General features: G+C 45.2%; 4 protein-coding genes and 1 non-coding gene across 12 annotated transcripts; 2 read left to right on the forward strand and 3 right to left on the reverse strand.

The window, feature by feature from the left end:
• Positions 1–3597: 3597 nt before the first annotated feature.
• LOC119450517 (glycerol-3-phosphate phosphatase-like) lies at positions 3598–19530 on the reverse strand. Its single transcript, XM_037713999.2, has 8 exons — positions 18607–19530; positions 18351–18418; positions 18189–18281; positions 17958–18095; positions 16972–17034; positions 12876–13026; positions 10805–10949; positions 3598–4697 (listed from the first exon to the last, which is right to left on the reverse strand). The coding sequence occupies exons 1-8, from the start codon at positions 18698–18700 to the stop codon at positions 4526–4528; spliced, it is 924 nt and encodes a 307-aa protein (XP_037569927.1). The 5' UTR covers positions 18701–19530; the 3' UTR covers positions 3598–4525.
• Positions 19531–20985: 1455 nt separating this feature from the next.
• LOC119450518 (nucleosome assembly protein 1-like 1-B) lies at positions 20986–44936 on the reverse strand. Of its 7 annotated transcripts, none has more exons than XM_037714000.2 (13): positions 44880–44936; positions 43898–43927; positions 40287–40381; positions 39342–39441; positions 37888–38029; positions 37573–37662; positions 37443–37494; positions 37251–37324; positions 35617–35688; positions 34790–34929; positions 29517–29799; positions 23532–23630; positions 20986–21217 (listed from the first exon to the last, which is right to left on the reverse strand). In XM_037714000.2, exons 2-13 carry the CDS (start codon positions 43912–43914, stop codon positions 21173–21175), a joined length of 1209 nt encoding a protein of 402 aa, XP_037569928.1. In that variant the 5' UTR covers positions 43915–43927; positions 44880–44936; the 3' UTR covers positions 20986–21172. The 7 variants fall into 7 exon arrangements, with proteins under 7 accessions (XP_037569928.1, XP_037569930.1, XP_037569929.1 ...); XM_037714002.2 differs by having other exon boundaries at positions 40311–40381; positions 44880–44896; XM_037714001.2 differs by having other exon boundaries at positions 44750–44880.
• Positions 44937–50439: 5503 nt separating this feature from the next.
• On the reverse strand, positions 50440–86330 carry LOC119450520 (dolichyl-diphosphooligosaccharide--protein glycosyltransferase subunit 2). Of its 2 annotated transcripts, none has more exons than XM_037714005.2 (18): positions 86185–86330; positions 83759–83958; positions 81998–82090; positions 80998–81106; positions 79371–79434; positions 76882–76996; positions 73737–73826; positions 71499–71606; positions 70319–70515; positions 69123–69240; positions 64773–64864; positions 63875–64079; positions 62980–63084; positions 60414–60497; positions 59500–59595; positions 58093–58168; positions 53523–53662; positions 50440–50821 (listed from the first exon to the last, which is right to left on the reverse strand). In XM_037714005.2, exons 1-17 carry the CDS (start codon positions 86204–86206, stop codon positions 53529–53531), a joined length of 1908 nt encoding a protein of 635 aa, XP_037569933.1. In that variant the 5' UTR covers positions 86207–86330; the 3' UTR covers positions 50440–50821; positions 53523–53528. The 2 variants fall into 2 exon arrangements, with proteins under 2 accessions (XP_037569933.1, XP_049521888.1); XM_049665931.1 differs by having other exon boundaries at positions 86191–86221.
• Positions 86331–86429: 99 nt separating this feature from the next.
• LOC119450521 (protein N-lysine methyltransferase METTL21D-like) lies at positions 86430–103448 on the forward strand. The gene is made up of 4 exons (XM_037714006.2): positions 86430–86794; positions 96036–96219; positions 101069–101188; positions 103309–103448. The coding sequence occupies exons 1-4, from the start codon at positions 86565–86567 to the stop codon at positions 103414–103416; spliced, it is 642 nt and encodes a 213-aa protein (XP_037569934.1). The 5' UTR covers positions 86430–86564; the 3' UTR covers positions 103417–103448.
• On the forward strand, positions 86838–86909 carry Trnad-guc (transfer RNA aspartic acid (anticodon GUC)). Its single transcript has one exon. It is a non-coding gene; the product is annotated as a tRNA-Asp (tRNA).
• Positions 103449–112109: the final 8661 nt, after the last annotated feature.

The raw sequence follows: 112109 nt of genomic DNA on the forward strand, positions 1-112109 counted from the left end.
ATAGGCACATAATTATAAGTGCCTGGAGGTTCTAGGCTTTCTTGTGCCCTGATCAAAGCAGCCAGGAAACGAACTTGTGACCTTGGGCTCAGCAGCACAACACCCTTAGAAGCTGAGCCACATCTGCAGGATGGTGGCATTGTTGTTATTTGCTGAATACATATCTCATACCCACTGTAGGGAACTGGCCAAGGATAAAATGGATTAATCTGAATGACAACCACTAATAAACTTGCAGGACTGTTGTCACTTAATAAAGTTTTCTTCAATTACACTATTGCACGTAGACGCATAAGCAAGAAATCAGGTGCGCTTAAGTGCCAGGTTGATAAGGAAGGACTGAGAAGTTTTTTGTCTGCTACAGTGCTCCCTGGACGGTACAGGGAAGGTTGAGATTATATATGCACAAGATGACAAATTAAGCACATTTTTTTAGGATATCGAAATATTCCTCCATAAGTAGAATGAAGTGCTGTTAGCCAGCAGAATGCCTTTGATTTCAAAAAGAGCAACAAATGACTAGTAGATTGGCGGCATGCAAGTAGAAGAGAAACAGTACGAGGCTGAGTGAAAGATAAACAAGTACATGTGTCACTATGACGTGAATGGCCACAGGGAAACAGGTGCACACAGAAACAATAGAATGATTAGAATTAAAGCATACTGACACACATATACTGTTTATCTTTTTCCAGTGACCGTTTTTTACCATCCAATCACTGTTACAAAATTGTTCCACTAAACATGTGCCTACGTGTATCCGAAATTTACAAAATGTTGTCGATTCTACGGTGAAATAGAAAATTATCTAATGCAGGTGTGACAAATAGTGGTGTGCACTCTGGAACGTATGCGAGCACCAGCAATTATGCTGGATAAGTGCATATATAGCCGATGCACTTGACCTGTAGATCAGATTTTGGTGACAGACGATTGTGTTTACCACCATGGTTGTGCTTCGATTGTTACTTGTATTTCTGGGCAGCAGTTTGGCCAATAAATAGTTCAATTTATGACACTGTCACAGCTGTCGTCGGCTCGAAGTCGATCGACGGGGTATACAAGCCGGTTGGTCGTTTCGTACTCAAGCGAACACAGTGAAGAGTCAGGAGTAAACAAAAAAACTGGTATTTATTGACTGATTAATAACATGATTAATTAATTAATAAATAATAACAAAAGACAAGACAGGCTAACACACCTGAACTTAATAGTGGAACCTCGATGATACGATCACGGCTAATACGAATTTCCGGATGATACGAATTTTCCTGCGGTCCCGGCCGAGCCCCATTACTTTGCAACGTGCTAGAAAACGGTTGTTACGAATCGATTTTCGACCCGCGTCGGTTGATACGAATAAATGCCGCCCCACCGACGGCCGCGAAAGAGAACAGCACGCAGTCACGCCCTTTCTCTTTTGGTGCGGAGGCGCGGACGCGACGCCGGACAGCGCGGAGGCCGCGAATGGGCGCGAAGAGTTCGAAGCGGTGGCGCTTTTGTGCTTTTCCGCGTGCCATCGGGCGGAGTGGCTGCCGTGCTTCGGGCCGCGTTTTTTCAGCTGATTCGCGCGGCCGTACGCCGAGGCGTGGGAGCCTCCGTCGGCTGCGTTATCGGTGCCGATGGCTCAAGGCGATTGTGGGTTTCGCTGCTGAAGTCACACGGTGCAAGGATAGCGCGGCACGTAATCCACGGTGCAAGGTTGCGCTCGTTCAGTCGGGTGCGCCTCCGCTTCTCCCGCTAATTTTTCTTGCCGTAGGAGCGCTTCCGTATTCCGAAAGCGTGCTTCGTCCAAAGTTTATTCGCCAACGAGCGACGATCCATCACTAACCTGGGACTTCTCAGTAATCCGAATTCTGTGTGTCAAATGAAGGCGCCGGCGTGGTTTACGAAGCAGACAACTGCGGTTGCCATCTTGCCCCTGCCACAGCAGCAACCAATGGAGAGACGCCTTTCAGCACGGCAGCCAATCGGAGGCCCGCTTTTATCAGAGGGCCCGTGTGACTACCTATCGCAGACCCGCGCTTCTTTGGTGTTTGTGTGTTTGTCACAAGTTGGCGACGACAGACGAATTGAGAAGCGGAACGGCGAAACTTTGAGCTTTCTAACGATACCAAGATGTCGGCGCTCAGTGGCGGGAAATACGAGATATGGCTCCGTGAACTGTGGTGATTTTGCGCGATTTAAAGCTGTTTTCTCGCCCTGCGCACTGACGAATTAAACTTTTTCCGGCACTTTCAGTGCGTTTTCAGCCAAACCATTTTGATGCAGCGTAGATTAGGCGTTGCAGATACCCAAACGCGTGGTTTTCAAAAATCGATTTTTCGCGATCTGATCCCCGCGTCCCCCCTTAATTTAGCTAGTTTTAATTGTGTTTCGATGATACGAATTTCGGCTAATACGAATACTTTTCGTGACCCCGTGAGATTCGTATCATTGAGATTCCACTGTATAACACAATGATGACGGAGAAATGTGATGAGCAATTAACAATACGTATACATATGAAACAGGGCGCTGATCAAATATACAAGAATAACACCTAACAGCATTTCACTAAAATAAAGTTCAAAAGAAAACAACGATGTCATGCACGTTGCCGGGCAGCAGCAGCAAGTCCATAAACCGTGAAGTCGGCGCGCAGAGCTTTCCCGAAGAATGCTGGCGGGTCGATCTTGTTGAGGTGGTTGCAATTGCTGGGCTGGATTTCCCGGGAGTCTAGATTTGACGTCTTCTCTCAAGCAGGATGAGCTAATTTGAGGCGAACTACCGTGAGCTTCGTTGCAGACGTTGGTTTGTCGTCTCGTACGTCAACTAGTTCCTCGGAGTTCCGACGTGGCCAGGCGGCCCAGGCGATACTGGACGGCACTGGCCCCCCGACGGCTTCTCAGTAGCGCATAAGTTCAGCTTCTAGACTAATTAGCAGGGCCGAAAACCTGCGCTTAAATAGCCTCTCCTTTCCCTAGTTCCCTATGTAGGGGAACTGCCGGTATGCAGAGTTCACCTAATTAATTCATGACTCCTCCCAAAAGTCTTGGCCGCGCCCCTTTCACCCGGAACGAAGGACGGTATATTCCCCTCTCTCCAAGGTCAAGCTCCGGCACTGCACCACACGGACGCACACGCACACCTCGGGGTCCGTTAATCGGTGCGTCGCGTTCTCGAAACGAGATGTCACCCCGTGGGGCCACGACGTTTTTGATGCCCGTTAATCGGCGTGTTGCCTTCTCGAAACGAGATATCATCCCGTGGGGCCACGACATTTTTGATGCCCGTTAATCGGCATGTTGCCTTCTCGAAAATGCATGCCACACAGTGAGGACACGTTTTTTTGGCGGCCGCTAATTGGCGTCAAAACCACTCGAAAACTCGAAAATGTGCCGCTCCGTGACAGACACACAGTTTTGGCACTGTATGGTTCTTCATCATGACCACAATGTGACAATGTGCTGCACCTGAGTAAGGCTGTGTTGCCATTTTGGTCCACTTTCCGAGATAATTTGTGCATTTAACCCAACGTCTATGCGTAGTTCTATCTACAAAGAAGTTGGCTTAACTGAAATAGTATGGCAGCTATTGCTTTTATGACAGGCAGCACGATAAAATTTACCTGTTTTAAACCTCCAAGCCCACAGCTATTGCTTTCCAGCATTGTGAGCAGACACAAGAAGTCCTCGCAATCTTTAAATGATGCAGAAATCCAAGAGCTGTTTATGATTTGTAGGACTTTGATATTGACTATGAGGTGTGTTCGAGTGGTAATGACGGCGACGAAGAGGCAAAACCAATAACTAGCATAGTTATTGATCACAAACCCTCGGCAATATCTTCAGCAACGTTTTGCCAATAAACGCCATCTCAATCTAAAGCCTGCTAGCACGTGTTGCACTCGGACAGAAATTGAATCTGATACACTTTGGAAGAAGCTCTGCCACACAGCATGGTGGAAACGTCTGGCGCTCAGATATCTAAAAAATCGCTAGGAGTGTGGAGATCGTTAACTTGAGTATGGTGGCACATGCCACCTCCCTAGTTTAAAAGGAGAAGTCGTCATGAGCGCACTCATGCCAAATTCTCGGGTGAACAACCACCACCACTATACCAAGCATTCTGTTTTAACACCTACTGTGCACCACTGAATTACTTTGAACCTTTGTTCCAAGTAACCTTTGTTCAAGGCAACCTTTGTGCAAAGTTTTTAAACTTTTGTGCAAATTATACAATCTGGTGCACGCCCAGCAAATACTAACTATCCACACCAGTAAAGAAAACTTCAAACACCTCAAACTTACTTTTACTTGCTGCCACTAGAAGTGGAGGACAACAAGGCCAACACAATCAAGAGGGAGGGAGGGGGGGGGGGGGGTAGGCTTCAAATAAAGTTCACTGGGGAATCCTGGCCCTATGTACACATGATACGACAAGGTTTACGCCGAATGTATGCGGCGTGTAACGTCTATAAATTACCCCTAAGAGACTCCACAGCCGAAGTTTCGCCTTCTTTGACACCCGGCCAAATGGATGCCTACGCCAGCATTTCCAAAATGTCGCCTAGTTTCGGCACAAAGAAGTCTGGCAGTTCATTGTGCTTCCCCTCGGACACCAGCTTGCGCACGTCGTCCAGGTGATGGATGCCAGAGCCCACAAGCAGCGTCTTCATGCCAGCTCGACAACCCATAAGGATGTCCGTGTTCAGCCTGCAGATACACCGATCATCTTAAGAACTGCATTTGTAACCATAGTGTGTGCCAACGGGGCTACTTTTCATTTAAAAGTTGTCCCATTGTAAAAGTTTCAGCTACAGATTCTTCAGGCTTTCTTTTTTTGCTGAATGATTTCAGTTTTCATGACATGGCAAGCCAATGGCAGAATGCCAGGTGCTGATTTCAGTCTTCAACAGAGTCATTTTGCTGCACATTTCACAAAGCTCTCCATAGCCAGAGTTTCTCAAATTTCTACCCACTGGGTTAGAAAAAAAAAACGAAAAAAAAAAACAGGATGACCCACTTGCAAGCTATTCAGGACCATCTCAAGCGTGTATATAATAAAGAGAAACTTTCTTTGCCTCTTACTCCCAATGTGTGCTGATGGCTGTCTGGCCAAGTAAAACTGGGTCCATCCCGGAGACTAATAAAAGGTGGTGATCCTGAGAGGAGAACACGGTACGAGTTCTCGAAAGAGCTTTAATGTAGTTTGTAATGTGGGCCAATCCTGAAGGCAGTGCATTGTCACAGAACCCACATGCCTCATGGCAAACCCCAACAGAGTAACCAATAAGTGTCCTCCAGCAGCATCTCGCATCAAGTCTATTGGAAAGCTGTCGATTGACTTTCATGACCATCCACCAATGATTTTTTGCCAAGTTCTCTATTTTTTAAAGTATGGTAAAGCAGACATTGCTTCCTTGCTATAATAAATTAAGACATGTTATTTTTCAATCTGTTCAGTCACATTCTTGGAAATCTATACAATAACCTGTATCTTTATTCCAGCTACATTAAGAGGCATTTCAGTTTACTGCACATAATATTACACAAACAGAAGAAGCTGACAACATCAACAGCCTGAAAAGGCGACCTCCCATCAGTATCGTCAAGACAGGCTAAATACATATACAGTGGTAATACGAAATAACAAAAACAGCATCCTTCTGAAATCAAACTGGCAACACGAAAAGTTATTTCACTAATTCACAACAATTATTGTCACAAACAGTAACCAGTGAAATTATTACATAGAGTGAAAAATATGTATGAAGATTTCATACATTTAAATGTCGCATGGTTCCTTGAAGGGGCCATGACACCAAATTTTTTTCTGCTTGAATTATGTATGCATGTTAAACTGTATACGTGTCCCACACAAGCGGACAAAATCTTCACACATTCATGCGGTAAAAAATTTGTATCTTTTATATCACAGTTGAACCTTACAGCAGTCTGGCAACACTGACGATTGACAAGATGAAGTGCATTCTGCATGGTTTCGTATGTGTGCTTTGGCAGTCAGCCCGAGAATGTCTGCAAGCGTTCTCCATTTCGAACTGTTTTTGTTGTGCACGTGGAAGAATAGAAAGCATAATGCAGTGACGACATCCTTGCTGCACTAGCTGTTAGGTTTCCCTGTTGCGTGCAGCAGGGAAAGTTTGGCACAGAGCGTACTTGGTTTGGGAATATTTCAGAGCAGACGATGCAGCGGTGGCCCCACACTTTTTGTCATTACACAAGCCATCCAAAATGGTGGTTGCTGTCAGTGGGAAAGGCTCAGAGGCAAAGTCAAGTTTTGTGGGCGTGTACAGTGGAATCTCGTTGATACAATCTTCACGGAAATCGGAAAATAAAGCGTATCATCCGACGTATTATCCGACCAAATCGTATTATCGGGAAAATAAAAAAACTTATCCCGAAAAACGTATTATGCTGAATCGTATCAACGAGGTTCCACTGTATAACCATACTGGCCCCTTCTAATCTCAGTTATGATAAACTGAGAATAGTTTGTGACAACAATGTGATGGCCCCTTTAGAATGAGGTTATAATGAATTTCATAGACGAACATTTTGAAGAAAAGAAGATTGTGAGCTTACCACTACTTCGTTTTCGCTAAAATATTGCAACAAGATCGCATGTTTTGATCTGCATCGCTCAACATCACACTCGGCATATTCACTTGTTTGGCTTGTTTGAAAGAAAGTAAAGCAACTGTCGTGCAATTGCAATTGCCAATAATTGCAATTTGCCAATAATTCGTATGTGGGTTCGATATATCCTGGTTCGACTGTATGCTGAATTGACTATAAATATTTTTAGTTAAAAGAAAATATTTTTAACAGGATGAAAAGAAATGAAAGGCTGAAAGGATGTTTCACATCTGCTGCCATGGCCACGTAGTGCTGGCTAACACTCCAAGGACTAGAATTAGTACATAAGTACCACGAAAGTGGACAGGGGAACAGCCAATGCCATAGCTCTTGGTAGAGCATTGCATGCATCATGTGAAGATTGTGGGTTCAGCACCTACCAGCAGCAATTAAAGTTGTCTTTTATTCAAGTTTCGTTTGCTTTTTTTCTTATTCTATGTTTCAAATAAAAAAACTGCTTTCCTACTTCTAAGAAGATATGTGAAACACTGCATGGAAGTAGGCTATTCCACACTATTAGGTTGTATACAAGATGGCCAACCATTTTGTATAGGGCAACCTAATAGTGTGGAAAAGCCTACATCCAGTACCATTGAGCAGTTGGTAGGCTTGCATACACGGAGTATGCAGCACAGAAAGGATAGTCGCAAGAATAACGACTCCAGTTCGTGTGCTCCTGCTATATTTCCATTTTCAAGGTAACGTCCACCATCTTGTGTGGATCCAACTACATGTACGAGAAAGCACAATTACAGAATTTTGTACATCCCCTGGTAAAAAAAAATTTAGCCTCTTGTTTCCTCCTGATTGTTCTCGTGCAACAGTGCAATGAGACCTACACAGCAGAATACCACACGGCTTTCCTGTGTGTAGACACACATTATGAAGAAAAAAAAACACGACTCATCATAACTCAATTGTGCTTCACTTAGACAACTCTTGTACTATTCAAGTCAAAATTTTACTGTGCACAGAATTTGAGGGGGAAAGAAAACGCAAGTTTTATAAAATAACCAGTGTGATGGACGCAGACCTGACAGCAATAACGCTACAAAAGTCTCAGAATATTCTATGGAGAACTCAAAATTTTCTAAGAAACCACAGTCAATAAACTTTTCGCAAGATTGCACCTAGCCAATTTTTGTTTATAGCCCGCCACCTAGTCAATAGGCAGTCTACTTACTACATTGTGGTATTGAAGACAGCCAAGAATGTGTGAGTACATGCAAAACCCACAGTACTGAGACCTTTATTTACTCGGCTGCTCTTTTGATTCCCTGCACTTGTGCTTGAGCAGTGCAATCACTTTGCTTATCAGATTCAGCTGATGGTGTGTTATCAACCACCCTCCAAGCTGAGACAACATAAACAGCAATTAGAAAACAGAAAGGCAAACAGTCGATTATGTTTCCACCACAGTTTACAGCAGCTGTGAAGATTGGCAGGCACACCCATTTTTAGAGCTCTGCTTGGCAAAGGATAACAGTGGAAGTTGATAAGCAGCAAGGATTTGGCATGCTCAAAAGAACAGCCTAGCAAATGACAGTTGCAATTGCGGGAACATTCAACTATCTCATGTCCCCTGACCTGTCGCCTTCCTTACATGACACAAACGCAACAGTGAGAGAAGGTATTGTAGTAACGCAGCTACGACGAGAGATGGCGCAAGTGTTCCAATGGTAGCGCCATTGGACAGCATGGATAATGCGGGTGCAAGAGGAACTTGCCCCCCTCCTCTTCTTCTACGGGACACCACCTGGAACGTATATAGCTATAGCTACCATATTGGCTACCTTGATTGGTAGCCAATATGGGTGAACATTTGCTCAGTAGCCTTGTGTGGTGAGTTGAACTTTCTCAATTCCTCAGCGACTTCCACGGATGGATTATTCCTTGTAGTGGCGTTATAGGATCTGACGTTATAGAAACTGTACCTTGTGTAAAAAGCTTAGGTGTTCTTTTGAGATCACGTTGATTCTGTTGCAGTAAAAATTTCAAGAACGGTAGGGATCCTCTCGAAATTCAGAAATTTATTTCCTCAGTGTATCAAATAACTATTCTATTACTCATTGTTTTACTCTGTCATTAACTACTGTTTTCTGGTATGGGGACACAACTTCTTTTTTCAATACTAACAAACTGTATACAATTGAAAAACGTGCTGTACGCAATATTGCCAGTGCTGCATTTTATTCCCCCTCCAAACCTATTTTTGAAGCACTTAACATAATACCCATAACAGAATTGTACAATAATGCGCTGCTTAAAAGATATAAATTTAGCATTAAGCAAAATGCCTTTCTTGTTAAGCTATCCAAGTTAAAACATAAAACGTACACATACGTTTCCCGAGCAGCTGGAGATTGGTTTGTATCAAAAACACGTACGAATTATGGTTGACAAATGATTTCTCATCGACTACCCTCTCTATTAAATGCATGCAATGACTTTACCCTATAGGAGAGTGATTTTTGTTTGCTTTCGTGTGTACAATCAACCTTAGAGAGCAAGTTGTAAGATGCTTTTCTTTTTTTTAATTTTTGTTCTTTGTTGTTGCTGTATAAATCGCCACTTTGTAGTTATTATGTATGTTTGTATAAGCCAAGTTTTTTGTAAAGGGCGTAGACCCTCGTCAATCCTGTGAAAGGCTTTTTGTCTACGTCCCCATCATCATCTTGATGATGTAAATAAACGTTTCTGTCTGTCTGTCTGTACATATATCAGCTATAAAAGTAGCAATAAATACCTTTTTTGTATGTTCACACTCATCTGTGTCATTTTATTTGTTACTAAGAGCACTTCATATACAGTATAGACCACTTATAACGTAACCGCTTATAGTGCGGTCTTTTCAGACTCCCGTTAATTTTCCCATAGCACTCCATGTGTACACGTATCGTATCGCTTATAGTGCAGTTGCGGGAAACGAAATACCGGTTACAGTGGGTTACAGTGCGGCTGGCTGGGAGTACGGAAGTCAGCGGAGACGGCGAACGCTCCCCTCAAACGGGCGCCCCAAGGAGTGCTGGAGGAAGAAAGGGAGACGAAGTGGAGGAGAAGGGCACGTGGTGCCAACGAACAGCCAGTGAGGCTGAAACCAGAATCTTGAGTGCGAGTCATGAAATATCACGGCGCGCCTAGTGATCGAGGGCCGCGAAACTGCCAACGCCATCCAACGCTCGCTTCACGATAACGGCAGTAAACGAAACTTCAGGGAGCGGGCGGCGCCAGCACAGCACGGCGAAAGGCGCACGCGGAGACCGTGGAATGTGAGGGAGGAGGGCTGCAGGGAAGCGGATTTCGCCTCGGCAACTCCGCACTTCGGTGGCTCCCATCGCCCTCCCTCGTAGCTCCCTCACTTTCGACTGTCACCGTGCGCGCCCGCCGCCGTGCAGGCGCCGCGTTCCAGCCGGCCCGGCGCCAGCTCCTCTAAGTTTCGTTTTCTGCCGGTATCGGGAAGCGGGCGTTTGCCGGCGTGGGCAGTTTCGTTGGCCGCCCTGGGAGAGCGCCGCTGCTTCCCTCTGCGCCGTAGCCGCAGCGTGCAAGGTCAACACGTGACTAGAAAGTAGAGGAAGCATAAAGGAGAAAGAAGGGTTCACTGCCATTTTCTACGTGTGGCTACGGTAGCGTAGCTGAGACGTCGGCATGTACACGCATGCTCCGGCGCAACGCAGAATCGGCGACCTTGCCATTTGAGAGAGGGCAAAATTTCCGCCGCGTTTTCTTTCTTTTTTTTTTGTTCGCGCGCGACATTGAGGGGTCTCTCCTAAGCGTTTACTCTATGGCGGTGTCGGAGCAATGCCAGTCGGAGGCGCCGCCGCGTGATTTGGCTCGAATTAACGAGATTTGACTGTAAATTTAATGCAAATGTTCTAGCCGCATTCCTCGACTGTCGCATACGCGTGGCGGCTCGGTGCACATGTTTTGCATATGTGCGGGCCTTGAAATTGTTGCTTTGGTTATAGTGCGGATATTCGCGACTCCGGCGACTTACGTTTTAAGCGGTCTACACTGTACTGTGTACTGGTAGTATACTGTGTTCAGGCACACATATTGCCACCCATTTGAAAGCGTGCTCAAAGACAAAGCACTGTTGGAGGACCCCGTTGATGTGTCCATTGCTATTTAGAGAAGTAAGCAACAGTGTTTTGAAGAAATGTTACCTGTCTCCAATCATTAGTGTTTTTGCTGGCACCAGGTCAGGGCAGTTGTACTTGATGCAATCGACCATGTGCTGCTCTGGTTTTCCAAGAACTATGGGCTTACGCATAGCAGCTGTGGAGACTGCTGCTAGCATAGAGCCTGAGCCTGCGAAAAACAACAGATTTGAGTCACAGTAATTGTACAAAGCCTTTTCATTCATGAAAAGTGTTGCATAAAGCTGCACCACGAGTCATAAACTACAACTAGAACAACTGATAAGCACTTAGTTATGACTGATTAGCTAATGAGCTGATATAGAAGAGCACCAACTAATCAGCCATAACAGAAGCTTTGATAAGTAGAACTGTCAGAGTATATAAATCTGCACCGACGCCTGTAGTGCAAGCAATCACGGTTATACTATATCCATCAGCAATCAAAGAGGTTTGTGAATATTCAAGATAGGAAATACCAATCAAGTATTCAAACTTTATATGAAAGAAATAATTTAAAAAAATCTGTGTTTTCAGTTATGACTACATATGTATGAGGCTACTATGACTATATTCCTTCGTGCTAGCCTTGGGAGCTCATGAATGTACCGACTAACTAGCAGCTGCTTCGAGTAACCAGTGATATTCTAATAATATTTTTTCACAATTTTCCGCCATCCATTTCTGGGAAGTGCAATGCAACACTGAAGGATCCTTGATATGGCACCTCTGATCGAAGCTTTAGTTCTCAAGATTCCAGAGCACCAGAAAATGACAAATGCAACAAAAACTGAAGAAGCAGTCTTGAAGTTGTGCAGAAGACGAATTCTCTTGTTAAAAGGAAAAAAAAAAAAAGCTTAAGTCAGCTTTGTAATGTATTAAAAAGAAACAACAAAAAATATTTGTCATTGATCCTATAATGTAGAAAGGTATAATCAAAGGGGCCTCATGCATTTTGCTAAACAGCTGAAAAAGTGCAGACAGTCATTAGATTGATGTTATATATTATATGTCGAATAAACTATAAATTGAAAGCATATACAAGAGCTGGCAAAACCACCTAATGCTTCCTTTTTTATACTATCTTTTCACTTACAAAAGTATAATGTGTGGTGCATACTGCATGCCTGCTTCTTCTGCATGCCTGCACCTTTGAATGGCCCAAGAAAAAAAAGAGAGGGGGGGGGCACAGAAAAGCAAGACAAGACAGTGCTGTTTTGTGTTACAGTTTCACTGCTTCTTACTATTCAAAATTAAGGAACACGAAGTAGCCCAAGCTTCAATGCCCCTGTACAATTGAATTTTTTTTCTAGCCAACTGCACTATCTTCATATGTGCACTCGACTCAAGAAGACCCGTCTTTTTGTACAACACGGTACCTCTGGATGAGGTTACACCGAGCATGGAAGCCAAATGAAGCTACATCCAAAGTAAATTGATTGACTGCATAGTAAAGAGATCAGCTATTTCTATGGTTAAGCAAAAAGGTGCTATAGTTATTATTTTACCACAATGTCCCTGAAATGGAGGCATAACAATCTTTTTTAGGCTGTTGTATTGTGTTTTTCTTGCTTTTCAATCTTATTCTCCCATTTCTTCAACACATATATAATGCAGCTGTGCAACTGATGCCTTTGTAGGCTGTCAGTACTGTGTCCTGCCAATCTTTTCTTGTCCCGCTCATTTTTTTTACCTATCTTCGTTTTTGCATTGTGAAGTCATACCACCAAGCTCAAGTTCTGATGCTACTGCATCTATTCTCAGCGCTGGCAAAAGACAAAATATGTTGTTCAAGGCTGGCATTGAGGCTAGCTGAAATAGCATTATTGGGTCGAAACAGCCCTGCAAAGGTTTATCAGACACACAACAGGAACACGTACATGAACGAGAAAGCGCTTTCTTGTTCATGTACGTGTTCTTGTTGTGTGTCTCGTAAGCATTTGGAGCGCTGTTTCCCGATAACAGTATGCAGAGCCAGTGCAGCATGGCTTGTTTGCACTCACACTTATTCTGCCTGTTTCATCGTAGGGAACGTACGTACACGTAGGGAAAGACAGCCTTGCACTGCTGCCTTCTATATTTTAGCACATGTACTGACCAGGTACAACGATGTCCTTGTTGGAGCAAGGGTATGTCTCGTCTGTGTTAGTGGCGAGGAAGAGGCAGTCCTTGTCTTTTAGGTAGGTCGCAGCCCTCATGACCTTGTTGAAGCTAATGTGCTCATCAAAGCCACAGACAACAGCTTTTACCTGCAGCAGAAACATGGGCACGTGCTCTTCCACAAAGGTTGAAATGACTGAAAGGCAGTTTGACAATACTATGAATGCTTTAAGCAATGTGACATAATTACGGCATTAAATGTCCCAGCACCAAAGCAGAATCTATGAGAAATACCGCAACGGGGGAGGGGGGGGGGCTGATTAGCTTTTCAACTCAAATTGCTTTAATTTCACTTTGGAGAAATTGGATATAAACAAGTAGCATATACTAATAAAGTAACCTTGGCAAAGCTACAGGGCAGGCAATTATCTCATTTTCTTAACACCCTTTAAATAGCACTTGAGTGGACACGTGATAAATAGCAGATGTGACACACATTCCAGACCATGGCCTTCGAGATCTGTAGCATGCTGTGGGAACCGCCCCATCTCAGAGGTTATGTCGAGGTGCCGCACTGGTTCAACATTCTGGGTTTTGTGTCATGAATGGCGAAGCATAATAGGCATAATAGTGGCGATAATTTTTAGAGTGCAGCACTTAGGCCCCCTTTCCTGCAACGAGCGTCATCCCTCAGCGTCCTCGTAACCGAGTGAACGATCAAAGAGCGAACGCGGAGCGCGGATGAAAGATGGCGAAGAGAGCGCTAGAATGAACGTGGAGGAGGAGGGTATGGCAAAAGCGTGAGAAGAAAAGCATAGTGCCGCGCAAGACTTGCACCGCGGCTACGAGATGGTGACAGAGTACCGTGCATCGTCTGTTCACCGATGACGCCACCGATACCATATACGGAAACAAAGACAGCAGAGATCTGTCTGCGGTGGATGCTGTAAATTGCGCCCACGCGTCACCCCCACACCTTGCCTCTCTCAATCTCCCAATTAGCGAGGCAGTTGCATCACACTTCGCTTTATTTGCAACATGCCGCACGAGACAGATTTTCCGCGCCAGCCAATATATCGCGAAATGAAAACACGTATACAGCTGCGCTCAAATTTCGCATTAGGGAGTATCGCAATGGTCGGTAAATGTTTTAGTTTCAGCATCAAAAATGTGTAGCGTTGCATCCAGTTGTACTTTAGACGCAATGTTTTTCATGGAGGCTGCACTATATCTACACTGTCTGAAACTAGGCTTTTTATGCAGTCCTAAATGTTGCTGTAGTTAGCCTTTAGTGTGCATTTAAAGCTCAGCACAGGAGCATTTTTGCATTCTGCTAACATGAAACTGTGGCCACTGCAGCGAGGAATCAAACCCACAACCTTGTGCTCGGCATCAGAACGTCATCACCACTGAGCCACCACAGCGGGTCCTAAGCAATGGGACAGCGACCAAGGGCCCATATTATGAAGCAATTACTGTCAGTGATACACACAGGCTCCCTTCAACGCCGCTGTCATCCCACCCACCAAAGCTTAATTAAACACTCACACAGTTGCAACTGCAAGAATATTTAATAGGTTGAGTAATTACCAAGGCTTAAAATGATAGGGGCTCGGGAGGGCCAGGCCCTCTCTACCATACTTTACGAGGGGGCCTGTTCTCCCCTCATTAGCAAATATTACCCTCTTCTGGAGAGTGAAATGAATCTAAGCGAAGAATAATGGGTTATGCAAGAGTGATGGCACATACAGCTAATGACAGATTAATTGGTGAAATTTTCAAACTAGCTTATTGTTATTTCTATTCCCTTTTCCCAGGTACATACATACACACACACATACATATAATGACCAGCCACTGTGTGCATAGCAGCCCCCCCCCCCCCCCATGTATTCCATTTCTCTTCCGTGGTACTGGATAAACAAGAATAAAGGTCAATTCCTGATCTTGACTTGGCCAGACAACAACTCACAATGTGCTAAAGAGTGCTACATAAGATGAGGGGCCCAACTTTAGCTGTTCTTTTTCGGGAAACAATCTCGACCTATATTCAGGTTTATACGGCATTTTTTATGGCAATAGTTAGTCTGCATTATGCTTTCCCTGGCTTCATATGGTTGTCCCTAACAGAAAATCGAAGCCCTTGGTTCTTATTCACTTGCTTGCTCCCCCCCCCCCCCCCTTAATTTTCAATGACAGCCCCCATCTTCAACTAATTGGTTTAGAGATAAATTAATTTGCTTGCCATACTTGCTCTCCATAATTGTGATAATTCCGTCTTTATTTCATGTGCTATGCACTTTGAAAGCCCCAAGTTACACACCCAAGTGTTAGCTGCATGGCAGCAACGAGCTGGTGGCATAGCAAGTGGTCTGATAGCACCAGAATTTAGAGATCACTCAACTTGATTCCAGGCTCATATATTAATGCAGAATTTTCTTTGCTTTGTTACATGATGACAGGCTGAGTGCTTGATTCTATGCTCAGTGAGCCAGATCATTAGGTGTGCGAGGTTCAAACCAGCAAAAGCGCACATCTTGTCAACAACGGCCCATCACCAGCCGTCCCTGGTGAACAGTTTTGTGCAATTTCATGAGCACAGAACTTTTCACTTGTGGGAAGTGGCAGTTCTTGTCATAATTAGCAGAGCTATGCAGCAGTGGAGGGTCTTATGAGAACAGAAAACACTAGTAATATAACCATGGCTGCAGCTTGGCTAGCCTTTTCTGTGAGAATTGCATAGTCATAAAAACAGCAGGTACCTATATTTGGCAAAGTCTGTCCTTAAACCAGAAATTAACATGAGTGACAAAGAAAGAAACAATTAAGGTTGGGCTAGGTGTTCATTCACCTCTTAACTATCTCACAAGACCAACCCGAGCTGTACTCATCCTATCTGCTCGTACCGATATCACCAAAGAGGAGTCATCCTCTGCTTTGCTTGCCAAAGATGAGCCGCACTCATCAGCTCAGATCAGGTATTGCATTTGAGTTTTGACGCTGAAACATGTTCTTTGATGCTTTCGATTTCTTTTGTTACAACCTATTTAGATAATTATGCTAAAATATACAATTAAATTTCTTGGGCTCTATGTGGCAAAACAATGATATGATTATGAGGCACTCTATAGTGGAGGGTGACTCCAGATATAATGTGAAATAATCTGCTGGAATACACACACACACATACACAAAAAGAAAAGAAAAAGTATGCTTTTCTACGAAATAACTTTGTAATTACAAGGTTTAAAGAAAAGGCTACACAAAAGTGGCACAGCACAGAGCTTACAAACACTTTCATTTAAATATCTTGTTGCGAGGTTTTGTGTATACAAGCAGTGAAATTTGTTTCCAGCAACACTTTTTTTTTTCCTTTATCAAGTTGTATCTTCGCATATGATGTATTCCATTCTGAATGTACTACGGAATCATAATGTCCCAAAATATATTATTGCGTGGTTGGCAGAATTTTTGAGATCAAGAGAATTTTATTGCTTTAAGGATGGCAATAAGCGTTGGTTTAACGGCACGGTCGGACCATGCAGCACCGGGGGATGCGGGTGACTGCACAGATCACTTTCTCTCTACGTATCGGAAGGAGGGTGGTTGTCGCCCGAGCGCCCGTTTTAGAACAAAGTCTCTTCGCTCTTCACAAATCTCTACGCATGTAGGTTAAGTCAAACCCTAATTCACTCTTTTCCATTCGTCTTTCTATGCCCTTAACATGAAGCGTGAACAACAATGGAGGCAAGGCACATCCTTGCTTCAGTCCTTGGTGAATTTCCACCAATTCATTACATTTTCGGCCTTCCGATACAATTTGTACTCGGTTGTTTCTATATATCTCCCCCAGCAGCTCCATGAAATCGTCATGTATGCTTTTGAGAGAATTTACGACACCCTCCCACGTTTTTGTCACAAGCGTTCATGCTGCAATATGTGCCATATACACGCAGATGCTAATAAGCTAGCTCTTCTCTATCCAGCAGAAGGAACATGCAGCTGCAGTAAGTTCGGAAAAACCATAAACATATTTTGTAAGATACTTCACGACACCCTTGCAAAAGTCACTGCAAACAAATCTGCTAACTTACGTCGGGCTCCATCTTCACCTCTTCCAGACAGAACTTCAGCCAGTCTGGACCAGTGGTGTCTGGCTGAAAATAAAAGAAAACGAACCACAATGACCATAGCAAACTATCGGCTGAGACTCCACAATACTGCGGGCAGCATTTGTGAGTTACGTCATGTGGACACAATATACGCGTACAATGTTTCAACATTGGATGGTTTCTCATATTTAATGTGGTCTTGCTTTCAAAGAGAGCTTTAAATTCAATACAACTGTGCCATTTATTGAAATTTGTTATCTTAGCATAAAAAAAATGTCTGCAAGCCTTCGAGCTATATACCTCCCATCTGCTGGCTAGAGAAGAGTTTTAAATGGGTGTTTCATTTAACAGTGAAACACTCGAATGCATATCACAACTACACAAAAAGTGGCGCCAAACACGTAGTGTAACTATTTTTGCACGTACATTATAAATTACATAAAGCAAATTAGTCCTGGTATTTTATGTCTGCCATTTTTACAAGGTGAGCCTTACTGGGCTGACCATTCATCACATAAGTCACATAACACAGCTATTCCTGCAATGTAGGCTGCTGCAATGGGTGCATTAAAGCAGCACGTCGCCATCAAAGATACCCTAAAACTGAATTCAATACCCAAAATTGCTTTGTGATCGATAAATCTGAGGTGAGAGCATCTCTAGGTTCTCCAGGTATCAAAACCTATATGTGCGCTAGCTTAGGCATCACCCACAAGTTTTAGAAGGCAGTTAACAATTTTATTTTTGCTACGTACAAAATGTTTCTGTAAGCAGAGTAAAGGAGGCATTGGTTGGATACACGGTGGTTGGATAGAACCAGCTGAAAGTGGCTCAAAGAGTCAATTAGTATAATGCATTCACTTTCTGCACAAATGGAAGTAAATGTACATTCTATTGCAATATAACGCATACACTTATATGTCAAACGAAAATGGAGATTAAACGAAAAATTGCATATGTATACGTACGCCGATGGGCAGTGTCGTAAATCCGGCTTCAGTGAGTTCATCGCGAAGACCAAAGGTGCCAACGAGATAAATCTTTCCGGTGAAATTCACGTGCTTCAGGTAAAGCACTACGCAGTACGGCGCCGTAATTATTTCGTCCTGTCGAAAAAAAAAAAAAAAAAAAGCAAGCACACATATAAAGCATTCTAAATTCGTACTGAGCAAAGTGCTGCGAAACTTTCGGTGCCTTACAAGGCTCGCCTCAAACTTCAACTGATGTAACTTGCTGAGGTACCCGTGCCGCGACTTCGAGCTGTTGTTCGTCACGTAGCGTACTTTTTTACCCTGCGCAGGAAGCATTATCAGCGCGGGCTGTCGCAGGAAATCGCCGTACACGGGCGGCCAAAGACTTACAAGTTTTCGAAGCAAAGATAGTGCTTCCGACGAGCCAGGGATGGGATTATTTGCCTGCCACAAGACGCCTGTAAAGGAACAGAGCGGGAGAGGGAACATGTTTGTCCTCAGATGAATGAAACCTCTTTCAAAATTGCTGCCGGAAAAGGACGATGGGCGAAACCTCAAGGGCACGGGTGATTTTTCGTCGGCAAGCTTCGCGAATCGCGATTCTTGCCGGCACAAGTGTTTGAGAAGAGGCGTTCTAGCCACTCACCATCACAGTCCACGAGAACATATGTAATTGAACTGATCAATTCATTCTTCAGAATTTCTTTCGTAAGCAGACGACAGCGACCCAAATCAGCCATTTTCGTTGTGACGCGTGCTCACGTGACAATTGTGACGTACTTGACTTCTCACAATGGCAATGCGAATGCGCGTGAGCACGTAACTGCCACATGAAGGCGGCCAGCTAGCATAGAGTTTCTCACTATAACACGTGAAACTCTATGCCAGCTAGGATAGTTTGGAAGCATTTTGCAAAGAACACTCATTGAATGATTATGCAGAATCACAATTGCTGCAAGTTGATAAATGTACTCCTCACGCAAGCGGCAGCTCTAGAAGCTGCTACCATAAAAAAACTTGAAGCGACAAAATCCGAGCACTTTCACGTTGTGTAACTTCGTGCTTAAACTGTTTAAACAGCACGGATCAAGAAAACTGTGATGCAGTCTTCGCCTTTATTCTATGGTCTTCGCCTACAACCATGTCTACAGCAGCTCTCCTGCTCAAGCCCACCTGATCAAGCAGCGTGCTGGTTTGAGGTAGGTCGCTGGCGTGATGAGCGTGCCAGCGGCCGTGCAGTTGTCGCACTTTGCAGGAAAACCGTCGGCGCTGGTCAACGTCCGTCGGCGCTGGTCAAGATTATATATACTACAGGTTCACTACGGTGTGGTATGAACAGAGCTGTTCTGTAGGAACGTAAATATGTGTGCACTAAAGCTCATGCCAGCAGTACTGATATACATACGGGTATCAGCGGTGGAGGTCATAATTAGCAGATTAACCTACCACCAGCCTTACCATAACCTGACTCCGACAGAGACGAACCAGATGGACACCCTCCTTCGTACGGCAATAAAGGCAGCGCTGGGACTACCTCAACATGCGTCCACGCAGCTCCTACTACGACTCCAACGAACAAGGCAGGGGTGTCTCATTCTATCCCGTCTAGGATACTTAACACCAAGAAAGCCACAACAGAAAGACCGCACACTTCTCGCGCTTAGCATTCGAAACAAAATTCACGTAGCCCCAATTCACCGAAATATGCACCCTGACCGTCATAAAGGCCGGAGACAGGCAAGAGCACAAGACCTGGCTCGAATCTTTGGCGATGGCACATCGGACACACCGGTCCTTTACACCGACATGGCCCGGTACCCACAAGGACGTGCTGTGTGTCTGGTCGTACTAGATATCACAGGCGAGCCAATGGGGCCGTGAACTAAGGGCTCCACCCTATGGGGAAGTCGCCCCACCTCATGAACAATGTTTTCAATCACGAGGTTGTCGAGTATAATCAGTTTTTCGCCATTTCTTTCACTGCTTTAGCTAGTTAAGCCTTCAATGGCTGAAACCCAAATCCCCAATACAACTTGCACTTTCAGAACTGTCGAAACACTGCCTTTTGAGGTAAAAAAATAGCAGCACTATCACCCTTCAACAAAACTTATGCAAATTTCTTTTACGTTTACTGCAAACTTTTCCGTAAGATTGTTGCAGAATACCAGAAAATAATTGTCCACTCTTCAACCACTTTGCATCCAGGTAGAAAGGCCGATCAGACAGCCGTGGCTTTCAAATATGCAGCGTTCTGCAAAATTTGCCTTAGAAATCTCCATTCGTATACATGCCGAATTCTGCTTTCAGTAATTGCTACTGGACACCGCTCATTTCTAGAAATAGTGCCGACTGCTTATAATTGACACACAACACGTGGCTTATAAAATGGGTCCAGTACAGATCTATTGCATGGACCATAGAGTCTGGTGGGCAGCTTGGATGTAGCCCGATTTTCTGCAAGCAGTGGCACCTTTAAGAGTAAGGTCCAGAGAAATTTGATAAAGGAAAGAATGATGTCAACCCGAGCAAGTAGGCCTGCAAGAGTAGCTGAGCAAGCGTAGAATGACCAGACCCCACCAACGGCTGGCAGACAGCCAATGCATCCACATTTCCTTAGCTCAATTTTCTCGCGGCAAGCAGATCCACACTGGGTTCTATTCACAGGGCGACGATCGCAAGCATCATACCACAAGGTTCACCCAGCAGTCAACCACCAAGCATTCACAATGGCGACATCTTGAATGCCTGTTGTGTTTCCGACATATGCCTTCTACAACCACCTCCAAGATCAAACCAGACTTTTCCCCAGAATTTGAAATGCTGCACAGAGGGCAGCAATGAAATGGATTATGCAGGGTCCTGGGAGAATCTGGTACTAGGAAACACGCGAGAACTTAATGCCACACAAGTAATGACAAAAACTGTCACATGAAATGTAGTGTACCTGCAAAGGAACCACACAATACTCATAAATACTTTATTGCATTCTGCCAGCCAGCAATCTGAACGTACAAGTCCACACAAGAGGTTTGTAAACGAGGTTTATTTTCAATTTGGTTTGCAAGAGACTTGCGACAACATGTAAATACGCGAGCACAAAATAGTCTGTTTGAAAGGAAACTTTTATATAACAATTTCAAACCTCAGCTGACATACAGAGAAGGGAGAGGGGGTACACATGTGTCCTTAAAAAAGATTAAGCCACATCTAGATTACTGCTGCTTGCACTCTGCTGGAGGCTCCCCTTTCTTGGTGCTCTGTGAAGCAAAAGATATCACAACTGAAAACAAAACAGCACAAGTAATCAAAGTCAAGCCTACAGTGGGGGCTCAGGACAGCAAGCCATGCACAATATCCAAAGCTTGGTATTGGTACTGAAAGCCACTATCGTGCCAGTTTACTACAGATGGACACACAACCCTTCTAAACATGGAAGCCGTTAAAAAGGGCAGGTCAAGTCCCCCACAGTTAACCCACACAGCCTGAACAAAGGTTCACATTAAACTGCCTGAAAAGCAGAGTTCTGCCGAGGCCTGCATAAGCCCTTACAGGTGCTTTCCAGTGAAATTTCCACAGCGCTCTGGCACATATTGGGGGCTTCATGCCCCTGCTTTTTTGACATTTAATGTAACATCAGGATAATCGGAAGTGACAAGCAACAAAAGAATGTTGATGCCTCAACTGCACACGCAAAAAGAGACCAACATGAAAAGCGGCGCCTCCTGAGTGCCCCCACCGTCTGGTTTAATTAGTCATGATTGGCAAGCACTGCAAAACAAGCCGGAAGCTATGTTTTAGTTTGAGGAACTATTCTGCCCTGTGTGAGGCTTCCTTGTTTTGAAGACTTCTGTGAGCAGCTGTACAGTAGGCAAAAAGTGAGCATTAAAACGAGAGCACACACAAAGCATAAGTTTGCAGAGAAAGAATGAACTACTGAAGTTTTGTTAGGATTGTACCCCCACATATTACGCAGGCAAGCAACTCAAAATGGCTCTTGTAAGCACTAGTGCAAGCCACGTTACTAAGAACCCTAAAGGTGCACAAATATATGTCAAAATATTACACTGCACTCTATATTATTGCAGCACTTATGTGAATAATGCAAACCCAAGTTCTAATACAAAAAAAAAAAAATGCAGCTTACATTGGAATCTGCTTTCCCACAGCAGATTCCAAGTAGTCCCAGAGTACTACTACAACACGTTAATTCTGGACAAAGCCCTTTACCAGAAATACAAGAAACAAACCAAAAAACGCTACAAGTTGGCTGACATAAAGAAAGGTTTCTGCTGCAAATACAACATAGCGCTAAAATGTTTTAAAATGCACAATTTCAACAAAGTGCAATAACTAGCCCCAGAAAGCTACCCAGACGTATGCTCTAATCCTCTACAGTAAACTTTGTGCTACCATGCGGGATCCCAAATGTGGTGTATAGTATGCTTTTATTAACAAGCTGGTGCTTTCCAGTACTCAGTGCCACTGAATAAGTTCTCTAGGAAATCCCTAGGTATCATCCTTCCTGGCACAAATATCGTCAGCATCACAATATCACAGCAGATGCACACATATTACAAGCTTTGCCGATCTTAGCTTGGGAGAACACACCAACTGTCTGCCCTTAGACATGGTCTAAAAGAGGCAGACAAAAGGCAAGCAATGCCCGACGAGCTCTCTGCCCCCTTTGCATAAATACAAAACAATTTGGCAATGTTGCAATCCTCAAGTTGCAACGTCCAGCAGCACTGCAGTTATTGCTAATACATGCTTAAATAATCTTGTGCCTTACCCTGTCAAGTGATAACTATAAATATCAAACAAGCCTTAACACAAGCCTTAACCCTGCAGCCTTTTAGATGGAATTGTGCTTACCCCGAGCTCTAGAGTACTACATGTAGGACACACTTGGGACTGGATTGCTCCAACACACGGAACCTCCAGTACGGAGAATGTGCATCCCTCTAGAAGCTTGATGTACCTGTCAGTTTCTTTGAGAATTGGACACAAATCAAGTCCAACCACCAAGTGTCTGCAGGATACTATACAAACTGGCGGCGTATTTTATTTGTGGCACTGCCTCGTGTGCAATGTCAAAACGGGACAAATGCAGAAGGCAGTGAAATTTCAGATGCTGAAAGTTGTCCTATGGCCATTTCGCATGTTGATCTACGAATTCAGCTGCCACTACTAAACAGACCAGTGATGTTAAAATATTTTGTAGCAAAGCTGTTAATTCTAAAGGATAACTTTGTGCATTCAGAGGGATACAGATTGTGGAACTATTGCAAAACTAAAAGTCAAATTGGAATGCAACTAAAGCAATAGAGTACGTAATTTCCCTCAATATTTCCTGCAAATTACGAATATGTCATAGGGAGGTTGGTGGAGATGCAGCAAAGTATTTAGCACAGTTGTTTGCAAGTGGGGTACAATACACACACTCCCAAATAAACAGCATTACAATGCAACACATGTGCAGTCAAAGTGCAAGCAAGCAGAGAGGCTAGGCTCATGGCTACTGCAATGTGCAAAGCTGTAGCACTAACAAATACACTAGAAAACGACTCTTACCTTGGGCGCATAGTCTGGGTCGTTCTCATCATCTTCATCAAGGAACTCGTTCTGGTCATCATCTTCCTCATCATCCATGTCTTCTTCATCTTCATCATACTAAAACAAATGAATTGAAATCACTGAACCGCCAAAATGAAAATTCATGGCACACACACACCTCTGAAAACTAACGTAAATTAAAAACCAAATTGTGTTAAACCAAAAGGTGCAACGCAACAAATTTTTCTGGCATAGGAGTGACTAGCACTGTGCGCTACACATTTTTGCAATTCACTAAATCTATCCACAAAGCCCTATCAACTCCTTGTAGAGATTGAAGCTTTCTGCAAGGATATTCAAACGGAGTAAAACCCCCTTGATGTTAGGGTGGCCAAAATAAGCGGGCTCGACTGTACTACATGTAGGACACACTTGGGACTGGATTGCTCCAACACACGGAACCTCCAGTACGGAGAATGTGCGTCCCTCTAAAACTTTGATGTACCTGTCAGTTTCTTTGAGAATTGGACACAAATCAAGTCCAACCACCAAGTGTCTGCAGGATACTATACGAACTGGCGGCATAATTTTATTTGTGGCACTGCCTCATATGCAATAACAAAAAGGGACTAATGCAGAAGACAAAATTTACTGAAAAACCCACTAGCACCGTGTGCTACAAAATTTTGCAATCTGCTAAATCTATCCACCAAGACCCATTAAGTCCTTGTACAGCACCCTGTTTACTATGGATAAGTGCAAAAGCTCCAAACACCGTCCAACATAAAAGCAGCTTTTGAAAAGGAAATTGACTGATCTGGTTGAACATTCTTATGCAACACAGTGGCTCTGAATAAAGAATGTCGCAGAGAGGTTGCGGTGGCCAAATCTAACTCGCACCAGGAGTCCTTTATGTGTATATAAAGCATAAGCATAAGTTTTGCCAACTTCAAAATGCAGCTGCAATGGCCAGGAAATGAACAGTTGACTGTGTTCAGCAGAAAGCCACTGTGGCAGGTGCACAGATTGAAGCTTTCTGCAAGGATATTTGAACGTTAGAGTAGAACCCCCTTGATACATTTTTAACGAAATTGCGCAACGGAAAATGAAGAGAAAAATATAATAAAAAAACGTAACAGCTGGGAAAATGCAACAGTGAGGAAGGCCGCAAATCAGCACAGCTACGTCAGAAACAGCTGTGAACGACTGCCAGTACAGCTATTAGACGTCTCGGTGCTCATACTCTGACGGGGGACAGTGTGTGCGCACGTGTATAAGGGATACATACGATGTTTCGTAAGGATGGTCCCTCTTCCATTCATAACGTGCTTGAACACATAAAATGGCTTTAATGCAGTGAAGCCGACTCAAGACAACTGCCGATTCTGCACCCTTGTCAGCCCCAAAATAAATGTAGCCTGCGCTCGGTTCCTGGTAGGTTTTAACTGGCACAGTCTTTGCCAACTGCTCTGCGAAAGTTTTTTTTCCAATATGCTAGTGCTACATCGGTTGCTGGTTGCAATGTATACATTATTGCCTTCGTAGCAATGTGCGAAAGCGAATCTCCCCCTGCACTGCTAAAACGCAACTTGACCGTCGCGTTCAAATGCAACGTATCTAAGGGAGACATAATACATGGGAGGTTACAAGATTTAGGTCGGGACCACAAAAGTGCGACTTGGCAGCTGGAAAATGAAAAAGCACGGAACATAACGGGGTTTCACTGTACACACACGTAGCATCACCTACACTGGAGAACACAAATTACATGCCTTAAGATCCAAAAATTGCAGTTCTGGGGAACATCACTTCAGCAGGCTGTGTTGATCTACTTAAATTACGTGTGAAAGGCTCAAACAATTTTTAACTGCATATCTGCCAACATCAAAATTGGGGAAATGCACAAGTGAGGGTTGGGGCATCACCTGTTGCAATCTTTTCCCCAGTTGAAACACAAGACTGCCACGGTGCTTAACATGCCACTTTCACACCACATTTAGTGCAGCGCACAGTACTTCATTTGTGAGCACATCCGATTTGAAGCACTTTAGTTTGATGCATCACGAGACATTCCTTCCTCACAACAAGCCGGCTGTTATCAAAAATTGAAATATAGACAAGAGCTCAAGAAAAATTAAAATATGTGAAAAGGTGCTCCTTTGTCTAATACAGTCTTTGGCACAATTTCCATTGTCATCTGGCCACTATGGAACGAAAAGAGCGTTGCACATCTTTGTTGCTGTTTCAAACGTGCTAACTTTGCAAACATGCATTACTCCCGCCTCGGGGTGCAATATTAGCAAGCCTTGATTTGACTTTAGCACTTCACTCAAAAGTGGTGCGATATGATACGCAGAAGCGAACAAGAACATAGCAGCACGGCACCTTTTGGTTCCCGAGAACAAGTCAAACAATGCAACCGACAACTGTCGCTTAAAGCTTCATTCCCCAACTGTGGAATTCCAGTTCTCCAGACAACAGCAGATGCGATTCATTGCAAAGGTGGTTGCTTTCGTAAGCGCGTAACTTCACAAAACGAAAAGGCTTGCCTTTTCTTTTTTTTGCTGTTAAAATTGCATCTGTAAAGGCAGATGTGCTTTTAGTGCTTTGTAATAAGCGCATAGCAGAAAAACTTCACTGAACGGGACTCGGCCACTGCAGTCTGCGAACAGTGCGATAAAGTTGAAGCTACTATTGATGGGAGACCATCAAAACAAGTGAATGGCCAGTAGTCACCCAAGGATGCCTACAGGTCAGCTGCAATGATCGCCAGCATGCACCTCAGGTGTCCAGTACATGCCACTCATTGCATAATGAGGGAGTTAAACACGCCTAGTCCTGCATAACAAATGCCTTGTTGGACATCACTTGTGGGATGTCGCAAGTGACTAGCAGCCGTCCTCAAACGAACAAGGATCCAGACAGCTCCCAGGCGCAGTTTTTTTTCCCAACGACGAATGAGCGTGTTGATCAAATAAAGTATGGGAGGTTAGCATCCGTTTAAATTTAAGAATGTTGAAAGGTTGTTCAAGTGCCCGTGGTCTTCGCATGAAGCAAACAAAGTTACAATTTATACAATGGGGACCAAAATTTGAAACGCAGTAAAATGTCTCGTCCAATTTCTTTGATCGGTGTATGCACTGTGTCAAATACACTGACCGCAGACCAAGTTGCCACCATTCGAGTATTGCCTGTGTCCCCTCACTTTCGTTATCAAATTGGTTTCCTGACTTTCCATGTGCCGTACAGCCACTGCAACGCATTTCGTTGACTCGGCACCAAACCACAAATTTGGTCGCCAACAAGGTGCACCAATTAGGTTAGGCCTAGCCAGTGGGGGTGTCGGGCGGCATGCAGTTGTGGGAAGCTTGCCTTTGATATGTTCGTGCCCACAGATGATTACAGAGATTATGCATGCGATCACGCGCATGGTCTGAAGTGAGCAGCCCATCCGAAGCAGAGTTTGGTTTCTGAAGTGATTAGCCACAGCAACCACTGCGAATGCCTACCAAGTTGCGTACTAATGGCTACAGCGGACGAAATTAGCGGTATTCTTTTCAATATCGGGCGTATGAAACAACTTTTGCCGTGTTGACACAAGCTGACCACAGCCTAGCGAGGATCAAGCGACAATTGCAGTTGAATCTCGTGCGCGCAATGGAAGAAGGCGGGCGGAAGCGCGCTGTCTTTCGCACGCGAGGCATGGGGGGAGGCGAGGAAGGGGGTGGTTCTACTCCGGAGGCTGCTGCTTATGACGCGTGCACCGTATCTTGAAAGATGAAGTGTGAACAAAGTGGGCGCCGGCGCAAGCCTCACCCTCAAAGTAATCTGATGTGGACAAAGTGCGCCCCACGCCGGTAGCTTCGCATACGCTGTACTTTCAACGTTTGGTTCGCTAGCAGCTGCAGCCGCACTTCCTCACCCCAGCATTTCGACAGCGACTTTCCGTGGTCATCAAGCGCGATGTGTTCATGTTTACCTATGCGTGCATGACACCACGCCTGTTAATTTAGTAAATGAATGTTTACAATTTCACACAGCCGATAAAACTACCATCCTTACTTCGTATAGCTGTCTACTAATTTGCTATTGCAATCGATGCTTCGCCTTTTGGGCAAAAACAATTTTTTTAGTTTGGACGTTCGTCGCTCACTTTCTGCAATAACATTGTTAGACAGTGCGACCAAAGTTGCGAATATTACGGACTTTGGATAAAACAGACATGTTTCAGCAGATTATCAGGGCCCGTTGTAACGAGAGTTGACTGTACTATGTTCCGTGACAGTTGCCCCTTTCAAATATATGCTTCACTGCATAACATGGCTGTACTGTAGCAGAGCTGACTCCAGAACCACACCCAAGACACTTAGTGCAAATGACAATCGTGTACTTCCAGCATATCCGGAAGGGGCTTGACAGGCTTTTAACCTCAAGTACACATTTATTGTCTTCATAGCAATGTGCGAGAGTGACTGCCCCTGCAATGCTAAATTTACATGAACGAAGAGTTCAACCACATGAGGGAACATAACAAAATGGCGACATATCAAATGGGAACAAATAGATAAAAGTCAATGGGCTTTAGATTTGGACCTCAAAAACTAGGCCTAGCAGCCGGGAAACAGTGAGGAATGTATCAACAGGGTTCCATTGTATGTAGTAAAGAAAAGCCTACTTTCAGTTACAGCAGCCGACGGATATTCCGGACTTCATAGATGTACCGGCAGGTTTCCCATAGAGCTAATGCATTTTCGCGACCGAAATTTAGGATGAATCTAGGTGCCAATGTGCGATTTTCCGGACTAAATCGCTTGCTCCGAGCCACGCTACCCGATCTTGGAGGCCGCCATGTTGGATTTTCCGCTGGCTTGGCTTCCAGTGCCCCCCTGTATAACCTTCAAGATTAGTCAACTCACCTATCCTCTCGTCTCTGAGGTCATGCCCGCTCTTCCTTGGCCGACAAAACGTTCCAGAAAGCGGAACTTGTTTTTTTTTTTTTTTTGGGGGGGGGGGGGGGGGGGTCAGCTTGGCACTAACGTCATATCACTTAAGCGAAATCCGGGTTTTTAGTTTTATAAGCTTCGATTGCGCCGTACGCTGTGTGCGGGTGAAAGCTTGCGAGGGTCAGCCACAGAACACCCATGGTCAGCCAGCAACCGCAAACACATGCGAGAGAGGCAGGCGACCGGAGGCGCGCGCGGACTTCGTTCGCTCATGGGGCACTGGGGAGAAGGCGGCGGAGACGGTGGGGAGTTGCATTCAGCTCTTGCGGCTGCTGCCGACGGAGCTGCCGCGCAGGCACCGTATCTTGAAAGCGATCTGCCATGTGGCCGAAGTGTGCGCCCGCGATCTGCGAGGGGTACAAAGGACGTGCAGAGTGCCAGTAGCTTCATATGCGCTTTTTTTTTTCTTTTTCGGCGTTCGCGTTGCAGTGATAGAATAGACAGGGCGAAGGTCAATTTGCCCGCAGTCATTGAGCGAGATGTGTTCATGTAACATGTGCGCGCGTGACACTGTGCATATTTAGTTAGTAAGCGCATATTTACAATTTTATACGGCCGATAAAACTAACATCCTTACTTCGTATTGCTGTCTGTTAATTTGCTATCGCAATCGATGCTCCGCCTTTTGGGCGAAACTGCGACATTTTTCTTAAGCCGCTCTAAGCCTCAATATTTTTTTCTCTCGGTGAGGAAGGAAGGGGGCGAGTTTTTCAGGCTGCTCGATTTTTCGGTCCCCGCGAAGTTCAGAAAATCTGGTCGGCTACTATATTTCGCATATCCAATACCTTAATTCTGGTTTGACTAATGCAAATTCTGTAGTGTTCTCTGCACTGCTCAAAGTTGTTTATAAAGGTCAGCACAGCAATTTCATCCCCCCCAAAGAACAGCAATTGCAAGGAGTCCCACAAAATGCATGTTACGCTAAATGAAAATCATTTCCGATATGTGCAATGGCCGAGGACCTTTGAAAATCTCCGCGTTGAGCAGAGACTATACCAACCTCATCCTCCTGGAGGGCCTCTCCCGTGAAGTAGAGTACAGCACGAGGCACAATGCGTTCCTTGAGCACATGCCCGATCTCGAAGTCGGCAGCGAGCAGGGCCTGCGTGTCCTCGTCCAGCTGCTCGCCTGCCGCTTCACTCGGTGGGCTGAAGAAGTTGAAGAAAGAGTCCTTCTGCACAGTCTTGGTCACAAAACGCACTGTTCCCTTGCTCTTGTGCTTCTGCTTTTTCTTTAGCGTTTTCACCGTCACATTCTTGCCTTTCTTCCAGTCAATTGTACACCTGCGCAAGCACACGTACCAAAGTGAGCAGTAAGCACAAGGAAAAAAACTTGTGCATGCTGACTTACAAATGACTTTTGTAAACGGCAGATTATAAAAATACCACAAGAACCTGTACATTCCCCAATTACATGTACTCCAAATTCAACCTCATACTACATGTCGATCCAAACCAAAATGTCAGCCAAAAAGCAGGCAGGCCCGAAGTTTTGGTTCCGTTACTGCTACATGGCTATTATCATCCTCATTGTCCCCTAGCATACTGGAGGTGCCATCTAGACGTGGCATGGGTTTGGCCACCATAACATGCTGGCATAGCAAGCTAGTGTGCACCTCGGCAGCACCCGAGCAAAAGTACAAATCGCATGTATGCATTGTATTAATTTCTTCCCAGTAAAGCAGCAATATGTCAGGACAGCGAAAGCTGCACAATCTGCGGAGTGGTGGCACTGTTTGAAGACCGATTTCCTTCCAGATTTTGACGACAAACCACAAGTGCGACATTCTCAACTTCACATTAGTGATGTCACCACGAGGCCACATCACAAATGCAGATAGTGACAGCGTATCAACCACATGTGTGCATGTTGTAATTACTGCCACGCACAAACAAACGTGACAGCAAAATGAGGACAGCACATTTTTATGTTGCACTGTTGAAAAGGGGCAGATGAGGCCAGTATACGGAGCCCAACCACCTGACGCAGTGCGACTAACGCGATCAAAACAGTCCTCACGGCTGCTGGGGAGCAAGTGGACGCAGCTCTAATGCAATGCAGCCTTCAGCAATGCTTAAAGGGATACTAAAATTGAGACTTATGGATTGCACTCTGGAAATGTGTGAAGACACTTAATGTGAAGCATTTTTTGCCTAGTTTAGGCACTTTGAACCTATTTATGTAGCCTATTTCACCGTTGGTTTCTTGAACAGAGGATACGCCTGACATGACACGCACGAATGACATGACATCTCACTGCTGTCATCAGTGAAGTGAAGTTTAGTGTCATCACTAAAGCCATTGTGAAGACACAATGGCTTACTTTACACTAACATGTTCGCGTATATGGTGACTTAGAAAAGCCCAGAACGATGCTGGATAGCCAGCTGCCTGCAAAGTGCTATGCTTGAAGTCTACAGTGGAATCTCGATTATACGAATCTCACGGGGTCACCAAAAATATTCGTATTAGCCGAAATTCATATCATCGAAACACAATTAAAACTAGCTAAATTAAAGAGTCGGAGGTGAACTCGCTCAGGCACACCTATGTAAAAAGCATTTACAGTATAGACCACTTATAACGCAACCGTTTATAGTGCATAACTGGCTACAACGCGGCCTTTTCCGATTACCCTCCCATAGAACTCCATGTACAGTGGAATCTCGATGATACGATCACGGCTAATACGAATTTATCTGTGGTCCCGGCTGAGCCCTGTTAGTTTGCAACGTGCTAGAAAACGGTTGTTACAAATCGATTTTCGACCCGCGTCGGTTGATACGAATAAACGCCGCCCCACCGACGCCGCGAAAGAACAGTGCGCAGGCAAGTGCTTTCTCCCTTTCTCTTTTGGTGCGGAGGCCGCAACTGGGCGCGAAGAGTTTGAAGCGGTGGCGCTTTTGTGGCTTTTGTGCTTTTCCTCCTTTTCCGCGTGCCATCAGCCGGACGAAGTGGCTGCTGTGCTTCGGGCCGCGTTCTTTGTGTTTGCGCCATTTTGCCTAGTAGCAGCGAGCTATGTCTACCAAGATACGATCTCGGCTGATTCGCGCGGCCATACGCTGAGGCGCGGGAGCCTCCGTTGGCGCGTCTTCCGTCGACTGCGTTATCGGTGCCGATGGCACAGAGCGATTGTCTGTTTCGCTGCCGGAGTCACACGGTGCAAGATAGCGCGGCACATTCAGTTGGGTGCTCCTCCGCTTCTCCCGCTAATCGCCGTATTTTTCTTGCCGTAGGAGGCTTGCGCTTCCGTATTCCGAAGAGTGCTTCATCCAAAATTTCTCCAATGAGCGACGATCCATCACTAACCTGGGAGCTCTCGGTAATCCGAATTCTCCGTGTCAGGTGAAGACGCCGGCGTGGTTTATGAAGCAGACAACTGCGGTTGCCATCTTACCCCTGTCATAGCAGCAACCAATGGAGAGATGCCTTTCAGCACGGCAGCCAATCGGAGGCCCGCTTTCATCGGAGGGCCCATGTGACTACCTATAGCAGACCCGTGCTTCTTTTGTGTTCGTGCGTTTGTTACAAGATGGCGACGACCGACGAATTGAGAAGCGGAACGGCGAAACTTTGAGCTTTCAAACGATACTAAGATGGCGGCGGCGCTCGGTGGTGGGAAATAAGAGATATGTCTCGGTGAACTGCGGTGATTTTGTGCAATTTAAAGCTGTTTTCTCACCATGCGCACTGACGAATCAATCTTTTTTGGGCACTTTTAGTGCGTTTTCAGCCAAACTATTTTGATACAGCATTGCAGATACCGAAACGCGTGGTTTTCAAAAATCGATTTTTCTCGCAATTTTTGCGATCTGGTCTAGGGCCTTAATTTGGCTAGTTTTAATTGTGTTTCGATGATACGAATTTCGGCTAATATGAATTTTTTGTGACCCCATGAGATTCTTATCATCGAGACTCCACTGTATACGCATACCACTTACATTGCAGCCGCGCGAGACGAAATACCGGTCATAATGCGGCTTCCGCGGGAAAATCTCCCCGACAAGGGCGGTAGCGAGCACGCTTCTCAACGAGGTGCGCCCACCGATGGGAGAGGAGATCAACGAGGGCGATGCAGAGGATGAGCATTAGACTTGGAGCAACAGTCCAAGGGCGATAAAATCTCGCCGCGCGCCGTATGTGCGGGTGAAAGCGCGCGTGCGAGGGACGCGTGCCTTCGCGGACGCACAGCGTAGAGCAAACGCGACTTCCGTCGCGCAAAAGGAGGAAGGGGGGGGGGGGGCAACGCTGTGCTGCGGCACGAAATGCGTATCTTGCAACCTGGCGCAAGTGGAACTGGCGACGCAATCTTCCACGCGAAAAGAAGCAAAGCGGGAAGGCAGCGCCAAAGGGGGGGGGGAGGCTTTTACTCTGCCAACAAATGCGTTCGCGCCTGTGCCAGCTGTCGGTGTTGTTGCGCACACCGTATCTTGAAAGCGATCTCCACACGGCTCTGACCTTTGTATGCGCTGTGCTTATGCCACTCAGTTTCCGTTGAAGTGATAGACCGCACGAACGTTCGCTCGCTTCCCCACGCCTGTGTGGGGGAAAAGCACAAAAGCAACAAAAGCGCCACCGCTTCAAACTTCGCGCCCAGTCGCGGCCTCCGCGCTGTCCGGCGCCGCGTCCGCGCCTCCGCACCAAAAGAGAAAGGAGCGCCTAACTGCGTGCTGTTCTCTTTCGCGGCCGTCGGTGGGGCAGCGTTTATTCGTATCAACCGACGCGGGTTGAAAATCGATTCGTAACAACCGTTCTCTAGTACGTTGCAAAGTAATGGGGCTCGGCCGGGACCACAGAAAAAGTCGTATCATCCGGAAATTCGTAGTAGCCGTGATCGTATGATCGAGATTCCACTATTCTCATAGGATGCATGATCTGCCTAACTTTTGTCTCCCGATGTTTGGCGTTGGCACATGTTGCGTGGTGGCAGCAGCCAGCCACTGCTGTTGCCACAAGCTATGATAAGCAACTTCAGGAGTTGGCACAAGCACTTCTATGCTAGCATCATCCGAATGTGGATACCTCGAGTGAGAGGGGAGGTTGCTTCATGCTTTCTGGCTGGGTGCAGTACAATAGAACTTCATTGATACGATTCTGCGTAATACATTTCTCGGGATATGTTGGATGATACGATTTTCAGATATTACGCTTTATTTTCCGGTTCCCATGAAGATCGTATCAACGAAGTGCCACTGTACAGTCACCGACTTATTTTTCGGACTTGTTGGACATTACGGACTTCATAAATGCACCGTCAGGGTTCCCATAGAGATAATGGATTTTCGCAACAGATATTTCGAACTAAATCGCTCGTTTTGAGCCATGCTACCCGTTCCTGGAGACCGCCATGTTGAAGTTTCGCTGGCTTGCCCAGGCTTGGCTTCCAGTGGCCCACTGTATAGCCTCCAAGATTGGGAGGAGTACGAGAGCGCGCCCCATTTTCCCGTCTCGGAGGCCATAGCCGCTCTTCCTTAGCTGACCAAACGCTCTAGGGGACGGCACTATCGTGATAATCACTTTTTGCGAAGTTCGTATTTTATTACTTTTTTTTTTTAAAGTTCGTTTGCTATTTTGCACGTGGTGTGCTCACCTCGGAGCCGTGTGCGACTTCACATTTGTGCAATCGGCACCACCTCTTGTGCCTTCGCCAGAGCCAAGTGGTGTGAAGCGTAACCTTCGCGATCAGCTCCGGCAGCACGCTGTTACAGAGTTGGCAAGATTACACTTCTCCGCTGAGCTACGTACGGAATGGGAATGAATGAATGAAATCAACTTTATTGAAGGTCCTACCAAATGGGAAGGCCAGAGCAAATGACGCGCTGCCGGAGCTGATCGCGGAGGTCACGTGCGAAGTAATAGGGCTAATTTCTATTTAAATGGCGATCTCCGCTAACACAGTGACGCTCTTATCTCTGCATACAGTTGACGACGCCAGTCTTGCGCAAATCTGAGCAAATCTGATCACCTCCAAGCGTAGTACGAGGCAGGGCATTAAAGATTTTTTTTTTATGCGACTAAGCCTAATAAATTTTCTTTAGGGTGAAAGTTTTTCGGACTGTTCGATGTTTTGGTCCCCGTGAAGTCCGGAAAATCGGTTGGCGACTGCATATGCAGGTGCAGACTGGTGCAAGCAACCCTCACGCCCAATTTTTTTTGGCCTATTTGCAGACCTTTCTGGCAATCATGTCCAGTGGTTTCGTTTCTACACATGAAATGGGTGCACACACACACACTTGCACCACAATGGGGCGGTGCTGAAAATGATACACTTACCCCTTGCAGCCAACAATGTCTGGTCCTTCAAAGGACAGGGGGTCACTGTCGTCCACCTCACACTTAACTTCGTACGTTTTTGTGAGCACTGTGTTCGAGAAGAAGTCGTTGGGCTCGAAGTAAAATTCCAGAACAAAGCCCTGCAATAAAATCCATGCCAGCTCCGGTAAACCATCACTCCTCCACAGCACCAGAAAGTTCTTGGCGATTCACTCATTGTACATGCAAGAGCACACATGGCATTAGAATTTAAATTTGGGGCATTACAATTCACACCTTTGTAGTACTGACAATGACCATTGCCAAGGAGTGATTTAAACCCCGACAAAACCGACGAAATTGATCAAATTATCCAGTGGGTCAAACTAAACAAGATGCAGAAATTTTGTTTTCAAAAACCCTCCCGATTCACTAGGTAGTATATGCCGGATTCTAACACAATCAGTTTCTGTGTGTCGAAATTGGAAATCTAGCGTAGAGATAACTTTAAAGCTCCTAAACAAAGCAGAGAAACCTAATGTGCACCCGATCTTTTAGAAAAAAAAAATTCGGGCAAGCCCACGCCTATAGAGCATGGGTCATGCATGGCCCAGATGCACCAAGAGATAACAAAACCACCAGCATTCCTACGAACGTGTTGTGCCCTCTACTAGTTTACCAAGAAAGTGTTTCATCAGGCCAATTTTAGGACTGAAAGAATCAGTTTGGGCCCACAAAAAGCATGTGCACTGGCCGGCACCTTCGGTCGAGTTCAAATTAGCTGCAAGATCATTAACCAGTGTCGAATTTAATGCACGTCTGCTGTGCAGCCCATCCCAAGAACTCACAAGTGGGCCTGGAGGTTCCAGTGGGCGGACCTTGATGTCTATCAAGTGCTTCAGGATCTCCTCATCATGTTCCTGAAACGAAATTAGAAACAGCATATGAAAAATCTGTTCTTTCAGCATCTCCATGTGCTGTCGCAAGCACAGCCTTTCTTCATTTACTGCAGGCAAATAACCTGCACGACATTGATTGCCAGTTCCCTATCTAATGCAGCAAAGCTCCAAACAAAAATGGCTGTAAATGGTGCACTCCCTATCACAAATAAAATAAGCAAAACATTTAAGCTTGACGCAAGACAAGCTGTATGTCATGTTGCAGTTTCCAGATGTGTTAAACCTCAGCAAGAGCCAGCACAGATTCTGAAGGTGAGCCACACTGCCATCATGTCACACTTTTGCAATGCCAAAAATGTGACCAGTGTGTGATCTAGAGTGCACATCCATGCTGGTCTAGCAGCAACCTACAGTCAATCCTCGTTATAGTGAACATGGATATACAAAATTAATGGCTATACAGAACTCTTCCGTATAGCAACACCAGACAGACTTCCCTGTAGCACACACAGTTGTCGGTAGCAAGGCAGGAGGGAGCGACTAGCCTGCAAGCATATTTTCACATCCAATGGACTGAGCACCCAGCCTCTGAAATTGAGCAGTGCGTGCTGAAAATATTGGAGCCCTGGCTTCTAAATGTTGCTGGTTCCACTGGCATAACTGGTGTCTGTTGTGCATGAGTCAGCATAGTGAAAAATGCCAAGCAATGAGCTCCGATGTATGCGACCAAGTTAAGTCGATTTATTACAATTTTCAATTTTACGCAACGAATTACAGCTTTGCTAACTACTTTGTGATCTTTGAGCTGTTATAACCAGGTTTGGCTGTATAAGCGGTGCGAAGCTGTAAGGACAACAAGCAGCAACAGCAGTTTCCTACCCTAGCGAGAAAGTCTGTACATTTACAAATGCAGCAGAAAGGGCACAGCGACACAACTTGCCTTGAACACGAAAGAGTATTAATTACTGCTCGCAACACATTGTGAATGTCGCATGCACCACCTGCTCTTTGCTGCAGTGCAACCCCACACATCAAGCTGCCTGTATAGCAAATGTGAAACAACCACAAACTTTCAAGTCGGCTGCGACAAACTGTCTTGCAGGCACTTTAAAATACGACAACTCCCACACTCAGTACTATATATGCTTTTTAACCCCTTGATTAGCTGAAAAGTCTAATGGGTTTAAGTGCACTAACACATCAAAGCATGCACACAATTATCTTTAACACTGTAACTCCAATTATGAGCGTCGCATATTCCGAGCATTCCCAACACAATTACTGCTAACAATGAATCATGCAAACAAAAAATCCTGTCTTATATGCCAAAACCATCATAAATATGAGGCCCGACATAGTAAGGGATGAACTAATTATGACCGCCCGAGGTTCTCTAATGCGCACCTAATGCACGGTACAAGAGCGTTTTCACATTTCGCCCCCATCAAAATGCAGCAGTCACGGCCAAGATTCGATTCAGTGACCTCATGCTTAGCAGTGCAATGCTATAGCCCCCAACGGGTGGCATGTAATCAAGCACACAATACAAATAAAATGCTGTGCTAAATTTCAAACATCCTCACCTGAATCATGTCCACGACAAGGTCCAAGTTTTTCAGTGTTGTTAGCCAGAACTCTGGAATGCCACTCACGGTCTCTGGAAGGACAATTCAGAAAGAACAAAAGGATGCTCACAAGTCTGGCAGCATGCACAGAGTGTCCACGCAAAAAGGCACTTGTACAAGAGCACTGCTGGGCAGACGTGCTCTACTCACCCTCTTTCTTCTCATCTCCTTTCTCGTTGATGTCTGCCTTCTTCACACCTTCCTGCGCAGCACAAGAGGGGGTTATTAGCCAAGGCATAAGCAAGTAAGCGGATGGAAACCACATGTTACAAAATCTCACCGTAATCTCATCTTCCTCCTTGTCAGAGTCTGTCTGGAAGTCGCACTCTTCATCTGTTGGTTCCACCTTGCCCATTGTAATTTGGTGCCTCTGCATTACAGCAAGACAAGGTTGCTATCAAATATAGTCTGTATGAGAAATAAAAGGCCGCCTGAAATTCGGTGACTGTCACATTTTCACATTAACAGCAAGGACTATGCTCAAATGGTTAAAAGGGGCACTTCACCCACTGATGATTAATCGACAGAGACTACTGAAGTCAGTGCCCTATAGCTCGAAATTTTCTCAGACCTCAACGCTGCATTGGAGACGCACCTTTTCATAGAAAGGCTGGTACAACTTGTGGTACTTGCACTCCAACGCATAAACCTCCATGTGGAACTGGGCTTCAACCTTGGCACACTCAACGTGCAGCTTCTTGAGGGCCTTGATGCGCCGCTTCACACAGGCCGGGAGGCTACACGACAGATTTAAATAAGCGGCATCGTTAGGCAGGAAGACTGACAGAAAGAAAAAAAAGCTAGATGCATTTGGCAAAAATTTATTACCATGACAAAAAATAACCCTCAAGCTGACTACCAGAATGAAGAATTCAATTTTACACTAAAAGGTGGAGAGGGGGGGACTCTGAAATTTAGCATGAGGGGGCATCGTGGTAACAAGAAATGGGAAATAATGTTTTGCAAACCATCTTTATCTTCTAGCTCCTATATAAGCAGTTTCTCACGACCAGTAGATCAGAACTTAAAGTTAAAACCAATAAACCAGTCATCAAAAACAAGCTGCGAGGTCAACATGGCAAGCATGATACTACAAGCACCAAGTCTACCATTTATTTTCCATGCAAGACAGCTTGATATCGGTGCGACTAAGTTCAGCCAAGATCCCTTTACATATATGCTAGATCAAAGTTTCCAGGCGAAACATGTAGGAAACACTCGGAACCGGATTGATCCAACATACGGAACCTCCAGTACGGAGAAATGTGCGTCCCACTAGAATTGATGTACCTGTCAGTTTCTTTGAGAATTGGACATGAATAAGGTCCAACCACCAAGTGTCTGCAGGATTTATGAACTTGCATAACCTTAATTCAGCTACCAGTTGGCAACCTATGCAGGTGGCATGCTGTGTATTTGTGAAGCCTTAACTCTCCTTACCACAGAGAAATTGGCCGTTTTTTGTATGTTTGAGTTAGGAATTTTTTGTGCAACAGCCAATAAGTGCCTTCAAATAGTTATTTGAATACAAAGAATGTTATTTGCATAAAAAAATTCTTAAACAAAAAACCCCTAAAATTTTGAGAAACATTTCAGTAAGAAGTAAGATCTCTAGCAAAATTTGTTTAGAGAAATTCCAAAATATACAAATTGCTGATATATCTCTCTTATGAGTGCATATGCCTATGCTTCCACAAATGCAGCTCGCGCAGCAACAAAATGGCTTGGCAGACTAATCATTTGCTAGATTACGATTATGTTTCTTGAACATGCTAAATTTGAACAGGAACAGAAAGCACACTAATAGCTGAAATGTTTGCTAAATGCAGCAGGCTTTGCAAGGTTTAGTCTTTTGGCCGAACTATTGATTGGGTCACATTGCATGCCAACCTAATAAAGCATTGGCAGGCAGTGGGGATACAAAGCTGCTTGTGCACAAACACATCAAAAACAAAGCAAGCTAACACACGCACCTGCTATCAACCAAAACTTATCCACGAAGACAGAATACGAGAACCTACGTGTGAAAAGCTGGCCAACCCAACTCACCTTTCTATGTAGCCGGAACTTGAGCCAACCATAACACCAAGTTTTGACTGTAGCGCTGCTAGCACCTTAGGGTCTTTCATCATCTCTGCAGTCAACCGTGCTGAAAGATCGCATAAAAAGGGGAGAAGCTAGTAAACACAAGAGAACAAGCCTGCATGGCAGTGGTACTGACAGGAGCAACATAGTACGTAGTCTTTAATCTGCGCTTTCACAAGCACTGCCAGTGATCACGTCAAATCAATAGCAATGCACAGCAACCTCAGCACAATTGCTCGTCAGTGCAGAGCCCAACACTGGCCCCAAATTACTAGAGAAGGCACCCTATGATATGTCGGGATGGCATAACGTGCTACTGGCTCTGGTAGCAACATGCTCATCAAGAGCGTGCACTTAAGGCTAAATTCACAAGCTGGACCAAACTCCATGGACAAGCATGTCGCGTCTCGGTGCCATAAGATCGTGCCACACCGTGCCTTGTTTGTAAACTGAATCTCAATCCATTCCAGTGTGAATCCAACAAAACTGTCACTGCTGAATATACTCGTATTTTAACTTGGCAGTGATTGGATAACTAGCAATAAAGGACAATACATGGAGCTTGGGAAGTAGAGCAAACAAAATTTGTGACCTAATATGGGTCAGGCAGGCCACTATTGTGGAGATGTTGGGGTTCAGGTAATTGAATCGCACACAAGTGTGACATGCAACAACAAAACCTAATGATCGATGTGTCACCATGCCACACAAATTTAACGAACACCTAAGTGTGAGGAAGGGGACCAAACCAACCACGGCTTTACCAATCATCAGCCGTTGCAAGAACAGCTACACAAGCTGCCAGACATTAACTGAGCCCAAAGGGCATTTTTCCGGTATACGTGCACGATATTGAACATTCCATGCCTGCACGAGGACGAAGAGAAAAAAATGCCCTGCTGCCCTTACCAGTCTGCGAAGCCGAGAGCTCACCTCCTTTCTTCTTTTCACCCTCCTCCACATCCTCAATGTCAGCATCATTGCCCTCGCCAGCCTCCAGTTCCCTGAGGAAGAGGATGACAGATGAGACTTGGCCAAGCCAACACCAAGTAAGGTCGTGCACTGAGCAAAATGCCCCTTTTCTAAGTGCCAGAAGCCCATACCCATGCAACACCACAGCAACTTGTAGGCCCATGCACATGTGCACTCCATATGTCACTCTCCTTACCACAGAGAAATTGGCCGTTTTTTGTATGTTTGAGTTAGGAATTTTTTGTGCAACAGCCAATAAGTGCCTTCAAATAGTTATTTGAATACAAAGAATGTTATTTGCATAAAAAAAGTCTTAAACAAAAAACCCCTAAAATTTTGAGAAACATTTCTCAAAATTTCTCAAACTTCTCAATGAAGCTTCCTGAAATACAGGAAGCTTCATTGATTTTGAAGTTACAACTGTTTGCGCAACAGGATTAAAGTTGTCAAAGCTTTGCAACTACTAAGGGGCAAACAAGCTTTATGAAGACATCACACTAGTAGGATTTCTGTTCACATCGCGTGAATTGCTACGACTACAGGTCCACAAGATGGTGAGGGATGAAGTGATCAACAGAGGCTCAATAAGGGACGTGTTTGGAGCTCGACAAAGACAAATCCCCTTGTCGAAACGGTTCCAGACCTTGCTTGAACTCTGTTTATCAGAACTGTACAGGAATACTAGTTGGTGACAGCGAAGAATACCAATTTCACCTATTACACCTATTAAACCACACTGAATCCACCCTCTGCACCTGCATGCTTCAAAACAGTTCCCATGAGACATCAATTTTATCAGTTATCAGACAGCGGTTAGCCTCCGCCATCATGTGATACAGATGAGTGAACCCATCCAATTTTTTGACAGCAGTGCATTTGCCACTGCATTTAGAGGCTGTCACTAACCTAAGGTGCAAGCAACTATAGAAACTGTCATGAAGCAAGAAAAGCTTAAGGTATGTCACCACCTTTTTCGAATTTTTTTTTTATAGTTTTGACCATCAAATCTTTAATTCACATTGACCTTATAAATGACCATTTTAAATGATACTCAAAAGCAAAAAAGAGTGAAAAAAAAAAATCGTACTGGCATTTGTTATTGACAAAAAATTGCCCAAACTTGGCTGTTGCACGAACATTCACAACTAGCGAATGGAGTGCAGGGATTGTAAACTTTTTGGCACAGAGGTAGCCAACTAACTAGGATCTTTGCCATCCGATAATTTGAAATCAAGTTATAGTAAAAATAACAAAGAAAACAAAAATTACCATTCTTTTTCATTAATCCTAGTTCATTGCACAGGCTATTAATAAAGGAACGAGCGTGCAAACTTTCATTGAAAGCTTCATTGATTTTGAAGTTACAACTGTTTGCGCAACAGGATTAAAGTTTTTCAATCCTTGTACAAACAAGATCATCACGCCCTAGAAAGTTAAAATCCACTAGGTTCACAGCTACGGCCCTTCTCAGTTGCCACGAGCTTTGTTTTGGCTTTTGTTGCACCCCGTCTTTTCTTGCCGACATATTTTGCCTCACCCGTCGATTGCCGCTGGGCCTTCACACGGTTCTGGTCACTGGTGCCACATGCTACGAGCGTGTGATGGCCAGGTTCGATGCCCGCTTCCCTCAAAAAAAAAAAAAAAAAAAAAAAACTTGTGCTTCTGTTGCCATCAATGAAGTGGCACACAGCATCACATAAGCCAAAAAGTAGGATGGGCAGGCTCACGCGGACGTCTTTGGGTACCCGTTGCCAAGTCAACCGTTGAAACTCTCGTTACATTTTGGGATTTTCCATACAGGCACTTCTTTAAAGAGCTCATCCGTACAAAGGTCAGCATAAACTGGCTTCACTTTCGTTTGAAACTTTTTTCGATTGTTTTCCATTTTTTCAAAAGTTTTGATTGAAACTTGTTTCAATCGTCTTGAACTTCGCCATGCCTTCTTGTAAAAACCTTCAGCCTATGTTATTACTGTTGCAACTAAAAAAATTGCTATAAAAATGATGATCCCGGTAGCATTCACAGCGGCAGCATAAAGCGCGTGCAACGTAAACAGAGTCGCACTTTAAACACTTGTAGCGTCATGGATCCCTCTTATGGAAATTTAAAGCAATGTTTAAAAAAAAAAAGAAGCCTTACAAATTGTCTTTGAATAAGCTTTTACGTATCGGACTAAAACATAACAGAAAATTTTCAGTATATGCCGCTGATTTTCGCCGAGTTATCAGTTTCTGTTACCACACAATTGTTTCGGTTTCAGAACAGTTCACCAGCTGTTAGTAAGTTGGCTATAACTTTGAACTAAATAAGATAACATAATTCTTTCTGCAGAACATTTTTGAATGTTTGGGCATTCTTGAAACCTAAAAAAGAAAAAAAAAAAGTATTTTTTTTTCTTACACGCTTTTTCAAAGGTGGTGACATACCTTAAGTTGGTGCTCTAGCATTTCTGTTAATATTTGTGACCAACCACAGCCCAACTACCTTTTTACATACAGTGCACAAGTGCTAGTGACGACTACAATGCTTTTAAATGATGTTTTACTTTTAAATCTGTACAGCTGTACTTGCAAGATGGCAAGGCATTTCTGGTCACGGTTACCTTCACTACCACAAACTGTAGACCATCCAGGGTATTAAAGTGTCTTGGTTCCCACTTTAATACCTCGAGTATATACACCAACTAACCCAACTGTCCACCTTTCTGCAATGCAAATATGTGATCTATGCTAGACTAACCACTTGGCTGTTAACACGGGAGGTGATTAAGTGACTTCAGTGCATATTTCTAGCAAATTAATTATGACAAGCGGAATAGTAAAGCTTGGTTCAAGCTAAGAACATGACTGCTTATGCAAATATTCTGGGCATTACAGCGTTCAAGAAGATGGAAATACACTAAACCAGAGCTGCTTACCCTCCCACTTCATAGCTACGTACAACTTGCTGCGAAAATGGGTTCTCAAGGCTCAAATTCTGGAGACGAAAGGTGCACCACATAACACTGCAATCGACGAGACCGGCACCTTTTCAAGGCAACCATGATGTCTGAACATTTAAACAACTTTACACTGCTTTTGGACATGCCCCACAACACCGGCAATGACAACGTGTCTGCAAAGAAATCCAAGTCGGATGGCCGTTCCCGGCAGTAGTGGGGGGCGCGGCTTCGTGCAATCCAACAAAACGAGAAAATAGGGAAATGAAAATAATCCGTTACAAAACACGGACCTTAAGTGCGCTATAACGTACAGACGCAGACGTGCTTTTGTTCGTTACCCTAGACAGAATGTTTCTTAAACACAAGCCGCCGGCGTACGAAACAAAGAACTATCTTCGTAAACGATGCCACGGTCAGGCTACACGTTAAAGAGGTGTGCGTCGCTCTAATGGCTTTCGGCTGGTCACCAGGAGGTTAAAAAAAGGAAAAGCGACCAACGGTCGCATGGGGCGGCCCCCACAAAGAAGCCGCAATAAAAAGCCAACCGACGTCTTGTTTTTTTCATTCAGTCTCGCCGCGCGTCGTGAACGAAGGTCCGTGAACTCACCGAGTAGGCTCAGCCATTGTGAAATAAGTTCTGCAAAAGAAAGAAAAAGCAAACGAGAATGACGCTCAGGAACACAGGGAAGCCAAGGGCTCAAGAGGAAGAAAACTCGGCGCGGATTTGTCTCGCACTCGTCTTTCTCGAAGTAGTACGTAGTAGCATTAATCGCGGCGCGGCGCGGTGACGTAACTTGACACAGCAGCCGAGCGGCGCCTGGCACAAGTCGCGACGACGCCGGCCCGACAAGAGCGGCGGGAAGTCAGAAAAAGACGAGTGACAGATCGTTCTAGAGAAACACTTCGCAACTGACGCAGTGCTATAACTAAAGACGGAAATGATAGCCGAGGTTTTCATACTCGTGGCCGACTGGAGAAAAAAAAAAAAAAAAAAAGCTCGCTCGAATACGCCGGTGCGACACTTGCCAAGACGCGCCTACGACGTAACTCCACGTGGTGAAAAAGCAAAGGCGAGGTTAAGTCCGAAGCTTTCTCGCACTGTCAGATAAAAGAACGACGACCTTTCTCGACACGAATGAAATAAAAAGGGCGTAGTTTTAGATGTCGTTCTGCGCTACGCAAGCCAGTCACACGCGCGGCTCGAACGAGAGTTGAAATCGGCGCACGAATGAGTCGCAGTCGTCATTCCATGACCGTGAAGGCATAGGTACACGACCGTGAACCTTTCCGAGTGTTCTCATCCGCTACACAATAGGCAGAACACCGGGCGGGCAAACGAAAAGAAAAGCGCACGAGAAGAAAGAAAAGCAAACCAATGCGCGGACGGTGGAACAGCTATTCGCTTTGTAGCGCGATTTGCCGCGCTCCGTTAGGGTTCGCTCCATTGAAACTTGCTGACCTCAGAAATATTGCATCGGGCGCTAGCTGCGACAGACCGAGCACACAATATGTGGAAAGAACGACAACCTGGCGCGATGGGGACGTCAAAAAGGAGAACGGAGAGAGGCGAGAGATTTCGCCCAACTTACACAGTCGGCGCAGAGACGACAAAAGACGCCGGCCTCCCTCGTCGAGATTAAAAGGAGACCACGAGGCGCAATGGCGGTATTTAACTGGTCAGGGATTGGACGCACATCAACAAGACGCCACGGGCAAGATAACCGCCGTACGAAATTTTCGCGAGAAAAACGGCGACAATTTTTATTGGAGCAATCTCACTGTAGAAATGAATGCGCTAAAATAATTATTTATTTAAAAGAGGGCGTGCGAGCATGGCAGGAGTCACGTGACGTCATCCGGTTGCGGTTTCTTGTCTGATGCGCAGCGCGTTCAACACGACACGTGCTTCACTGCTAAACCAAGTTTGTCGGTGATTGTTTTTTTCTTTTTGGTTATATTAGGTTAGACGGCAACTGAATTAGTAACAAGCGCTCCGTTAGAGTAACTAGATTCTGTATCAGATTTATTCCGTACAGTATGTCCAGGTTAATCATGAGGTTAATGTTACGGCTGCTAAGCGGTCCAATCCTCTCATCTGGGATTGTTCTCAACCTCCTTGCTTACACAGGAAATAAACATTATTATCAGTGGGTCCGTTTAAATTGGGATAAAATGGCTAGTAGGCGAGCTGTTTCTCGCAGTAGGAGCTTTTGGAGGACATAGAGGTGTTCTAGACTGATTCTCTTGCGAAACCAGTTTACGTGATAAAAGGCGCTTCAGTAAAAAGCTGTTCCCAACGTTGAGATTGTATAAAATTGGCGTAACTTGAGATGGCGCCTGTCATTACATGGCGTTAGTTTTTCCATCTCGGAACAAATCAGTGAGGCCTTTATGTGTTTGCTTGCACGATGGCAGGTAATGGGTTGTAAATTTGAATAAAGCTTCAGGAAAAATGACATCAGCCAGGTTTTTCAATGTCTCGCAACTTTCTTGGCCCTACTTTTTTCCCATTTTCTTTCGTTCTAGTGTACATACCAAAGCCAGAAGAAATGAAACTCCTTCCAAACAGCAAAATCACATTGTCCAATTAAGAACATTTGTACAGTTTGTGGCAGTTCTCACAAAGACTTGCTCAAGACACCTGTAGTGCTAGCTGTTGCAGCAGTTTATTTTCAGAGTTGTTGTGAACAGATTTACTTCTGAAATACTCTGTAGTAATTTCTGATTCAGTGTTTTTGATGTTATCTTAAAATTATACTGAATTCACCAAGCCTCGGTGTACTGTCATATCACCACTTGCATCAGTAAAAAGAAAATACTTACCTCTTCATCCAACACGAACAATGTGTGCATACAATTTTGTACAAGCTTGTTTTGTACAAGATAGCCCAGCAGTGTACATGGCACTGAAGATTGTATTCATACAAAATGTGTGACAAGAGTGGGTTCCCACCTGTACGAGGTTGATCACTGAAGAAAAAATAACCCACTAGTACAATCTGAACATTTATTACACAGCAAAATCAACATTGAGTGGCGTTGCTGTGTACAAAATGCACTTAGGCGTTTTTCTCAATAAAATAGGGGCGCAAGTAATACGGGTGTCACACGGCGCACTTTTGATCACACAATCAAGCGCGATCCGGATCAAATTTCTTGGTCGTGATTGGCTCTTGCACGCAAGCTGCACGAGGGAGCCAATTGCAGTTGAGAATTTCGCTTCCGATCGGGCTTGATCGTGATTGAATGTGGTTGTGCGACACCGGTATAATGCTCACAAACCTATTAAACTGAGCCCATTGCAAAATGCTATGCCTCTGCACAAAATTCAAGTGGAAATTGGCCTGCGGTTTATTTGGGAAGAATTACATACACCTAGCGCTCCTATATAGGCAAAACTCGCTATATATGTGAGCGAGACCCATCTCGCTCACATCATGCATAGGAAAGTTATTTGAAAACGTCAGTCCTGGCTAGGCTTCAGCCGTACCTAGAAGAGCAAGCCTTATTGCCGTAAACAATGTTCGGTTTTCGGCCGGGGCTATCCACTCAAGACGTACTACTGGAAGTTAAGGAAGAGATAATTGACCATATCAGCACTCAACAAAGCAAAGCCATCCTTGCGTTAGACCTGAAAGGCGCGTTTGATAACGTAGCTCATGACCTCATACTCACCAATCTAGCGGCAACAAAGTGTGGCCGACGACTATACAATTACGTCCGGGCGTTTCTTAAAGATCGCACTGCGACTATAGGAATAGGAAATATACGTTCGAACCCCATCCCTCTTGCGGGAAAAGGCACGCCACAAGGGTCAGTGCTTTCCCCTGTGCTATTTAACATAGCTATGAGCAGACTACCTGCACTACTAGATGCCATACCGGGAATTAGGCATGCTCTTTATGCTGATGATATCACCATCTGGGCCACCAGTGGCTCAGATGGTGAAATACAGGATGCACTACAAGCAGCAGCGGATGTCACCCAGAAATATGCACGAGCAGGGGGACTTACGTGCGCAGCTCAAAAGTCAGAACTGCTTATAGTAAAAAAAACTCCAAAGGAAACATCACCTACCGCCTGACATCACGGTGACTATCGAGGGTGAACCTGTAAATAAGGTTAACAAATTACTGCTTACTAGGACTCCACGTTCAAGCCAATGCGAAAGCGACATATACCCCGACGCTACTGATGAAACAGATTAATCGGGTAGTGTACATCATCCGGCGGGTCACGAACCGCCGCCACGGCCTAAAGGAATCCGACGTCATATGCATCATACACGCTTTAATCGTAAGCCGCATTACCTATCACGCACCTTACCACCAACTCGCCCAAAAACAAACAAACCAGCTAGACACCCTCATACGAACAATGGTGAAAATGGTGACAGGCCTTCCTATCTACACCTCAACAGCCAGACTATTACAGCTTGGTTTGCATAACACCATGGCCGAATTAATCAAAGCCCAGAAAGTCAGTCAGATTGAACGACTGAAACGTACATCGACAGGAAGGCACATACTCAGACAATTACGTTACCCAACATCAAAGTTTGCCCCACGAGAGCCCCTGTCAATCGCACCAAACATCAAAGAAAACATTACAGTGGCCCCCATACCTCAGAATATGCACCCCGAACACCATAAAGGCAGGCGCGCTGCACGTGCAATGGCACTGCACCAAACATAAAGCAACGACCTCGACACCTTCTATACAGACGCCGCGTGCTGCCCCGATATTACAGCCAAAGTGGTAGCGGTGGCCGACTGGAGGGGCGAAGTAGTATTATCAGCCATAATACTCACTGACAACTGCACGGAAGTGGAAGAATGTGCTATAGCCCTCGCCATCAGCGCTCAACCCCCAGATGAGATCATATATATTCTTACAGATTCCCAGCAAGCATGTCAAAACTACGCACAAGGACGGATTTCACCGATCGCTCATAAAATGCTACACAAGAAGCAAAATATTCCACTAGTTCACCTAGTCTGGACACCTGGGCATGTGTCTCTCCCTGGCAATGAGCGTGTTCATGCGACAGCCCGAGGCCTAACCCTCCAGGCACCGGCGGAAGGCCAGTCCAACCCAGACAAGGTGGAAACGATACCGCTTACATACACGCATATACTACAACACCACAGGCTATCCGGTAGAACATTCCCTCCACGACACGTGAAGCTAAACTGTGTAGATGCAACCGCTTGGCGCCAGCTCCAAACTAATATGTTCCCCAGCCTTGCTCTCCGCCACACTTTTTACCCTAGCCAGTACCCCGACAAATGTCCTTTCTGTGGTGGACACCGAAACCTCTACCATTCCACGTGGAATGCTCCAAACCACCCGGCCTAACTAGAATACCCAACGCCTCCCCATCCCAGTGAGAAGCCGCTCTTTCCAGCACAGCCTTCGATGACCAGCAATACCTGATCGACTGGGCCAGCCGGATAGCAGCAGCAAATGGGGCCCTGGACTGAGGGCTCCACCCTCTGGGACTTCGTTACAAAACACCAAATAAAGTTTTCTACTACTACTACTACTACATAGTGCGACATATACAGCGTGTCCCAGCTAACCTTAGCCAAGGTTAAAAATATGCTGAAGCATTTTAGGAGGACACGGCCAAATGCATGTAGTCGGTTATTGTGTGGAGCAAGCTGGAAGGCTGTACATTTATGAGCTCGAGGTGCGGGGAATGTTTCTTATATCTCGTCATTTCAAGAACATATATGTATGCCGACTTCTGGACAAAGGGCAAAAATTTTCTTAGGTGCCGAACACATGCGACAGGTCGCTTCCAGTGGAAGTCGCACTATTTTTGTATTCTGCTTAATTGCACTAATTATTCAAGAATAGTTAACCAACTTGACAAATATGAACTTTAGTGAAAAAATTCTAATGAGAAAGTTGCGAGCCTTCTCTGAAACATCTAATTCAACAGCTTCTAACTTCCGACTTATTACGTAATCATTTTTTCTGTGTCCTAAAGAAAGTCCGCTAAATATGCAAAAAAAAAAAAAAAAAAACACATGCAACATGCTCGATTGTGTGCACCGTGATTGCAGTGCTCTCAGACGTGCCTGCCAGCACATGAATGAACAGTGCATTTGGCCTGGTGCGATGCCACTTAAAAAGTGAGAGGGGAGCGCTGCTGTGAACTGCTGTTACAGATCAAATCACATCACTTGCATAAATTGAGTGGCCGATGCCTGCGTCGCTGCCCTGTCACTTTTTAAGCAGCAGAATAAATGCACTATTCTTTCCTATGTGGCCCCGTTTGAGAGCACTCCAATCACTCAACGGGCATGTCAAGTGCTTTTTTTTTTTTCATATTTAGCGGGCTTTCTTCAAGATGTAGAACTTATTATGTAACAAGTAGCGAGTTCAAAGCTGCAAATGAAATGTTTCTGAGAGCACTCTCAAACTTTCTCATGGGAAATTATGTCCCAAAATTAGTACTCGCGAAGTTGGTAAATTGACATTGACTAATTATGCAATTAAGAACCAAAAATATAGTGCGACTTGCTGCATGCAATAGTCAACAATATGCATTTGGTCGCATCCTCCTAGAAGGCTTCGGTATATTTTTAAACTTTGGCTAAAATTAGCTGGGGCACCCTGTATATTTATAAACACGTACACACACACACACACACACACACACATAAATGCCTCGTTGCAAATTTCCTAGTGAAAGAATATTTTGTGCTACCCTTGAATAATTTCAGACATAACAATTAAGTACATACTAAAAGTTATAAATCAGGATAAAATTTTATTGACCTGGTCAGCTATTTTCATCAAGGCAGTAAGGCATTACTTTATCAAATCTTCTATCCTCTCACACTCCCCCCATTAATCTCTAGCTATATGTTATGTGTGCCACCTTCAAAGAAGTGCGTCGCAAGACACTGACATTTCGATAAAGTTCAAGAATAAACTTTGCAAGAATTTAGCTACAAATTATTCTGCAGTTGTGCTGTAGTAAAAGCCTAAATTTGATGCGCAAATTACGCAAATTTAGTCAAACAGCTTGTTAAAGCAGCACAGGGTTCACGTCGACTAGTCGGTGACAAGCAGTGTGCTACCAAAGCTACGCATGCTCAGACAAAAAAAAAAAAGAAAAAGACAGATTGCACCGTCTGAAAAAGAAATCTTTATTACATGTCTCCAACATGGCAGACAGCAACTGGGTGCATAAAAAACAAACAAAAAGAAAAACAGCTTTCAATCAGTTTACTAAGCAGCTACTGACACGATGAAATACAAGAGAAAAAAGAACAGTTGCAACAGAATTCCGGCAATGAAGCACTGTCAGTCTCCATACTATACAAGTTAGCACAGCCATACATTCATGAAACAAAGACCCATGGAATGAAAAATGTCCTTGCACACGACACATGCAACTCTGTAGTCCCCACCTGCACAGACCGGCACACAGACAGTTAAAGTATGTAAGGGTAAAAAAAAAAAGGAATGATGCCTTCTCTGTCCCTTGCTTCAGATGATGTCCATTCAAGATGATCTGCAAAAAAAAAAAGTAGAAATGTGAAGCTTATGCAACATTTGAATTAAGGTAAAGTTTGAGCTCACTGATGACAACTACTGCCTTTTCAGGAAGCAATCATGTAGCCTCTGTAAGCCATGTAGTGTTTCCAGTCGTAGCATCGTTATCACCGCTAGCGTGGTGTAATAAAATCCGCTCGAGTGCAGTCAACGAGACTCTCATTCTAACAGTATAATGAATAATGGTCATGTGTGACAGCTGTCAAAACCAATGCAGTGAGGTAAATTTAGGTGGTGCTTGCTAGAAATGAGGCAAATACTGATAAAAGGCACAGGTTTAACATTACCCCCTTGTAGCTGATAGTCGAGGTTTCACTACACAGTGACTGCGGATTACTAAATCAAAATGGAATAAATAATCTAGTGAAAAAAGCTGCATTCTGACATTGTGTCCAGCCGCTGTCAGCTGCGATTGTATGCAATACGAAGCTCTATGCACAAATTTTCCTATATGCTCAAGTTAAAGTAATGAAGTATTTTGTTGATTCAGTAGAAAAATATAGCAAGTACTGATGAATCACATGGAGTCTGCAATCAAGCTTTTGCAAAATAGCATATAAACATAAAAGTATTTCAAACCTTTTTTTTTTTTTTTTGCTTCTGGAATAACAGTTTATAATTTTTAGTCAACTTTCTTTATCGCTGTATCGGTTAATTTGACTTGCTTGTATTTCAAATGTGTTCAATAGTACTAGAAGACATCAGGTGGCGCTGGCACGGCAGTTGGTTTGATGCCCATTCATTGTGAAACACTTTGCACCAAATATTTACAACAAATTTTGGCGATTCGACCTCGTCAGGGTCAAATCCGTGGCGTTTTTTCCCCCCCTCCACATTTCCCCAAATTTAGGGAAGTCAGCTGTGCTTGGCGTTTAGCCTGACAGTAATATGAGCCAGGAATAGCCCAGCACTTTCTATCAAATAGCTGTGAAAGATTTGTTACACGGTTTCTGGGTTCTCAGTGCTTGTGTAACTGATATTCCCATCTTTATCATCAGAACAGTGCAGAGTCTGCGAGAGTGCAGTGCACAAGGTGAATACAGTAGAACCCCGCTGATACGTTCCTTGTTCATACATTTTTTCGACTAGTATAACGTCTCTAAAGCCCGGTCCGTCCTGAGAAAAAGCTCTAGACACTTGTGTATCAGAATCCTTTTTGATACTACGTCGTTCCCGTAACATTCCTGCGTAATATGTTGCGACTTTGGTGCATAATTACAAAAAAATATAAATTGTACCGTCTATAACGTAAAAAATCTAAAAGAGAATTGTCAGCTGGCCGCGCTAGACACTCGATATCTGAGCACTTTTGACTGCCACCAACGTGCACTTTTGGTGCACCACGGTCCTAGTGGAAATTTCTGGAATATTGGACACCTTACAATGCGCTGCTTAATCTGTCCAATCTGGCCACTGAAGCGAGAAAAGAACAGCTATATTTTGGTTTTAGCATGTTGTCAACCATACCGTCGGCTCCTCCTTGAAACCGAAACTAGCGAAGCCTAATTAGTCCAATAGTCACCGAACCGAACAAACCCAAACTGTTAGCCGCTAAGTGTTGAAGGCGGCATTTGCTATTTGTCCAGTGGCTTCTGCAAGCCCAGCGTTTTTTATTTGCGTGTTAAATCGTGACACGATCCCGGGTGACTTCTTCAAGCAGTTTCAAGTGGTGCCAACTCCACCCTCAATGTTAGCACTGACGAGCGCGGTGATTGCATAAGGGAAGCACCGGATAATGACTGTTGCAAGAAGTCCGCGATCATTCAGCTATCACAACTCGGTTGATTTCGGTTATGTTGCCAGGCGATGAAGATTCGGTGTATGCATTGACTGTACTTTCATCTATCTGCAGCGACAACGTAACAATTGTCGAAATATGAACTGACCTGGTCACAGGCAAGCGTATGTGCGTGCAGCAATGCGTTGACAAACTTGGGCCATATTCTCGAACGATCACTTTCGAAGATACTATTATCAGTTTTGTACCCCTGGACGGGCGACAGCGAACCTGGCACTGTGATAAGACAGCATGCTTAGCACTGTGCCGAAAGCCTTCGCACGTAGATGCTGATGCTAGTCCCGGGAAATCTTGCGAAAGATAAGGTATCCATGAAAGTGACAATCCAAGAATACGACACACGTTTTTCGGCCAATTTTGGAATATGTCACTCATTCTCTGCTGAATCCGATATTTTGGACCTTTAGGCAGTCTCCATCGAGTCTGCATGATCAGTCGGCGACTGTAAATCCTTTTAGAGGCTGAACCTGCACATAGTGTCCTTGTTTTATTATTTAACAGCATGTTCGCGCAATGTGTTTCCCGGGCACTACATTTTTTCCTCACAGTCTCATGGAAAACATTAGAGGGGTTCCACTGTACATGCGACTGAACTTGCTACTTTGACTCTACGCTCTGAGTAAACGTTCCTGTTATGTTCTTTGCCTATTCCCTCTGTTGTCATTGTCACCCACATCTGAATTCTTTTGCTGTTCCTCTTCTCTGCACCAGTGCAGAGTAGCTGGCTAGAGGAATGTACTTCAGGCATACCTCCTTCCAACCCTCTAGGTACTAATTGCACAGGAGCGTAACAGCTACCTCGCTGTGTAGAACTCTACAAGCACCAGCACATATTTAGTCATGACAGAGTGTGGGGTTTCACCTTGCTTTACTTCTTCTGCGTGAGCCGTGTGAGCATGCCGTGGCCCGATATGAAGGTCACTGTACCCAGCCCGGCCAAGTACTTAAGTGTTGTGAACATGTTCAGCCGTAGCCAGAAGCAGCCAAACAGGCCGAAGATGGCTGTGGAATAAGAAGACAGTGACATCAACAGCGTTGTCAAAAAACAAAAAAAAAGGGCAATACAGTTCCAGTGACCAGCAATCAGACTGATGATTATGTTGGTAGCATGTTTGTAGTATGAGCGCCGATTAACAAAGGAAGGAAGGAAAGAGAAAAGCAGAAGGCAGGGAGGTTAACCAGAATAACGTCCGGTCGGCTACCCTACACCGGGGGAACGGGAAAGGGGAACACAAAGATGACAGGGGGAGAGAACAGGGAAGGAAAGAAGGAAATTAGCGGTGAATTAGCTGACGCGTGTGGAATTGTACTAATAGTCACAGAATCAAGAAACCCAGAATTGGCATGGTACTAGGTACTATAACAGCTGTGCCTGTTTCTAGTCCACTGCGGGCAACATAATGGCTAGGAAAATATAACGATTCTATTCCAATTGTTTTCTTTTTCCCAGTTCACCAGTGGTCCAAATAGCGTTTTGCCTGGGTTTATCACCAGAAGCGGCCGGTCGCAAGTGGTGGATGAGAAGAAAAAAATAGAATCGAGTGAAAGCAGTCACTACATTATACAGGCCATTGCTTTCAGGACAGAATGAACACTTCATTTTGTTATAGACTTACAGTAATAAGTTCTCCAATGCCACCTGTGGTCAAGTCTTTTCTTTTTGGGCTCAACACACAAAGGTGCATTACAGGGTGGTCAGGTGAAGCTAGGCCAACAAAGGAGATAACTACAGTGAAATCTTGTTGATACAATCTTCACGAGAACCAGAAAATAAAATGTATCATCCGAAAATCGTATTATCCAAAGCAAGCGCCAAGAAGTATGAAAATAGGTGTACTCGGTGACAAGCTCAATAGCAAAGGTTTCTGTGGCGTCAAGTGATACTGCTGTGCATAACACAATATGCAGAGCAGCATCACTTCACGCCACACGAACCACAGCCAACGCAATTTTATTCAGCGACGTTGAAATAGCTTGTTAGTTTGCGCTGAAATTTCTTCTTCTGAATACCCATAAAAAAAGTGCTGGTAATATAAAAAAAAGAAGCTGCCGTTTCCTCACTGAATTGAGCAGCAGCGCACCGCCAGTTTGTGTGGCACCCTGCTGTAGGAGCGTTTTACCACTGCCGGCATGCCATGTGCGTTTTTCCTTCAGTGTGGCTGGTTAACATGTTTGTGGGTCGTTTGAATTTTATTTAAGCTAGTACACTGGAACATAAAGCTACATGTTTTAGAAATACCAGTAAAAGCCCACTTATGCAATCATATTATCCAATTTCAGGTGAAAACGCAATCACAGTAACTGTACAAAAATACATTGCTCCTATGGGACGCTGGAAAAGAAGTACCTCAAAAAAAAAAAAAAAAAAAAAAAACGCCTAGATACGTGGCATGGAAGGTCCATAAACAACTCACAACACATGAAAATTTCATCAATGGAATTCACTGAAAAACACAACTTGTTTCAATTAAAGTAGTTGGTGTTCTGTACCTAAAATATGCACAGTTATTTCGAAAGAGGAAACATTTCAGGGACTAAAAGTCAAACTCTTCAGCTAAACAATAGGCATCACTGTGGTGGTCAAATTGGTTATTGTTGATTAGCACTTAGCTTTATTCTAAACAGCAATGCCGATAGCTTTCAGGCTGCTCTTCATATTTCTGACAGCTGATACACTTGAATGAGCATTCTGTCTAAAGCCATCAGGAGGAGCACAAATGTTTCCAAAGGCTCAAATATACCATATTTCCACGCACATAGCAGTTGTTCATGCAGTTGCTTCCCTTTCTCCGAGGTATGTACCGTAGTATTTGCACGATTCTAACGCACACTTTTTTTAATAAAAGATGCATTGAAATTTGCATGCATGTTACAATCTTGTAACTAATTCTACTCCAAAATAAAAAACAAAACAGATCCTTATCAAAAAAAAAAAAAAGAAGCTCTATGCAAGGTAGCTAGCTAACCTGCCATCGAACAGGTCGTGTGAAGAAAGCGACGCTCGGCGATATCACAAGTTGGGTCCAAGGTGCGTGGAATGCCCTCCCTAGACTCCCTAGACCATGGGTTCTCAAAGTGGGTTCCGTGGAACCTACGAGTTCCGCAGGCCCCTGCTCGGGGTTCCGCGAGCCACTGATAAATTTTCCCTGGTCCCGCTCTCGACAAGTGTCTAAAACCGCGAACATGAGGTGCGCTTGATCCAAAGAACCTCCATTACCCATGCCCGAGTGTCAAAAAGCACATCACAGTGCGTAACAGCAACGCGCGAACTGCGCAATAAATACGCAAGCAGCTTGTAGCCACCCAACCTCTGAGAACGGGCAACGCGCCTAAGCTTTCGCACTTGAATCTCGGAGGCCGTAACTTACCACCATGCGCCTTTCTCCTATCTGTAGATAGGGTAGGTGCCGATAGCGTGCGCACTGACCTATACGTTGGAGGAAAAATTAAAAAAAAAAATGCGGAGCACCGCAAATGCGCGCCGCAGAAGAGCAAGAACGGCGTAGCATCCAACCGAAACGAAGCGGCGCAGTCCGCATCGCCGTGGTCCTCAGCGGCAATCGTACACGGCACGTGACTGACAGCAATGCCGAAGCACTTAGTGTGAGCCTAATTGCGCCTAATTGTAGCCTAATTGTGCCTTTAAAGCCTTTATTCTTGCGTTTATCGCCGCGCGTAACACCGCGTTGGCGGCTAGCCGCGTGCCTCCGTAAGTGCGTAGTCGCTATCTCTGATCGCGTCGATAACCACCGCAGTTTCGTCTGCAGCGGTTGCGGCAAATAGTAGTTTTGTTTTCACTCGATGCGCGCGTCGGCTGCGTGCCTTCACAACTGCGTAGTCGCCTCCCATGTCAGCGTCCGCAGTTTCGTCCGCACTTCTTGCAGCGAAAGGTAGTTTCGTTTTCACTCGATGCGTCTGTCAGCCACCTGCCTTCTGAACCGTGAAGTGGCCGTCCATGATCGCGTCGATAGCAGCCGCGGTTTCGTCCACACTTCTTGCAGCGAACGGTAGTTTCGTTTTGACTTGGTGCGTGCATCAGCCACCTGCCTTCTGAACCGCAAGGTCGCCGTCCATGATCGTGTCGATATATAGCGGCCGCGGTTTCGTCGACAGCGGTTGCGGCAAGCAGTAGTTTCGCTTTTACTCAGTGCAAAGCTGTCGAAGATAAAAAGCACCGGCTACATCGCGATCAACGGACAATTTGTTGGCGAGCAGCTGAGTGGCGAAAAAATAATCGGGATGTGCGCCCGTTGGAGCAAAGCGCGTCTCAGATGAAAACGCGCACCGCGAAGGATGTCGCGAGGCCTTCGCCGCTGCTAGCGCTAATCAGTCATGAGATGAAGAGAATTTCAGCTTCCGCACTGGTCTTCTGCTAAATAGAAACAAGATTTGACGATTCATTGAGTAAATAAAAGCGTGTTGACGTAGTGCAGCATTTGTTTGTTTTCTTGATACCCTCGATAATTCGGTTAAATCGGGGGGGGGGGGGGGGGGGGGGTTCCTTGGCACTTTATGGAGCGTAGCAGGGTTCCCTGGGATGAACGTACCTGAGAACCCCTGCCCTAGACGATGGTTGCGTGAGCCTCCAGAAGTGTGTTAAATGAAACTGAAGATGACTTTCTGTGGTCGGTAGACAGCGAAAAGGAGGTGTTGTCGGACTCCGATAGTATCCAGCCACCAAGATTCAGCTATGCGCATGTCTGTGTGCCTTTGTACGTTCCATAAAATTGTTTCAACGCGGTATGCGTCGACTCAGGTTTTGTTACTTGATGTGCGCGGTAGAATTGATACCAAGTTATTTTTTTGACATTTGGGCGGTGATATTACTGTGCGTTACAATCGGTGCCGTGGTAGAATTGTGCAAATACGGTAACTCCGCACGGGTCAGTCAGTGGTAAGAAAGTCATGCATGTGAAAATACGGTACTACATCAAGTTATCATTTCATAAGCAGAACAAAAATCAAAGTTGTGCACCTACTGGTGCGAATTGAAACTAGCCTATACTCGCAGACAACTTTCTATGGCATTGAAAAGTGCAAAGCTTCTGCACCTGTGTTATTGCACCAGGTAGTCTGGCAGCATTTGACAGCACCTTTGGTTTCTTGGAACAGATACCGTATCAGCATAGCTTCCACGTACGTTTCACATTTGCCTAAACCCAAAACAGAAGAGCAGGAAAATAAATCAAATTTAGCACTCAGTGGTGTATCTTGTCTTATTTTGTTGTTCTAAATAAGGTGTTTCAGTTTCCTTGCACCCACCTTAAATCAACGTGGATGGATTAGAATGTGAGACCTTTTTCTGCAGTGCTCTCACTTGTATGCACGTTGTCCGCTGTAGCTTTCCCTTCATTGCCACAGAAAGTTGTCCGCGAGTATAACAGCAGGCTACGAAAGCTGTATGCTCTATGTTGTCTCAATAGCACGCTCACCTGCTAAGCCCAGGTGGAACACGATGGTGCTCAGACTGAAGGGGAAGTTGGACAAGTTCACTCCAATTCGTACCCACTGTGAGAGGGAAGAGAGGAACATAAAACACGTAGGTACACATGCAGACATGCACTGCACATTGTGGCATCGATTACAAGCACACCTTGACAGCAAAAGAATTGGGCTTTCCACACTGAACATTTGCCCATTCAGTCACGGTGCTCACATTTGTGGAGGCAAAATCCTTTTACCAATTCTGTGCAGTAGTGCAGGGAAAGGTTCCAAGGAAACTCAGCTGCGGGTCAATTGATCCCTCCCTCCGCTTACCCAATTTTACTCCAGTTCATTTCAAACTGCAGAGTATTGCTACACACGACCACTTTAAGTAATGTTCGACACGCTCAGAATTACTCGGTAATTATGAGGACTCACTAGAAAATGCAGTAAGGATGTTCCCGCCACCTTTGCTTTCTTTCAAGAGTGTCCGCAGCGCCTTGGAATAAAATTATGTGACTTTCACGCATTTAGTTACAGTGCATTGCAATTCGTGAAGGAAGGAAGTTAATGGGTCTTTAGGGCGGCCCTCATGAAGTGAATAATTGGCGTCGAAGCAATGAGCTTCATTCGATGGCAGTTGCTCAACACCCGGCGTTAGTGATCCAGCTGTGTGCTGCTAATCTGGCTTCCCGAATATTTTCTCTCGGCGGACATTGCCACCTGAAGTGGCCAACGCACGACGGTGACGCAAGCCTGTTGGGAGGTGCCACTTTTGGTCGATGTGCCTCGTGGGATAAATGGCTGCTTCCTAGGCTTCGTTACTGCGGTGCCATGTTTCTGCCAACACAGGCAGCCCCTACGTTTGATGCGGTACGATTTCGCACTAAATTATTACATATGTGAAATTGTGCAGTTTATTTTTTCTGGTAACATTTTTGCAACATTTCTTAAGCTGCAACATTTCTTAGTGTTATACTTGCAAAAAAAAAAAAAAGTGACAGTCCTGCCCTATGCCTAGCTTCTCAGTGACAATCACCCCTAGATTGTTGGGGATATTTACATGAGGATCTTGCCAGATCTTTCGATGAGCAAACTTGGTCAAAAAAAAAAAGTATGCTCCATGAGTGCTGGGCTTATTTGATTCCCATGTTTTTCACAGAACAAGTGCAAGAATTACGAAGTACTTAGAACAGGCCAGTGTTAGCTACAAGTGCACAACACACATTTTTTCAAGAATTATTTCTATCACAGAGGACACCACAGAGGACACCACAGAGGCATGGGTCCCTCCCTAAGTACACCCAACATTGCTATATACTCCAGACAGAAAAGTTGACAGGCTTTATCACTGCAACCAGCTGCTTGGCATGGACGCTCGGAGTATCTTTTTAGAAAGTGGACCTCCTCCATACCAGCACAATCAGCAGCAGCAGGGGAGCCAGGACCAGGCCGCAAAATGCATTGGAGAGGAACGCTGGCGGACGCTTCTCCTGCTCCCTGAACAGATGCTGCATGGAAACAAGAGGAAAGAAAATGATGAAACCTCCCAAGCTTATATTCTAAAAATTATTCAGATCCCATGCACTGTGGGAATCGATGTAAGTGAAGCTTTCTGTGCTGTTTGCTTTGACTGGCGATAATTAGCAGTGATGTTGATGGCGAGTGTTTAATTTATTCAACGTTTAGTCCAATACGTGAGTGGTGAAGTTGATGTTAAAACGTTACCTTGCGTGCACCATTGCTGTTTGCCTGCATTGTCTGCCGTTTGTCACCACCTTATGTAGCAGATATTAGAGATCAATGTTTTTGTGACGCACTAGCCAGCATTGTTAATTGATTGACTGACTGACTCATGGGGGTTTGACATCCCAAAGCAACACTGAGGCTACGAGAGGCACCGTAGTGAATAGGGCTTTGGATTACCTTTGACCACCTGGGGTTCTTTAACGTTCACCAAATTCAAGTGTACAAAATACAGCCATGGCAGCTGCAACCTTGTGCTCATTAGCAGAACACCATAGCCGCTCAGGCAGCTTTCAGCATCATAAAAACTCACGCACTACACGAATTTAGATTGCTACTGCTACCCACTGCATTTTTTATGCTCTATGCCTTTATTTGCATTCTAGTAACCCACTACCATTTCTAATGCTTTTTTGCCTTCTAAAATGCCGTAATAAATAAAGATACACCTCGCCTAAGCAGGAGTAGTATATATCGCATAATGAGTACAGTAGCCTCATCCATGAAGAACAGAGCATACAGTTGGAAAGATGAAATCAGGAGCATGCAGCAAGAGACAGCAAATGCATAAAACTGCACCAACCTTGATTTCAGGCTTTGGAGCATGCACGTCGACAGCAGGTTTTGGGGGTGACGGGTTCGGCGGAAGGCTCAGCTGCAGAGAAGCCTGGAGCAAAAGAGAAGAATAACGACGACTCCATTTAGAGATGTCACAACAGATACAAAAGTGGTAGGCACGCAATGTTCCATGTATAATGTCTAGGGGTGTGCGAATATTTGAAATTTTCAAATAACAATTTGAACAGTCACTATTAGTAAAAATACGAATATTTTTCGAATAGTTTTCCAACCTATTAAAACATCCACCGTGCTCACTCAAACATAAAACTGTAACATAAGCATGGTAAATTTCATCCCTGCGGGCATAGTAAAGGGATAAAACATGAGAATTTGCGTAGTGGAGCAGGCTACGTTGCTCAGGAAGCCAGACCTTACCAGCAAAACTACAATCATTCGCACTCTCCGAAGAGACCTGTGTATGCGAACAAACTGCTTATTTGTGTTTAATGCCCCATTTGGGCTTCTAGTAAACAAAATTTCATAACATGCAATGTAATGAAAGAAACTTGCTAATGTTAACATCGTTTTCTATTGTTTGTGAAAGTGACTGTTCATTCTCTCAAAAGCATTCAATATTAGATTCAGTTCTGGTACTATTAGATTCATATTCGATTCTGCCTTAGAAGTTACAGTTCACACACTCCTAAATATGTTGTACCTGGTATACAGTCGACTTCCATTAAGTCAACTCTGATAGGACGGACGAAACTGATAAAATTATCTGGCGGGTCAAATTAAACAAGATGCAGAAAAAAACTTCATACCACACCCCTGATTCATTTGGCAGTATTTGTCCGAGCCTAACACAACCCCAAATCAAATGCGCGGTTATTTTCTATTTGTGCAAAGTAAAAAATAACGTAGAAATGACATTGACGCTCCTAAACAAAAGTATAAATCTAATGCACACGCGATTTCTTAGCACAAAAACTGGCAAGGGTCTAAAACGTGTTGCACAATGGTGGCCGGTGTTTTAAAATCAGCTTCGCCGCAATACACTCATGTTATGCGGTAAAGCAGACAAAAGCCACAAAGGCAGTTTGGAGTCTATGACCTGACAACAGACTAAACCTGATTTTTTTTTAATGTTTAATAAAATCATGGTACATTAGGCATTTTCGCATATGCTCTTGCCGATACAGAGGCAGCACTGTAAAGCAGTGCCTTTTTCGAGCTCGAAATAAAGTTGCCATGGTGTACAGCTCTATGAGTTAACACAAGCACCTTCACACAATTGCTGAAGCATGAGAGCGACAAAACCTTGCATTATGTCTTGGGAATGAGTCCGAATATAACGCAGAGTGCTTTTATGGCTCGTGCTCACATTGAAAAGCATAATATTCATGCACATGCTGTTGAATCATGCACACTGTTGAATCGAAACTGCCAATGCAATGTTACTTCACTAAACTGCAAAGGAAATGCACTTGTCTTCAATAGAACTGAGATAGAAAAAGAAAATTTCAATATAGCTGGGACCCGTTGATACCTTCCTCGCTGTTGCATTTTTCCAGCCACTATGTTGCATTATTGCGGTCCCGACCTAAATCTCGCTGACTAACATGTATTATGTTCCCATTTGATACATCGCCATTCTGTAGTGTTCTCGCATCTTGCATTGCGTTTGAATGAGGCAGTCGCGTACATTTAGTGATGCGGAGGAAAATTTGCTCTGGCACATTGCAACAACTGACCAATATGTTGCAACAAGTGACCGCAGTTTGCAATTAGTTGCAGAAGCCAGGCACTGCACAAGCATTGGGAGCACAGAGCGTCTTTAAGCACCCCAAAAAGTGCGCATCGGTTATACCTAGTGGGAACCACCTACACCGGGCCAAATCTGCCAAGCGCAGGGCTACATTTATTTTAGGGCCTGCAAGGGTCTTATGTGCGTTGTGTAACAGCCAGTTCTATTTAGTCAGCTTCACCACCAATGAAGTCAAGTTATGTGGTGAAGCTTATGTAAAATATTGTGATGAAGCATCTCAAGAGTGGAAAGGGGCCACTGTCACAAAACATTGTACATGTCCCTTAATTATACATGCGCACAAGCTCTGTTCCCGGTCCCAGTACGAGCGCCAAGGTGTCCAATAACTGTCTAGCATCCATGCACTTGTGGTGACTTGCGCCCTTCCTCACTGTTTTTCTTTTTTTTTCGTAGTCCCCTGAAAAACATATTAACAAGGTTCTACTGTCCTTCTCTGTGGAAAGAGTGGTCACAAATGACTGACTACTGGGGCGATTTTCTTGAGCTATCACTTTGGGAGTGCCATCACTTTCGCACGATTTCACGTGACTTGGCCCCAGAGGTGACAACATATGTAGCCAATAGCATTTCTGGTGCTGTGCCAAGCTCGCTATCTTCACAATGTGCCCAGGAATGCTGCTGGCCACATAGTTGGATGCGTTCGGTGCCGAGTCACACGAGATCTGGCAAACCCCGAACCTGGTCCCGACCCTGGTGCTGAAGTTGCCTTGCAAAACCCAACATGAGCAGTTGCAAAGTGCGATTCGACAATGCAACTCACCAGATGCCACTTGAAGGGGTTGGCTATCACAGCATCACCAATGATGAGCGACAGGTCGTACTGCCCAGAGAGGTAGCCCATGTCCTTTGCCTTCTGGAACAGGTCCTAAAGGAGAGGCAGGAAAGGGCACGTCAGCAAGCAGCTGTGTCATGCATCATAAGCTACATGGACAGGTACATGACCCAACCACAAAAACTACCATACCTGCACAAACGTAACACATTTCCTCTCTATATCATGTAGCCTAAATGTGCCTGTCACTTCTGGAACTGCTAAATATTATTATGTCTGTCTTTCTTTACATTTGCAACACGCTGCACTTGACCTCCAAAAACCTGAGCTATGCAATAAAACAGCCAGTGTGTGATTCTATGGCAGCAGTTATGCCCATATACCACAGATGTAAACTGGCACAATGTGATATGAAAACAGCAGCAGGACGAGGATTCAACTTCTTTGTTAGGCTGCTCCACTCACCGGTGGCAAAGAGCAACCCAAATGGACAGAATAGGACAATGAACCAAATAAACAGCTCACAAAAGCTTGTTAATTTGGTATTTGTTCAATGCCCCATACTCTGTCATGCAGATTCTGCACTCGGCTTGCTATACAACAATGCATCCTTTGAATGACTAGATGAGACCAGAAAACTGAGATGACCAAATTCTGTGATAAAATGCGCAGCAGGACCCTTCTGAACACTAACAGTTGCAATGTCTTACATTGTGTCAAACATTCAAGTTTCTAAGTGCCATCAAATAGAGCACATGCATGCACACTCGCACACATGCACACACAAAAGCTTACAACTAAACTAAAGTCTGAAGCGCAAAAATCAAGAAGTATGTGTGTCTGTGATAGGGGAACGCCTCCAAAGAGGGTAGGTAGCACCTACCAGGTCAAAGCGGTAGACAACGCTAGTGTCTGGCTCAGCCAGGAAGACTATCTCGCGCTTGGTCTCCACATGGTAGAGGTGCACGAAGGCTTGGTGTGCCGACATGATGTCCCCATTGAAGACGTCCTTCAGTGAAAACTTCATCACCAGCTTCTGGTGGTGGTCCGCCTCCAGAACCTCGCTCATCTTGCTACGGAAAGCCACCCTGCATATACACGTAGACAGTGATCCTCACATGCCTTGGTCACAGAGGCGAGAGAAAACGTGGGGTAAACAGTATTGACCCTGCATCTTTCATTGAAATATGGAGAAGCTGGTAATAAAACAAAACAAATTACTGGTCTATATTAGCTATAGATTAGCCTTGCACTACTGTACACTGCTGCCAGCCACATCTTGACAAGCACTGCATACCCTTGTCACGGGCACTCCTACCCAGGATTCTTTATTAGTAGTTGTGCAGTGCATCAAGGGACACTGGTTAGGCTGTCCATGTCACATGCACAGTACATGACACGACACCCGACTATGCAGGTTGCGAAACAAAATGCATATTCTGGTATGTGATGTGTTGAGTAACAACACTAAGTATCAACAGCACAACACAACCATGTACAACATCCCCGTGTCCCGTGTGCTGCACTCCATTCCTTTTTAATGCTATAAAGCAACGCAAGGGCAATTAGTGTGGTGATGTCAAGGATGTCTCGAGACATATGCACAAACTTAGGTCTGAGGCTGCCACCGCTAAGCAAAAATGTACAACGCCTAGAGGGATATGCAACACATGGTACACTACTGGTTTAGTCACAGGTTGAGGAACAAATCATTCAACAATGGCCAGCAGACAGATGCACAGTACATACAAGAAACAAAAGTACATTCAACTACTACTCACGGAGTCATTTTTGGAGCAGCTGTCTGGTCCCGGTCGGCAGTGCCAATCTCAAGTCCAACCACTTCCACATCTGTCAGCACTTTCACGCTGATCTATGAAAAGACAAATAGGGGCACTCTGCATCACTGACCCACTACTGCTAAAGCAGCTGAGCTGTTAAAAAAATTGGGAGGACAAATAGAGGTGCTCTACATTATTTAAACTACAGCCGAACCTTGTCATAGCAAAGTCGTATCCAACCCAAAAATGCCTTCATTATATCCAATACAGTCAAACCCACTTATAGCAATACAGTGGAATATCGTTGATATGATCTACACAGGAACCGGAAAATAAAGCGTATCACCCGAAAATCGTATCATCCAACGTATTATCCAACCAAATCGTATTACCGGGAAAAGAAAAAGAAACGTTTATATCCCAAAAACCGCATCATGCAGAATCGTATCAACGAGGTTCCACTGTACTGGTTTCAACAATAGTACAGTGTAGACCGCTTATAACGTAAGTCGCCGGAGTCGCGAATATCTACACTATAACCAAAGCAACAATTTTCAAGGCCCGCACATATGCAAAACATGTGCACCGAGCCGCCACGCATATGCGACAGTCGAGAAATGCGGCTAGAACGTTTGCATTCAATTTACAGTCGAATCTCGGTAATTCGAACCAAATCACGCGGCGGCGCCTCCGACCGGCATTGCTCCGGCTCCGCCATAGAGTAAAAGCTCAGGAGACTCCCCTCAATGTCGCGCATGAAAAAAAAAAAAAAAAAAAAAAGAAAAGAAAAACGGCGGGAATTTACCCTCTCTCAAATGGCGAGGTCGCCGATTCTGCGTTGCGCCGGAACATGCGTGAACGTGCCGACGTCTCAGCCACGCGTAGAAAATGCAGTGAACCACCCTACTCCTTTCCTCTTCTCCCTGCTCTTTTACTCCCGTTACCCCCACCCCGTGCAGTACTGTTGAGGTGACCTCCCAGCGAGAGACAGTTACGGTACTGCACTTTTCATATTTTAAAAGCCACTCACTACTACCCTTCTTTCTCCTTTATGCTTCCTCTACTTTCTAGTCACGAGTTGACCTTGCACGCTGCGGCTACGGTGCAGAGGGAAGCAGTGGTGCTGTCCCCGGCCGGCCAACGAAACTGCCCACGCCGGCAAACGCCCGCTTCCCGATAACGGCAGAAAACGAAACTTCGGGAAGCTGGCGCCGGGCCAGCTGGAGCGGCCCAGCAGCGGGCGCGCACGGTGACAGTCGAAAGTGAGGGAGCTACGAGGGAGGGCGAGGGGAGCCACCGAAGCGGCGGAGAGGCGAAATCCGCTTCCCTGCCACCCTCCTCCCTCACATTCCACGGTCTCCGCGTGCGCCCTTCGCCGTGCTGTGCCGGCGCCGCCCGCTCCCTGAAGTTTCGTTTACTGCCGTTATCGTGAAGCGAACGCGACAGAACACCCATACAAACTTATTTCGCGGCCCTCGCTCGCTATGCGCGAAGTGATATTTCACGACTCCCACTCAAGATTCTGGTTTCAGCCTCACTGGCTGTTAGTTCGCACCACGAGCCCTTCTCCTCCACTTCGTCTCTCTTTCTTCCTCGAGCACTCCTTGGGGCGCCCGTTTGAGGGGAGGGGAGCGTTCGCCGTCTCCGCTGACTTCCGTACTCCCAGGCAGCCGCACTGTAACCGGTATTTCGTTTCCCGCAACTGCACTATAAGCGATACGCGTATACATAGAGTGCTATAGGAAAATCAACGGGAGTCTGAAAAGACCGCACTATATCCGGTCCTGCACTATAAGCGGTTACGTTATAAGTGGTCTATACTGTATATTGGATGCAACATGAGCAGCCGCCGCACTGTTAACTGTTGTGGGTTCTATGGTAAAATAAACTGCTTACTACAATGTTCCCATGCCGCATTATTGGTTATAACAATTAAATCTGGCTACTAGGTGCCTGCGCCGAATGGAAAAGGAATACAAAATCCTGGAAAAAAAAAAAGAAAGAAAAGCGAGTTGCCGCCCCTGTCCCCATGCTGCACACGCAGCGCGTTCTCGCCGCATCACCAACCTCGCATGCCTCTCTTCCGTCTCCCTTCCACCCCTCCGAAACATGAGTTGACATCACCAATGGGCGCCCGTAAAGGTGGCCCTCAGCGCTGTTAGCAAGTGTGTTCCCCCTGCCCAGGTATGTCCACTACTGGTAAGAATCTTAGCCAGCAAAACTACACTTTTGTTTTGAATCTAGAGTCGACATTGAAACAACTTCTTTGGTGAACAGCTGTTGCTGAAGTGAGGCATTATGATGAATGTAATATTGCATGAAAGTGAAATGACTGCCAAATACATCACTAGAGAACGCGGCCTCTGTATGCACAGTATGGTCAACTGGTAAAGAAAACAACTAACCAGTTATAAAGTCAACATAAATTGAACATTTTCTTGCCTTTGCTGGAAGCAAGTAGCTGATATAATCACTTGGACGAACGCTTATAAATACAGAATTATTCCGTGGGCCTTTACGCCATACCTTGTGTTGATCAATAGCAGAAAAAGACAGTTTCCTTTAAAGGGGTCCTGAACCACCCCTCCGGCTTGGTGAAAAAACACAGCACGCGGATAGCATATGCTGCTGTGAGCATCTCAGCCAAATTTTGCAATTCGAGGCGCATGGAGCTTGTAATTGGAGCGTGAAATCATCTTTTCCTCATACTCTTTTTTTAACATAAGCCTTCTCCTCACTCTTTTCGGGCAGCCATATTTTGTCATATGGCAGATTCCTACATGTGGCTGCTATTGGCCAATAGCTGACATCAATCAAGAAGGCTGTTAGTGCCCTTCTTCCTACTGTTATTGTGTATGTTTACTGACGCAGTTTTACTCAATAAACACATTGAAGTGAAAATTTGCATTTTGAATTTCTATAAGAATTACGTACTTTCGCAAGTACAACTATCGCACTATCGCCGACAATTGTCTGCTAACGGTTGGCCACGCCCAGCCACATAGGACTAAAGCTTTGGCCACATTGTATATCAGTGTCATAGCCGTCATAATCTCTATTAGTTTCGAACACTCAACTAGCCTCAAAACCACGCAAAACCTATGGTCAGACCAGATGTACGCTTGCCAGCACGCGCTCACTTCTGGCTGCTCCCTGGCTAGACGCCTTGGCAGACTTCGCTTTGTATTGAGCCACTGCACAAAATGCGCAATTTGGAGGTGGCTACTATCCATTGGTCAAGCTGGTGCAGGACAAAGCCAGTCCGCACCACGTAGCACGGCCACACTGGAGCACATGAGCGCGAGTAAGCACGCCTTCCAGCCACTACAGTTGCATGTAAGTTGGACCTCGTTATAACGAAGTTGTATCTGACATGAAAATACATTCGTTATATCCGATATTCATTATAAGCATGTATTCGCTGCACATTAATATTGGCGGGAGATTTTTATGTTTACTTCGTTATATCGGTGTTCGTTATATCGAGGTTTGACTGTAGCTGCAGCTGCAGCATAGCGTAGATACCGTGGCCGCCGTGGGGTGCCGCAACGAGCGCGTGCGTTGAGATCCTGCGGCTTGCTGAGGACAACAGCGGGCTCTGATTGGTATCTGTGGGTGAGGTGACTCAAGGCCCGAGTACCATCTGACGAACAGGTCAACATCTTCCCAAGTTGTACACACTCGAGGTGTGTCACCATTGTGGTCAAAGCTTGTTACGTTAGAAATCCTTTCAACGCTAGTCCGGAGTGCGGCATCCATCGCTTTGCCGATGTGCACGCTGCCGACGTACTCGCACGATTGAACATGAAGACAAAGTTTCTTCGACCCTTGGAAATTGTGTGATTGTCGCAGAGATAAGAGGAAATGTGCTACTCTTGTCACTTAATGCAAGAATAGCTGCAAGTAGCTATCTAGTACACTGTAGCACAGCAAAGGGATGAGACACTGTGAACTCAACCGTAAGCTCAGGCATAGCCTCTGAACTTGGCGCATTGTAGGTGCCAAAATCAGACATAGTGGCACTTATGTGAACATCCAAAATCAAATTTGAACAGCGCACCACAGTGACGTTCAGTAGGTGGAGTGTCGTGGGCACCACCCCTTTCTGCCGTAGCCTTTGCAGAGCAAGGCATAGAAGAAGGACTGGGAGCATTACGAAGGGGAACACAATCTATCTTTGATTGCCAATAACTCTGCTGCTGCTGAACACATCAAAGTACCTTTTGTGGCAAGGTATTTCTGACATGCCTGTTTCAATGTCAAATGCATTTCTTGACTTCGATAAAAAGTGGTTCAGGATCCCTTTAACAGTGCATGATACTGTAAAGCAAAGCAAGGAACAGTGCTCACCTCGGCATCGGTGTTTCCAACAAGGCGGTCATCAGCCTTGACAGGAACAGCATTCAAGGTGAGGTGATAAAAGCCCCGACGTGGCTTTTTCGACACAAAGTTGAACACGTACAGAGACCTGGAACACGAAAGAATCAGAGATGTTTCATTCGTACTGTCACGTACGTAGCCTCAATATGCCAAGAGGTTTTGAGAAGACTGCCAAAAAGGTTTAAAAACTGCCTGCTGCAGGTAGCCTAATTCTATTCGTTGAAGAGGATTGCTCTAACAGGCAGCTATTACATTACTGGGAAATTGAAATGCATAATTGACTAATTAACACATTTTTACAAATTCAATCTCTAACCAATTACTTATTTTACATATTGCAATTTACAAATTGTAGCCAGTGAGTCCACAAGGCATATCCAATTAAACCTACACTCCATCTCACAAGTCGTTTGCAGTGCTGCCGAAGGTACGAGGATTACACAGGCAATATCCCTGCGCGGCAGAATATAGTTTTGGGTGTCACTATCTAATTAATGGCAAGATTAGAGTTTTGTTTTTGCTTGGTACATGATATGTTAAAGCGATACGCGACATGCTAGGACCTTTGTGCATGCACATTATATAATGTGAATTCAGCAGCTGCTTAGAAGACGTCGCAGCGCGGATGAACACATCTCCAGGGGCATTTGGCCTTCCTACAGGCTAAGGAGCCCTGCAGCTTCCACAGTGTTGCAAACGACTTGCGAGATCGAGTATAATTTTAAGGCTGACACCAGTTTCAAGATATGTGCCATTAAATGTGTGGTAAAAATTCACTGTTGTGCCACTTACTTTACCAAAATGCCTTTATATGCATTGAAGCACAAAAATAACTGGAATGCAAACGCATTTCGCCACACACTTTGAGAATCAACACTTGGGCGCAGCAGCTACTTTTGTAACGGCTTACGTGTTCTCATATGTAAATTTTTGCTAAATCTCTACCAGATAGTGTGAGCATGTTTAAATTGTACACTGAAACAGCCGTAGCAAAAAAAAAAAAAAAAAAAAAAGGGTTTTACATGCCAAAACCAACATCTGATTATGAGGCACACCGTAGTGGGGGGACTCCGGATTAATTTGGACCACCTGGAGTTCTTTAATGTGCACCTAAATCTAAGTACACAGCTGCTTTCCCATGCACTAAGTGGCAAAGTGTAACTCACGGGTCCTCCTTGGCTGGGGCAAAGGGCTTCCTCTCCATCACAACTTGGCTGTCAAGCACCCGGACGGCCTTGTTCAGCACCACAGAGAGGGGACCCAGGGGTGAGCCCAGCACGTCCGTCACTTGCACGACAACTGTGGGTGATGCCTTGCTCAGGGCATTGGAGCCAGACACGCTTGTTGCCACGGGAACGTGGTACTGAAATGTGCAAGGTGCACGTGCAGGCAGCCGGTTACAAAGTGTTCAAAGTAAACAGCAATTATGAATAAGAAAACGTGGTTATCAGAGCCACATCACGCCACCACTGACTTTACTAGGCACGTTTTCAAAACTGAATTCACAATTTACCCCACCAATGATTCCTCCTGCTCCCCCCTTCCCCCTCCTACCACCACGGAGTGCCAAGTTATGAAAATGGAGAACCATGCTCTGCTCCACCAATGAAATCATCCTGGCACCGCTCCTGCCAACAAGAAAATTTAACCAACGACTTTGGTGGTTGGATCCCTTTCAACCAATGTGCTTTGCACATTTCAATTTTATGACCCCAACATTCACACCATAAAGGGTAAAACAGAAGTACGTAAATAAGAAGATAATAAACTCAAACCAGTCTGCAAGCTGCAGCACATTCACTGCAATAGCTGCAGCTTTATCAGCCTCAATGTTTGCCTTCTTAATTATATTTGCTTGCCTTCTACACAGGAAATTTGGCTGGTGAAGGACAGGTGCTGATAGCGTTCAGGTGTTTGACTAATTGCACAATAAGCAAGAGAAGTGTGCTAACATCTTTGTTCAGTTTGCATGTTCTGCATTAGATGCAGCAGCCCAACATCTTTCCCATAGTTTATGCATTTCACATTCAGCTCGCTGGGGGTCACAGACCATCACCATTAAAGGTTGTCAACATCATCAATACTGACCACATAGCAGCAATAGATCTTTCCAGTAAGAACTCCGCATGTGTCACCATAATGCGCTATGGACTGTTGTGAGACCAGGCAAGCACCGGCACTTTATACACACGTGCAACATTACTGAGAGGATATCTTCTCGCACCCCAATAGAAAGGTCTATAGCAGTGAAATGGCATGCGTAAGGCACTTAGTGGCCACGGAGACCAGAAAAATGTGAACCAAAGAAAAACAAACAGAAGTTTCCAAAATGTGACGCTCAATTACCGAGTTTGTTGCAAGGAGCTTGAGCACATCATACAAAAGGGCCGCTCCTTTGACTGGCTGGACGTTCTTGCGAGACAGCAGGTAGTTACCAAACTTGAGCACTTGCTCCTGCAGGAAGAAAAAAATGAAACGGTTGGATAGCACCTTAGGAAATCTGCAGCATGTCAGGAAGCTATCATGCTGCAATGAAAACATTCCCTCGCCTACGCTTCAAAGAATAAATGGCAGTTCCTTTGTTTGCGGGATGCGTGTGTGACAGGTGTGTTATCTGGGTATGTGATCCTGAGCGATTACTTCTGAGGTATCACTTGGACACTGTGAAAGATAACTTTTTGTCAATGCAATTTTCAGCCTGTGCAAGCGTGGTGACACCAAACGCCCACCAATACTATGGTTAGATGTATTGTGCTGGACATTGCACTACATGAAAATGAAAGTGTTGTTATATGTGATCAATCAAGAAAACGGGCATCAATGCGGCAAATTCCTGCTTCACATAGTAAACCAAGGTTTAAAAAAACGAAAATTATTTTGCTTTAAAGGTTTAAATGGTATGGGTAATACAGTGTAGACCGCTTACAACACAAGTCGCCGGAGTCGCGAATATCTGCACTATAAGCGGTATCGCACTATAACCAAAACAACTATTTTCAAGCCCTGCACGTATGCAAACATGTAGACCAAGCATGGAGACACGCTTTGTACTATCGCGCGCACATCGCGATTACGCTTTCGCCAGTGGGCTGGCGAAAACATATCGCGATGTAGCCGGTGCTCTTCAAGCTCGACAGCATTGCACCGAGTCAAAACGAAACAACTCTTTGCCACAACCGCTGCAGAAAAAACGGTGACCGCTACCGACGCGATTACGAACGGCGACATTGTGGTGCTGAAGGCACGCGCCCGACGCACGCACCGAGTCTGGACGAATTAACAACCATTCGCTGCAACACCTGGGCAGTTGAAACCACGGCCGCTATCGACGCGATCGTGGATGACGACTACGCAGTTACGAAAGCCCGCGGCCAACGCGGTGTTATGCGCGGCGGTAAATGCAAGAATACAAGCTTTAAAGACACAAATAGGCTCGAAGCGTTCCGGCGTTGCTGTCATTCACATACGATTTCAACTGATGGCTGTGGCGATGCAGACTCCGCCGCTTCGTTTCGGTTGGACGCTAGCGCCGTTCTTGCTCTTTTGCGTCGCACATTTGCGGCGCTCCTTGCTCACCGAGCTCCGAAAGTAGTCCGAATTAACCGATGTGCGGCCAAATAAGTCCGAATTAACGAGAGTTTGATTCTATTGAATATTGCATACGCCGGCCGGGAGCACGCACCTTGTTGAGACTTCGTGCTCGCTGCCGCCCTTGTTGGCGAAATTTTCGCGCGAATGCCGCATTATAACCGGTATTTCGTCTTACGCGGCTGCACTGTAAGCGGTATGCGTGTACATGGAGTTCTATGGGAGGGTAAACTGGAGTAGGAAAAGGCTGCGTTGTAGCCAGTTCTGCACTATAAACGGTTCCGTTGTAAGTGGTCTATACTGTATCCCTTTTGATATTATTATTCCTTTTGGTATTATCCCTGTAAACGTTACAACAGTGCAAAAATTATGTTTTGTTCAAGAGCAGCAAATAAACGGCTTTGGAAATAGACAGAGGCAAAACTTGAATAGTGCTTTTCTTGATAATGAGAAACAAATAAACGTCAGTTTGCTTTTCGCAAAAGTAGCTTGCAATGCTGATAAGATTGCTAATCTGTTATTAATGTCTTAAAACAAAATGCAGCTTGCAAATAGCTCTGCTAGTTGTCTCACTTACATGCATGCTAGCTTTTACCACAAAATCTTGCACCAGTGCATTGAAGTCCGCAGAATCTATGCCACATCAACTAGCAAAGCGTTTAAATAGGCACAGATGGCAATGACAGTTCTTCTTTCTGAGGTTTTACGTGCCAAAACCAGTTCTGATTATGAGGCACGCCGTAGTGGAGGGCTCCGGATTAATTTTGACCACCTGGGGTTCTTTACCGTGCACTACAACGCAAGCACATGGCCGTTTTTGCATTTCGCCTCCATCGAAATGTGGCTGCTGCGGCCGGGATTCGATCCCGCAATCTTGTGCACAGCAGCTTACCTGGCTGTGCCACCGCGGCGGGTGGCAATGACAGTAAGTATGACACTGCAACACAGCAGAACAATCGCTTAGAACTGCTGGTGTTCAACGCTAGAAATGCTTGCCTTAGTGACTGTTGGAGCCTTCTTGGCAGCTTCAGCAAGCCGGTACACACCACTCAGAATCGTAGCAGTGACACTGAGGCCTCCCTCGAACTGGATACATGAAAAGAAAGCACAAAAATTAAGCCGGAAGCCAAAGATAAGCAGGTGCACAAAGTGAAAAAATGCACAAGAGGTGCCAGTAAATCCCAGCATCAAAACATCGGCACCTAACTTTGTTCACTTTGAGTGCCTGCCAAACACCTAGCTCAAAATTTTCAGCTATTCCCTAAAATTTACTACCGCTGTGAAATCCCTTTCACTTACCCTAAAAGAAACACCCAGTATTATGGAAATAATGTTGACCCACGACTGCTGTCTTTTCTTGTGCATAAGCCACACCTTCATGTAAGTTCAGCCATGCTTCTAAAAGAATTCTGAAGCCAAAATATTGGTATGACAGGTTGCACCTTTGTACATAAAGTACCGCTTATCTAATTGTACTTGCGGTTGCCGTGATGAAACATGACCATGCATGCTTTTGTAGCTTATCACAACACATAGATATATCGAGTCATATGTAAGAACATATGCCCGGCATGCATAGACAGAACCTTGAAGATGCACACCATGACAAAATTTTGATGTGCTATACCCCCTATATACATTTCTTATGAACCACCCATTCTGACAGGAATGGAAATTTAACCAACATGCTGCTTAAGTTGAGAAACATTTTGTCGGCCTCTTGCCCCTCCAACACGATGTAATAAAGCCTGGTCTCTCCGGGACGCAACCTTATAGATAATTTTTTCCTCTGAACTGCTGCCCTGCTGCTCAGTTACCACACAAATGCAACAGCTGACAGCTTACAATAGCTCTTACACAACTATGGATGCATTATGTTGCAGCCATGTCATGAGCACAGTATACATGAAACTACAGCACACACGCTGGGCAAATTGACATGTCGATTAGATGCGTATCCACAATAAGCACGGTGTCTGGAAGGCTAACAGTGCCGACAACGCTCTAGTCTGCCATTTTATCTTGCAGCATACGGCCTTGAGGATTTCCTTTTTCTTTCTTCGGATAATTTGTGCGTCAATCAATCAATAATCTCTAAGGCCACACAATTTGCCATTTTATCTTGCAACATATGGCTTCATGAATTTCTTTCTTTTTTATACTGTTCGAGATATCATTCAATCAATCAATAAATCACTTTACACAAATCACCTTTGGAGGCCACACAAGCAGTTGTCACCATTGCCAGTGCATGTTGCAACAAGCCAATATAGTAGAGCCACTGCTTTATTCTAAGCCACACAAGTTGACATCAGCTGCTGAGGTCATACTGCTGTTCAACCTTTTCAACTGTCAATAATGCAGCCACCCATTGTTTCCGGTAATTGGGGGGGGGGGGGGGGTTGTATAAGCTGCCTAATTGCATAAACCATAAAAACAAAGATAAAACAAACTCCCACAACATCAACAGACACAGCTGCCCAGGCTACTTGATACTTCAAGTTGCTTGGGCACCTACCCCATGGAGCAGCTTTTCGTTATGAAAGTCTTTGTTGCACCATAATGAGCCTCAGAAAGGCACCCAGATGAGCCTTACATCATTACAGATTGAAATGGTCCACTTGTCAACAATAATAACTAGAGACCGGATGATACGCAACTAAAAAATTCTGCTTAAGGCGCTCATATAACAGGCACTAAAGATATCATTTAAGGCATATATAGGTGCCAAATACTATCCTTTAGATGTATAGGCACAAATAATACCTTCTGCTGTGCAAATGAAGTGAAATTATTATTTTCTAAGGAACAAAGCTAACTAAACCCTTGTTTAGTGAAATTCACTTTACTTTCTCGATAAAATGGAATGAGGCAAGTTGCGTGGGTTACAAGATTTATCTGAAATTTAATGTGGCTATACACCATGAGAAAGTTGCAAAAGCACTAACAAACAAGCACCATTTCAAGATTTTTGAGTTCCGTGCTGTGCCTTTCACTGAGTATTGGTCTGTATGAAGAAAAGGAGTGTTCAACATCCACCAAAGTTAGAGGAACATATTTGCACTTCGGAACCTTCAATAATCCAATGCCCTCTGGAATTCTAAATTGTTCGCTGGTCAGAGCCTTTGCCAGTTCTTTCAGTACCAAAAAGCCACAATTTGGTCCGAGACAGATGTTTCGAACTACCGTATAACTATCAGCAACAGGCCTAGTGGGCATGATGACGAACTTTTCCCGAATGTATTAAACGGGCTCCACATTCCACGTCAGAGTTGCGGCCGAGCATTTAAGTTTTTTGATGATGCTGATTAAAAACGTCAAGTGCAGCGCAGAAGTACAATAAGTCACCTTCAAGTGTATTGCCGCGTAGCGCAGTTTGACCCATTTTCACGGCAATGCTCTCGTCTGCTGCGAAGCTTTACACCAGAGTGTTTGTGGTAATAATCAACTTCCTTCGGCCAAGTTCTCCAGTGAGTGATAGCACAAATAAAATAAGGCTTGGACAAAACATGAAAAAAAAAAAAAGAAAGCATTTCTAGACTCTGAAAGTCTACTATAGGCACGAAAAGTGAAATAAGCATTTATAGGCACAATAAAAGTGCCACTAAAATGTTTGAGGACCTATAGTACGCACTTATATGTTAAATAGGCATGATAAGGATGGAAGGAAATAAATAGGCATTTTGCCTACAGTTCTGGTCTCTAATAACAAAATAACACACACATAACACCATAAAAAATAAGGAATTCTTTTTCCACTTTTTATTGTGAAGAATCCCAAACACAATCATAACCAAAGCAAAGCACAAATACTACAGTAAGTTAGGTTAGTTGGATTCCATTCATGACGAATCCAAAGAGCGCTAGAAATTAGAAACAGAGACGGGGACAAGATAGATGAGCGTCTGTCCTGTCATCTATGTGGTGCACATTATCTCTCACGCTTTTTCTATTCATCATCATAGCCCAAGAAAATAATTGGAAAATAACCAACCACTTGTCCCTTGCATACCTGCAGGCACTGCCTTAGAGTCATTCACAGAACGAAAAAACAGTTTGCATATCTGTATGTATTAACATTTGCAGGCACCATTTCTAGCAAAGGGAGGCTGGCCGCAAAGTGAGGAGCAGGCACGCTCACCTGAAGCAGTTCGCTGCCAACTTCATCTGCCTGCACGATGGCGTCCTCAATGCGGTCGGTGAAGGGGGCCAGGTTTCCACCCAAGACTGAAGCCACGTGGAAGGCATAACCCAAGCTGCACATTAATAAGGCAAATAAAATAAAATAAATAAGAAAATAAATAATTGCAAATTATTCAGCAGGAGAACACACATCCTGTTGCACAGAAAAATCTTAGTTTACCCCCAAAGCCCAACGTATCATTGTTGATACGCTGAATTTCATGCTTAAAACTCTGACTGAAGGGCTGAAATCCAATGCAGAGTCAACACTAGTGTCTCTGATATGCCGGTCAGAGTTTTCAGTTGTAGACAGTTCAGCAAATCATACACTAATTAATTACTGTACCAATTAATTTTTACTAAATTATAATTGCACTGTTTATTTCATACCAATATACTCTCCATGAGCAGAAATAAATGTGAACTTGTTTTAATTTCCTTAGATGTGGAATGGTGTTCGGGCTTTGTGGGGCTAATGGCAAGAAACTGGCAAGCTAGAGGCACCGGACGCACAAGCTTCCTATACCGAAAGCAGCACCAGATCACACAGTCTAGCGAGCGTGGGAATCACATCTTGTAGGAAACATTGCACATTCCCAATGCCCTCTAGCCAATATTTATCTCGATGCAGGTGTTTATATATTCTACATACACTATAGAATCTCATTAATTACAGCTCCAAGGGGACTGGAAGTTTATTCGAATAAAACGTTAAACCAAGGAAAGCCCCTTTAAATATAGCGCCTGATCAATTGTGCAGTACAGCGCACAAAACTAAAACTGTCACTGGGTTTGCATTGCAGAAGTCCCGTCTTTCCTCCATCAGCGTGCGTAATGACATGTGCCGGGAGAAGCCTAGGTTCCGTATAAAGTTCAGTGATCGAGTGCGCTTTAGGAGGGAGGGAAAGGGGGGGGGGAGGAGGCGTAGTCGAGCACACAGTAACATGATGAAAAATGCGTGCGCTGGGGGCTCCTTGCTGCTCCTTTTAAGCCAGATGGGAAAGGAACGTTCGCGGTGCTCTGCTTTGAGCTTGCTCCCGCTCCCCGCATGTCTTTCCTCGACATTTTTACGGTAGCAATCGACGCATACAACCTTCACCTTTAGCTCGGGTTGGTATGAAAAGCGGTGCAAAGGGGTGTTTGAAATAACCGCTGCATAGTTTTTAGCATTCAAATTCGCAGAAGTTATTCTCTGTTCAAATACATAGGACTTTGCTGGGACCAACAGAGCAGTTCGAGTTATCCGTCAGTTCGAATTAAGAGATTTCAAATAATTGGGATTTCATTGCGTATACTACAACTATGCCTGCAGTATCATGGCCAGTCTGGAGCGCGTGTCTAGCATCCGGGCAGGCGTGCGCTCCAGACTGGCCATGGCCGTACGCATTCGAATGTTGACGTGGAACAAGCATAGAGTTCAAACAAGGCATTGAGCAGGTGCGCGGCTGTTGCTGTAACGAAAATCATCTTGTTTCTGTTGAAGCTCAAGCAGCTTGCATCAACAGATCTTGCAGGAAGCTGAAAAAGCCGCAACGCAAATTGGTCAGCATCCGGTACAATGACAATGACAGCACCCAGTGCTTGCAATGACATGGTATTTATGGTACTCACTCATGCCCTGTTAATTTTATAGTGGTAAACACAAACTACATTGCATTCTAATGAAAGAGACGAAGAATGGGAACTGACGGGCCTGATTTTTTATATTCACAACCATTTCAAGCCAACCGATAATGAAGCCAAGGAAGGCATAGGCGATGTTAATGGTAGTTTTTTTATTAAAGAGTAGAAATGATAAGCTGGAGGGAAATGAAAGTGGACGGAAAAAAACAAATTGTAGACGGCGGGAGCCGAACCCACAACTTTCGCATTACGTGCACGTTGCACTACCAATTGTGCTATGGTTGCAGCTGTTCCCACGTCCACGTTCTAGAGTATTTATGTATGCATACAAGATCTCACCCGAGGAGTGTTAGCCACCACCACTCAAGGACATGACAGTGGATGTGGAACATCTTTTTGGCCAATTCACGTAGAACTTGAAATTATTCTAGAGGAGCCAAAGACTGAACTAAACAAGTTTTGAGCTTGAGCCAGAACGGCCCAATTACGGAAAAATATTTCGAAATCCATGACGTCACACCAACGCACTGCCGCTGGGGTTTCAGCGCAAAATTGAAGAAAGTGCAACTCTGACCTTCATTTTTTTCCTTCGGTAATCCACCTATTGCCGTTAAATAACAAAGATAACAGATTTAAAGCAATATGCCTTATCAGTCTAAACTGAATAAGTGTTTCTCCTTGGTGTCCCCTTGCCATGCTTTAGCAGATGCACAGTATGTGCAGAGAACTTCATGGATATGTGAATTAAAAGAAATCAAACGGTGCATCTATTGCTGCGTAGGCAGCGTTAAGTGCATTGCAACAATTTATCACAACAGCACTTACTTGACCATGTTGTCATCCTTCTTCAGGGCGGCAAGCAGCAGCTGGCTGACCTTAGCAGAGTCCACTTTAATGAACAAAGAAAAGAAACAGAGATGAACAGGTAGCAATTCAGTGTCTCAGGCACTATTTTATGTGCACACACAATGCTTACCATAGCACATTTCACATACACTCTCAAATGCCTCCTACAGCCCTTGAGCTATAAGTACATCGTTTTAGTTAAAACAAGCTACTTCTGAACACAAGCCACTAAATTGCTGAAATGACAGTCTAGAAAGGCAATAAATACAGCAGCTCAATCAGAAACTGATATCCTTCTGTGAGTGCACTCATTCAGTCAAAATTGCTTGAGTTAAAATCGCTTGACATTACAATCAGAGGTATTATCTTTTTTTCTCGGTAACTGCATCCCAGCAATCTCTTAAGATTACACAAGTTTAGAACACACTAGTGTGCTAGTCTGCTTCTCTTCCTTGGTAAAGCAATTTTTTTACCAACAAGATTTACTCAGAACAGAAGAGTGCCAGTTTTTTTCCCCCCTGCTATGAAGACAGAATCCCGGTAAACGCAGGTGGACTTAACGTTTTACCGGAGGAGCGGAGGCGTAAACGTGAGCGGCCTGAGTGGTGCAGGCACCTGGTGGCGTAGAGCTCAGTCAGGCAAACACATCTAATATTGCAGTAACCAAGTGTATTTCACTTTGCTCCTGGTGTAAATTTTCGGCAGCAACACGATTACGCTGCTGCCAAAAATTTACACCAGAAGCGAAGTAGAATCATGGTGCAGCCACCAGGTGGCTGCACCATGCAGGCCGCTCACATTACCCCTCTGCCTCTCCAGTAAGACGCCCACAGTCCGCCTTCGTTTACCGGGATACTGGACAAACTAAAGTCACCGTACTTTTGCTCCAATTTTATGTTTAATTGGAGGCAGTTGACGTTTTGAAATATTATAAAAGTATTTGAAAAATATTTGCATTTAAGAATAGTGACTACTAGATTCAAAGGCCGAATCAAATATTCGTGCACCCCAAATTGTTTAGCCTTATTGCCAGTCTGAGTCTTTCCCCAAATTATCACTATTATCAAGTTATCACTCGGTGCAAGATGTGCCTACTGCATATGAGAGTTCCTGAATGTTGTCCCCTATTCTAGAGCAGTCTTGTATACTCCAATCATCATAACATATAAAACATATAATCACTAATTACACAGCCATAATAAGAAAAATTGCTAATTGCATTAATGTCGCCAATCAACTCCAAAGAATGAATGCGCCGCCATTTTTTTTCTTTATGATGTACGTGAGCACTAGTGATCACTTTGGAATACATGGCGATGCATGCACAAACAGTCGACACTCAGTTAAGATTTCAATGACTACACTTGTCGCTATCGTTGTGCCTTGAGTGTTGCTAGATTTTTCTGGGCAAAAGTTCATCGAATAAAGAGTTCGATTCTTAACTCACGCTCTTGGCGATGTTTGATTTTCCACCGTCACTACAACATGACAATATTATTGTCACACGACAACCATGTACTTCTGTGCCCAATTTTATGGCCTGCAAGCCATGTTGGCATGCAAGCCTTAGGTCATGCAAATGAACCTAAGGCTTTTGCCGGCTGACCTGATACGCCAAGAGCCTTGAGGGCCAGAACGGCGTGATAAAGCTGTGCCACGGACGAGTCCTCTTTCAAAGCAGCCTGCAGTGTTGCCTTGCCCTCTGAGATGTCAAGCTGCAAAAGTGAACAAGAACAAAAATATTTTAGCTGACATCATGGAAAACACAGGGCCTCATTCAAGATACCTAGTTCCAACAGCCACTTTACCCCTGATTAGGTGCAATTCGTGTTAACCCTGTAGTGAATGATTCCAGCTGTTATTTCGTCTTGTCAAAGAGGTAGTTGATTCAGATTTCACCATACCACCTACCATATGTTGGATGGTTCATTTCGTATGAAATGCAAACATTAATTTTAAATAATTGAGTACCATGCTGAAAAAGAAACAACCTGCAGCCCAGGAAGCTGCTGCTTGTAACATCAGCAGCATGTGCCTAGAATAAGAGCACTAGTAGAAACATCTCACGACAAGATGTTCAAAAATAATTTAAAAATTCTGGTGTCACACAACGCTTCCTGGAAAAAAAAAATTCATGACATTTCTTTATGAATGTTACATCCTTGCCAAAACCATTACGCTGGAACATAAGTCGAACATAGTCAGTCACTCATGGATGTATCAATCAAAGGGCGCTTGCAAGATGTTAGTACCAGTACTGCTGTTCCCATGTTTATGTGAGGAGCAGGAAAAAGCACAGGGTGGACAGCAACAATCATCCATTCGATGACTAAAAAATTAAACAGTTTGTGGAAGAATTACATAATTCAAAGTAGCTCTTCATTTCTAGTGCAAAGAGTACAGGAAACAAACTGAAAACTCGCACTCTGCCATTGTGGCACTGTGACCACATTTGTATGTATGCACTGCAGCATGCATGCATATATATGTACTAAGAAATATTAAGTGGCACCTGAAAAGGGCCACCCCATGCTTAGTGTGGCCACCAGACACACAGCATCCACCAAACAGCATAAAGTGAATGTTTCAATTGTGAGAAAACTTACTGGGCAGTTTCCGAGAGCTTTGCTTCCAGACGCTGCATGGTAGAGCGCCTCAAGGTTCTTTTGATCAACAGTTTTCAAAACTTTGCAGTAATCCTGAAACGCAAGAAGTTGGGAGAAAAACAGTGTTCAATTTTCTTCCAGCAAAAACGGAAACATTTCATTAACAGCAACGTTAACAGCCAAAACGAGCATTATAATTCCTTTTAGCCTTTGTCTCTGGATTCAAAAAGCTCAAACAAATAATAAAGTGCTAAAGCTCTACCCTCTCGCATTACCATATTATAATTCAGGTCTCGATTATGTGGCACTAATGTTCTTATGGCAAAGTGTTCAAGTCCGAATCGACAGTTATCAGGTCAGCCCTATCTAGTGAGAGGGAAGCATTAAAAAATAATAGTAGAAAATGGTTCTACCCTCTCATTCTTCAAGGCAAATGTAAATTTTACAGCTGCCTGGCCTTAAACAGCATAAAAAATTCCCAGTTAGTTCCCTTAAACGGTATAGACGAAGTACTCTCCTCTTAAAGGCCTACTGCAACAAAATTTAACTTAGGCTAACTTAGTTATAAATGAGCAGTATATACTATTAAAGCAATCATGAAAAACCTGCAGGGCTGGTAATTGTATAATTTTTTATTAACAGTCTTTAAATAGCACCTGCAGACGACTGCGGGCACCTAGTGGTTAGCAGATATGACCGAAATCCCAGATTATGACCTCTGAAGATGTCAGCAGAGGTCATGTCTGGGCACCGTGCTGGTTCTTAACGTTTCGGTTTGTGCATCATTTCCAACAACCAGTAACAGCAACATTTTTTTTTCCAGTTTTGGCACCAAAAATGTGCATTTTTGTAAGCTTCTAGTGACATATCTGGCCATAAAACGTAAAATTTTACACAAAGGTTGCTTTACATCTACACTATCCGAGTGCAAAATTTCATTACAGTTGGCCTTTAACTAAAAAAATGCGACAGAGAGAATGATGTTGACGAGAAGTCAAACAGTGCTAACCCAGCAGGCCTCTACGTTATGTTTAATGTCAAGACTTGCGTCTATGAAAAGGAATTCCTAGAAAGAGTTGTGCTTCCAGTGCAGCCAACTTGGAAACCTTTGCAAATGGCCTATTGGAACTTCAAAGTGAATATCAGCATATTCTACTGCTTCTACTATCACATGCTTGAGCCCTCACCCAACACACCCATCACAACAGGCACTCTCAAGCATGCTTGAGTCAATGTTGATCAAACACCACTACGTATAGCTTTCAAATGCATTTGACTCTGATTCTGCAATACTTCTCTTGCACTTCCATCACGCCCAAAAGTTCAATGCAAGTAGACCTCAGCAAGTATTTATCTTAAAGAGTCACTTAATGCGTAGCGATATTCTTGAGCAAAATCAGTAATGAGGTAGAATTGAATGAGTGAATGAGGATAGACAATGACACGTGTGACAAGGATACAAGACGCTGAGATGCGCCAAAATATGCCTAGGAAACGGTGCGTACTCCCCACACACTCGTGCAATCACACTCCTTAGTACTCACATTAATACTCACACACCCACTCATGCTCACTTACAGTCACTTGCTGGCACAAACTCACTAACACCTCACGCTTGTGAAATAATAGCGGAACGAGTATGTGCTGGTGTAGCTGTGAGCGAGTATGCCGACCTACGCCCTTTAATTGGCTTCGTAAGACCAAAAGGCATCCCTAAGTACTATGTGCTATTTCTACTAACGGCGCTCACAGCCAACTTGCCTGGGGGTTTGCGATCTTCTCACCCAGTAGGCTCAACCCATAAGCTGCATAGTGTGCTGACGGCAAGTCTGCCAGGGCCTTGGGTGATGTAAAGAGGCTCTTGAGGCGAGCTTTGTCCTCGGGACCAAAGTACGTGGACAGTGTTAGGGCACTGCATAGCTGGGCCCCTAGCACAGCTGCCAGGAGAAGCCTAGGTAATGCTGCAATGGGAAAGGGGGGTGTTGTACACAGAGGAACCGACCACAAGTTGCACCAGCCCTATGCTGGCTGCAGTTTCACTAAGCAGCCACAATGGCACGAAAAAAAGAAAAGAAAAAAAAAAGCATTTATGCAGAAACTGAATACTACTGTTTATGTCTTGGATATCTCATTTCATTTGCAGCGTGGTTTCACTCCTACTTTTTAATAATAGAACACTGTGTGCTGATCTGGCCTAGTTAACAAATTGGTCAGTGAACAGCTACAAATCAGGATTCGCAAGATGAGAACAGATGCCTTTGAGATGCTGCTATTGTTACTACGATAATGCAGAGGCCAACCAAACAAAAGTTCATGTGGCATTGCCCTAACTTTATGCAGTGCTCATGACATAAGCATTCCTGCGAACTTCTCATACCCAATGCAGAACCCATGAATCTCATTTTTGATTATAAGGTAGCGCAACAGGTACAGCAAGAAAAGAGAGAGACAATTAACAGAAAGGCAGACAGACTGTTTTGAGCTACCTTTCTCTGGCCTGCCACTAAAACAAGATGTATGATCACCCCTGTGCAAATTGCGAACCTAGCTCGAAATGGCCGATGCAAGGAATTAGACCCACGCTCACAGTACAGCAGTGTTAAGAACACAGAGCAAGAAACGGGACGAGGAAGAGAGGAAAATTGCAATTACACACATTGCAGCTGTACACACACTTCACCGTCTGCCTTGTATTATACATGTACAGTACAATCCCCTTTTAGACGAAACACCCTATTTCGTCTCCCAGACCAAGGTAACTTCTACATTTCTTCAACTTCATGGAAAGCAAAGTGCATGATGCGACTCATAAAATAGATTCATGTACTTATAACAAGTTTTCCTCCAGGTTTTCTTATCAAAATGTGACTTGAAACAAACGCTAAAATACTAATTTGGCATTTCCTTTAAGAATGCACCATAGTACACAGATTTGTTCTTGGCATTGCACTGATAAGTGCTCATCACGGCATGCTCATCACAATACCTTTAAAGACAGACATATTTGAAATGGGGCCACTGCCTCTCCTTGCCAGGTAGACAGCAATTGGCAGAAACCTCGTACTTAAATGAGAAAAAACCCAGACAGAAAGGAATCTTGGAAGGTACAGAGAAATACAAGTACAATTGAAGGGTTCTCAAGCCAAGAAAGGCTGAGCAGTGGATTAAGTCCTATCACATGCATAAAATTCCTGCACTGCGAGTCCCATTTCTCGCAAGTAAGCAAGGCATTCTCTATTCCAAACATATCTTGCTACACCGGATAATATGCATCGAGGATTACCAACGCAGCTCTAGTTTCTGGCGCTAATTAATGAAATAGTAAGACTAATACCCGTGCCACACGGGCACCAAAAATGGTATTAACTTCCTAATGCCTGAAGATTTAATGCCATTCGCGTGGTGCCACACGTGCAAATCAAATGGCATCCGCCTTAATGCCATTCGTCTTGCAAACTGATGGGTAAATTTACAGCAATGTTATCGTTGTGTACTGCTCTTAAGTTTTATTCTGGGTTACGGGAGTTAAGGCTGGTTATTTTAAGAGTTGGAGGCTTTATGCTGGAAAAACTTCCGTCAAAAGTTTCTTTTGTCTTTTTAACGGTTTGCTTTAGCTGAGTGGTAAGTTAAACATAGTCCACTCAGAATACACATGCAGACAGTACTAGAACCGGTTTGATCGGCTAAGTTTGAACGTTCAAACAGTAAACAACCATAGAGCTGGACCACCATAACCTGTGCAAAGTTCGAAATCGACGTCCTAATTAACGGCGTTTGGTAATCTCATCACGCCGATATTTCTCGATGTTCGACAAAAAAGTCGTTATCAAATTTTAGGAACAAGTGGGCAAGCAAAAGATGAGCTGACTGACTGCAGTGAACCGTCAGGCGCTGAAGATCTCATCAGTGAATTTTCGCGAACTCCTGTGTAAGGTGCAGGGAGTTTATTTCGAAGATGAAAGTGCATATCCTAAAAACGGTGCAGCTGGCGGACACGACACACCGGCAAGAGTTTCTCGCGAGTATACGCCACGTGTCAATACCGGCAAAAATATTTTATCGCTGACCGGCGCGGCGCCGAAACAAGTGCAATACGTATCGGTGATCCCTTACAATGCGTGCCGTAAACGTAAAACCGAACGTAACGCACTTTTACGCACAAAAGTAGAAGTTCCAAACAAACTTACACATACACTCGCCTCGCCTCATCGTCGTCTGAAAACCGAAGAGACCCCTCGCGTTAGTTTATGTTGACACAGCAGCCGTAGAGCCGTAGCACACGTAGTTTACACGTCAGCTGCTTCGGCCGCAGCCGCGAAGCCGTAGCCAACGCTTTTTTGCGTGGTTTGCGTGTCGTGCTTTACCGCAGCACCACGAAATTTCCGAGAACCGCTCAAAACATTTTATATTCAACACACAAGTTGGTTTGAAATCAAACCGGCTGATAATGCGCTTTGTTACCGGCGACTTGCATGCTTGTGTAAGCGCGAAGTTCAGGCCGGCGGAGTAACAGCACCGTAACGTTGTTTGTCAAGTTTAGTCATTTGTTTTATTCCTTCGCTACCTAATGAACGCGTCGACGTTCGTACGCACTGTGCATTTAGACTCTACTGATGTCGAGCTTGCCATACACCAGTGGACGGAAGGCGACGTGGGCTGCGTTGTGTGGGACGGCGCGCTCGTGCTGGGTAAATACATCGACCATAAGAACTGTGTAGGCGAATGGGATGCAAAGAAAAGCGTTTTGGAATTGGGCTCAGGAACCGGCATTGTAGGCATCATTACCGCCAGCTTTGGGTGAGTGTGCTTTATAATCATTTTTAACCGACCTGCTTCCCAGTCCTCGTTAGTATAGTGGTCAGTATCCCCGCCTGTCACGCGGGAGACCGGGGTTCGATTCCCCGACGGGGAGGATTTTTTTTTTTCATTTTATTATATATACATATTTTTCTTCTTTTTTTTTGCAATCTTGTGTGTGTGTGTGTGTGTGTTTTTCACCGGATTTGAATACTACTGTTTCATTATCTGCGTCATTTCACCACGGATTCCTCGCTAGCACCATGCGAGGCGCGTCAAGCCTCATTGATGATAAAACGTGTATACGTCACATGTTTCTGCATGGTTGGCCCCACACAGTGACAATGTTCTAGCTCAAGCAAATTTCGTATCAGTTTGCATCAGAACAACGAATAGATTCTTTATCACTTCGTTGTTTCGTTTCACCCGGAATCGCCGGACCGTCCTCCAGTTTTTCCACGTTCATTTTGTCATAAATGCCCGCAAAATAACGTTGAATGTAACAACTGCTGGGTTGTGCACGGTATGAGCTCACGGAACGTAAGGCGTTCCAAGCGCAATTAAGTCAGACTTATTATTAACAAGCCGGCTTATAATGACCCCACATGAAGCGAACTATCGCTTAGTACGAACAACATGCAATAGCCATCCGACAAACCGTGCTAGAAGGCTCTGGTGGACTTTCCTCTTATAACGAACCGATTGCTGCGCCAGTACGCTTAGTACGAACGGAAGAAACAGCGGCGTGACGTTCAACCGTTTTACGGTAGTTCGCGGGAAAGAATCTTCGGTCCACGTAGACCGTTAGCTTGCAGTTATAGTAGCGACCTGCAGAGTTGGCACACCGAATGCTTCAGCGCCACGTGTTCTCACAGTGGCCGTGTTGCCGTCCAAACATTACTGATTTTGAATGGGAAGCATTCTTTGGCTTACTTTAGGCATTTTCCGGTAAATATTTAGGCAGGCTCCTGTCTCGCCTCGATCGTTTCGGGCCTCTTCAGTAAAATAAACTGCAGACTCGTGTGACACTGCACAATACCAACCCAATTTCCATCGAGCAGTTGCAATAAAAATTTTAGTTGCCTGTAATTAAATCACACACGTTAATACGTTGCCTCCATATATGACTGGTCCATTTGAAACATTCCAGCATATAACCCATTCTGGCTCTTGGCAAAGTACATTTTACAAAATCAGCAATTCGTCCACACGCGCATTTTACTTTGCCAGAATACTGGCCCTAATATTCCTCCTATTTTCCCTAGATGTAATTTTGTTGCAGTTTACAGTTCCGCCAGTGCCGCGTGTTAATTTCTGCGTTCTTCCCCAGACACAGTTATAACGCTTCGAACAGCCTGCATATGTAACTTGCTACTAAACTTGCACATTATCTATAACGTGCCTCTATACTTGCCAGGATGCGAAACATTTGCGAAATAGCTGCAATAACGGCCATATTACACATTCGAGCACTTGCTCAAATTTTTAGCAAAGGCAGTATTTCACACGTATTTAACTTGGCACAAACATTTGCCACAGCCTTTCCCCCATTTTCGCTATAAAGTTGATCTTGGTGGCGTTTGTTGAAATTTGCCAGGAAAACGGGCTAAATTCTGCGCGTTTGTAAAACAATGATAACGCTCCGGAGAGATTTCACACGTAATTTATTGCAAAAGCCACAATAAGCCCACCCACGTTGAACTCACCGAACAGAAACAAGGCGTCTTCTTTAGTTCACCGAGGACAGCGGGAAAACGTCGTAGATCACGCATGGAAATAATACCGTAAACACGAGGATCCACGAATTATTTGTAACGCTCCTAATTAAGCCAGTGACATTAATATTTCGGGACACACTGCACATAAGATGCGCCTGATTTCTGTTAAATATGAAGACTGTGTAACGCAGAATTCTTTCCGGGCATTGAGATATGTATAGCTATACATTTGGAAACATGTTTTTTTTTTTTCCAGAAATTTTAGCAAAAGCTGTATGTGATCCACACGCATTTAAATTCGCACACAAGTTTTCCATAGAAGTTCGCATATTGTTGCTAACTTTGATCTTGGTGGCATTTGTAGTTATGCACCGGCTGCTTGCAAAATTTTGCGCCACTCGTAAAAGTTCATTATACGGGGCGATCATTTTTTTTTATGTTTTACGGAATTTTTAAAAATCACCTGTTGCAGATAACATAATTCTAGCCCTTGAGCTGGATTATTCAGAGATGCTGATATTACTTGCATGAGAAATCGAAACACATATTCATCTAAATTTTAAAAAAATCACTAATTGACTTCTTAATTATTTACTTGACGACATATATGGCAATTTACGAATTGTAGCCGGTGAGTTTTCAAGGCGCATCCACTTGGAATTAATTTCCAGAATGACACCAATTTCGAGATATTATTTCCCAAAGTGTGGGACGAAATACATATGGGCGCGTTCCAGTTACTTTTGTGCTTCAATACATAAAATAGCGTTTTGTTAAAAAACGTAAGTGGAACAACCGTGCGTGGTGTACCACGCATGGAAATATTGTAAAAATGATGAGTCATGAATTATTTGTAACGCTCATAATTGAGCCAGGAAAGTTAAAATTTCCTGACACATTCTACGTAAGATGCCCCTTATTTCTGCTAAATATGAAAATTGTGTAACGCAGAGTTCTTTCTGGGCATTGGGAAACGTGACATTTGGAAACCCTTTTTTTAATTTTTTTTTTTGCGAAAGTTATACGTGATCCACACGCATTTAACTTTGCGCACAGGTTTTCCATAGTAACCCGCCGTGGTTGCTCAGTGGCTATGGTGTTGGGCTGCTGAGCACGAGGTCGCGGGATCGAATCCCGGCCACGGCGGCCGCATTTCGATGGGGCCGAAATGCGAAAAACACCCGTGTACTTAGATTTAGGTGCACGTTAAAGAACCCCAGGTGGTCCAAATTTCCGGAGTCCCCCACTACGGCGTGCCTCATAATCAGAGCTGGTTTTGGCACGTAAAACCCCATAATTTAAGGTTTTCCATAGTAGTCCACTTATTTTTGGCAACCTTGATCTTGGCGGCATTTGTAGTTAACGGCTGCTTGCGAAAATTTTCTCCGCTTTTAAAACCCAGTCTTACATTTTCGGAGCATCTCCATGCATAATTTATTGGAAATAACACAATTAGCCCCCATATTTCGAACTTTGCATACACATTAGCCATATCCTGTCCTTTATTTTAATGAAGTATAAACAAGGTGTCTTATTGTCTAGTTCACCGAGAACACTGATGAAACCAACTGCAAACCTGGTATGACACACGAAAAGAAGAAGAAGAAGAAAAAAAAACCGAGGGTTCAGTAATTGATTGAAGCGTTTCTATGTATACCAGGAACACGAAAGTTTCGCCACACATTACACTTAACATTCCCGCCATTTTAACTGGATTTGAAGTTGGTTGGTCTCTTGTGCAGTTGCTTTAAGACTTTGGGAAATACAGCAAATAACGGGCAGTACGACACTCTGGAACGCTTGCATAAGTAACTTTCTGCAAAGGCTGTAATTATAAGCTATATACAGAGATGAAACATTTATCATTTGTCGCGCACTAGTACACGCTTTCTACTTGAACTAAATATAAGCCCCGTGCTTCACATAGTTCACCAAGGAGACCGGGGAACAGTGACCACATGTATTCCGTGTATTAAGGATAAAAATAGGAGGAAGGGAATTTAGTTTCAAAGCACATAATTACCTTATAGAAACATCAAACTTTAGATCGGCACACGTCACACAGAGAAGGGCCCCAATTTCTTCAAAGTATGACATACAGGTATATCTGACGTTTATGGTCCGCCCACAGAAAAGAGAACATGTTTTAAGCGTTTCATATAACTCTTCTATATGAACCAAAAAGGAGGGTTTGACAATTTTCATTTAACCCCTCATTGACACATACATTTCACAAGTTGCCTGCTTATTGCACTTAACAACCCCTACACTTCCACAATATATAGACTTTGTGAGTGATTTAATTTTCTGCAAAACATCGCGAAAACTGCCATGTAACTAGGGGTGTGCGAATATCAAAATTTGCGAATACGAATACTCAGCTTCGAATGTCGAATCGAATATCGAGTAATGATATGCACATGCATGCACATAGTTGAATTAAATTGTTATGTTATAACATTGCAATTACATTGTCGGTGTTAAAAAACTAGTCTAGCAAGCCGTTATTCTAAAAAATTGGGCATTTGGCTCATGTTTACTTGCCAATTTTAGCAATTCCCACACCTGTCCTCGCCAGCCTGTGCCGCATCAAATGCCCGTAAACTCGGAGGCATTTGACCCTGAGCCAGTCGTCACTCATAGAACTTGCTGTCAAGCAGTAAGCTCAGAATTGAGGGTGGCGCTGAAGAGAGAGAGAGAGAGAGAGAGAGAGAGAGGAAGTAAATTGTACACCCTCGCTGTGCCCCTTGCTACTGAGAGGCTGGCTTTGTCGCAAACATTATACGCTTCGCGGCTAAGTATGATTTACAGGCGGAATTTCGCGAGCAGCACGAATTTCGCGAGCAGCGCGCGATGCCACAAAATTCTGCACATCACCCCAATATTCTTAGATTGAATAGAAACAAATGCTAAGAACCGTGTTTGCTCCCGCACAGTCAGCTATATTCTCGATTTAGTTCGAATATTCTTATCCAACCGAATATTCGAACATTTTCGAATATCTCTTTTCGAATCGAATACGAATATTAAAAATGTAATAATCGATAGTATTCGAACTTTTCGATTATTCGCATACCCCTACATACAACGTTTTCGAGCGGTTCTATCACGTAGCAAAAGAAAATCCGACTTCCTAAGGGTGGGCTCCAACAATCTTGACTACCGGCACAGCAGCGCGATGCTTTTAACCGTTATCGCTTCTCGATCGGGCTAAGGTCAAAGTGTATAGGCCAAGACGCACGCATGTTTCTCTCGCGTCAACGTCAACTGCGTCACGTCGCATAGCGCGAGCAAGAGCACGTGTGTCTTATTTCTCGTGCGGCACGAGCAAGAGCGTGTCTCCCGTTCTTACGTCACGGCAGCTATATATCTCTTTGAGGACGCTGCGTTAGATAGGCACAGCCTTCGGGATCGGCCTACATTCCCCAGTCCTTTTCTCGTAGCAGACAACGCTACGAAGACGTTGTACATTGTACGGCGCCTTCGGGATCGACCTCTGTAACGGAAAAGTTTGCAGCGTTTCTTCCAGCCAGCTTTACTCCGCGCTGAGGGAAGGGTAAGATGGGAAGGTTCAGTGGCGATTTGGCGGTAAATGCGAGACAATTGCGTTGGCATTACGTCGCACCTCTTTGAGGGCTTTGAGGGCCATGGTTTAAACCGCGTTCATCGCATTGCAAAGTGTTGTTCAGGAGCTCACTCCACACACGCCCTGCATCTTCGATGAGCGAAGTGCAACTGATGGTAGGGAGCCTACGTGCAACGCCGTTTTTGGGTGGTGACGGCCTTTGTAAGGGTACTTGCCGCCTCCAGCTAAATTAGCGGGTTAAATCTGGGGCACAAAATGACGAAAGACCAGCCGACAGACCACATTTCCGGCAACCCTTGGTTACGTGAAATTAATTACCTTCTTTTAATAAACTTTGGCTTCAGCAGCCAGAGACAAATGGCGCGTCTGAGCGCAGTATACGCCACGTCTATGTTTTAGTTAAACAGACTATTAAGGACAGTCTTTATTACAGCACACTTCTAAAAGCACCCTTTATATATTATGTACAACTGGAAGGCAACGACAATGCTTAGTGCAGTTCACATTCTTGGCGTGAGATCATGCTACCACGAGCACGCCATCGTGCCTTATAACTTGTTGCTTTATATGTGTCGCACGACGTGCAATAGAAAAGTAAGTTTGATGTGTTAAAATAAAAGGAAGAGGCAACTAGTATATTAAAGATGTATGCAGGTTTCTTGTGCGCACTGGCACAAAACTAAATTAAAGAAATTTAATAGATCGCGTGCCAACATGAGTACATCAGAGCGTGACAAAAAAAAAAAAAAAAAAGGCAGAAAGACTGGGGACCAAAATGGCTACCCACCAAATTTGGCGGTAAATAGCGGTTAAAATGTTGGTGTTGTCACCACCCTAAAAGAGCGCTTGAATGTAGGCTCCCTAACTGATGGTGGTCCGGGGCAGACCTGAGGGTACTTCATGTACTTTTCGGGGGCTATACGTTTGTATCTATGTTTGTATCTAACCGTTTTCCCGCCTACCTGGGTCACTGGGTCGAATGGGTCGTGGTCGAATGGGTGTGTAGCGCATCGGGCTGCTGTGCTGAGGGAACAGAGTTCAAAATTAACGCTGGGATCAAGTTGGGTCACTGAGTATGTGGCAATGTGTAGATATGTGTCACTCTTCGACGAACCTCTTTCACGCGGACTTGGGTTACTGTATAGATGCGGGGCTGGGTATAGGTGCCGCGATGTTCGATGAAACTCTTTGACGCCGACTTGGAGCACTAGGTATGTGACACTCGGTCTGTGCTGGCCTTCAATGAACAAGTTCGATGCCAACTTGGGTAACTATAGGTATGCGCCACTGGAAATGTGCCGCTGTACAATGACGAAAAAGATCCCTTAAGTTTATCCGATGCTGTGCGGAATCGAACCAACGTCACAAGGGTTCCTCAAGGACAGTAACCCGACGCATTAGCAGCCTGCGCCACAAGTGCACTGGGTATATGGGCCACTTGCCGGGGCGTGGCTGGTCGAAACGTGCCGAGCCGCCGCCAGAGGCGCCGGCTGCAGTCACGGATACCGCGCGCGTTCGGCGCGAATGCGGGGAAACGGGGACGGCGTCGGCAGCAGCTCTGCGCGTTGCCTCGTTGGTGCTGCTACAATTTCTTTCTCTCGCTCTCATTTTCTATTTCCCTCTCCCGAGCATAGCGCGCGCCGCGCGCATGCTCTCCTTCCCTCTTCTTAACGTCCCACGTCAAGGCAACATGTGCACGGGACGGAGAGGAGGCGAAGCACACGCCGCTCCGCGAGGTGGTTGCTATAGGCAACGCGCGGTGACGTCATCGCCAGGCGCAGTTTTTTGTTCGCACTACGCGGCCTAACCAAGAGCTTAAACAGCCCCGCTGTTAAAATAGGAGCACGAGGAGTGACGATGATGACTGAAGGAAGATACAAATCACATAACAGTATAAGTCTGCTCCAAGCTGACACTCGCGACTCTTTTAGAAATTCGAGTGAGCCCGATGGCGAAGCATTGAAAGCGCAACGCTAAACCTTGCTTCCTGTAGCGAAGCACTTGAAAGCGATAGCAAGGTTTACCGTTGCGCTCAAGGCGTCTGAGAAAACTGGCGTGATGACGGCAGTTTCGTGATGACGACAGTCAGTGGCGTTGCAGGCGTCGCCCCTCGATAGTGCACGATGCGAGGCCGTAGGAAAACCGCTATTGTTTGTTGAACTAGATTCTGGCTGACTTTAGTCGGCATTTACTATGCGTTCCGCTCAGACCAGTGTGTGCACCACGCGGTTAGGTACGCACACAGCATGCTCAGCGGGAACGCTAATCTTTGTACAGACCTTCTAAACCTCCACGCGCGGCTCGGGCGTCCGCTATCGCAATAGAACAGAACGCGCATTATCGTCGTTGCCGTCGCCTATATAGCTTCTGCAGACACACCTGCACGTTGGTTTATCTGGTAACTTTTTGAAGAAGCGCCCAAACGATGTTGGGTAGCAAAATACTTGCATAATACTTCGCTTAACATCGTGCATAGGATCTGCATATTTTTGTTTCTTTACGTATCATTTCTTGCCAGCTGTGGAACAGCTTCGGGCCTTGTTTTTCATCGCCGTTTCCAAATACAGATCAGTTTTCCGACCGCCGACATGGCGTCGCTGCATCCTTAAACCGCATCAGATTTGCGATGTCGGAAATAATAACTTCGAGCATAAAGAAGTCAAACGTTGAGCGTGGGCTTCACGTTGCAGTACTTTATCGCTAATTTCCATAGCGACGACGTATTGTCAGACATTTGGATAGTCTTACGACCTCTTATTGATGGACTTTTCTGCACCAAAGCTTGACCGTGAGGAACGCTGCAGTAAGGAGCCCCGGATTTAATTTGACCCCAGTGCGCTCTATACCATGGGGCTTTAATGCTCAGTACGCATGCTGCCGCCGCTGATGGAAATCGAACCCCATGAGGTGCAGCCCCATGCCAAGAACCAACGCCTCAAGGTCAGAAACCGTCCTCTGCAGTCATCAGTGACCAACTGTGGTGTCGACGTGCACCTGCGGATGAAGCGGCACCCTTCGTGTTCTCTCTCCTTTCTGGCCCTTTTTTATCCCTTTACACCCTTCCCCCCGTGTAGGGTAACAAACGGGGGGATCTCATCATCATCATCCTATATTTATGTCCACTGCAGCACGAGGGCCTCTCCCTGCTCGTGTCTCTGTGGTTCACCTCCCTGCCTTTCCTTTTATTGCAATTGCACAGACGCTCGAGGCGCATTCATGCCGTCGGCGCCGCCGTCGTTGTCATGTTGTCTTTCTGACGGCGCATGCGCGGCTGGCGCCCGCAGGGCTAGAGGGTCTCCATCATAGAGTTTCTCACTGTATTATGGTGTTATAGTGAGAAACTCTAGTCTCCATAGACGCGAGGTCATACGTTTGACTGCAGAAACGACGAAGCGAGATGGACGCACCATCAACGGTATATGTTCATCGCCTCTGTGACTGATCAGTGGTCTAGCATTCCTGCAAAAATGTTACCAGCCCGTCAGTAGCTCTAAGCTTCAATGAATCACTCACTCACTCACTCACTCACTCACTCACTCACTCACTCACTCACTCACTCACTCACTCACTCACTCACTCACTCACTCACTCACTCACTCACTCACTCACTCACTCAATCAATCAATCAATCAATCAGTCAGTCAATCAATCAATCAATCAATCAATCAACAGTCCAGTATGCCGCTCGTCGACCGCTTCCACTTCTCGTAACTCGGCACCTCTCCGTCGTATAGCCCGGCACGTCTCCCTTCAGACTTCCTTCGTATTGCTCGATAATCATGGCAGTGTCATGCCAGATTTTTAAAAATTTATTATACTTTGGCTCGTAACGGATTGCCCACAGTCGGGGCATGACGTCGCCGTGACTTCTTCGCCTGTTGTCTCTCGGTCATTCGAAGCAAACAATATAATTCCGTGTGTGATTTTTATCTCGCAGGAACGATGTCTTGCTGACCGACCTCCCGCAGTTCGTGCCTCTGTTGGAGAAGAACCTCGAAGAAAACCGTGACCGCCTCAGAGGAAAGGCGTCCGTCGGGACGCTGGAATGGGGTGCACCACCTGCTCCCGACATGATCGCCCCTGACGTCATGCTGATAAGCGAATGCGTCTACTACGAAAAGGTAAAGAAAGAAAAAGCGCGACAGCTGCCGATAACATGCATTCCACGCTTCCTTGCTTTTTCGATCGACTGTTTTCTAACCACGGGCGAATCCACACGAAACAATGTTTTACGCGGAGATTTGCGTTTTTACTTACTGCAGCAACCCGCTGGTAGCTTACCATACAGCCCTGGGGCGTATAGCGTAAAACTATTTCATTCTGACTTTATTCCAATCTCCTGACGTCAAATTTACGTCACTGCAGACGCAAGCACCTGACGGTGACTCGCAGTTTGAACAGCCCCATCAAACGCCCTTCTCGTTTATAGAAGGTCACTGTTGTTTGCTTTGAAAGCAAATGGCGTTGCCTACTTTGACAGGCTTTTCTTATCTGATTGCTGACAAGAGGCTAGGAAGCGCGCATAAATAGAGAGGGTTTCGTGGGTCCGAGCTCGCAGTGAAAGTAGATAACCGGATGAGGAGGGCGGTGCCGGCGTCTGCGATTGGTCCGCTTCCTCTTAGCTTGCGGTGGCTGGTCAGGAACTGCGGCTGCGTGCAAAAGAAGGCTAAAAATACCTCTAAACACATCCTCAGCAAGAAGAATTGGCAGAGCAATGTCGTATGCGTGCCGAAAGTGCATGCTCGACAACGTTATCATCATCATCATCATCATCATCATCATCATCATCATCATCATCATCATCATCCTATATTTATGTACACTGCAGGACGAAGGCCTCTCCCTGCGGTCTCCAATTACTCATATCTTGCGCTAGCTGATTCCAACGTGCGCCTGCAAATTTCCTAACTTCATCACCCCACCTAGTTTTCTGCCATCCTCGACTGCGCTTCACTTCTCTTGGTATCCATTCTGTAACTCTAATGGTCCACTGGTTATCCATCCTACGCATTACACTGCCTGCCCAGCTCCATTTTTTTCTGTTAATGTCAATTAGAATATCGGCTATCCCCGTTTGCTATCTGATCCACACCGCTCTCTTCCTGTCTCTTAACGTTAGGCCTAACACTTTTCGTTCCATCGTTCTGTGTGCGGTCCTTAACTTGTTCGCGAGCTTCTTTGTTAACCTCCAAATTTCTACCCCATATGTTAGCACCGGTAGAATGCCATGATTGTACACTTTTATTTTCAACGACAGTGATAAGCTCCCAGTCAGGATTTGGCAATGCCTGCCATATGCATTCCAGCCCAATTTTATTCTTGTGTAAATTTCCTTCTCATAATCAGGGTCCCTTGTGAGTAATTGACCTAGTTAAAGTACTCCTTTACAGACTCTAGAGGCTGACTGGCGATCCTTAATTCTTGTGCCCTTGATAGGCTATTAAACATTATCTTTGTCTTCTGTATATTAACCTTCAACCCCACTCTTACACTGTCTCGGTTAAGATCCTCAATCATTTGTGGTATTTCGTTCCCATTGTTGCTGGATGGGACAATGTTATCTGCAAACCGAAGGTTGCTGAGATATTGGCCGTTGATCCTCACTCCTAAGCCTTCGCAGTCTAAGAGCTTGAATACTTTTTCTAAGCATGCAGTGAATAACATTGGAGAGATTGTGTCTCTTTGCCTGACCCATTTATTGATAGGTAACTTTCTACTTTTCTTGCGGAGAGCCAAGGTAGTTACGTATACTGCCACACACACAAATATATATATATATATATATATATTATATATATATATATATATATATATATATATATATATATATATACGCAGAGAAATCTATTCTCCCCGGCAGCTCTAAGCGGCAATGCCAGAGCGATCGGTGGACAGCCACCCGGAACAGGGCAGTCTCCGGCTATTACAAAAAACAATCCAGTTTTTTTTTTTCGGTATATTAATGCATCTTTAGTGCGTACACGTCACTTTGACATGCGCTTTCGCGGTTTTGTGACGTCGCGTGACAGACAGGCGAAGTGGAGGTGGCCTAAAAAATCTGACCAATCGTTGAGGGCTATAGTGGCAGAAATTAAATGGAAACAGATTGGACCAGCTGTATGTTATATATCGCGCCTGTGGTGGTACACGTATGCAAGCATTGACACTGATTAACGACCGCAGTGAAGATCGATACAAAATGAATCAGCATCTTTGCGTTCAAGACCATCGTCTGTCCTCGTGTTTACGCAATGACCAAGAATGTATATAAGAAAGAAACAGCAGATTCTGCGACAGAATAGCTACAAGCAGGTAAGGTCTGAGATAGTCGCACATCTGCAGTAATCGTCACTCGGTTATGCCGAATAGGCGTGAACTTTCGCCGTCGACTTCCTTGCAGACCACAAAGGCGTCGATCTGATAACGATGAATGTCCGTTGGTACTCTTCTTTCCATATCCCGCTCACTCGCGATCCACAGACAAGCTCCCTTTGCACATACGGAAAGCTTTACCGAGACACACGATACTAGGTGTTTGGCCTCGTCCATCATCAACAAAGAAAGTTAAACGTGCTCTCGACTTATCTGAAATCAAGTGACCTGAAAAGACGCTTGTATACACACTCAATCTACGACTGATTGTGCGAGTGAACTATCTTTCTCTTGCGCCTTTATTCTTTTAATCCCTCATGTCATTTTCCCCGGGCAGGGTAGCAAACCGGATGACCGTCTGGTTAACGTCCCTGCCTTCCCTTGTTTCCCTCTCTCTTACATATCAGAACAAATGCTTCTCCACATTGTAAGCGCACGTGCAGTGAAGCCAGCTTGTCGTCAACGAAGTCGAGTTCTGGCTTCTCTTTTTGTGTATTTTTCTTTTTGTTCTGTGGTGTGGGTGTGTGCGCGAGTGCGTGCATGCATGCTTTGTCGCGTCAGATGTGCTAAAAAATCACGTCTTTGCTGACGCTTTGACTACCTTAATTACTTCGAGCAGCAGTGATGAGCCCCAGACACATAGATATCTTTAACGCGATCTTGCGAGGAACACCTACTCGTATTATACTCCTGGAAAACGTATAGAAATCTCCAGTGCCACCGGAACAACTCCTGGAAACTTCCGGACGACGACGAGAGCAACCGCCTACCCAGCTAACCGAAGAATGAAAGCCTGCGCGTCACGACCCCGCGAATCTCGCAGGCAGTATGTGCAGATATATCAGCAATGCGAACGCCGGTGGTGCGAAGGATGCAGCGCAACTGCACCGAAGTTTTAGCAAATTAGGACACTGGTTGTAGGCACTGCGTCTCGATGTACTTTGTAGCGTACGAGATTGCCTTCACGAACGAGATAGCGTTCACGTTGAACGAGATATGGTGCTCGAGGTGACGTTTATCGGCGCCCAACGAAAGCATTATGTGTTTGCTCGCTCAAAGCGGGCAGTGGCGGATACTTGTTTAGACAATCGAGCGAAATGCGTTCGACGAAATAGGGAATGAACAAAAGGAGCAGTACGGTTGCGCATGACCGATCGAGTATCGTGTGCGGCCGGTCAAGTGGTCGGGCACGTTTGCAATGACACAAGGAGATGGACAGAATCAATAAAGTCAAGAGAAAAAAAAATTCGGCAGAGACACTTACGACTGCTTAAGTGTGGGACTGCGAAAGCATTATATTCTCTTTGGTGAAATGTTTTCGATTGGGAGGCAGCGCGCTCATTTTATAAACTCATGACGTGGCGCCGCCTTCTACCCATTGGCTGCGCCGTCACGTGCCCAATGACGCACGCAATAAGCCACACCACTAGTCAGCCAGAACTGTGGAGCCGCCGTGGCGTCGGGGGAAGTTGGTGGCCCAGGTTCGATTCCCACCCAGACCGGAATCTACCAAAATTTTTTTTCAGAGCCATTAATTTACTTTGTTCACAGGAACCTCTCTGAGAAATTCGACGTCAATTCGAGCATTTTTGACGTGTTTTTACTGTTTGCGCTGTCGGCCATTTTTGGTACCATCGATCGGTCATGCCGCCGCCACCGAATTTCCGCGTAATGGAGGCTATAATGCTTTCGCATTAAAAAAAAAACCATGTTTGAGAACCATCGCACCTGTTGACATGTGAAGCGAAGCTTTCGTGAAGCGGTTAGTTAAATTATATAACATTGTTCATCTTCTGCACTGCGTTCTGCAGCGTAGCGAATACATGCCGGTACGGCAACACGCGCAGACCCCCACCACACGACCCACGTGACCCACGCAATCGCGGATTACACTGTCTCCGGAATCAGCTCACTTTGATATTGCAATGGGCACCATCGATTATACGTCCCGAACAGTCCCGGACTCCCCGAGGCGGCGCTTTTAGCCAATGAGCGTTGCGTACGCAGCGTCTCGGACAGTCCGGAAACTGTCAGGGACCGATGATCGAAGAGGCCCACTGTCTCTACGACCGGCCCACATTACACGGCAGGAAACTGTCCGCATATAAAGGGTCGCTTTAGTAAAGAAATTATGCCCTTTACGGCGTATACAATTGCTGCAGTGAGGATATTTAGTTACCGTTTGTCGTTTCATTGCGTTTAATTCCGTAGAGAACAGAGCCGGTTACCGGTACATGTGTAGGCGTGGTGCAGCTCAATGTGGACTGATTCGTGTCCTATCTGTGCGAGCTATTCGATTAGACAGCAGCAGCAGGAGCCACGGTCAGCAAAGTCCGAGAGGGTTCAGAAATAAAGCTTCACGTTTTGAAAAGGAGTCCTTAACAGCCCCCGCTGACTAGTGTCATCCGCGTTGTGCGACGTAAGTTATAGTGAACACACTCGAAAGGCACGTACAGAACCCGTTACACGAAAACAGGTTGTCTCCTTAGCGCCCTAATTGTGTTGGAGATGATGATGATGTCGTTGTCGTTGTTCGCAATTCAAATATTAAAAGAGCGCTAACCAGGTGCGGAACACTTCGCGCGTCTATTCCCGCAGGCTGTCGAGCCGCTGCTCAAGACCATGACGGAGCTGTGCGGCCCGAACACGGAGATGCTTGTATCGTACGAGGACCGGGACAACGAAGCGAACTCGGCGGCCGTCGGCCACTTCTTGCGGGTGCGTGTTCACACAATAACGCCACCCCGATTTCCGTTTTGTGCTTATCCATGCCTTCCGCATCTGCGTGCCCTTGTCATTGCACGTGCCCTTTTTGCACCTCGTTAAGTGCACTAATCTGTCAGCTTATCAGCTTCGACAGATATTCGATAAAGTATACTGACCCCCCCCCCCCCCCCCCCCCATACTGACCCAGTGTGCTCTTGACGAGGAAACAAGGTTAACCTAAGAAACAAAGCCAGAAACGCCACAGGCGACATTGCTACGTTTCAGACTAAAGAAAAAAAAAGAAAATACATGTGTTAGGAAATTGCGCTTTTTCAATACCTAAAAAAGCCACACTTAGCACGAGAAGAGACTTGGTATAAAGCCATAAAAGACGCGAGAACGAAAGGCTAGTGGCGACGCCGTCTTCAAGTTCCCGCACTAGCTTGTCGTGACGTCATGAATTTTAACCGCGTCTGCTCTGGTCTTATTGTATATCGGTAAAAAAGGAATGCCCGTTGCGTTCTAAAGTAACCAATAACTCTACCTAGCAACTTTCGAGTGTTTATATTATTATTATTATTATTATTATTATTATTATTATTATTATTATTATTATTATTATTATTATTATTATTATTATTATTATTATTATTATCGTCTTTTTAGAAGAGCCTAAATATAGGAGAATGTCCTTTGGAGTACGTGACAGGTGGCACTGACGTGCCGACGCGGAGGTTTTCTCGCGTTGATAGAGAGAGAGAGGAACATGACCCTTTGTTTTATCCTTTAGTAACGAACTATTTTTCGCCGAATGAATGAAAATGTAGTTTCGAATAACACCTCACTGTAGTCAAGACTGAATTGGTGTTGCTTTTTGGTGTCCTTTAAAAAAGGAAGCGCCAGTTTGAACGTAAGATTGAGAGATTTATTGATTCGTGAGGTTTAACATCTCGAAACAACACCAAGGCTATGAGAGAGGCCGTAGTGAAGCGCTACGGATTGCTTTAACGCGCACCTAAATGTCGGAAGAGAGGATTTTACAACATCGACGGGACTTGACATCGCATCAGAAGGCCGTGCAAGTGCTAGTGCGCTTCTGGAGATCGACCGGCCTGTGTGAAATCCTGTAATTGGAACACCTTTTCTGTTACCTATTCCTGATATTCATTCTCTCTCTTTGCCCTCTTTCCAACCCATATATCTCTCACCCCAGTGCAGGGTAGCACACCGGAAACTTGCCTGTGGTTAAGCTAGCTCCCTTCCTTTCCTCTCTCTCTCTCCAAATATAAAAGTGCACGCGTGCCTTTTGCATTTCGCGCCTATCGAAATGCGGCCATCGCGGCAGCAAATCGTTGCCGGGACTTCGTACTCGGCAGCAGAATTAACACCGTAGCCACTCAGCCACCGAAGCGGGTTTGAACGCAGTATTCGAAAGCCAACTTGTTGCGGTGGCCTTACCACGACGCAGCCGAAAAAAACAATCTCAGTGGAAATTTCTTGTCTCAACTGCGGATTAGTTGTTTCCAACGCTTCGCACTTAACCTACAATTGAAACCTGTTTACACTCCAAATGACCACACTATAAATGTACACGTACCTCAACGACCGCACCTTCAGCTACAACATGTATTTAATGGACTATGGGTCCTGTGCGTTCCGCGCGTTGTGAAACCGTTTGTAACTTTTCCGCGAGACACTGGTTTCAATGAGATATTTGAATTCTGTGTGTTATGTGTTCGTGGTACGTCCTGCGTGCATCATTTTATCATCGCGTTAACGCGGAGTAGCAGGTTAAGCTTATGCCACCTGGCCAGTTTTAATTTATGAAGCTATTTCTCTCTCTCTCTCTCTCTCTCTCTCTCTCGCACGCACGCATGCACGCACACATCGTCAATTTAAAGTAATCTTGGTCATATCAATACATTTGCAAAGACGCACATTCAGCTCCATTGCTGCAGAGATCGGTCACCAGCGAAATCTGTCGCTTAAAAAAAAATATTCAGTCTGATCCAAATACGTGAGACAAGAGCGAAGTGTGATTAAAAAAAACGCCAAAAGATTTCTCTCCGTCCAATTCTTCGCAAGCTATAGCGAATCCTGATGATTATTTCTCTGTCCTTTTCTGCGTGCAGGGTTGTCGGCAACATTTTCTCATTGAAGAGGTGCCCAGCAAGGAGCAGCACCCGGACTTTTCCAGCCACGACATTCACATCTTAAAGCTGAGACCCATCAAGCAGTGAAAAAAAGACCAATAAAGGCGATGTATTGCTGACTTTGTGCGTCATCGGTAATCAGACACTCGGTAACACGATTCTCAAGTTATGTAACAGCATTGTAAACTTGACAAACATTGTGAGCCCTGGCGCGCGAGGGCAGACTTCAGAAGGACCAGGTGAGCATATGCTGACAATCTTCACATCCTGTTCGGTTGGGTGACGCCCAACGACGATACGCCCATTCTCATCGTGGGGGCAATATTCACTACAGCGGACCCACCATAGTCACAGCTTCGCTGGCTTCCATCTCACAGTAGTGGAAGGTCTCTGAATTTTTTATAGCAATAGCAATTATATGGACACTCCAGCCGAATTTTCGCCGTCGCCGTGATGTTCTGTATAAATGTCAAATGCGATAAGATCGCGCCCTGCGCGCCGTATGCTGCGAGTGCGAGGGTTAGCCGAGAAGAATGGTGGATTTATGCGCGCCCAGTGTTCGGAGGTCGTGATCTAGAGCGCGCGCGCTATAGGGTACGTAGGAGATGGCATGTCTTCTCTAGCCCGACCGTGACTGAGCATGACTGTCGGCGTGGCTGAGCGGGTACGGGGCTCGCGAATCATGTGCGCTCTCAAGTTTTTCTGTACTTCTTAATTTTCGTAACAATTTACCAGCTCCAACACCTTTTGCAAAAAAAAAAAAAATTACGGCCTGAATAAAAGAAATGTCGCAGTTTTGCCCGAAAGGCGAACCATCGATTGCGATAGCAAACGCGTAGGCAGCTATATACGAAGTAAGATAGTGGTTTTATCGGCCATATAAACGTGCAAACATTCGCTCACTATCTAAATTAACAAGCATGGTCTCAGCGCGCACAGGCGAACATGAACGCACATCATACTCGAAGACTGCGGACACTCGCTGTCAAAAGATTGGCGTGAGGAAGCGCGTCAGCAGCAGCGAGCGAAGTGACCTTCGTGGTGTGTATCGCTTCAATGCAAACTGAGCGGCGAGAACACAGCAGGCGCAAAGGTATGAGCCGTCCGCGTATCTATAGACTCTGCCCCCAACGCAGATCGCTTTCAAGATAGCGCGAACGAGACCGCGCGCGGCCGCTCAATACGTAGTTGCTGCCAGAGTAAAACAGCGCCCTTCCTCCCTCCCCTCCCCCGGTTCCTTGCGCGCGTGAGATTGAGCTGCGATCGTTTGCACACGCTTGCACTCGCACATCCAGCATACGGCACGCGGCGACGGTGTTGTCGCCCTTGGACTTTATACGGTACTTCACGGCGACGACGACGGCAAAAATGCGCCTGGAGTGTCCATATAATTGCTGTCTCAATAAAAGCCCGCTTTTCAGTCACTAGATTTTATCTTTTTTTTCCTCATATGCAACAACCCTCATAAAGATCGATGCAGTGCAAGACGCCGACAAAAATGATTTTTTTCCGTTCACGTGTACTCAGGCCCTCTAGCTAAAGCTGTTTTATTGCGATAGCAATTATATGGACACTTCAACCGGATTTCTGCCGTCGCCGTCGTCGTCGCCGTGAGGTTCCCTATAGATAAAATCTTCGCCGCGCGCCGTATGCCCGAGCGGAAGCGTGCGGGGACGCGCGCCATCACGGAGAGCGAACGCACTCAATCACCCACGCGCAAGCAAGGAAGCGGGAAGCCAGCGCCGGAGGGAGCGCGGGGGGGGGGGGGGGGGCGCACTTTTGCTTTGCCAACAACCGCGCTCGTCGCTCGCTCGCCCGCACCGTCTCTTATCTCCCCACGGCTCTGACCTTTATGCGCCGTGCATTCGCAGCTCAGTTTCCGTTGAAGCGATGGACCGCACGTACCTTCGCCCGCGGCGGCGTATGTGCTTGCTGCCAGCGTTTTGACCGTCGTTATCTGCAGTCATTCAGTATGATCTATTCATGTTTGTTTGTGCGCGCTCACACCACGCTTGTTCATTCAGTTAGTAATGGTCGGGCCACATTTTCCAACGCACGCTACACATGCAATGCTGCCCGGGTCGGCAGTGCAGCACTACAGGTGTGTCCCTTCGCACGCGCTGCCCACGGGAAGCGCTTCTCATCAACACCACCGTTTCATAATCGCCTTCTCGTGGTCATCGAGTCTCTCTTCATGTCGGTCTACTTACGCCGCAGCACACCTGCTTACTTAATCAGCTCATGTTTACTACAATTCATATTGCTACCAAAGCCGCTCACCTTACTTCGTATCACATTGCTGTGTTGCTATCGCATTCATTGCTTCGTCCTTAGGGCGAAACTGTGACATTATTATTATTTTTTTGGAGTCATCGTTACCAGTCTACATCGTCATTTTCAGCTTCGCCATATGGCGAGGAGTAAATAAAACTGCCCATCGTCACCAGACATCGAACTCATGATCATGTGGCAATGTGCACTTGGTATAAGTTGAACCATCGAACTATCAAGCACCATTCACGGTTGGTAATTTGTACGAGGTTGTGTGCCCTATGCACACTCGCGAGAGTAATGGCGCTCGTGCATTTATTTCGGACGTGCCACAGCGGAATTAGAGTGTACACTCCAGCTGAATAGTGTAACGAACGAAGACGATGCTGTGTGAATCGCGAGAAATTCGTTTTTGAGGAGAGAGCGGCGTTCGCTGTGAGGCCCTACTGCTGTTGCATAGAATGAATTCCGATGCAAATGAATCGTTTAATGCGTTCGCATTATGAGTCAAAGAGGGAAAAAAGTGTGTGTGTTATATGTGAGAAGCCGGTCACGTTGTAAACAGTGCTTGGGAGAGTATATATATATATATATATATATATATATATATATATATATATATATATATACATATATATATATATATATATATATATATACATAGTCAGATCTCGTTAATTCGAACACGCTTAATTCGAACTGCCGGTTTATTCGAACTGACGCTCTGGTCCCGTCAAAGTTATGTGTATTTCAATGGGCGAAAACGCTCGGTAATTCGAACGCGAAAGCATTTGCGACGGTTAATTCCAACATATCGCGGACCGGAAATGCTCTCAGGAACGCGCCAAATAACGCGGCGGCGCTTCCGACCGGCATTGTTCCGACACCGCCATAGAGCAAAAGCTTAGGAGAGACCCCTTCATGCAGCGGCGGAGGCCCAGTCCAGCCAACGAACTGCCTACGACGGCAAACGCTGACTTCCCGATAACAGCAGAACACGAAACTTCAGGGAGCGGCCTAAGCTGGCGCCGGGTCGGCTGGACCAGCGGCGTCGGCACCCACGCCGGCAAACGCTCGCTTCCCGATAACGGCAGAAAACGAAACTTCAAGGAGCGGGCTAATCTGCGCCGAGCCGGCTGTGCCGGCGGCGGCGCCGGGCGCGCACGGCGACAGTCGAAGGTGAGGGAGCTGGGAGGGAGTTGAGAGAGAGGGCGAGGGCAGCCACCGAAGCGGCGGAGTTGCCGAGGCCAAATCCGCTTTCCTGCCGCCCTTCTCCCTCCCCTTCGACGGTCTCCGCGCGCGCGCGCCCGACCCAATGTCGGCGCCGTCCGTTCCCTGAAGTTTCGTTTTCTGCCGTTATCGGGAACCGAGCGTGGCCGGCGTGGGCGCAACTCGCTATGCGCTTGCGCGCCGCGAAATTTCACGACTCGCACCGTTCGTTCATCTTGCTATGGTGCTTGATCGAATACTTCAAAAATACGTCCTTCCGTTAATTCGAACTTCTTTTAATTCGAACAAATTTTCGGGCCCCTTCGAGTTCAAATTATCGAGATTCGACTGTATATATATATATATATATATATTGCATCTTTGAAGTTCTCTGATGCGTTGCCTGCCTGCCTCGCTCTCCGTCTACGCCCGCCACTTCCACGCGACTATAAATTGCTTCGAAACTGGCAGTTAAGTGTTTGCTGCTACCACGCCGCGTCTATACCAACACCACAGGACCGGCGACTCCGCGTTTAAGTCAGATCATCTCGCTCTCACCTGAAAGTCGTATTCACACTTCCTCAGAGCGAGTTGGGCACTGTTGAGCCACCCCTTCATTTTCATGCACGCTTGGGATGTCGCAGGCTGAGGGGGTGTGCGCGTGTCGGTGCGCTCCTTACGTCGGAGGGCGCGCGCGCTTATCGGAAGTGGCTTCCCCACAGCAGGAGCTCTTGTGAAGAGAAGCGCGCTTTACGCGTTGCCCTTCGGTTTTGCGTGCGGTGTTCTGCAGAAAAAAAAAAAAAAAATACGACAGAACCCATCTCACGATAAATGTCGACGTTAATGCGATTAGAAATGAAGCAATGTAGCGACGCACGGTATTGCCACCACAGAGACGCGTCATGTATGGGCCGTGCATGGAGCTGGGCACCTCTCCGGCGTTTTCCTCCGGATGCGCATCATTCAGCGACGCCGCTGCGAAGTCCGCGCGTGGCGCTTGAGCGAATATAACATGCAGACAGGTTTGTCCGATTATATATGACATACTATACCGCCCAGCACCGAAGAAATATTTTTTTCGTCATTGCAGGGTGGTAGATACTAAGTGGCACATAATTACTCAAGTTGGCGTTAAAGAGGTTCATCGAAGAGTTACAGATGCCCAGTGGCGCCTGCCTAGTGGCCCTACTGGTCATCGAAGTGCGGCGCATATCCAGTGGCATATACACGGTGACCCGAGTTGGTGTCACAGAAGAGGTTCATTGCAGAACGGCGCCTGCCAATGGCGCCTACATGGTGACTCAAGTTGGCATCAAAGAAATTCATTGAAACAGCGGCACATACCTAGTGGAACAATTTGGCCTCAGGTTCATTGAAGAGCGGCACAGTCCGAATGGAACCAACTTGTTCCGTCGGTTGGTTTCAAACCCTGTTCCATCAGCACAGCAACCCGATGTGCTACCCATTCCACATGGACTACCCACTTCCAGTAACACAAGTTAGCGCGAAACTGGTTCACTGATGAGCGGCACATATGCAATGTCATATATCCGTGATGCAAGCTGGTCCGACGATGTATGAGGACTGTATGCATCCGGGATCCTCTCTCGCGCTCTCCTATAGACACGCTGGGTGATTCAGCGGCGTTATACAGTCAGATGCGTTTGTCCGAATGTATAAGACGCGGTTTCGATTCCGCTCAAGCACAGACAGACAGACAATGAACTTTATTGAGGTCCTGAGGGACTAGCCGGCGGAGACCCGCTGGGGCCCCCGGCTCACCGCTGGCTGCTCCCATGTCGGAATCGGGAGGCCAAGCCTCTCCGCTCTTTCACGGGCCCTCTGGACGGCCATGGACTGGAGCTTGAGTTCCGTACTTGAGATGGCCTCGTCCCAGTCCTGTTCGCTGGTGAGTGACGTATCCCGTAACGCAGGACACTGCCAGAGCATATGTGCTAGAGTGCTAAACTCCTCCCCACAATCCGGGCACTGTGGGTCAATTTCTGTGTTTATGAAGCGGAGGTAAAAATTTTTTTAACCGTTGAAAAGCCGCAAATACTAAGAGGCACATAGCGTGACATACGCAATGGCCACATACCCAGTAACGCACAAGTTGGCGTGAAATGGGTTAACTGATGCGCGGTGCACATACCAAATGCAGCATACGTAGTGGCCCAAGATGGTATACGGCGGTTGATTTCGAACCCGCAGCGCGGTGCCATCAGCACAACAACCCAATGCTCTGCCCATTGTACCACGGACTTCCCAGTGATCTAAGGTGGCGGAAAAACGGACGGACGGACGGGCGGACGGTCCACCCGATCAATCGACCAATTACGCAGACAGATAAGACAGACCCCGAAAAGGGGGTGAAGTGCCCTAACAATGTTAATCGCTTTAATAAATACAATTCAGATGCATGTGACCCGGGGTCGAACGGAGAACCTCGTTTCTAAAACCATGCGCTCCACAAATTGCACCGTCGGTATATACAGTGGGCACCAGCGTGCGCTATATACGCGGTCATGTAACGTGCAAGTGCGCGTGCTGTATCAGTACAGCCAGCACGGGCATGATGGGTAGTATATGCATTTGCTTAAACTTCGTCCCTCTGGCTTTAAATGGCGTCGTGACTTTGCAAAGTGATCTTTTTGTAAAGAAAGCGCTGCGTTATAAATTATTAAATAACCATTATTAAAATAGTACGACAGCAGGATTCGACTACCTGACCTCTAGCACACAAGCCCGATATTGAAACCATTAGGCCACGGAGGCATGGACAAGCGGAACCACTGCAATTAGCAGCGATTATGCATGCTTGCAGAGTATTGGGCGCATTAGAAAAAAAGGTATAAATTGCTTTGAAATTTAGGCCAATTCAGGCCTAGGTAAAGAGCAATAAACGAAGCCACAACAACGTCTGAAGCCCCAAGCACGAAGATCAGACGAATCCATGTATGCTTCCCATCATTCCCTTGATAGCTGAACGATCACCGCGCCTCTAGTAGTTGTAGGAAACTCTGGCAGCGTCAAGGAGCGAGGTAGTTAACATAGTGACAGTGGTCTAGCGCTATAGTAGTCTATAGCGGACGCGAAAACACTTACTGCCACCGACTGTAAAGCGCCAACTGTGCACATAACGATTTCCAAGTATTTCCGGTACGGCATCACCCGATGTCACGGCGTCTATTTCACGTTGTGCGATAACTGCGTAGCCATTCGAGATCGAAATGCGTACCACTCGAGTAGCTCTACTTCAGAAGCTCCCGTCTAAATACCTGGAAATTAAGAAATCTATTTCTTATCATTCTCTGCACCGATTTTGATTGTTTGTTGCATTGAAAAGTAAATGTTAAAATCCATCGATTGCAGGGTTATTCGTGTTAGGCAATCCATTTTTTTACAGAAATTCTGGAATATCGCAGAATTTTATCGCAGAAAGCTGAGGAATCAAGTTTACAACTCCATAATTGAGCAATACAATGTGACAATTCTGTAAATTGCATCTACATTTAAAAGGTACAAAATTACTGTACTGTTCAATGTTTTCAAATATACCACCAATTAGCGAGCAGGACCTTTGGGGAAGTCTTCTAAGCATTGTAACTTAACGTAAGCTTTAAGCTTACATAACAGCGTGCCCCAGATAACTTTAGCCAAGGTTTAAAAATATGCTGAAGCACTCTAGGAGGACGCGACCAAATGCATGTTGACTAGTGCATGGAGCAGCTCGTACTATAAAAAGATTTTTTTTATACTTCATGTATCCCGCTTAATTGCATAATTAGTCAATATTATTTAACCTTCGCAAGTATTAACTGAAGAACATAACTTCCAATAAACGTTGTAGAGCGTACTAGAAAACATCTAATTTAGAAAGCTTGAACTTCCTATATCCTTGTTACGTAATTACTTATTCTGGATCCTAAGGAAAGCCCGCGAAATATGAAAAAAATTAGGCACGAAGTCCTTAGCAGACGGATGAGAGAGAATCGAAACGGCGCATTGCGCGAAACTCGCACGAAACGGTTGCGGTCGAACGATTTGTGGCAACTCCGTGCAGTTGCAGAATGTGGCTCAAGTGCAGTTCCAATCCTGCTCAAATCGAGCGCTTAGTATAGCTCCAATTCTGCTCAAATCCTGCGCCGGTGCAGTAGTAGCGCTGGAGGGAGGAGCAATCGAGCGCTTGTAGGGTGGTGGCGCCCTCTCTTGCGCTGCGCTGGTACCAGTCTGGCGTTTCGGAACCGATTTTAACGAGTTTCTGCTAATTAATGCGATTATAATGCTTGATTATTCCTGTCTTTTAAATTATACTGAATCATGTTAGTTCACTTTGAATCGGTTTTGATCAATTGTGCACTTGTTTGACCCTGTTTTGAGCACTTGTTTGTGAGCGCGATCACGACAGATCACACGCGACGGACGCCGCCGACAGCGCGGGCCCCTAAAGTGCTTCGCACTTAAAAGCTCGTAACTTACCCGCTTGCGCGCCGCCATGGCAGCGCTCTACAAGGGAAATTTCACGAATGTTGTCGACGCTTCTATAAATAGGTTGCAAGTGACGTCACTGCCGCAACATCTCACTATGGTGGCCCTCCAACTTGGCGGCTGGGATGATGTCAGTGTATATGATGTTAACTGCCGCGGGTAACCTGCTTCAATGTCAGAGACGCAACTGGAACGCTGCTGGCGTCTGTGCACGGCGGCACTGCCGTGCGAGACGCCAACAGACGCAGTTTATTTCCAACCGTCAGTGCAACGTCAGGATGACGTCAGTGTACCCCATCTATATCGAAGTGTCTTGTCCAATAGGATCATGCGCGCGACGCGAATAGTGTACATTCTTGAATGTACAGTCGCGTGCAATATAAGGTGCAACGCGCTGAACTTATTCAGAATGGTCCCAAGACTGCACGTGGGCGCCGACATACGGAAATTTGTGTACTAAACAAGAGTAATTGTAACGGTGTTTTGTTCAATTATTGGTGTGTCGGCACCACGTACCGTGTAATTTCGGCGTCCTTTTAAACACGGGCACCATGTTGCAGCTCATATTGCGCGCGACTACATAGTGCTCGGCAATTGAAACGCGAAGCCAATGGCTGCCAGCGCTTTTTTTCGCCTCCGGTGCGCGCTGGGTGATCGCAGATGGACCGAATGCGGTCACAATGCACCGCAAAGGCTCTCGCTTTCATGTGATACAAAAATGCATCAGCGCCCCGAGTATCTCATTTGAATCACTGAGCACCAGCACAAGTGTCTAGTCGGGAATGTGCGGTGATGCGTGTATAAATAACGGA

Source organism: Dermacentor silvarum, chromosome 4, assembly GCF_013339745.2.
Source record: "Dermacentor silvarum isolate Dsil-2018 chromosome 4, BIME_Dsil_1.4, whole genome shotgun sequence".
Lineage (NCBI taxonomy): Eukaryota > Metazoa > Arthropoda > Arachnida > Ixodida > Ixodidae > Dermacentor > Dermacentor silvarum.

Coding starts and splice junctions, on each gene's coding strand:
- LOC119450518 (XM_049665932.1), bottom strand. CDS start 44,536: ATGACGACTGCGACTCATTC. Junction 39,442..40,286: donor GCTCTCGGCTTCGCAGACTG/GTAAGGGCAGCA, acceptor GCGATCTTTCAG/CACGGTTGACTGCAGAGATG. Junction 37,663..37,887: donor ACCAGCCTTTCTATGAAAAG/GTGCGTCTCCAA, acceptor GCTGTAATGCAG/AGGCACCAAATTACAATGGG.
- LOC119450520 (XM_037714005.2), bottom strand. CDS start 86,206: ATGAGGCGAGGCGAGTGTATGT. Junction 71,607..73,736: donor AGGCTCCAACAGTCACTAAG/GCAAGCATTTCT, acceptor TTCTTCCTGCAG/GAGCAAGTGCTCAAGTTTGG. Junction 64,080..64,772: donor GCTGCTCCAAAAATGACTCC/GTGAGTAGTAGT, acceptor GTGTATATGCAG/GGTGGCTTTCCGTAGCAAGA.
- LOC119450521 (XM_037714006.2), top strand. CDS start 86,565: ATGAACGCGTCGACGTTCGTACGCACTGTGCATTTAGACTCTACTGAT. Junction 96,220..101,068: donor AATGCGTCTACTACGAAAAG/GTAAAGAAAGAA, acceptor CTATTCCCGCAG/GCTGTCGAGCCGCTGCTCAA. Junction 101,189..103,308: donor CCGTCGGCCACTTCTTGCGG/GTGCGTGTTCAC, acceptor TTCTGCGTGCAG/GGTTGTCGGCAACATTTTCT.
- LOC119450517 (XM_037713999.2), bottom strand. CDS start 18,700: ATGGCTGATTTGGGTCGCTGTCGTCTGCTTACGAAAGAAATTCTGAAG. Junction 18,419..18,606: donor TGTTCTCGTGGACTGTGATG/GTGAGTGGCTAG, acceptor GTTCCTTTACAG/GCGTCTTGTGGCAGGCAAAT. Junction 18,096..18,188: donor TGAAGTTTGAGGCGAGCCTT/GTAAGGCACCGA, acceptor TTTTTTCGACAG/GACGAAATAATTACGGCGCC.